A 144,179-nucleotide genomic window follows, 5' to 3' on the forward strand; every position below is an offset into this window, starting at 1 on the left:
CCCAATTGGGCTTCCAAAGACAGGATGCCTCCAGAAAGCTTCCTCAGGTTAAACTTGCAGAGAAGATTGAGAAAGATGAGACTTTGGGAACAGTGATGAGGGTGATTGCTTCAGGTTTGAATTCAGGATCACAAGGGCCGATGAAGATAAACACTCGAGACATGACCTCCTGGCACTCAGGGGAAGATGTGGCACTCAGGCACACTAACCCTCCCTCCCTCAGAACCTAGATGCCTCTTAGGGATTGGGTGGGAATGGCTGAAGGTAATTCCACAGTTGTGAGGAAGCAGACACAGAGCCATAACAAGCATCAGTGCTGGGCCCTCTACTTTTTGTCATTTACATAAATGATTTGGATGCGAGCATAAGAGGTACAGTTAGTAAGTTTGCAGATGACACCAAAATTGGAGGTGTAGTGGACAGCGGAGAGGGTTACCTCAGATTACAACAGGATCTGGACCAAATGGGCCAATGGGCTGAGAAGTGGCAGATGGAGTTTAATTCAGATAAATGCGAGGTGCTGCATTTTGGGAAAGCAAATCTTAGCAGGACTTATTTACATAATGGTAAGGTCCTAGGGAGTGTTGCTGAACAAAGAGACTTTGGAGTGCAGGTTCATAGCTCCTTGAAAATGGAGTCGCAGGTCGATAGGGTAGTGAAGGCGGCTTTCTTATTGGTCAGAGTATTGAGCACAGGGGTTGGGAGGTCATGTTGCGGCTGTACAAGACATTGGTTAGGCCACTGTTGGGATATTGTGTGCAATTCTGGTCTCCTTCCTATCAGAAAGATGTTGTGAAACTTGAAAGGGTTCAGAAAAGATTTACAAGGATGTTGCCAGGGTTGGAGGATTTGAGCTATAGGGACAGGCTGAACAGGCTGGGGCTGTTCTCCCTGGAGCATCGGACGTTGAGGGGTGACCTTATAGAGGTTTACAAAATTATGAGGGGCATGGATAGGATAAATAGGCAAAGTCCTTTCCCTGGGATCGGGGTCCAGAACTAGAGGGCATAGGTTTAGGGTGAGAGGGGAAAGATATAAAAGAGCCCTAAAGTGCAACTTTTTCACACAGAGGGTGGTACGTGTATGGAATGAGCTGACAGAGGATGTGGTGGAGGCTAGTACAATTGCAACTTTTAAGAGGCTGGGTGTATGAATAGGAAGGGTTTGGAGGGATATGGGCCGGGTGCTGGCAGGTGGGACTGGATTAGGTTGGGATATCTGGTCCGCATGGATGGGTTGGACTGAAGGGTCTGTTTCCATGCTGTACATCTCTATGACTCTGTGACTCTACCTGCGAATGCTCTCACTAATCACCCTCAACATAGGTGAGCCTGAGTGTGCTCAAGTCCCCTGAGGGTGGTGACCCCAAATATACTGGCACCATCTGGAGACAAATGACCCAGGACTGGGTTTATGTTATCAGAGGGCACAATGGGGGTCTCTGGTGAAGGATCACCAATACTAACTGATGTGCTTGGGAAAAGCAGCCCGATCCCTGCGCCAATCAGCTCAAACACCATCAAGGGTTTTCTGAAGTACTTCCAATGGTATAGTCAACTATGTAATTATAAAATAGACAGTTCACCACAACAAGTGCTTGGACCTTGAAGTGAACAGCAAAACTATAAAAGGTACCATAACAGGACACTGCATATCTTGAAGATTAGTCATAGAACTTGAGGATAATTGCAAACCTGAGCTACAAGGTGAAAATATAAATATTTATAAGGCTTTGATACTGATTATCGAAGAGTGAATTCCCACAACTGGTTCAAGAAGCTAATTTTATTTCTTTGTTTGACCAGAAATGTAAGATTGTTAAACACCAAGTGAAAATACTGATACTGTCATAGCTTGGTCCCAATTTGGGAACCTGTTGCACTGTTGGGTCTGCCCGAGATGTGATCTACCGGTGATCCATGTGTGGAGCCATTTATACAGATCATTACTAGAAATCTGCATTACAGAGCTGAGTATGGTATATCAAGATACAGACAAAGGGACTACTGGACTACAAGTCAAGAACTGCTGGTTTCTTCAAGGACTTGCTGACCGTGAGAGTCCAATTTATGAAACTGTTGCTTGTGTGATGACAACAGATTTAAGCAACAGGGCCAGATTTCTTTGGAACCTGGCATTTCATGTTAATTGGATATATTTGTGCATGTTTAAATGTTAAAGATTTTTTTTTGCCCCAAAGTTGCTAAGGTATACACTGTAAACAAGTGCTGCAGGGGAACAGTGATTGTCATAGAATCCCTATAATGTGGAAATAGGCCTTTCAGCCCAACAAGTCCACATTGACTCTCAAAGAGCATCCCACCTGGACTCACTCTCCTCCACTATCCCTGTAACCCTGCATTTCCCATGAGTAATCCACCTAACCTACACATCTCTGATCACGACAGTTAATTTAGCATGGCCACCTGACCTGCACATCTTTTGTCTGTGGGAGGAAACCAGAGCACATGGAGGAAATCCATGCAGACACGGGGAGAATTGCAAACTCCAGACCCAAGGCTGGAATCGAACACGAATCCCCTGGCATTGTGAGGCAGCTGTGTTAACCACTGAGCCACCATGCTGCCCTAGGAATTTTCGTATAACTTCCCGTCAACTGAGATGTAATTATAATCATTGTATTCAATGTCCATTCAGATATAGAGAATCAATAAGGAGAGGGAAAGAAAGATTAGATGGAGAGGGAAAGCAAAACGACTAGAAAGGCAAAGGAAAAAAAAAAATTTGAAGTCTCTTGAAACAATTGACAACCTGAAGGATTGAATTTCATTTCCAAGAATAAAAGGCTGATTGAAAATCAATAACAATAATACATAAAGTAAAGGGTACTAAACTTAACTGTGGTGGTTAAACAGACAAGTATGATATATCTTTGTATAAATCATAGGGAGGTGAAACATTCAATTCCCCTTTTGCAATTTATTTCGATTCACAAGATATTGTCCATTTCTCCTCACCATTTCTCCTCTGTTGGTTGGTTACGTGTGATTCAAATGTATTTTTTTTTATCAAACCTGGCTCAGTGTCTTCTTTGTGTACGTCAACTAATGTGCAGTAGCTGGTGACATATTTATCACATCAGGTAATCCAGTGGCCTTGGCTAATGGTCTGGGGACATGCAGTCAGTTCTGCTATAACATGGCAGTTCCATTCTTGTGTTGTAAGGTAATCACATAATAGAAGTGTCATTCAAACTGATGGGGTCAGAATTGTTTTATAATCAATACACACTTTAAAACTTCACGCTTTAGAAACAGTGTCCCCAATTTGTGAATTGTGTTACCGTGAATCCATGTTAACGAAGCATGCATTACAGCAGAACGTCCTGCAGGTTCAAATCACAGCATGGCAACTGCTGGAATTTAAATTCAATTCATAAAATTTGAAATTAAAGAAGAACTGTTAATGTTTGTGGAATAGAAACCAGACTTAATGACTGTAAATGATGATGTGTTTTATTCATGGTTTATAGGGCAGGCAATCTGCCATCCTTACCTGGTGTGGTCGACATGTGACTTCACATACACAGCAATCTGGTTGATTCATAACACTGACCTCTGGAATGGTCTGGAAAGCCACTTAAATCAAGAGGGTCTGGGGATGTGCAACAAATGATGGCTTTGTCAGCCACATCCCATGGAAGAATAAGAAAATGTTTGCATAGAGAACTGCAGAGTATTGTCTGCATCAAAGGCCTGAGAAGTAATGACTGGAAAATGACAGAGGAGAAGAAAACACACAAGTCTCAAAATATTGAGAACACTTGCAGCAATTTGTTTTTAAAAAAGTCTATTTTTTTCCTTAAATTTGATTTTTGTCAGGAATACTCAGCTGACGTTCTGCAAAGTTCCCTTGAATGATTTGATGTATTCCTTTTCTGACAGGCTTTGGTTTAAGAGTGCTTGCTTACAATAAGTGAAATTCAGAGAATGCTTTTGTTGCAGATTGTCAGTTCCCACAAACAAGACAGCCATTAATCAAGTTAATTAAAATGACACGAGATTAATATTCAAAGTGTGACACATACTTGATGATGTAATGCTGAAGATGATAAAAATCTTAACTAAGTCGATCAATTTGACAGAGCAAATCAGCAACCAATGAATGAACTGTGCAGTAGATCGAGAGGTTTCACAATTCATCCTTGGCAGGTGTCCCTGTCACCTCTCTTGAAAATAATTGCAGTGGCCACCTGCTACGGCTTTTGCATTTGCTGATTCAATAACTTTAAATGTTATTCCTCAATTTGCTGTGGGTCCAGGAGAAATTCTTCTGGAGATTTCACAATGTGGACATGTAAATGTAAGAGTTGTAAACCTTTCCACAATCCTGGAGTTCAGTATCTGCACTGTCCCACGTATTTGTCAAAAGTGCACCATCTGCTGTCGCAGGAAAGGACAATAGACAGAATTTTGTCATTGTTGTTGTGGCTTGAGCAATGACAGTAACGGTGGGAAACACAATGAGAATATCAAGCCCAGAATTGAGACATTGAGAAAGGCTTTTGTCAGTTTCCCCTTAAGCTTTAATGGAGAACTTCATAATCTCATTTCTGAGGATAATGAGATGTACAATACAGAAACAGACCCCTTCAGTCCAACTCATCCATACTGGCCCATTAATACCCCAGCTCACGTGATTTTTACACCACTTACTGTTTTCCTTTCCTTCCCCAAGGAAGTAAATGGCACCAATGATGATGATCTAATTCAGAGGAGGTAGCTGGTGGCTGCAGCTTACTGAATGTTTAGCCTGAGCATCATCCAACTGCTTCTTCACAATAAAGTCCTTATGAGCTCCATGGCCAAAATTCTCCTTGCCTCTTCGCCCACGCAAGTTGGCATCAGCTAATCACCGGCCTCACCTCATTATCACGGTGGTTCTCGAAATGGTCAGACACCACTTCAGTCTTTCAAAAACCTCCCTGTGGAGCTCTGGGATGTCTATGATTTGTATGCTTCTGTCAGGTCACTTTGCAGGTCTTGAAAGGACAATCCCAACAACCATAGCCCAGCCCTCTGATGTCCCACAACATGCTGACTTATTCCAGTAATCCCTGCACTGGGGGACTGACCATGGCCCATTCTCTGGCCTGCAAAGAAACAGAGTCCTGGACTCTGGTAGGATTGACTCCCTGGGCTGGAAGCAGGCCAGCTAGTGACTGACTGTGGCATTACCCCCTTATTAGCCATATTCCTCTTACTGGGCAGAATCCCCCTTGTTGAGCAGAGATCCCCTTGACCATGCTAAAGACTGTTCCTCTTAGATATTTGACATGGCTGTTTGGTTGAAGCTCATGAAGTGTGATTGCTGTGTGGGCTGCTGGGACATGCCGCAGTTGTGACATAGGGTCAGTTTAGCTTAGATAGCTGCTTTGTGACACAGTGTGATATTAACACCATGGGTTCAATTCCTACGCTAGCTGAGCTTACCATGAAGGGTTCTGCTTCTCAACCTTTCCCTTCACTTGAGGTATGGTGACCCTCAGATTAAACCATTTCTCGTTGCCTCTGCCTAATGAGAGAGCAGCCCTGTTATCTGGTAAGATTATGGCAACTTAATGATTTTAAAGTTGTGATATTGACGAAGTACTGTGTCACAGAGGGGCCTGTCCACCACCTTCACTGTTCAGTAACCCCCATCCATAACATTCTGCCTGCCTCTCCCTCTGAGCTAAAAAAGCAATGCAAGCCACAGAAGTTGGCAGCCTCCAAGTAATTTCAAAGCAAGTGAGCACCACAAAGGAAAGCTAAAAGCCGCAAGATGCATCCTGTACAGGTGCATGAGATATGTGTGTGTCCTTATGTGCAAAGTGACCGGCAGAGGCACAAAGCCTTTAGATGTCCTGAGCTACAAAGTGAAGTTCTCAAGGGTTGAAGTGGTGTGTGTGTTGGTGGTGAGGCTGGTGGATTGCCAGTGTTGACTGGGGCATGGATGAAGGGTTGAGGAGGATGATGTTCATGACACCTGTAGGGACATTGTGATGTAGTCAGAGCAATCAGGTGCCCATAGACGCAAATGGTAAGCTGATGTCACCAAGTAAATACTTAGAATTTCATGTCAGGAATTAGCACTACCTTATCTCTCTGGGAAAGACAGAAGTCAGGGTGAATCACATGACTAATGTGATGCAAATGCACAGAAATAAGGTAGTTGTCTCTCATCAAGAACATTCTGAACTCACCAGCTCAGTCTTAAGTGGAAACTTTGGAATATAATTTCTCAGTATTGCGATCCTGATTTTTTCATTTTCACAGTATATTCCCATCTTTCTCACCATTGCCAATGCTGATGAAAAGAGTGGAACATTCCACCCTACATTTCTCTATGCCCTTTATAAAACTGTTTCACAACTTAACAGATAGGCAATCACATGACTTATTTTCTGTGATTATAGCAGGTTTCCCACCTCTATTAAACTGGCAACGATGAACAAAATTAGTTTCCTCTTCAAACGCAAAGTGGATGGGAAATTCTAAGTTCCTGTAAGTGTACTAGAAGCCTTTTAATTTTGTTTAGATTTCCCTTACAACTTTGTCTTGTATCATTTCTCTAAGTTATTGATCTCCTTCCTTTCCTCTACACTTTCTCTCCCAGTCGATTCTTTCAGTTGAAGGATAGTTTGCCTTCCACAAGCATTTTCTTAAATTAATTCTGAAAACATGGACATCACTGGCAATTCCAGCATTTAGTGATTGCACCCATTGAACCTTGGTCCTCAATTAGCTCCAGTTAGAAAATTACACTCAAAGACCTATTCACTGGTCAACTCTTCACTCCGACCTCCAAGCTCAATATTGCCAATTCTTTTAAAAGTTTCAGCTTTACTTCATCATTTGAAGTAGGTGAAGGAACTTCAAGGTTGTTATGTAACAATAGCGAATTTATCAATAAATAATAAACAAGGTGATTTCCTTAAATTCCAGGAGCAGCAATTAGTGTTTTATATGCTGTTGCATTGTTTTGGAACTTGGAAAAAAAAAGTCAAAACAACAGCAGTTTTAAAAGAGAGAAGAACAGACAAAGTTAGCACATGGTGAGGTCAATGTGGGAGAGAGAGGGAGAGAGAAAGAAACCCACATTGCTAACTGACAGAGTTAGCAATTACTGCCTTTGCTGTAGAATTCATGTATTGCTGAACATCCGAGTATGTCTGGGAAAATTAACAAACAGTGAAGTTCAGAAGAGTTGCCAGAGGATGTGGTGGAGGCTGGTACAATTTCACCATTTAAAAGGCATCTGGATGGGTATATGAGTAGGAAGGGTTTGGAGGGATATGGGCCAAGTGCTGGCAAGTGGGATTAGATTGGGTTGGGATATCTGATCGGCATGGACGAGTTGGACCGAAGGGTCTGTTTCCATGCTGTACATCTCCATGACTCTATAACAATTAGTGTTTTACCAATTCAAAATTTGAAAATGCAACAAAATAGAACAGAAACAATAGAAAGAGCACAAAAAGCCAAACAACACATGACTAAAATATATTACAAGTGCATCACTGCATAAAATTGTGCTGTGATGCAAACAAGGAAGTCAGTTTGGTATTGCGTTTCTTCAGCTGTTGCTCTGAAATTGCCGGTTGCCACTTTTACAAAGAATTAAACAGTGCTACAACGATGAAAGTATTTCTGCTCCACACGAATCTCCTCACTCCATATCATCCTCTCGTATTATCCTATTCTCACTCATATCCAGCACTTCCATAAAGTCATCCATGCATTTCACTGTAAAAACTGAAATATCACTTTAAGACCAAAAGAAATAAAAACCATTAACTGATAGAGCAGTCAATCATATATTTTTAAATTTATCAAAGGTTATACCTACTTATTTAATCAAGAAAATATGCTCATAACTCAACATGTTGAAAATTCCAACAGTTCTGCCATTAGCACTATTTTTCACTCACAGTTAGAAATCAGCAGCAGCCAACACTGAATCTAAAGCAGTACAGGCCCTGAGCTATGTAGCTAATTAGGATTTCAATGCTCCTCATAAATGATTTTTCCAGAGAGGAAAAGCATGTTTGAGACTGACAAGTTCTCCCAAAGCTATATTCTATATCAATTGACACCACAGCGCTAGTTATTGCACCTAGGCACTGAGCTGATTATTTTAATCAGAGTCATCCTGTTTACTATCCATCAGCACCAAAGCAACCTTTTGGGCATATCAGACAATACCAATGATTACTCAGTGAGCTTGGCATTCCAAGTTCGACAGTTGGAGAGTTCATTTAAAAAAAGCTTGTTGCAGCAACGGTGGCTACTTCTCTCACTTTTCTCAGAAGGTTTTGCTGCAATGCTAATGAACAAAGCCAAATTTCAGAATGCAAACTTATTCCTCCTCAGAGCAAACAGCAACTTACAGCTGTCATCCTGAATTTGTCAGTGTAGAAGCTGAATTGTCTACTGACAGCAAAGAAACATTCTTCTTCAATGCATTTGTGTTGCCATAAAATGTGGCAGACATAACTATCTTTTTTACTGGGAAGAAAAATCAGAGCATGTTTGCAGCGTGGAAAAGGGGTCGTTCGGTCCATTGTGTTGTGCAAGGTCTTAGCAAGAACAATACAGAAGTTCACATCACAGTCCCCTAACTTTGCCTTGCGAATGAGCCTATAATCATGGCAGGAAGCTTGACCCCTCAGTACAGAGGTAACTGAGGCACATGTTGTACACTGTTTTTTGAAAATAACAATAATTTACACTTATGTAGTATCTTTAACACTCTCAAATATTCCAAGATGTTCTGCAGAGGTATCAGGAAAGGTGACCAATCACTTGTTTAATCGGTAGCTTTTACAAAGGCCAGTGGGGTAGAGAGATGCCAATGCTCACAGGCAGAATTCCAGAGCTTCCGACTTAGGCAGCTGAGGGCATGGATGTTTTGGGGAAGCAATTTAAAATGGTCATGTACCAAGATTTGAGAATTAGAGTGGCTTAGCAATCTTGGAAGACTGTAGGGGCTGGAAAAGGGTGCAGGGTTAACATGGGAGTTTGAGAGAATGGAGAAATTTGAAAGCAAGAGTGAACATTTTAAAATGCCAATGTTCATAGACCTGGAGTCAATGTAAGTCATAGAGATATACAGCACTGAAACAGACCCTTTGATCCATCTCACGCTGTTCAGGTATCCTAAATTAATTTAGTTCCATTTGCCAACATTTGGCCCATATCCCTCTAAATCTTTCCTATTCATATACTCATCCAGATTTTTTTGTAATTGTACCAGCCTCCCTCACTTCCTCTGGCAGCTCATTCCATACACGCACCACCCTCGGCATCAAAATGTTGCCCCTTAGGTCCCTTTTAAATCTTTCACCTCTCATCTTAAACCTGTGCCCTCTAGATTTGGATTCCCCTACTCTCTGTGTTGGAAGGTACAGACAGCACAGAGACTAGCTGCATGAAATATGTGAGGGTTGGAGGATTTTCTATTTTCCCTTTTTGATTGCCAATGTCCCAAGAACTGCCAAGAATGAAGAAGTGGAAAAATTAAGAGCTCATGCTGATATGATTTTTTTTTCTGGAACAGATTAGCAATTAGCCACATTGCAATTAAATCACTGTGATAAAAAGTCATATTTTGTCGTCAAAACTACAGGAGTTTTCGAGATGTTTTAATTACTCAGCACATTTCAAGAGCTGTGAACATATGTGTCTGATTTAAGTTACTTGTGAAACTGTAACAGTTGAACTGTTAAAGGCACCAAACATGAATATGTACACATTGTGAAACAAAATCACTGAAAATTCAAACTGACTGTTCTCACAACTGGTGAAATGAGTATTGTCACTTATTATTCTTCTCGAAGTGCTTTATTATCATCCTTGCAATTGTCAAAAGTAGGATGGCTCAGAAAGTAATGCATTCCAACAATTAGAGCATCTATTGTCAGAGTTCCATAGTGGATTTTCCAAGTTCAAGCATCTGGCATGTATGAGAAGTTTAATATTGTTAATAAATTGTGTGAGAGAGCTGGTGGAATAGCAGGCCTGAGCCTGGGGCTCGTCTGCTCCTGTCTGCTTTCTTTTTCTCCTTTTGCTTTTCTTCTTTTGTGTTGGCTCTTTTTCTTTTCTTCTTTAAAGCCCGGAGAATGGCGGGAGAATGAGGAGGCTGCCGGTGGCATGCTGTACGTGAGTGGGATGGCGGAGGACCCCAATGTCCGGTGGCCGTGTTTGGAGGAACGTCGGATGGGGACCAGGCGGGATGGAACCCATGCATCCCCAGGCCCACGGCTTGAGCTCGGACATGGTGGTCATGATTGTGGTGGCAGCAGAGGTCTGTAACTGAGGCCCCAGAGGCCATTACAGAGATCCCAGCCGATGCCAAGCAGTGACCTGAGGAGCAGCAGATGAGGAACAAGAAGAACAAAAGATGAATTGTTTTGCAGTAAAATCTTACATTATATTTAGCATTTCAAGATGGCTTCAGAGCGTGGCGACATGTTGCATTTAACATGAGAGAAAAGACACCTATCACTGTACATTTATACACATATGACAATAAATCTAAGCCTAATCAAGCAAAATATCTTCTGGAGAATGGCATCAATCTTCGAGAGTGTCAGTAGAGTTGAACGCAAAAGAGAGTCAAGGGAACTATTTTCTTAACTTGGTGTTTACTTCAAAATAACAGTTCTGTTTATCAATGAGATAAATATGATGCAAAGGATCTTAAGTAATGTGGCAGCTTTGTACCAATTTTCAGAATTTGTTTTCACTGATACGCTCATGAACCTGAGGCAGTCGCAAGAGAATTTTTTTTTATAAAACTGTGTATATTTGTCATATCTTTTCCAGAAAATTTGAAAAGGACATTGAAGCATTTGAATGAACAGCACAGAGATGAAACGCTACTCTCTTGGACAGTGGGAGTTACTGGTCCATTTCACATGACGACCCTTGACCTTAAGGCAATACTAACAAGAAGGAAGTTGACATTATAGATACCATGTGTAATGATCGCAACGAGGTCAACCAGGTGGATCTCCACTGAATATGAGTTCCCTGATTGGGGCTGTTAATCTGGTTCAGTTAGGGAGCACTGGTTGACAGATATCAACAGGAATGTCAGATATCCCCTTTACTCTGAGAGCTGGCTCTGAGGGAGCTGGATCAGTATTGAGTACTGTCCATGTGTCAATAAATGGTGACTTGGTGACTGGACACTGACCCTTGTTGAGTTATTTCACATGTGCCAAGATATAAGGAGATGATCACAAAGAGGAGAACTGTCAGTATAGAGCTAGAAAATAAATGTCCACATGAAAATCAAAAGTAGATACATTTAGAGTCGAAAGCTGGACTCAGAGTTGAAAAGCAGGATGCTTCATTAGGACACTTATGCATGAAACATTAACTTGTTTCCTGCTCCTCGGATGCTGCCAGACCTGCTGTGATTTTCAACTCTAACTCTTCAGTGTCTGCTGTCCTCACTTCCTCCTGAATACAGGTAGACAAAGGTACATGTTGAACTCCAAAAGGAAAAGAAGCAAATCATTCTTAGGAAAAGATCAGCTTTTCTTTCTTTTTTCAGAAAAGGAGACAAGAACTCTATGTGAGCTGGCTCAGAAAGATAACTTTTAGATTCTAAAAAAAATTAGGTGCTCCCCCAGAAGTAATCAAATTCTAAAACTGTGATGTTATTAATTGTCCAGTTGAAAAGGAATTTTGAAAAGCTAAATCATCAGGAATATTATGACCGAATAGAGAAAGAATACATAGAAGTGTGGTTTACTGAAGATAATCGCACTAATTAAACTTGGGGGGGAAGCTTGTAGCTATCAGGTCCTGTACCTATTCTTGTATCATTAAAGAACAGCACATCGTACAAGTGTGCGACTATCTAGCACGTGTTTTTGTGGAGTTTGATGCACATGCTTGTGCTGGCATTAGCTTAAGCTTTGTTGCATCAATTGTTTAAAGTGAGACTTAACTTTTTATCTGAAGTTTCATATGCCTGTTGACTCAGGTGCGATTCACATCGATTTCAATTCGTTTAGAAGCGAAGTTGTCAAGGAATTGAACCTTGTTTGCAATTTCTTCATTTGGGATGAGGGACTTGTTAGGCCATTCAATAAGTTCAGTTATTTTAGTTCACAGGTTCCTCACGGGAATCACAGCAATATTTGGGGCTCAAATTTAGGATATGAAACCGAACACAGAAATAGGCTGACTAGAAGTTTCCAATATGAAAACAAACAAAGTTTTACATTTGCCTTGTCTATATTGCATGAGGAAATTATCGTAAGTGCCTTTGAAGGTCAATCCTTTATTGAATGAGAAGATCTCATTCTCAGGGATTTGAAACAATTGAAAAAGTGACAAATTGCATGCTGTAGCAGAATATGTGGAGATTAATATAAAATCAGGAGATAAGGGGGAATGAGATCCTTGAAAAATTGTCTATGCACCTGGGGCTCAAGGAAGAAAGGGCCAGTTCTAGTAGTGATTGAGTGCAACTAGCCAAAATTGAACAAAACTTCACTGTCCAGAGCAAAATTGTGAAAAGAATGCTATTTGCTTTGGACATAATTTGTATACAAGATTTGCCAATCTTTTGTGCTGATAAGAATGCATTTGGCCAAAATACACTGAGATATTCAGCATTACCTGCTAAAAGCTCCAGGGCCAGGATTTAGTCATCATTATAAATCTGACAAAGAAACTAGTTTTGATTTTTATTTGCCAAAGCGAACTGTGCAGAAGCTATGATTCTGACGCATACATTAGGCTGCTAAGATGCTTAATATCTTTGGGTATCTCACTGATGGGAATTTGATTTTTACCCAGAATAGCACACTGTCAGATCTTAGGAAGGAGAGAGGAAGTGATTGGGAAAAGGGGTTGATGGGAGAGGCAGGAATGCTTGAGATGGGAGTGAGCAGGGGTAGGAACAATATTTTGCCTCACAATGATACACACACCTTTACTTGTCAGGTCTGCATTCAAGCAGATACATTTTTTAAATTAAAAGCCTACCATTTTGGGAGCAGACTCAGGAGTCCCATTCACAACTGCTGGTTGGTCACATGTAACCTGTGTTTTCCTGAACACGGCTGGCCTGGCACTAACAGTGCAACCTGATTTTGCGAGGCTGACCTCAACTCAGCATCATAGGCCTGGATATTCTGTGGGCTGGCGATCACAGTTGGATTGCCACGTCATTTTAATTTTTTTTCTGATCGGACTGACTTCTGGGTTTGCAGCTGGGAATTCTGATCCCGGCTCTGTCAAAAATGCAGAGCATGTCTGAAATGCAACAGCAATCCCCTTGCACCCCCCCACCGCCCCCCTCCGCCCCACCCTTACCCACCCACCCCCACCCCACCCCCATGTGCAGGATAGCCCAGGAGAAACAAACAAAACAACCCAAGCTCCCTTCTGCAGCAGTGGTGCTGTTTTCTGATATGTTCAGTAGCACAGCTAGACACTTTAGCAGCTGTTGTGAAAGGATAACTATGTAAGACAAGTGTGGGGATAGAGTAAAAGTTGGGTTAAGTGGTTAGGGTGCCAAGGAGGTTAGATGCCAGGGTGCCACATGGGTCGTGAACCAGGTGCATGGGGTGCCAGGTAGCTAGAAGCTAGGCAAATAGTTTACCAGCTATGAAAAGTGCTAGGCTGCAAATTAGTAAGAGTGGTGGATAGATAAGGGGCCAGGTAAATGATGGCATTGAATATCATCACAGCTTTTCCCAGGGTTGAAGTTTCAATTTCAAGGGGCCACAGGTTCAAGGTGACGGGGGCAATGTTTAAGGCAGATGTGCGAGGGAGGTTTTTCAGAGTGGTAGGAGTCTGGAACGCACTGCCAGAAGAGGTGGTGGAAGCAAGCACATTGGCGACACATAAGAGGCATCTGGATGGGGACATGACTCGGGATGGAACACAGGGATATGGACTGAATAAGGGCAGTGGGTTTTTTTTAGATTAGTTAAGGTGTGATGATCAGCACAGACTTGGCAGGCCGAAGGGCCTGTTCCTGTGCTGTACTTCTCTTTTGTTCTTCTTTATCTTGCTACGTCAGTCTCAGTGGGGGGAGGTGGGGATTGGTGACAGATCCTGTGGGGGGAGGGGTATGTCAGGTCTAGCAGCTGGAGGAAGGGATGGTTAGATCTGCCAGGGGCAGACAGAGGGTTGGGAGCTGCATCAGTGCATGTTTGAGCTGGTGGGGGAGCGGGGGGGGCAGTTTTCTAGACAGAGGAGAAATGTTGGCGTCAGATCCAGCAGGGTTGCAGGCCAGTAGTGAGGGGGTGAGGAACGAGTGTTAAGTGCCAGGAGGGGTTTCAGCCTGGCAGGGGTATGGGGAGGTGCCATATTTCATGGCTGGGATAGGGAAAGTCTTGATGGGTTCGGCAGGGTAAGGGGTATCTGGTCAGGCAGATGTATGACTGTCAGAGCTCCACTGCTTGTCAGGCAGTTTGTGGGAGATGAGATTGGGAGGGACACATGGTGGGTCAGTGGGTTAGCATAATAGCTATCCAGGACTTAGGCTTGGTTTTTAATTGTCTAATGTTTTCTGTGTAACTATCAACTTTAAGGAAGCAGCACACTCCAAATTCTCCATCTTTAATGAGGTCCTTTAAAATGCTTCCAGATTTAGGGAAATGGTGCATCAGAATCATGAAGTTCTTAGGATTCATCTGTATCTGGGGTTCCATGTGACCTTGACACACAACTCTAGTCTCTGCTGCTTGAGTGACTATGTGCCCTCGGAATATCCTTGTTTCAGGACTAATTGCTGCATGCCTTTCACTGTCGTAGAGTCACAGTCCTAGAGTCCTACAGCATGGAAACAGACCCTTCAATCCAACCAGTCCATGCCGAATATAATCCCAAACTAAATTAGTCCCACTGCCTGATTCTGGCCTATATCCCTCCAAACCTTTCCTTTTCATGTAGTTATCCAAATGTCTTTTAAACATTGTAACTGTGCCCACCTCTGCCACTTCCTTTATCAAGATAGTGGACAGGATATGTCTTGTGCTTGTCCCTGGCCTCCAAATTAGATGCTTGTGTCCCTACTCTTTTCCTGAAAAATAGCGCAGTTACAACAGAAAAATGTAAAATTATTTTAAAAATTATATCAAACTCTGGATTTTCACTAATGTTTTAAGATAAAATTACCCAATTTTGGGCATTTCACTGAAAACTGAAGAGTTTTCTACGCTAAGAGTCTAAAAGGGTCCCCTACCATTGAAGCAAATCAATGTGTGTTCCTTTATGTTAATTTGCTCGTCAAGATTTTTCTCCAGACTAGCATTCAACAAAGGACATTGAGTTGAGTACACCAGTTCGAAGTTAATACCGCTCAGCTGTATGTTACTGCACCAATGTGTCAGTAAATCAGTGCCCATCAATTCTGCTGCAATGTTAACTTGAAGTGCAATGGGTGGGGTTTCATATATAGAAAACCAATGAAGAGAAACACCCTGGGGCACTGTCCAGGGCAGAAATTAATAACTGTGAACATTATTTTAGTCCAGAGCTAAATATCAACCTCATTCTTCACACGCTAATCTGTTAGGTGAGTTCAAAGAGATAAATGCTTTGATTGATCAACAACTATGTAATAAAAATTCAAATAATCATCTACAATGGTAACGGCAGTGTTTGCCAATCCCTATACTGTAATGTCAATGGCTGTTTTATAGAAAATGAGGTGCACTACACAGATGCAACCACTTATTTAAGGGCCTTTTGGCACTGAAGATTTGAGTGTAGAAAATGCCATTTGAGTAAAATGAGAGGATTAACTCAGTATTACTTAAGCTTTTCAAGTATTATTAAGTGCAGTCATTAACCAGTGATTCCACTGGCTTTGGGGATTGCAGTGCAACATATGCTATTGTGCTTAGTGAATCAATCAGCATAGCTTGTTAACGGTTTTGTATATCCATTTAAACTGCTGAAACAGTGAAGTGGAGTTCAAGGCATTATTTATTGTGTAACTCTGATATGTGATGGAGGATCCAAGGAAAACAAAAGGCAGGCTGAATGATCAGGTGCTGGAAATGGTTTCTTCTTTCCAGGAAGGAAACAAAACATTGTTTGGGGCAAGAATAGCTCTGTGTTTTACTACCCATGCAGCAGCATGGACATAGCACAAAAGGGCAACACTGCCCCTGAACCCATAGAACCAGGAAGGTTATGAGGAAAACTAAGAAAGCTCCTTATGTGAGACAGCACTGAAGCTATGCGTGAAAACTAGTTGCTTCAAACTGGACTGTCTTATTCTGAGAAACATAACCCTTTTCAACGAAGCCATGTGAGCTGGTCAGATATAGTTTACTGTTTCAGTACAGTGGCCTTATGTTTCACAGCAATAAACGTTTCAGGGACGTGCTCATGATGTCATCACTATATCATAGCATATGAGCTAATGGTACTTAGCTCTCATTCTCTGTCTTACTGAGCTCTGTTCTCTTGCAGCCTGATGTGCCAAAGGAACCATACTACAGTCCGAATTGAGCCCAGACATGCCAATGCTTGCATGTATAATGTACGCACGTAAATACCAAGAGATGTCTTAAAAATTCATTGAATCCTTCAGTCCTCATTTAAGTTATGGGAGCTAGCTAAGAATCATAGCATGATCATCAGCTGTCATGCTACCTCAGATTGCTGTATTGCTGAAAACATGGGAAAGCATAATGAGATAGAGATGCATTAGAAGTCAGACTAGAATAAATTGATTTGGAGATGCCAGTGTTGTGAAACTATCATGGTATTCAAACAGATGAAAGACTCAACAGACAATCAAGGTATTTTTCAATGTATAATTTCAGTTACATCACACTGTACATTTTTGCTATAAATTCTGTGTCTTAGGATTGAGTCCTCCACTACCACCTGATGAATGAGGGACACTCCGAAAGCTAGTGTGCTTCCAATTAAATCTGTTGGACTATAACCTGGTGTTGTGTGATTTTTAACTTAGAATAAATTGATTAGCCCAAGAAAATGGATACCTGAATCAAGATGCATTATTCATTTATGCCCCTTGATTGAATGCTGAGAATCGGCCAACATAGTGCTGTCTGCCCGTTATAAAAACTTCTCTGTACCAACATTGCTCCCTGTGCAGGCCATTTCCTGCAAGAATTGGCAAAGAGCTCACTGCATTTGGACGTTGTCCTACTGAGCACTAGCCTGCTGTTCTAGAGAGAAATGTATTTTGCCTGCAGTGCATTTGAGAGATGTCTGATGATCAAATCTGACAGAAGAAAGTTTGAAGCGTGGCTAGATCACTGTAGAGCAGCCACTTTTTAACGGCTGAAATAGTTTCAATTAACAATGGTGTTCCCAGTTGTCAATAGCTGATACTGCTTGTTGCCAGCTGACCTTCAGTCCAGTCATGAACAGTTCACACTGATTGTCACTAGTCAGCTGTTCCTTCTCCGAGACAGTAGATAACAGTTGGCCTCAATTGACCCCAAACAATGAATGAGAAATGTAGTGAATCCACCCACTTCTTCAGTGCACATAAAAGTTCATTGCTACTGCCTCCTTCATGCTGACTGGCAATGCAGTCCACACCCTGACGTGAAATTTAAGCTGCGATTGAAGCAGTTGGAATATTTCAGTGAAGACAACCTTGCTGAAGCACTGATGTGCCAAACATTGCTGAAGTGCTCTCTGCATCGTAGCCTATGGTTGAGAATCCTCCTTGCCCTTCTTCCTCTTCTAGCAAAATATGCTGCTCGATGTGGCCTCTACTCACTCTCCGAGATTAATTCCAAAAGGGAAGCCTGACATGTCATCAATGGCTGGAAGAAGCTGACTTGTACAACAGCCTTTAGGTTAGTAAACATAGTCCCAGTAGGCTAGTGAAACTTAAAACAATTACACAAAAGCTCCACAAAATATACAGAACAGCAGTAATGTCCAGTCAAAATAATCCAGCAACTAATCAATAAGCAGTTACTGATCCCCTTAAATAATGCAGTTGAGGGATCTTCCAGGCTGATGAAAGTACCTTCAGCTGTGGGAGGAGAAGTGGGCATAGGCCAGATGGACGAGCCCAATTTCAATATTAGAGTGGTTTGGGTGATGGAGATTGGCAGGTAAGCTTCTGATAATAATACAAGGTCTTCTTTAGACTATAAAATGTCAGGTAGCACCGTATTCTGAAGCCAGACCACGAAATGATCTTATATGAGCTCATCTTTTAAAGACTTGTATTAACAACTCTGAATGAGTCAGAACAAACCATTTATAAAAGAATCAATAGGTGCCGGGTTGTTTTAATTAAACTCTTTCAGGTCTGTAATGGGGTTTCACTTAAACTAAAAGAGAAATCAAAATCCTTTTTTACATTGTCTTGTTTTCCTTTTTGTTTATCTATGCTTTGTCGAATGCTAATCATGTACAACCATGCACTAACCCAGTCTATACAGAGGAACTTTGGTTATCCGGCAAGATCGATTATCCGAATATCAGATTATCCGGCAAGAAGACAAGGTCCCAATGCTCGGCTAAACTCTGTTATCTGGCATTCGATTATCTGGAATTTAATTAACCGAACAAAATACTCCACTCTTGTGCCCTTCAGATAATCGTGGTTCCTCTGTATCTTGTTATTTATTGAGCCCAGAAGCAGTATAGTATCTGCTAAACCCTCGGTGCCTGTTACTTCAATGCACAGACGAGTTAGGACCCACCATGTGCTCTAGAGAACTTATGCAGGGTAAGGATATTTAGGTAATTACATGTGCAGGACTCCAGAACTTGCATCAGATCAATTGGTTGTGGGATTGCCTAGTTCTCTCCATCGCACACTGTTTCCATTGGTTAATATGGATCTGTTCCTGTGCTATAACTTCACCAATTTGACATCTCACTTTTAAATATCATGGGCACTCCTTTCAGCAGGATCTCTCATACTCCGAATTGAATCAAGCAAAGGTAAGGTAAAGGTATTGGGTGTATTTGTTATTGGAAACAGGCATTGCACAGGATTCCTGTTACACAGATATCCCTCTAGGTAATGACCTCCGATCTACAGTAAATGTTTTAGTCACTGGCATTAACTGCTGTGGTGGCTCCCCTGCTCATTGTCCAGTTCCTAGGTGTGACTTTAAGTCCTTTGCCAACTTCTCCCTGTCACCAGCAAGCTTTTCACAGGCCACTTCTCCATTCTGTGGTTGAATGGCTAGGCTAGTCTCATCCTTCACTCACCATGCTGGACTGTCACTGGGTTTCAGAACTCCTTGTAATTGCCTTTGGTTTGTGGGTCTGGTTATCATTGCCACCCTGTAGCCTGATCGCATCTACATTTAGGTGAGTAAGTATTAACAATCTTTGTTGAGAGTAACTATGGACAAGAAATGTTCAGAGAGGGCATATCCTAGAACTCCACAGACTCAGGCCCCAATTCCTGTGATCTGTCACCATGACCATTATGTACACGATCAGCAGATATTCTTAAATATATATTTAACATCTTACTGTACAATTTGCTAAATGAGATTGGTTAAGAATAGATTAAACAATTCAAAACCAAGCAGTCATGAAGTGCTATGAGAATGACTGTATTTCGCCATGATTTGGACAATAACATCAGAATCAGGCAGCCAACTCAGATTCGGTGAGGACTGTGGGACAGCTTGTTAAGAAGAGGATTGAAAATAAGGTGTCAGTTTGGTGAAGCTACAACACAGGACCACGTGGCTGCAAAACAATGGAAAACAGCATGCAATAGGCAGAGCTGAGCGATCCTATAATTATGCAGGTACAGCAGATAATAAGGAAGATAAATGGAATTTTGGCATTTTTTGTTGAAGGACTAGAATATAAAAGTAGGGAGATGTTGCTACAATTGTGCAAGGCATTAGTAAACTGCCCCTGAAGTATTGCATCCAATTTTGCTCTTCTTACTTGAGGGGGGATGTAGTGGCATTGGAGGCAGTTCAGAGGAGATTCATTAGATTGATTCAAAAGATGAGGGGTTTACCTTATGAAGAGAGATTGAAAAGTTTGGAATTATACTCACTGGAGGAATGAGACGAGATCTAATGGAGCTTTAAAAGATGCTAAAGTAGAAGTAGAAACAATGTTTCCTCAAGTGGAGTAATGTAGAACAAGAGTCATAGTTTTTGGATGGGGGAGCAGACCTAAAACAGAAACAAGGACAAATTACTTCTTTCAAAGGGCTATGAATCTGTTGGGTTCACTGCCTCAGAGTGTGGTGGATGCTCGGACATTGAATAACCTTAATGAAGAGACAGATTGTATTTTAATTAGTACTAAGTTGAAGGGTTGTGGGAATGGGCAGGAAAGTGGAGTTGAGGCCAGGATGAGATCAGTCATAGAGTCATAGAGTCATAGAGGTGAACAGCATGGAAACTTGTCCATGCCGACCAGATATCCCAACTCAATCTAGTCCCACCTTGCCAGCACCCAGCCCATATCCCTCCAAACCCTTCCTATTCATATACCCATCCAAATGTCTCTTAAATGTTGCAATTGTACCAGCCTCCACCACATCCTCTGGCAGCTCATTCGATACATGTACCACGCTCTGTGTGAAAAGGTTGCCCTTTAGGTCTCTTTTATATCTTTCCCCTCTCACCCTAAATCTATGCACTCTAGTTATGGATTCCCCAACCCCAGGGAAAAGACTTTGCCTATTTATCCTCTCCATAATTGTGTAAACCTCTATAAGGACACCTGTCAGCCTCTGACGTTCCAGGGAAAACAGCCCCAGCCTGTTCAGCCTCTCCCTGTAGCTCAGATCCTCCAATCCTGGCAACATCCTTGTAAATCTTTTCTGAACCCTTTCAAGTTTCACAACATCCTTCCGATAGGAAGGAGACCAGAATTGCAAGCAATATTCCAACAGTGGCCTAACCAATGTCCTGTACAGCCACAACATGACCTCCCAACTCCTGTACTCAATACGCTGACCAATAAAGGAAAGCATACCAAACGCCTTCTTCACTATCCTATCTACCTGTGACTCCACTTTCAACGAGCTATGAACCTTCATTCCAAGGTCTCTTTGTTCAGCAACACTCCCTAGGACCTTACCATTAAGTATATAAGTCCTGCTAAGATTTGCTTTCCCAAAATGCAGCACCTCGCATTTATCTGAATTAAACTCCATCTGCCACTTCTCAGCCCATTGGCCCATCTGGTCCAGATCCTGTTGTAATCTGAGGTAACCCTCTCCGCTGTCCACTACACCTCCAATTTTGGTGTCATCTGCAAACTTACTAACTGTACTTCTTATGTTCGCATCCAAATCATTTATGTAAATGACAAAAAGTAGAGGGCCCAGCACTGATCCTTGTGGCACTCCACTGGTCAAAGGCCTCCAGTCTGAAAAACAACCCTCCACCACCACCCTCTGTCTTCCACCTTTGAGCCAGTTCTGTATCCAAATGGTTAGTTCTCCCTGTATTCCGTGAGATCTAACCTTGCTAATCAGTTTCCCATGGGGAACCTTGTCGAACACCTTACTGAAGTCCATATAGATCACATCTACTGCTCTGCCCTCATCAATCTTCTTTGTTACTTCTTCAAAAAACTCAATCAATTTTGTGAGACATGATTTCCTACACACAAAGCCATGTTGACTGTCCCGAATCAGTCCTTGCCTTTCCAATTACATGTATATCCAGTCACTCAGGATTCCTTCCAACAACCTGCCCACCACCGAGGTCAGGCTCACCGGTCTATAGTTCCCTGGCTTGTCTTTACCACCCTTCTTAAACAGTGGCACCACGTGTGCCAACCTCCAGTCTTCCGGCACCTCACAAATATCTCAGCGAGAGGCCCAGCAATCACTTCTGTAGCTTCCCACAGAGTTCTCAGGTACACCTGAGCAGGTTCTGGCGATTTATCCACTTTTAACCATTTCAAGACATCCAGCACTTCCTCCTCTGTAATCTGGACACTTTTCAAGATGTCACGAATGTATCAAATGGTGGTGTAGATTTGACGGGCTGAATTGCTTATTCCTGCTCCTGGTTCTATGTCCTTATGATCCTGCAGCCAAAGGATCCAATCAAAGTCCTAGCATTCTGCCATGATTATACCCATGCTCAATAATGGGGGAGCCCATGAAAAATATCTGTGACAAAACTCCAAACTGAATCCAGAACAAGGGGCCACTGTCCAAGGATCTGGGATAGGCCTTTGAGCTGAGGAGAAACTACTTCGCCAAGAGAGTGGTCAGCCTGTGGAATTCTCTGCTGCAGAAAGCAGTTCAGGCTAAAATAGCAAATGCTTTCAAGAAAGAATTGGATATATTTCTTAGGGTTAAAAGGATCAAAGGGTATCGGGAGAAAGCAAGATAATTAGCTATGGTCATATTGAATGGTGGAGAAGGCATTCTATGTTTTCTATGTTTCAGTCCTCTGCATCCCTCTCAATCTCTCTGCAGCTTTTGATATAGTTGACCACAAAATTTCCATGATTGTGCAGTTAGGTAGATCATACTTATCAGTTGAACTCTTATCGTAAAATACCTTGGCTTCTGGGGATCTTGTGGCACAGTGGTAGTGTCCCTACCACTGAGCGAGGAGGTTTGAGTTCAAGTCCCACCTGCTTGAGTGGTGTGTAATTACATCTCTGGACGGGTTGATTAGAAAAAAAATCTACGCTGCTTCCCCTTCATTTTCCTTCTTGTTACCTCCCACAAAAACCTAACACTGACCACCTCCTTTAATCAATTTTTTTTTGATGAGGTTAACCCGAGAGGTGATGAGGGTAATGCATTTGATGTGGTCAACATGGACTTTAGCAAGACCTTTGATAAGGTCCCTCATGGCAGCCTGGTGAAGAAAGTAAGTGCCAAGAGATCCAAGACAAAGTTGTACCTTGGGTCCAAAACTGGCTGAACGTCAGGAAGCACAGGTAATGCTGGAAGGATATTCCAGGACTGCAAGTTTGTCCGATGGATTTCCACACGACTTGGTGACAGTGCCCTGACTGATTGAGATATTTGTGAAAGACGTGTACTTAAATGTAGGTGATCTGATCAAGAAGTTCACAAATGACCTGAAAAATGTTTGGGTGGTGAATAGTAACAAGTATAGCTGGAAACTGCAGGAGGATATCAACAAATTGCTCATGTGGATAGAGCAGCAGTAAATGGAATTCAGTTCAGAAAGGTAATGCACTTAAGGAAGGCAAAACCAAGGCAAGAGAATACAAATTGAATGTTACGACTGTGGAAAATACATTGGATCTGATGGACCTTGTATGCACAGATCTCATAAGGTAGCAGGGCAGGAGTTAAGTGGTTAAGAAGGCATAGATTTGCCTTGATATTGTGTGCTGTTGCAGTCTTTACATTATAGGAAGGATGTAACTACATGACAGAGGGTGAAGAGGAGATTTACAAGGAGCTGCCTTGGATGGAGACTCTGAGCTGGAAAGAAAGATTAGAATGTCTGAAGTTTACTTCCATGGAAGTGTTGGATCTTCCTATAGATATATAATATTTTGAGGGGCATAAATAGGGTGAATAGGAAGGCATTTTTTTCCATTCGTAGAGGGAACAATAATTAGAGGATATAGATTTAAAGTAAGAAGTAGAAGGTTAAAAGGAGAGTTGAGGAGTCTTTTTTTTCATTCAGAGGGAAGTAGGTATCTGGGACCTACTGCCTGAGAGGCAGATTAGTCAGAACACCTCATAATATTTAAGTTGTATTTAGATATTCACGTATATTCCATTGCCTGCAAAGCTATGGGCCAAATGCTGGAAGTCTGAATTTCTGTCGTCTGGTCTTTATTAATGGCACAAATATGATGGGCGAATGGCCTCCTTCTGTGCTGTAAACATCTATGAGTTTCCTATTTGTTGCGTACATGTTGCCCCTCAGCAATATAATCTGAACGCATAGCATTAGTTTCCACAGCAAAACAGAAAGTGCTGGAGAAACTCCGCAAGGCCTGGCAGCATCTATGGGGAGGGAAATAGAATTAATATACCTCTGTTTGTTATGAATCTTCTTCGAAACTGCTACTGATCCTGCCGAGTTTCTCCAGTGCTTTCACTGCTCAGTTCAGATCTCTAGCATCCGTAGTAATTTGTTTTTATAATGGTTTCCACATGTTCATTGCTGATACACAACTTGACTTTGCCATCACTTTTCTCCACTATCCCACTGTTGCACAGCTTGTCTGATATCAAGTACAGAAATTTTCTTGTGTTGAATTTTACTACAACGTGTGACTCAATGTCAAATGTTGGAAGGTAATGCTTGTAAAGTGCTTTGGGGGAGTTTTCTTATCAAAATGCAACAACATGAGTTGAAGCAGTTGCAACAGTGCATCCAACAAAGCTGTTCCTGTACAGCTGTAACAATGGCATCTACCTGACAAAGTTAAAAATTGCTCAGATATGACCTGCCCCCTGCCAATTACTTCACCATCAGTCTACTCTCCATCATCAGCAAGGAATTGTCAAGAGAGCTGTCAACCAGAACATACTCACAAAGAAGCTGTTTGGCTTTCACCAAGATGATACAGATTGGATTGTAACCTCAGCCTAACATGAGCCAGACAGCTGAATTCCAATCATGAGGTTAGAGTGACAAATAAAAACAGAAATTGATGGAGAAATACAATATCCATGAAGAGAAAGTAGCATCAAGGTTTCAAATCCAGTCATCTCTCCTCAGCATCTGCATAGAGCAGCCAACAGGATGATCAGAGCCATATTGGCTCCAGCATGTGTGCATCTGGCTGTTTCCCTGGAGAGATTGGCAAATGCCATGTAAAGCCTGATTCAGCACACTGAGTGTCTGGTGGATATGCACATGGACCTGCACTCCATCTCCAATGACCATAGTGTGTAGCATCAATGGCAAGGTGAGAGGGGATGAGCAACATTGACTTCACTCCCTTTGATTAGATTAGATTAGATTCCCTATAGTGTGGAAGCAGGCCCTTCAACCCAACCAGTCCACACCGACCCTTCGAAGAGTAACCCATCCAGACCCATTTCCCTCTGACTAATGCACCTAATACTGTGGGCAATTTAGCGTGGGCAATCCACCTGACCTGCACATCTTTGGACTATGGGAGGAAACCCACGCAGACACGGGGAGAATGTGCAAACTCCACACAGACAGTCTGCCTGAGGCTGGAATCAACACTGGGACCCTGGTGCTGTGAGGCAGCAGTGCTAATCACTGAGCCACTGTGCCGCCCCCATGTGATGCTGAAGCCTGCAGATACCTAAGTCAAGGAGAGTGGCCAGCATCTGGCCAGGACACACTAACTTGACTCAGGTCCTCCAAATGCTCCAGTGAAAGCTGGTCAGGTCCTCCAGAGCAAAGGATGCACCCTCAGCAGGCTATCACACCTCAGCTGTGGAAGCAAAGACTGCAGTTAGATGTAAGGGAAAGAAAGGAAAAGAGTGCACAGAGTGTACAGAGGTAGCATTGGTAACACATTATTATAAATTATGTAACACCTTTTAAAAATATATACACACTTACACTCTTAAAGTGCATATTTCAGTTTCAGTTCTGCTGTTGGCCCTGGTTTGAAAGATGACCAGCACCAACAGACACTCCAATGATAGAAGACATTGTGATGGCCAAATATTGCTCATCTTTGACAAGCGACTGACTCCTTGACTACAGCTGGCATCGCACCATTGATATTGATGACTGCAGCCCAGCCATTATACTTTAACATAGATTACACTGAACTTAACATCAATGTGCAGGGATTGTGCTAGATTCTGAGATGCACATGTCATTTCACACTTACACAGACACCCCGTGTGTGAGGGTATGAAGTCAGTGATGATTTCAAACACCTCTGGAGGCTTGCTGTTTTGTTTAAGCTATCGGTATTTCAGGTGAGGGCACTGCCACTGAAGGCTGGGAGATGTATGATGAGAAGTTGATTCTCCATTATTGTGCAGCTTCACTCTGCAGACCTCCGCGCTCTCTCAGGTTAAACGGTTTATTACAGAATGCTCAAGGATTTCATGGCTATATAATGGAAGGGCGAAAAGGACGTGCCTCAGGTTTCCAGTCAACCTTGTTATCTTTCATGAGAGGCTTCAGTGCAAAACTGTCAGCTTCAGGTGTTGACTGAAGCCTTATAAACTACCTTACCTTAGCACCATGTAATGTTAGTGCTCTGGCTCATTGGCAGCTGCTTTTTCACTGACAGTCAGTAAGTCAGAGCATCCGAAGATACCATGCATATATTCCTATGGATCAGTAAACATTTATTCAGCAAGAGAAAAATTGAAGGATTGCAGAGATAACCAGGTTCACAAACCAGAAGCTGCTTGCTCTCTAACCAGCTGAGAGTTACATAGTGCAAGTCCAAACCCATTTCATTCATCCTAGCAACAGGTTTCAATTAGCTGCCTCTGGCTTCTCATGCTCAATGATGCATTAATCTATCATTCTCTCTCGAATGTCCCTCGTGGTCTAAGCCTTGGTCATTTGTGTTACTTTCTGTTGGATCTATGACAAGCAGCCCCTGGTCAGTCCAAAGTGTGGATCAGGTCATTGTTGCACTCCTTGAACTTTTTTGTTGATAAATATTTTTGTTTATTATCCATATTACTGTTTGTACAATGTCTTCAACTGATCCCACCCTAAGGTATCTGCACTTTCTTCACACCATTCAACAGAAAACAGCAGTCAGTGAGAAAGGCCAGTTATACCAGAAGACATGAGGTTAAGTGGATTTCAAGGCTTTAGTCAGCAAATGCTATTTCAAGGATAGTCCTCGAGATATGCAACAGGTTGGGAGCAAAGCTGAGGCATTTGCTTTTACTCTCCGATCATAGGATTATTGTTAACGTTTCAGAGTTTATGTAGATGACTAAAATGTTATGAAACACTAGAGCCTCTTGTCGAACAGCATTTAACCTGAAGGAGGAAACATCACGTATAGCTTTTCTCAACAGACCACTGGACTTCCCATTGTGTACCCAGTGTTGAATGGCAGTGCACTTACTCAAAAAGCTGAGAGAGAGTATGACCTTCTACCTCCAAAGGTGTGTTGAATCATCTCTGTTTCCATGCTCCCATTCAGAAGATGCATGATATACGCCGAGCAAACCCTAGCACAATACTTGTACATTTCTATTGGCCTCAGTGTAATTTATATTATCATGCAATATTTTAACTGTAGTCAACAAGATAACAGTTGAAGAATTCATAACATCTGAGGCTATCTTCATTCAAGGATTCAAATGTTCATCAGAGATGAACAATATTGATTACAACGTTTTTCATCCTTGGAATACCTGAAGACGCCACTTTTATCTCAAATTAGTATGACTTCATCACACTTGACAGCTACAAAAAGACTGGAGCAGACAGTTTAAGACTAAGTCAAAATAAAAGTGTAAAATTACTTCCAATTCAGAGTCATCCATGCCACTTCTGTGTCCTCAGTGTGTTTTTCCGTCTACTGTCTGGAAGTGACGTGCAGCTGGATTGGAGGGAACCTGCTCTGTAATTAGCCCCATTGGAAGACCTCTCAGGGTAAACCCAAGGTGCTTTTGTCTAGAGTGCCCAAGCCCGTTGCGTGTGTCCTGGCTAGACACACTCGCCCTTTTCAGTTTGATCTTTTGCCAGCATTGGTATCACTGACAGGAATACGTGGAGCGGCTGAGCTCCTCTGGAATGCACTGACAGGAATCTCTTATGGTCCTACATGGGGTAGCACTTACCCTTGTGGAACACAAAAGATTATTTAACAGCTTTCAACAAAGCTAAGCGCATCCTTTAATCCCGTTGACTACGCTGGCCTGTCCCATTCTGTCTCTCTGGGCTGGCTCTGTCTCGTGGCTTGGCCTTCTTTGGCAGGCAGGAGGGAAAAGCGCTGCCTTATTTTGAACCACCTCATCCAGCAAACCACCCAGTGTCTGTCAATAAAGTGATTAGCTAATCGGCCTTTTCAGATCATGTGCTTCATGTCTCTGATCTTCATATCCATATCCTTCCAGCTCTTTGCTGAACACGAAGGGCTGGCCTGCCACATTAATCATTCAGTTTATCAACCACTCATTAGAAGCAGCAGCCTACAGCAACTGGAGATATAGAATAACTCGCTATCTTTTGGGTTTTGCTTACTTCACAATCTGGAGATTTTCTGTCAGTGTATTATTGACACACACTCTGTTTACCTGCTTAGGAGCCAGAGAACTGTTACATGCTGATGATTCCTGGTCTCTCAGAATTGGTCATTTGCCTCACAGCGACACAGGTTCAATTCTAACGTTGGCCGACTGCCTGTGTGGAGTTTGCACATTCTCCCCTTGTCTGCATAGGTTTCATCCAGGTGATCCGGTTTCCTCCCACAGTCCAAAAATGTGCAGGTTAGGTCAGTTGGCCAGGCTAAATTGCACATAGTGTTCAAGGATGTGTAGGCTAGATGCATTTGTCAGTGGAAATGTAGAAGGGTCTGGGTGGGATACTATTCAGATGGTCGGTGTAGACTTGTTGGGCCAATTGACCTGTTTCCACACTGTAGGGATTATATGATTGCATGATCTCTGGGAAATATCTGCTCTGAGCACAAGTCCACAGTGCCTTTGGTCTCAGACAACTTCCCCCACTGTTTGAACAAAGCAACGGTGTGAACATGACTCACAATGAGCTCCAATTACTTGTGACCATGAAGTCCAGCAATCCCTTCCATGTTCCTTGATTTATTGCAGTATCCTTTTCCCATTTTGGTCCAGAATCCGAAATAAACAGAGAAAAAACAATATATTTTCTACATCACAGTATTACACTGTCCACAAATATCAAAATGCAAAATTTTAATCAAAATATCCTTCCTTTGTGACTGTGATACCTGTACTCTACCATAAGCACAGTTGGAACAAATTCACACACATGCTTTTTGCTCTATCCTTGGCATCCACTAGCTATAATGGATTACAAAGTGCCCTGCTGTGATGGTTTTAGTAATAGCTTCTAATATTTTCCCTATGCCAATAGATTCTTTGAAGCATACATGCTGTCCAGCTGCTAAAGTGGCATCTACACAATGTGCTGAGTGTGAGGATCTAGGCATTTAGAGACTAGATCAGAGAGCAGTTTGTGATATCACCCATTATGTCACATTGATTTGAAACCAGTGCTTTTGTTTTCAACCTCAGCACTCAGCTAGCCCACTGTCTTAATGTCTTACAGCAGAAAATGTACTTAGCTACAGGAAAGCCTCCTTGAGACACTCTTTAAAGTAACTACCTCGAATTTACAACTTAGTTGCTAGTTAATCCCTACGAGCCATGAGCTTGTGAAAGTGTTGGCTGTGTTAAAGAGTTGTTTAAAGATCCTGTAGTCAACATGGTACTTCATGTGACCTGATTGTGACTTCAAGGGGTCTCGTCAGGCAACTTGCTCCCAAGAGTATAATGTTTGCAATTCCCTAAGGGAGAATAATAATCGCAAAGAAGAGGAAATTTCTCATGTAGAGGGGAGAAGGAAGGAGAGGAGTACTTTCAGCAGAAAGCTTTTACCACCAAGAGTTTTAGAATAACTCTTACACCTTCCCTATGGTTGTGAAATGTCTGTGGCCTTGAAAACCTTTCTGTGGAGATTATAAGCAAATGGCATACACAACATTTACCAGTCCATCACCCACTGTTCCATCAAAGAATTGCTAGGTCTCTCCATACCAGCAGAGGAGTGATTGCTGTCTTCTTCTTGAACAGAAACAAACAGGTAGAGCATGCATGTGACTTTGCCAGGAGAGTAACTCCTCTCCTTCCTCAGAAGGCTACAGAAATTCAACATATTCACAATGACTATTATCAATTTGTAGTGATGCACCATACAAAGCATCCTATCCATGTGCATCACAGCTTGTCATGGCAACTGCTCTGTTCAAGACCACAACAAAATACAGAGTGTTGTGAATGCAGCCTAGTCCAACACACAAAACCAGCCTTCCATCCATTGACTCTGTCATTATTTCCCGTTACCTGGGGAAAGCTACCAACATAACCAAAGGCCCCTCCCACCCCGGTTATACTCTCCTTTTCACCATCTACTATCAAAAATTTGAAAATATGTCGCCACAAATCCAAGAAAAGCTTCTTCCCTCTCTCTTGTCAAATGTATGAACTGACCTCTCATTTATTAGACCTTTGATCTTTCTCAGCACCATCTCTGCAGCTGTAACACTATTTTCTGTAGTCCGTTCTGTTATCCTGATGTACTTCAGTAAGGTATGATTTGTCTGGATAGCACACAAAACAATACTTTTCACTGTATCCCAGTACACATGACAATAATAGATCCAAACAAATCAAAATTAAGGTAGGAAATTTCCCCAGCAAGCATACCATCAAGAAAATATATGTTTTTGCCTGATTATTTTGAACTTTACAAAAAATGACTATACTTCAAAAGTATTTAATTAGTATTAAGTTATAAGACCATATGACATTGGAATAGAAGTAGGTTATTCAGCCATCTGCCATTCCAAGAGATCAAGATTAGATTTTAAAAAACCTGCAGATGTTGAAATCCAAGGTAGATAAACAGGAGGCTAGAAGAACACAGCAAGCGAGGTAGCATCAGGTGGTGGAGAAGTCAATGTTTCAAGTGTAAACCTTCTTCAGGGCTGGGCGTGGGTGTAAGGGGAGCTGCAGATAAAAGGGGCTGCAGAGTCTTTGGTGGGGAGCAGTGTGGGGTGGTAAGTTAGGGAGAGGTGACTATGAGTACAGGGTATGACCTGATTGTTGATGGAGGAATGAATCCGATTTGTAGCTATACGGAAGGATCGGTCAGAGGAATGGAAGGGAGGGGGAGGGGCTGGGAAGGGAGTCGGGTGATGGGAAGGGAGGTTATTTGAAATTAAAGAACTTGCTGTTGAGTCTTCTGGGCTTAAGGCTGTCCATGTGGAAGATGATGTACTGTTCCTCCAATTTTCAGTCTGATTCACCGAGCCAATGGAGGGTGCCAAGGATGGTGATGTTGAAAAGGGAGTGGGAAGGGGAATTAAAATGGGTGGTGATTGGGAGGTCAGGTCTGACCTTACATGCCCGACTGAAATGCTCAGCGAACTGTGCCCTGACTTTCTGTTTGGTCTCGCCGTTGTAGAGGAGACCACATCAGGGACATCAGGGATACAGGAAACTAGGTTGGAGGAGAGGCAGGTGAGTGAGCCTCTGTCTCACCTGGAAGGACTGTTTGGGGCCCTGGATGGAGGTGAAGCATTGGTGACCTAGCAGGTTTTTCTTTCATAGTTGCAGGGGCAAGTACCTAGGTGTTTGGGGAGTTTGAATCAAGGATTGGAGACGGGAATGGTCCTTGCAGAAGGCAGAGAGGGGGTGGCGAGAGGTAAATGTTGGAAAAGATAATGGCTGATTTGATAATCTTCAATTCCACTTCCCTGTCTTTTCCTCATAACCTTTGATTCTCTCACTGATTAGAAACTATCTTTTTCATCCTTCAATATTAAGGTAGGAAATACCCCACTCTTAACAGCCCTCTGTGGTAAAGAACTTCACAACCTCTGAGAGAAGAAGCTCCTCTTGATCTTTGTCATAAATGGGCATTTTTATTTGGAGGTTATGCACAGTGTTCCTAGACTCTATCGCACAAGGGGAGTCAACCCTTCGGCATCGACCTTGTTAAGTCTCCTAAGAATGTGATGTGTTTCAGTAAGATTGCCTCTCATTCTTCTCCATTCTAATGAGTACAGGACTAATATTTTAACCTCACCTCAGAAGGCAGTGCTTGCATACCTGGTGTTGATCAGTCTTTTTTAAAAAAAATCATTCATGGGATGAGGGCAATGTTGGCTCAGCAGCATTTATTTCCCATCCCGAATTGCCCAGAGGGCAGTTAAGAGTCAACCATATTGCTGTGGGTCTGGAGTCACATGTAGGTCAGACCGGGTAATGATGGCTGTTCTTTTCCCTAAAGGACATAAGTGATCCAGATGGGCTTTTCTGACAACCATTTCATGGTCATCATTAGATTTTAATTCCAGATATTTATAGAACATAGAGCATAGAACATAGAACATTACAGCGCAGTATAGCCCTTCAGCCCTCAATGTTGTGCCAACCTGTGGAACCAATCTGAAGCCCATCTATCCTACACTGTTCCATTCTCGCCCATATGCCCATCCAATGACCACTTAATTGCCCTTAAGTAGGTGAGTCTACTACTGTTGCAGGCAGTGCATTCCACACGCCTACTACTCTTTGAGTAAAGAAACTACCTCTGACATCTGTCCTATATCTCTCACCCCTCAATTTAAAGCCATATGCCCTCGTGCTAGCCCTCACCATCCGAGGACAAAGGCAATAATTCATAATTACTCTCCACCCTATCTAACCCTCTGATTACTTTATATGTCTCAATTAAGTTAGGTGACAGAGGGTTTCTTTTTTAAACCTGCCAGTGATTCCACTCTTCATTACAACTGGATACTACACAGCTCTATACAATGAGAGCAAAGACACCATGAAAAACATCCTCATGAAAACCTTCTTCACTCTAACGATAACAGCCTCATATCCTTCAGCCTTTCTTCATAAGACCTCCCCTCCATACCAGGCAACATCCTAGTAAATCTCCTCTGAACCCTTTCCAAAGCTTCCACATCCTTCCTATAATGCAGTGACCAGAACTATACACAATACTCCAAATGTGGCCTCACCAGAGTTTTGTACAGCTGCAACGTGATCTCTTGGTTCTGAAATTCAATCCATCTCCTAATAAAAGCTAACACACCATATGCCTTCTTAACAACCTTGTCAACCTGAGTGGCAACTTGCATGGATCTATACACATGGACACTGAAATCTCTCTGCTCATCTACACTATCAAGAGTGTTACCATTATCCCAGCACTCTGCATCCCTGTTATTCCTTCCAAAGTGAATTACCTCACACTTTCCAAGCTAAACTCCATTTGCCACCTCTCAGCCCAGCTCTGCAGCTTATCTATGTCTCTCTGTAACCCACAACATCCTTCGTCACTATCCACAACTCTACCGACCTTAGTGTCATCCGCAAGCTTACTAACCCATCCTTCTATGCGCTCATCCAGGTCATTCACATAAATGACAAACAACAGTGTACCCAAAACAGATCTCTGTGGTACCCCACTAGTAACTGAACTCCAGGATGAATATTTCCCATCAACCACCACCTTTTGTCTTTTCTCAGCCAATTTCTGATCCAATCCATTAAATCGCCTCAATCATGCCTCCATGTTTTTTACAATAGACTACCACTGAGAACTTTATCAAACATTGTACTGAAATGAAGAAGCTTATTGAATTCAAATTACACATCTGCCATGGTAGGATTGGAACCTGGGTTCCCCAACTGTTATTTGGGTGACTGGATTAACAGTTCAGTGATAATACCACTAGGCCATCACCTCCCCTATCTTCACTTTTCTTAAAAATCACTTGCAGACGTCTGGTGGTCATCAAAGTCACTATGCAAGTACAAACCTTTTATTTAATCCGAGCAACAGTAATGACATTTGGGCGGCATGGTGGCACAGTGGTTAGCACTGCTGCCTCACAGCGCCAGAGACCCGGGTTCAATTCCTGCCTCAGGCAACTGACTGTATGGAGTTTGCACATTCTCCCCGTGTCTGCGTGGGTTTCCTCCCACAGTCCAAAGATGTGCAGGTCCGGTGAATTGGCCATGCTAAATTGCCCGTAGTGTTAGGTAAGGGGTAAACATAGGGGTATGGGTGGGTTGCGCTTCGGCGGGGCGGTGTGGACTTGTTGGGCCGAAGGGCCTGTTTCCATACTGTAAGTAATCTAATCTAAAAAAAAAATTCTGTGGAGTTTACTGCTTCTTGAGTCTTTCAACCACTAGATCAAACCAGAAGGTGGTGGTTAGGTGACAGAGAATTTCTTTTTTAAACCTGCCAGTGATTCAATTCCTCATTACAACTGGATACTACACAGCTCTTATACAATGAGAGCAAAGACACCATGAAAAACATCCTCATGAAAACATAGTGGGTTGCTGCATCAACACTTCTGCTGTCTCAACCATTTTGGAAAGAACTCTCCAATATTCACAGGAGCAGTGGGCCCATTTTACACTAGTTCTATCATCTAAACCCTGGTCAGCATGAGGGCAACTCTCTTGCTTGCTATATGGTGAGTGAGGAAGAAATGATAAGGGAAAGATGAAGCAGAAAGGAGTTGACAACAAGCAGGTCCCTGTTCCTATCAACTTCCAAGATCTGGTCAGCAAGTTCTTATTCCAGTCAACATAATAACAAATCTCCATTGTACAGCATTCCAAAAACTTACCATCCATCTGTTCTGAATGATACAGCTTCAGCATATTTAACTTCTTTCCAGTTAATACAATACTATTTCCAGGATGAGCCCAAATCCAAATGGATCAATATTTCACAGTATTCCAAAAATTATAATTTATCCCCTTAAAAGTAATCTACACAATTAAAAGATCTTTACTTTCAAAACAAAATGATCACAAATTACCAAATATTTCAAACTAATTGCCAATTTTTCTCATTGCTAGCACTTCTACATCAGTCGTCAATGAGTCATCAATAGATTTCTTTTTGAGCTTTTGTCAATTGGATCATATGGGCATGTCTCTGAAGTGAGGTGTTTATTCCTATTTTACATTGAGTTGAAAGTACATTTCAAAATATTCCCAAATGCAACATTCATCAAAGGCACTAATCTTATGTGAACTTGGTCTCCCTACTGAGAAATACAGCAACACAGCAACCTGTTTTTCTGTTATCTGTAGTTTTACAGACAGTCACGAGTTAATCGTGCTTTGTGATTCCCATGCCTGATTACCGGAGTTATCCAATTGTCCTCCCACTGTTTTAGACAATAAATTATTGTTACAACAGCGACAGGGTTGAATAGCACATAGGTTTGCTGCAATTATCTGATGAATACTGAAATGAAGTAAAAGAAAGGCCTTTAACCAAGTTTAAAATCATGATATTTGCAGCAATTAAAATATGCAAAAACAGAAAATGGTGACAGTATGGAACCCATGACCACTTAAATTGAGAAGTGGTGCATTTGTTGAAAATGTGGAGAAAGAAATAAAATGATTTGTCACATGGTTGAGATGTGGATAGGAGGAGTTTAATACAAATCATAAACAACATTTGTGGGCGGCACGGTGGTACAGTGGTTAGCACTGCTGCCTCACAGCACCAGAGATCCGGGTTCAATTCCCGCCTCAGGCGACTAACTGTTTGGAGTTTGCACGTTCTCCCCGCGTGCTCCGGTTTCCTCCCACAGTCCAAAGATGTGCAGGTCAGGTGAATTGGCCATGCTAAATTGCCCGTAGTGTTAGGTAAGGGGTAAATGTAGGGGTATGGGTGGGTTGCGCTTCGGCGGGGCGGTGTGGTGTGGACTTGTTGGGCCGAAGGGCCTGTTTCCACACAGTAAGTAATCTAAAAACATAAATCCTTTGCAATCAATGGCCTGATTCTATGTTGTAAAATTCTAATGCATGCTAGCAGGTTTCTAGTGTAATTCTTCACCGTGAATGAGAGTAATACGTTCATGTAATGAGAGAATTTTATTTAGTTGTTCATGTGATATGTGTTGCTGGTTAGGTGATCGCTTAATACCCTTTCCGAACTGACCTAGACAATGTGACAATAAGTTGCTTTCTTAAATTATTGCAGTCCTGGGGTGTAGTGACACACAAAGTGTTGGTAGGAAGGGGATTCTACTATTTTGCTCCAGCAGCAGTAAGGGAAAGGCAATTTACACCCAGGGTAGAATGGTGTGGAGCGTGAATGGGAGTATACAAGGATGGTTCCCACAAATCCATTTCCCTTAGTCTTCTTGACTGGTAGAGGTTGTATCTTTGGGTGGCATTACCTGAGGAGCCTTGATGAATTATTGCAGCTCATTCTGTGTCATGGCAAAGGGAGTGAATGGTAAGCTGATATTTGGGACACCAATCAAGCAAGCTGATTTATCCTGGATATGTCAAACTTCCTAACTGCTGTTAGAGCTGCGCTCATTCAAGTAAGTGGCAATGTTCCACCATACTCTTGACTTGTGCTTTGTAGAAATTACCCAGGCACTGGGTAAACAGAAGTAGAATTACTTGCAGTGGAATTCCTGGTGTCTTACCTGATTTTGTGGTCTAGTTATTTATGTGCCTAATCCAGTTCAGATTCAGGTCAATGGCAATCCCCAGGATGTTGCTAATGGGTGATTCAGTGTTGGAATGCCATTGAACATCAAAGGCGATAAGGGGATTCCCTTTTGTTGGTGATGGTCATTGCCTGGCACTTTTGAGGTATGAATATTACTTGCCATGTAAATCTTTTCTGAACCTTTTCCAATTTCACGACATCCTTCCTACAGGAGGGAGCCCAGAATTGTACACAGTATTCCAAAAATGGCCTAACCAATGTCTTGTACAGCCGCAATATGACCTTCCAACTCCTATACTCAATGATCTGACCAATAAACCCTTTCTTTACTATCCTATTTACCTTCAAGTTAACTTTCAAGGAACTGTGAGCCTGCTCTCCAAGGCCTCTTTGTTCAGCAACACCTCCTAGGATCTTATCATTAAGTGTATAGATCCTGCCCTGTTTTGCCTTTCCAAAATGCAGCACCTTATATTTATCCAAATTAAATTCCATCTGCCACTCCTGAGCCCATTGGCCCATCTGATCAAGATCCCATTGTACTCTGAGGTAAAGTTCTTCAATCAGTTAAATGCAGTCTTGAGGTTCAGGAAATTCTTACCTCCCCTGAATAAGTCAGTTTTTTGGACCATGTTTGGACCATCTTCCTGATGAGGTCAGGAGCCATGTCGTTTTGGTGGAATCCAAACTGAGTGCCAGTGAGCACATTATTCCATTGTAAGTACGGCTTGATAACACATTGGTGATGACCCCATCTGCCATTTTGCTGATGATGGAGAGTAAACTGAAAAGGTTTATACTGACTTGCAATTGGCTGGTTTGGATTTGTCCTGCTTTTATTGTGCATATGACATACTTGGGAAATTTTACACATTGTTGAGTAGATGCTATACTCTAACAGCTTGGCTCATGGAGGGAACTTGTTCTGGTACACAAATCTTAATCATTATTGCTGGAATACTGTCCTGACACATAGCCTTGCAGTGTTCAGTACCTTTGTCCATTTCTTAACATCACATAGAGTGAACTGAATTAGTTGAAGACTCATCTGGTATGTGATGCTGGAGGACCATTGGAGGAAACGGACATGAATCATTTACTCAATATTCCTGACTGAAGCTGGATGCAAATCCTTCAATCTTGTATTTTCCTTGTTGAAGTTTGGGATATTTGTGGTCCCACTTTTTCCTGTTAAATGTTTAATTGTCCATCAATATTTATAAATGAATATGGCAGGACAGTAAAGCTTAGAACTGATTGGTTGTTTGTGAGATAATTTTGCTCTGTGCATCGCATGTTGCCTCTCCTATTCAGCATTCAAGTAATCCAGTGTTGGAGCTCCACCAAGTTGACGTCCTGATTTTTAGCTATGCCTGGTTGCTCCTGAAATGATGTTTTGCATTCTTCATTGAACCAGAGTTGATCTTCCAGCTTGTTGGAAATAATTGAGAGAGAAATATACCAGATAATGAGACTACCAGTTGTGGCTGAATATTAGTGTGTTGCAGATGCCTCACAGCACCTCATTAATGCCCAGTTTGAGTTGCTAGCTCTGATTAGATTTGGTCCCATTTAGCACAGTGGTAGTGCCACACAACGCAATTAATTCATTCTCCCAGTTCCTCCACCACTATCACATTTGTTCTGATGATGTCAACTTCGACAAAGGAGCCTCTGAAATGTCCATCTTCTTCCTCAACTGAGGATTCCCCAGAATCCTAGTTGACCGGGCCCTCAGCTGGGTCCAACCCATTTCCCACACTTCAGCCCTTGCCTCCTCCCTTCCCTACTGCAACAGTGATAGGGTCGTCATTGTCCTTACCTACCATCCCACCATCCAGAGGATCATTAGCCACCATCCAGAGGATCATTAGCTGTCATTTCTGCCACCTCCAGCAAGATGCCACTATCAGACACATCCTCCCCTCCCTTCCCTTGTCCACCTTCCAAAGACATACTTCCTCCAGGACACCCTGGTCCACTCTTTCTTCACTCCCAACACCCCGCCTCATGGCACTTTCCATTACAACCGCAAAACGTCTAACATTTGCCCATTTATTTCTTAATTCCTCAGTATCCAAGGGCCCAAACGCATCTTACAGGTGAAGCAAATGCTTTACCTGCATGTCACACAATCTAGGAGGTAAAAACAATGACTGCAGATGCAGGAAACCAGATTCTGGATTAGTGGTGCTGGAAGAGCACAGCAGTTCAGGCAGCATCCAAGTAGCTTCAAAATCGATGTTTCGGGCAAAAGCCCTTCATCAGGAATAAAGGCAGTGAGCCTGAAGTATGGAGAGATAAGCTAGAGGAAGGTGGGGGTGGGGAGAAAGTAGCATAGAGTACAATGGGTGAGTGGGGGAGGGGATGAAGGTGATAGGTCAAGGAGGAGAGGGTGGAGTAGATAGGTGGAAAAGGAGATAGGCAGGTAGGACAAGTCCAGACAAGTCATGGGGACAGTTACTGAGCTGGAAGTTTAGAACTAGGGTGAGGTGGGGGAAGGGGAAATGAGGAAACTGTTGAAGTCCACATTGATGCCCTTTGGGATTGAAGTGTTCCGAGGCGGAAGATGAGGCGTTCTTCCTCCAGGCGTCTGGTGGTGAGGGAGCGGCAGTGAAGGAGGCCCAGGACCTCCATGTCCTCGGCAGAGTGGGAGGGGGAGTTGAAATGTTGGGCCACGCGGTGGTGTGGTTAATGGGTGCGGCTGTCCTGGAGATGTTCCCTAAAGCGCTCTGCTCACACAATCTAGTCAACTGCATTCGCTGCTCACAGTGTGGTCTCCTCTACACTTGGGAAACAAAGCATAGACTGGGTGATCGCTTCATGGAACACCTACTTTCTGTCCGCAAAAAAAGACCCTGAGCTTTCAATTGCCGACTGCTTCAATACACCACCGTGTTCCCTGGCTGACATCTCTGTCTCAGACTCACTGCAGTGCTCCACCAAAGCTCAGCACAAGCTGGAAGAACAGCACCTCATTTTCCACTTGGGGGTCCTGCAGCTTTCTGGACTCAATATCGAGCTCCATAACTTTAGGGCCTGAGCTCTCCCATGTCCTTATCCTAACCCCCACACATCAGACCTTGTTAACACACAGTCTGCTATTACACACAATGTTAGCCACTAACAGTGCCGAATAATAGCTATTTCCCTCCTAGCCAAATCATTATCCACTCCTTAGTCTGTTCAACTGCTCTAACTCCTTTGGCTCTGTCCCCACCTATTGATTACTCCTTAACTGCTCCCCCCACCTTATCTACTGCATATAAACCAACATTTTCTTAGCTACCAACAGTTCTGAGGAAGTGTCACTGACCTGAAATATTAACTTTGATTTCTCTCCACAGATATTCAAGACATGCTGAGGTTTTTCAGCAATTTCCATTTTTGTCTATGATGAAGTCTATGATCAATGTGAGAACTGGGCTTCCTCTCGAGAAGGAATGTCGCTTTTGCTGATATTGTTATGGATGGGTGCGTCATTGACAGGTGGTTGGTGAGGATGAGGTCAAGTAGATGTCTTATGTCGTTTTTTTTTCCCACACTGTCTGATGCAGGTCCTGTTTAGCAGCTACTTCTTGGGAGTCAACAAGCTTGGTCAGCAGTGGTGCTATTGTGCCACTCTCAATGGGGGACATTGATGTCCCACAACCAGAGCACATGGTGCTCCCTTAACAGTCATGTGTTTTCTACAAGTAGTGTGCAACATAATGGAAGGATGGAAGGCTAAGGGGCAGGGGAACAGTTCTTAGTAATCAGAAGGTTTCCTTGTCTGTGTATGACCTGATATCATTTAATTTCATGGGGCCTGGAGTCACACAGGACGACTTCCGAAGCAACTTCTCCCTGACTATAACATAGCTAAAGGTACCATTGCAGTATGCCTCAACACATTGTTATTAAATAGCATGGAGGAATTAAATAATGTCGTGGCAAAGATGAATGAAGTAAACAGATAAGAACAAATTGTTATGTTTGTGTATAGGTGAAGAGGTAAATAGCAAAAATAGAGGCTGACAGAGGAGCCATTATGGTGACTGAACCAAATGATTTCAGCAAAATGTGGAGTGTTATGGTTTTACTGATTTGATTATGAGGAAATTAGAACCAATCAGGATTTATAGGTAGCAGATAATGTTGGTGGGACAAATGCATACTAGATACCAAGCTTTTATACCAAAGCTCTGTTCACAACCCTTATGGCTTTATGTTAAAGACATTTGAAAGGGTAATTGATCTGTGCAGCCACATTTTGAAACATGTACAATTTATCACTGCATGTTATGCAACATGTAAAATGACCACCGATAGATCTTTACTTAAAGGGATGACTTTTTGAAATCCCATCATTCAAGCTGTTCCCTGTTAGATAACACGAGTCTCCATAAACAAGCTAAACCAGAGACAGCCAATCGTATTACACTTGTGGTGATTGTTACATAGTTGGAAAGTTTAGACACTAATTGGTTATTCTTTTTTGTTCTGCGAATAACTAATCAATCCCCCTGGGAGAAGCAGGCAAGCTATTAAATGTGAATAGCTGACTATGAAAACTCCTATTTAATCTCCCTCATTACACTGGCTAAAATCATTCACTAACAACTTGTTTTTATGTTGTGAGATTAACTTAGTTAAACATGTCAAAATACTTTGTAGAAATGTTACCAGACTGAATTTGACACTGAGCGCTTAAGGAAATATTGGAATAACTGACCAAAAACTTGGTCAAAAAGATATGTTTAAAGATTATTTTAAAGACTGCTCAATTTAGGGGAAAGTTTATAATGTGTGTTTCATATTTCATGGCCTAGGCAGCTGAGATCTGACCACCAATGGAAGAGCAACTAAATTGGAAAAATACTGAAGATAGAAATGGAAAAATGCTAAGTTCCAGGAGGTTACAAAGATAATGAGAATGGGTCATTAGTGGGGGATGGGGTGTGGAATTTGTATCAAAAGGATATGATGCTGTTAGAATTGGAGCTAATGTATGTTAGTGGATAAAGGGTGATGGCTGATTGGAATCAAGTGCAATTTCAGTTTGCAAGAAGCAGTTTTTTTTTGATGAACTGAAGTTTACAAAGGTAGAAAAATGATTGGCTACTGAGGAAAGTTTTGTCTGTTCTTTGTATCTTCAATCGAACACTTGTTTTGGACCTTTTTTTGCCAACAGGTATTCATTATTCTGTCATTCTCACCTCCTATGACACATCCTTTGTTTAATTACTTGTACCATTCCCACTCCCACTGGCTGTGCCCCACTAACTCTGCCACTACTTAACGTCTTCCATATCCTGATCCATTGTAGACCTTCCATTTTGTTCTTTTTCCATTCTTCTCCTTATGTTCGGCTTAATAGTTCTGGACCTAATAGTTGAAAATGTCCCTGACTTTGAATGTATGAACAAGGATCAACAATAGGCTACTCAGCCCTGTGAGTCAACATCATCATTCAATAAATTCATGGCTGTTTTGATTTTAACCTCAACTCTATATTCTTGAGTATCCCCGGTAATCTTTCATTCCCTTGGTAATCAAGAGTCCATCCACTTCTGTTTTATCAATATTTAAAGATTTAAAGAAAAGAATTTCAAAGACAGTCATCCATCTGAGAGAAAAAACAAATTCTTCATCTGTTTTAAAAGGTAACCCCTTATCTTAAATTATGATCCCTAGTTTTGGATTCTCTCACAAGAAGAAACATGCTTTCAACATCCACCTGGTCAAATCCCAAGTAAGTTATTTTTTTAAATGCCAAAGGGTATAGGCCTCACCTATCTAGTCTTTCCTGAAAAGGCTATTTACTCATTTCAGGTGTTAGCCTATTAAACCTTCTCTGAACTGCTCCCTTCCATAAGGACTCAAAGTGATCAAGGCTGTTTTCCCTGGAGCATCAAAGGCTGAGGGACAACCTTATAGAGATTTATAAAATAATGAGGGTCATGGATAGGGTAAATAGTCAAGGTCTTTTCCCAGAGTAGGGGAGTCCAGAACTAGAGGGTATAGGTTTAAGGTAAGAGGGGGCAGATTTAAAAGGCAACTTCTTTCTCCCAAAGTGGTGCGTGCATGGAATGAGCTACTAGAGGAGATGGCAGGGGTGAGTTTGGTTCAACATTTAAAAGATATCTGAATGACTATATGAATAGGAAGACTTTAGAAGGATATGGGCCAAGTGCTGGTAAATGGGACTTGATCAGTTTGGGATATCTATTGGCATGGATGAGTTGGATTAAACTGCCTGTTTCCATGCTGTATAACTCTATGACTCTTCAACCCAAGTGAACTGGTAGCAGCTACTAAAGGATAAAGCTGTGTCATTGCATTGAGAAGCTTTTATGGAGGAAATGGCAAGAGTACGCAGCATTCATGTTCCCATAAAGACAAGGGGCAGGAAGGGTAGGGTTAAGGAAGAAACAGATATGGCAAATGCTGAAGGCTCAGTATGGTAGAGTTCGTGGTGGAGCATAAAGTGTAGGGGGATCTTTAAAAGAAAATTAGGAAAGCTAAAAGAATGCATGAGAAAGCATTGGTAGGTAGTATAAAGAAAAAAAAACGTGAGCTTAAAAGAAATGAACATTTAAAGAGCAATTGAATGACTTGGAAAAGACCCATGACACGGGCACAGTCCCACAGATATATGTCTATCTTTACATGAAAAGAGATGACCCAGGTTATCAGGATGGAGATCTACTAATTATTAGAAGAAATTAACCTAGATTAAGGGGATGTACTTGTGGGATAAGCAGCCTTTAAAAAGTGGACACATTTGTAGACCCAGATGAAATCTAACCCAGGCTTTTCAAGTTGGAAAGGGAGAAGATATCAAGTGGCCTGGCATTAATTTTCAAATTCTCTCTGGCCACAGGTGAGGTGCCAGGTGACTGGAGGACTGCTATTCCATTATTAAAAATATGGGGATAGACCAGGAAATTACAGCCACCCAGACTAACCTTGCTGGTGGGGAGGTTATTAGAATTCTGAAGAACACAGACATCTGCACTCGGAAAGACATGGATTAAATAGGGGTAATAAGCATAGATTTGCTAAGGGAAGGTTGTGTTTGACAAATTTCATCAAAGCGCTTGAGGAAGCAACCAGGAGGGTTGGTGAATTTGATGCATTTGATGTGGTTTACATGGACTTCAGCACACAAAGTGGCATGTTGGGTCCAAATTTTGCTTGGAGGCAGGAGGCAAAAAGTGATAATAGAGGACTACATCTGTGGCTGGAACTTTGTTCCAATGGGATTTGGCATGGCATGATGCTGGACCCCTTCCTGTTTGTGGTGTACGTTCATGACTTGGACCTAAATGTAGGCGGTGTTATCATGAAGTTTGCAGATCATTCAAAAATCATCAGATAATAAATAGGAGGATAGCTATAAATTGCAGGAGGATATCAACAGACTAGTACACTGGACAGAACAATGGCAAATAACCTTCATCTGAGAAAACAGAAGTGATGCATTTGGAAGGGTTAACCAGAAAAGGAATTACACTTCAGATGGTAGTATAAGATCAGAGGAACCTTGGTGTGCATGCCCAAAATTTCTTGAAGGTAGTAGGGCAGGAAGTTAAGATGGTTAAGAAGCCATATAGGACATTTGCCTTTTTTAGTTGAAGTATACTGTACAAGAGCAGGGATTTTATGCTGGAATATAAAATGCTGGTTGAAATTGGAATACTGCATGTAGTTTTGATCAGCACATTATAGAAAGCATATGATTGCACTAGGGATGGTTCAGATAATATTTCCCCGAATGATGCCTGAACTGGCAGGTCTGAAGCTATGAGGAAAGAATGAAAAGGCTGAGATTGTCGTCCTTAGAGTGCTGAAGGTTGTGAGGGGACCTGATAGAAATGTTTGAAATTATAAGGGAATGATAAGGATAAAAAGGTCAATTCAGGATCAAAGGGTGAGATTTGAAACAACACAGGAGCAGGTAGTGAGCTGATGCAGGAGGGATTCTCATAAGTTATCATCACTCTCTCCTCAACCTGAGGAGAATGACCAAATGAGCATTACATCTCACAAACCCATGGTGCGTGGGTGTAAATGGTGATCATTAACCAGTATATTATAGAAAGATGAATGGAAACAGGGAGGTCAAAAAGGTGTTGGTCAAAGAGGGGCAGCAACACAAAAGGGAACATAAGGATTGGTAAATCAATGTTACACTCAAGCAATGACTAGAGGTCACTCTCAAAGACAAGAAGTTGAAAACTTGCCACCTTCACATCAAGCTCAATGCACAATAAGTTGAAAAAATAACTACCACCATATGCAGAGTAGGTAGACAAAGTTACTGCTTTTTTCTCTGGTGGTGGAGTACTCTGTTAGTAGAATTATATAAATCATGCATTCATTGATTACATCATGCCATCTATTTGTTATCAAATCCAATGACGGTTTTTTTTGGCAATGACTGACATTTAAAACTTTCACCTCAAGAAGTTATGACTATTGCATACTGTGCATCAGTTGGACACTGTCGTGTCAGATACACAAAGCTATGGAGATGCAACATTTCCGAGCAATTGTAAGTTTGCTCGCTGAGCTGGTAGGTTTGTTCTGAGCCGTTTCATCATCATGCTAGGTAACATCATCAGTGAGCATCTGGTGAAATGCTGGTGTTCTGTCCCATTTGCTATTTATGTGTCTTGGTCTGTTACAGTGGGTGATATCAATTTTCTCAGAGGTTGGTAAATGGGGTCCAAATCAATGTGTTTGTCAACTGAGTTTCAGTTTGAATGCCAGGCCTCTAGGAATTCCCGTGTGTCTCCATTTAACCTTTCCTGGGACGGATGTATTGCCCCAGTCGACATGGTGTCTTTCTTTGTCTGTATGTAAGGATACTAATGATAGCTGGTCATGTCTTTTGATGACAAATTGGTATTCATGTATCCTGGTGATGAACTTTCTGCCTGTCTGTCCGATGTAATGTTTGTTGCAAGCCTTGCAGGGTATTTTGTCAATGACATTCGTTTTGCTGGCTGTTGGTACAGGGTCCTTCAATGGAGAACTGCAGACCAGCATCCACAGGAAAGCAACATGCACAGACCAGATACTTAACTGCAGGAACAATCACCCCAACACCCACAAACAGAGGACATTATTTAAATGGGCCGCAACACACTGCAGCACCCAGGAACTATGAGCAACAGAAGAAAAATACTTATACAGCGTATTCAAGGAGAAAGGGACCTGATGAACACAGTCCATTGATTCCTAAACAACAAACCCAAACAAACAGACACAACATGCCCAGAAACTCTAGCCACATGACCATACATCAAAGATATCTCAGCAATGACTATCAGACGACTCCAACCCCTTGGCATCATGGTAGCCCATAAACCTACCAACACACTTAAACAGCGACTAATGAACCCTTCTCCCCTGCACTAGCTCTTCAGCTACTCATTCATCTGCTCTATCCTCCTATTCCTATCCTCATTAGCTCATAGCACCAGACGTAAGTCAGATATTACTACCCTCGAGGGCCTCCTTTTTAAATTCCTGACAAATTTTCTTTATTCTCCCTTCAGAATATCTTCCTTTTACCTTCCTATGTCAGTAGTTCCCATGTGGACAATGACCTCCTGCTGGTCCCTCTACCCTTTGAGAACATTCTGCTCCCTCTCTGACATATCCTTGATCGTGGCACCAGGGCGGCAACACTCCGTTCTGATTTCTTGCTGTCGGCCGTAGAAACATCTGTCTGTGCCTCTGATGAGAGAGTTCCCTATCCGAAGCAATCGCTTGGAACCTAACATACCCCTCGTTACATTAGAGCCAGTCTCAGTACCAGACGTTTGGCTGTTCATACTATGACTTTTGGTAAAATTCAGCCCGAAGTTTATTTCATGCCGTTTGTGTTGTAGCTGATTTGATTCCCGCACAAAAGCTATGTAACTGAATGAGTGCAGGGATATTCAATTGTTCTCCAATGTTCATTATCTTCTCAGAGATTATGATAGGTAAAGGAGGTTTCATTGCAAATGAGGAAGCTTTGTCATGAATGGATATGTCCATTAACATTTAGGAGACATTTTTAGAACTGATGAAGAAGCAAAAGGCGAGGGCTAATGGAAGATAAGTCCAAAAAAGTAAAGACCTGATCAACTGCTGATCCATAACATGAATAATTCAAAACACATCCCTTTTCTGTTCGAATAATTGGAACAAACATTTAATTTAAACTCCTGATATTTTACAGTCGTCTCTGGCAGGTCTTTCAAGATTTTGAATGTAGCCATAATTGCTTTGCTAAGGCTTTTTTTCTGTGATATTTTCAATTAGTGACAGTGAATGAATTAATTGCATCACTACGACCTTTTGTTTGATTAGCTTTCTTGCCTACATTTCAAACGAATAATCACTTTTGATAACAGAAACAAGTCCAGTGCTTCACATTGATGACATCGTCTATGATTGAAATAAATAAGTTTGGTGTAACTTTAAAATAAAGGTCAATATGAGAGCAACAGGGAAAAAAATGCATGGAGATTAAATCAGTTATGTTTTTGAAACAGGCAACATTGGAATGATGGGCAGGTGGTTTTGTTCAGTTTTATATAATTATTAGTGTGTGTGTGTAAGTATGGAAACTGATGCTGAAATTGCTAGTACATGCAAGTTTTGAGAAGATTTGTGAATGCACGGTTACAAAGGCCCAACAATGTCTCTTCTGCCTCAGGCAGCTGAGGAAATTTGACATGACCTACCCTTTGCAAAACCATGTTGACTATCCCTAATCAACTTATTCCATTCTAGATGAATAAAAATCTTAACTCCTATAACCTTTTCCAGCACTTTACCGTCAACTTTTATAGGTGCACCATCAACAGCATTCTGTCTGGATGTGTCACTATGTGATATGGCAACTGTACCATTCAAGATTGGAGATGATTACAGAGTGGTGAACTCGGCCTGGACAATCACAAAGACCAACCTCCCATCTATAGAATCCATCTACCAGGCCCACTGTCAAGGAAAGGCCGCCAGCATTCTCAAGGATCCATCCCACCCTGGCAATGTTTTTCTACAACCTCTACCATCAGGGAGAAGGTACAGAAGCCTGAACACATGCACCAGCCGGTTTTGGAACTGTTTCTACCCTACTGTTGTTAGAATACTGAATGGGCTCATAAATTCAGCATTCGTCTGCACCTGTGTTTCTGTTTTTGCCGCTGTTTACCTATTATTTACTTGTCTATGCTACTTAATGCTGTGATCTGTCTGTATTACTTGCAAGACAAAGCTTTTCACTGTGCCTCAGTACACGTGACAATAAATTCAATTCAATTCAATTCAATTATGGGAAATCATGTCTCACAAACTTGAGTGAGTTTTTTGAACAAGTAACAAAAAGGATTCATGAGGGCAGAGCAGTGGATGTGATCTATATGGACTTCAGTAAGGCATTCAACATGGTTGCTCATGGTTGACTGGTTAGCATTTTAGAGTGTATGGTATACAGAGAGAACTAGCCATTGGATACAGAACTGGCTCAAAGGTAGATGATAGAGAATGGTGGTGGAGTGTTGCCTTTCAGATTGGAGGCCTGTGACCAGTGTATGCCACAAGACTCAGTGCTGGGTCCACTGCTTTTCATCATTTACATAAATGATTTACTTGTGAACATCAGAGGTAGGGTTAGTAAGTTTGCAGATGATACCAAAATTGGGGGTGGAGTGGATAACGAAGAAGATTACTTCAGAGTACAATGGGATCTTGATCAGATAGGGCAATGGGCTGAGGAGTGGCAAATGGAGTTTAATTTAGATAAATGTGAGGTGCTGCATTTTGGAAAGGCAAATCAGAACAGGTTGTGTACATCATGGTAAGGTCCTGGGGAGTGTTCCTAAACAAAGAGACCTTGGAATGCAGGTTCATACTTCCTTGAAAGTGGAGTCTAAGGTAGATAGGATATTGAAGAAGGTTTTTGGAATGCTTTTTTATTGGTCAGAGCATTGAATATAGGAGTTGGGAGATTGTGTTGCAGCTGCACAGGACATTGGTTAGGCCACTTTTGAAATATTATGTACAATTCTGGTCTTCCTCCTATAGGAAGGATGTTACGGAACTTGAATGGGTTCAGAAAACATTTACAAGGATGTTGCCAGGGTTGGAGGATTTGAGCTACAGGGAGAGGCTGAATAGGCTGGGGCTGTTTTCCCTGGAGAGTTGGAGGCTGAGGGGTGACCTTATAGAGGATGGATAGAATAAATAAACAAGGTCTTTTCCCGAGGGTGGGAGAGTCCAGACCTAGAGGGTGCAGGTTTAGGATGAGAGAGGAAAGATTTAAAGTAACCTAAGGGGCAACATTTTCATGCAAAGAACGGTGCCTGTCTGAAGTGAGCTACGAGAAGAAGTGGTGGAGACTGGTACAATTACAAATTTAAAAGGCATCTGGATAAGTATGTGAATAGGAAGGGTTTAGAGGGATATGGGCCAAGTGCTGGCAAATGGATTAGATTAATTTTGGATATCTGGTTGGCATAGAATTGGACCAAAGGGTCTATTTCTAAGCTGTACATCGCTATGACTCTCTAGCTATAAGTGGCAATACAATGAGTTCCATACAGGATTATTTCATATTAGTTTCTGCTGCTCACCTTATGAAGTGGGCATCACCCTTCCATTGTGACATTCTGGCCTTTCCTTGAACTGACTAACTACAAGATACTCACCAGTGTCAAGCCATTCTGACATTCACCCCAACAGTGAACAATGTCAAAAACTGTCTGAATTAGTGCCCAAGTCAGTGGAGTGTCCCTGGACTGGAGGAACAGGCTGCAAGATGTTTATTGCCCATCTGCACTTCACAGGATGAGTGTCACTATGTTCTCTCTGTTGCCTCACATTCACTGTATACTCTGCCATTGCACCAGATTCCTACCAAAGTCTGTAGCCCACTGCTCTCAATAGTGCATGCAACATCTTCATTTGATGACTCATATCCACCCTATGCCCCCCAAATGATTAAACCTTCCTTCCCTCCGTGCTTCCTACTCTTTCACTTGGGACACTTCAACACCCTTCCTAACTAAGGAACTGGTCTGTGATTAACCAAAATACTCTGGGACTGTGAGCTGCTGACAAATATGATACACTGCTTGGCTATCTGTCTGCATTAAAAGTGAAGGCACATAGAGTCGCTGAGAGCATATAAAGAGGTGCAAAGTGAATGTGCGCTAAGAAAGTAAGGTAAGAGCCTTGAGATGCACCCTGTTCTGAAGCATAAGTTTGGAGCCAGTCCCTGCATGCTAAAGGATTTCACAGTAGTATTGCAATGTAAGGTGTTGGTGAGCTCCAAACTGTGATAAGGAGGTGCTAAAACATTGGAAGTGAGCATCAAATGTGCGCTGATGATATGGTCCAATACAAGCCTCCATGGTCAGAGGGTGCAGGCAGTAGCTGTTGATGAAGCATACCTCGATATTGAGGAATGGTAGTCAAGGTGAATACCCAGAGAAGACACCAGTGAGCATTCAATAAGCCATGCAGATTTTTACAGCAGGAAATATTGCTATCTAGTCTCTCTCTAGTATGTACTTGAGGCACGAGTGGGTAATAATAAGATGTAAATAAATGCATATCGGCCTCTCCGCACTCACTAATGACATTCCTGTCTTCCACTCAACATTATGTGGAAAATTGGACTTTCTGGTCAGGGCTTCAAGGTTCTCATTTTCCTGATCTCACTATACTGACTTACCATTGTCCATGTCATTCAGGGGCTGGGAGGATACCACCCATTTTTTCTTCATCTGTGAAGGACAGAAGGAAAAAGGATTTAGTGTCTTGTGAATGAACCATGATCGTCCCACTTTCTCACCCTTGCTCCTTTCATGAGGTGTGGTGACCCTCAGGTTAAACCATGACCCAGTTGTTTCTCTCAAAAGAGAGAACAGCCCTATGATCTCCTGGGGCTATGGAAACTTCACCTTCATCTTACACATTCTGGGAGGATGAAGAGTGCAGGGAACTTTATGCATTGTAATAAATTCAATAATTAACCATTCTAAAACATTGTTATGGTTCTTTTAACTTCCTCCCTGATAAAGTTGGTTCATTGAATGAACTGTTAGCCTGAATCCTCAACCAGCTGTGAGTTAAAGCATCATCAGAATGTATTCAGCATTATTAACTGTTGACTGGGTCCTAAAATAAAGCGTCATTACTTCTTCGCTGCCACATGTATCTCAAAGTAAATTACAGCAGAGCAATTCCCCTGACTTAATCAGCTGCAATATCGTGAATTCTACATTTAAGAGTTAGAGCAAAGATGCTTGGGTCCTGAGATATAAATACAAAAGTAAACCTACAATTTTCATAACAATTGCTTAATAAGATGATAATATAATGATTGTGATGATGTCAGCCTGATGGTCATCTTAAAATAGAAACTCCTTGATTGGGGCTGTTAATCTGGTCCAATCAGGGAGCCCTGGCTGATATAAAAGGGTCTTGAGCACCTGACTCTGTAAGAGACGGTGCTATTGTCAAAGGCTGTGCAATATGTAAATAAAGGGTGATTGGTAATGGGACACCAGCCTTTGCGAAATTATTTCAGATAAGAATTAATCCTGGATTACATTACAGTAATGGTTGCAATTTTATAAAGAATGGAATAATTAATACTGTTAGATCACACAGAAATAATCGTTGAATAAAAACTCCATGTGGAAAGATACGCATTAGTAAATCTACTACTAAATAAGTGTTCAGGCATAAATCTAGTTAAAAATAAATGTGAAGGATCCAAATTAAAAATGTGTGCAGGATTTATATACCATTATTACACTAACATTAAACTCACAACCAAAGTTAAAACTGTAGTTTATTTTATGTCTTCTAGCAATTTAATTATTTTGGTTTGTCAATTGAATCTTGGATCGTTATTCTCATTTAATTATTCCATGCTCTATAATATTGAAAAATTACAAAATGTAATCCAGGATTATAATTAAACTAAAATATTGTTGAAAAAAGTTATGAAATTTAAGTGCAATTTTGTTGTTCACCAGTTTAAATATTCATTAAAGAACAGGTTTCTAAAATGATCAGTGGTCAGATCAAAATTTTTAAAAGCCTGCTACCCAGATTTAGTAATCATCATTTGTTTCACGCAACATCAAAGAATGTGCTTTTGAGCACACTGGATGAGTTTACCATGTGTTAAATCATATTCACCAAATGCATTGTAATTACTTCACATAGAAACTCAAAGAAACCTCAGCAAGACAGTGGATAAGTAAAATGTCACTTCTGATATTGATCCAGGCAGCTGAGAGATACAGCTTATTGCAGACCTCTGCGGAGAAGAGTAAAAGGAAGAAGAACCTTATCAAATAGATTATTTTTGCCTCAAGAAAGTCTCACCAAAGTGATCCTCTAAAGCCAAAGAACAGAGAAAATGTTGCTTTCTTGTGTTATTTGGCTCCAGTTAACAACTAATATCCTCATCAGCAAACAAGGAGCCTGCTTCAATTTACTTTGACTTTTGGTCAAAATCCTCTGTACTCAATCGATCCTACATACGTTCAGACATGCATTTTCTCTATAAGACAGGCTTATTAAACAACAAAAGAAAATAAGCATTAATAACACATCTTCTATAGTAAACTAAAAGCAAAATAGTACATCTGCTGGTGATCTAAGATAAAAATAGCAGTGTAAGAGGAGAGAGAAACAGTTAGTATTTAAGGTCTAATATGAATTAATCAGAACTGAAGACAGAAGTGGAAAAATGATAGGTTTTCTACTGTAGCAAAAGCTGGAGAGAAGCAAGTAGGACCGAAAGTAAGCTCAGGAAGAAGTTAGTGTTTTTCCACCTTTATTCATTCCAAAGAAAAGTCATATCAGACTCAAAACTGAACTCTTCCTCTCTCTTTGGAAATATGCCAATCTATATTCACAGGATTTGATAAACTTAGCAATCTGTGTAACAGAAAATACAGTTTGCAATTCCTGCAGTAAACAACAATTGATATTTTGAAACAGCTCATTTTCTCACTCTATATAGACGCTACCTGGCCTGACTACAGATATATGTCAAAATCTTCTCAAAAAACATCCTGAAATGAACAAGACAGATTGATAACTAATGTCAAATAAAGGACCTGGGACAAAGCAGAATTAAATAACCGTCTGCTAAATTTAAAGAAGCTGTCAATCAAGCGAGATTTGAACAATTTCCACAAGTTGTCTGTCTGTACTGAAAATGAACAGGCATATTGTACATATCAAACTTCATACACAATATTGTGATTTTCATATGCTTTTTCTAGTTGTATTATCAGTCTTTTATTAAGAATGCCTTGCTGCTATGGGAATTGCTTTCCAGTGAAAATCTGTCCTCTAATATTGTCAGAATAGAACTGCTTCACATGTAGGAATATCCCAAATACAGTTTGGCATCTAGACACTTGATATTGGACAAATGATTGAAATTATTTGCCAATTATTTTGTCCACAGACGTTTTAACTTTAAATCAGCACCAGCTTTTACTTTAGTACTGAGATATTAATGTGCCACTTTAGCTGGAACTCAGCAAAAGATTACAAACTATGAAGCAAGAGTAGTTATTACCTTTTCAGCCTGTTGAGATAAATAAGAATGTCAATTCGGTTTCCTGCACTACTTGCAGTCTGGAAACCTTGAGGTCAAACTACATTTTCAATACTAATATTTTGTTTTAATACGCTACCTTTAATGTGGTAAGATGTCACAAACTGCTTCACAGGTGCAGTATCATGCCAAATTTAAAACTAATCCACCAATGGAGCTAATAGCACAAGCAACCAAAAAACGTTATCAATGGTTTAGGTTTTAAGGAGTATCTTTAAGGAGTAGAAGGAAGGACTGTCTGGATTATCTGGAGCTTGCAACCAAAGCAGCTGTTCACAATGCCATCAATGTTGGAACAATTAAAATTGGGGACAGTAGAATTGATTAAGCATAGATATCTCAGGACGTTGTAGGTTTGGAGGAGGTAAGAGAGACATGAAGTACTGAGAAGTACTATAAGATACAGACTTGAAAAAACTTGAAAAAAAGAAAATCTTGAAACAAAAGCATTGCTCAGCAAGGAGCCAATGAAAATGATCAAATACAAGGGGCATTGTTGGGTGAGTGGAATTCTGTATTAATTAATCTGGGGGCTGTGTGGTTTTGAATGACATTAATTTCATATAAAGTAAAACATAAAGCACAAGTTATGTCAGCTGATGTTAGCATGGTGGAAATAGGTAATCTTATCTATGACATATACATGGGCTGCATCTTACATGTCTCTGGCTAAGTATCAGTCCTGTCACAGTTTCATGGAGAGATGTTTTTCTGCGAGTCCTAATGGGTTTTCTCAATTTATCTTACCAAACTCAACTCAGCTACCTCCTCCCCTCCTATGGTATCTCCTTGTCTAATTCTAGCCCCATTCTGTCAATCATCACATCCAAAACTCTGTCGTCTGCATAGCCCTGAATTGAACAACATCCTTGGTGTTGGCACCATTCTTCAAAGGCTATGCTCAAGACAACTGCCTTTGATTGGAACTGCACTGCATTATTCCTGACATTTGTCTCTGTTATGACAGAGAAGGAAAATTGGCACTTTACTTTGAAGGTTGGAAGCTGGATGTTTTGATGGATATGGTTGTGGCGACTGACAAGATTTGCTGATAATAAGGTAATTAACAAGCAATAATCCCTGCTAATAATTAACATGCTCCTGACTAGCAATAATTTCACACAATTTATCTAAAGGATACACCGAGTTTTTTTTTCCGATACTGAGATGGGTCTCACTGAACTTTCGTGACTCTGCCATATTATCTGCTCCTGCCCATATCATTCAGGTCTCTCTAAGATTCCATTCAGAATATCAGAATCTCATCAAGTATGAGACCAAGGCTGCAAACTGTTGAGTAAACCTTCAAACAGTCGCCAGAGAGAGAAATGCATTAGTGGTTAGAACTCAATCAATGATTAGGCTTTAGTTTGAGGACATGTCTATTTATCTGCTCTTGGATGTCGGTTAGTTCAGCAGTACGATAATTTAGAAAGAGGGTGGGCGCTGAGAGAAATGGTGATGACATAGAACCTGGTGTCATTAATATGCATTGAAACTGACCATGTGTTTTCAGATGTGTGCAGCATGTAGATGGGAAATAGGAGGAGGATATTGTGTATGTCGCTTAATCTTAGGATAAAAGCAAGGGTGAAGGATCTTGTGAGCCACCAGATGTAATGAAGCAAGATTAGGAAGAATAGTTACTACAAATGATCTTCTTGAATAAGCATAGCAGGAGTGGAAAAGTGATTAGAGTGATCCAAATAAAGAGTACTGAGTAAACAGGCATAGAGTTAGAGGTAGCAATGTGTTCAAGGATTTGAAGAAAGGGAAAAGAAAGGAGGTTAGATTTCTGGAAACAATGAGTCAGTTTCAATATAAAGTTCCAATAAGCTTAATAATACCAGTGAGTTCATTTTCTTTATATCATATCATGTCTACTCTTAAGAAACCCAAAATATATTTGACCTTTCTCAAAGGACTCTAAAACTACCCAAAATGTTACTTTTAAAATGGTGCTATATCTCTCCAGTGGACACCAGTAAGCTTTTACCTTCTCCTGAAAAGCATAAAGTGCACAAGTCATGTTTTTGCAATCCATCCAATGCAAATTGGATTTAGAAAGTAGTATTGCACTTTGGAATGTGAAGTTGCCTCTATGAATCACTGTGTTCCCCCTACAATGTATGTTTTTACTTTTTTTGTCGACGTGATCAATTGTCATGTTGATCGTATTCTCATTCTATCCATATTTGAAAAGTTGTTGGGGAAACTGGAACTCATCTTAAAAGTCAAGAGTAGAATTAGTCATAAGTTAAAATTGTCTTTTCAATCATTATCTGAGCCTTGAAGTGTCCCTGAAATGGAAAGAAAACAATAAATACATTTGTTTTATAATGTTACAGCTGGCTGCAATGACCATAAATATTGAGGCTTCTCTGATAATGTTGCAAATTGACCTGACTGGTAGACATATTTAAGAGCAGCACACTGTAGAATGATTTTTTAAAAAAAGTTACCCAACATGTAAAAATCCTGGGAGGGATGCTAAACAAAAACTGCAGTTACAAATTCAATAGTATAGTGATTTTTCATCCAATTTGCACCTCAATTTTCAAGATTGGATACAGTAGTGGGAGTATATTCGTCAAACTTCAATTTCTCATTATGTTTCAGAGTTTGTTTAGATATAAAAGGTATAATTTATATAATTAAGTTTTGTTTGTCATGATAGCGTTACAATCTTGGAATTTGAGCTATGCCAGGCAGGAGCAGATTGGTTTTGAAGAGCAGTTTGATGAGATGAGAAAGGAAAGCAGTTTCAGTTTTAGAGACAGTAAACAGCAAACTTAAGTTAACATTGCTTCAAACCTTTCATGTGCACATAAAGGTAAATGCTTACCTGAAACTGACTGCAGACTTTACAAAAGAAAATTGGTGATGGTACATTTCCTGTAGACTAATTGGGATGAATACATTAGCAGCAGCATTAAAATAATTCATCAACCAAAATTAAGACAGCAAAGTAATTACCAATATATTAGCATGCTTTCAATTCTGTTTTGGTCTTTGTTGAACACTGCAATTGATTTGGCCTTGAATCTTGCATAGTTGTTTCTTCAAAATAAATGAGAAAATCTGAGAGATCTATACGTTGGAAGTGGACAGAATCACAAGGGAGATATCTTTAGATACAACAGATACAATTTTTATTTAGATTGTCTTACTGTTCCTTGTAGGCTATGAAAGTACCTTTATTCCTCTCCATCAGTTGGATGTATCCTCATTTTTAATTGAGAGTCATGTAAGCCACTCAAATATTAAAATGTGACTGACTTATGAAGGATTGTGCCAGTTGCCATCCTTGCATTATTGACGGAGGGTACTAGGACATTGCCTTTTAAATAGTTTCTTTGTTGGTTGAAAAATGTTTTCTATTTAACGTAGTTTATTTGCTTAACCTCTCTTCCTGGCTCCCAACGTTAGCCAATGCCATTAACAGTGCTCTTTCCTTCCCCTTTATTCTTAGAAGCTACTAAGATCACTCCTCTCTGTAAAAAAAGAACATCCATCATAACCCCCATTCCTACAAACTACTTCACAATTTCAAAAAGGCCTGAAATGAATTTAAGTCTCCTGACATTTCATAATCCTACATTTAGAAATTGAACACAGATGTGACCCCATTTTTATATTTTTTAATCAACCTATCCAGTGATGTTATTGCACACCTCTGTAGTAGGCAGGACATTGAACCTGAGTGCCCTGGCCCAGATTTAGGGACACTATAATTGTGCTACATACCAGCTGCGATTTCAAGTGGGTCGGGAAAAGCAATGGTCACAACCTGATATGCACTTGAAGAAAGATTGTATTTGGTATTTAAAAGCTTGCTCCACTTTGAATTCTTCCAGTCAACATTATTTTCACGGAGGAGTGTGAGTTCCTGAATACTATGGAAACAATGGCAGATAACTAATTTTTATACTTTGGGGAAAACGTGCTGTGGCATTGCCAACCCTTATGTGGGTGATTTTGTAAGGCATCCCTCAATTCAACTTGCATAACATCATTACGTTCAATGAGTTATGTATATTTTCAATGTAGTGATTAATTGTGGAACAATGTTTCAAAGACCAGGATCAGATCAATTAGGTACTTTATCCAGCAAATAGAATCGTCTTCTGCTTTCTATAATGTGGAATCGCATTTGAAAATGGGTAGGGGGCACAGTTGTTAATTTTTTATTATTAATCTAATGTTTTGACATCCATTGCCAGGGCTGGAAGATTTGAGCTATTCGCTGAATAGGCTCAGGCTGTTTTCTCTGGAGCATCGAAGGCTGAGGGATGGCCTTATAGAGGTTTATAAAATCATGAGGTGCATAGATAGGGTAAATAGACAAGGTCCTTTCTCTGGGGTCAGAGAGCCCAGAACTAGAGGGCATAGGTTTAGGATAGAGGGGGAAAGATATAAAAGAGACCTAAGGGGAAACTTTGTCACGCAGAGGGTGGTACGTGTATGGAATGAGCTGCCAGAGGAATTGGTGGAGGCTGGTACAATTAGAACACTCAAAAGGTATCTGGATGGGTATATGAATAGGAAGGATTTGGAGGGATATGGGCCATGTGCTGGCAAATGGGACTAGATTAATTGAGGATATCTGGTCAGCATGGATGATTTGGTCCGAAGGGCCTGTTTCCCTGCTGTGACTATGACTCAATAACTCTTTGAGGAACTGTATAATAATATTCATAAGTTATTGAAGTACTCAGATTTATTTTTAAAAAGCCATTCAAATTGTGCTTTAAAATGGAAACACATGCAATCTCATAAACTGTTAATCAAGTACAAGCAAGAGCAGTCCCATTGATGAAAAGTTAATTTCACTTCACAATTCCTCATCTTGTCAAATTAAAGAGACTTTCAAAACCTCTTTAAAGAAAGGTTGCATTGTTGGAAGTACATAAAACTGCCAATCAAACAAATCAAGCGTCCTCTTCAAGTTGTGCAAAAATTACCCCTTGTCCAAAATTTTAATATATTTGTCAGATAAGAAACACCACCAAACATTTATAATAAGGCCATCACACATCTGCATCAACAAAAGCAGAGTGAACAGATGGTCAGATATCATTCTGAATGCTTGACATAGCTCCAAGAGATGCAATCAGGCCTGTAAATTCTTAAACTGGACTTGCACATAGTGTATTTGCTTAGCAGCTTTATAAGAATGTAAAATTCTTTTTTTCCATAGAGATTTTTGAGTGGCAGGGCCAGAGTTTTCATCAAGATAGACAGTATCCCTACCTGAGCTAAAATAATGCCAGATCCCTGCTTACTGGAGTCCCAAACCTAAACACAACACCCACTGTTTTTAATGGACAGTTTAAGGTACAAGTGAAGTATTTATGAAGTTTAATCATTGCAACCTACTAATGAACAGCAAGATGACATAAAAAGCAATATGAAATTCTGTGAAATGATAATAAACAGATCTGATCTTCACAGAACTGAAAACTAAAAATGATTTACCACTTAGATTTCAAGCTCCCATATGTGAATAATATATTGTAAAGTTTTGTTATACAATGTGAACAGCTGTTCACAGATTGGCATTCAGAAACAAACCATTGTTATTATCATAATACAACAATTTTTTTTTAGTCTGGCACCTTATGCACTGGCACTCTTGAAAAACCGGCAAAAATTGTATACCTCAAATACAGCAAAGCTTAGCGTATTGTTCTGTCCTGTTATGATAGCTTTTTCCATTAATTTGCCTCAATGTAAATGGACTTGTTTAGTCAAATGGCTACATGAAATGTCAAAGTTGGTTCAATTTTGAGTCAATTTCTCCACAAATGCCACGATCTACCAGTTTGGGGTGTGAGTGAGAAAGCTCTCTGTCAATAAGTTGTATTTATGACAAAGTTGCATTTTTATTTTAGTGAATTATGCTGGAAATAAAATATAGCAGTGATGTGTATACCCCCAAAATTATGTTTTTACTGGTCAATGTGTGCTTTTACATTGATGATCCGAAATATTTGATCAACTAGCACACTCTTGGTCTCAGGGGTACATGATAATAAAAAAGTTCATGTTATTTCTATTGCTAAACATAAAAAAATCTTCCTGATCCCATGGGGGTAAAAGTTTGGGACCCTTAAAAATGGAGTGGGGTTCATTGCAAAATTAATGGTATTCGATGTAACAGGTAACACACATTTCAGTTTATGATGTCTACTCATTTCAGTGATTGCTTGAATGCTAGCTGCACTGCTGATTGGTTTCACACATCAGTCAGGGTCCGATACTTTTGATTAATAAGCACCATTTAAAAATAGCCTGCACTGCTTGAAACCATCCTGCATCTCAAATAGGAGGTGCATCACAGCTCAAGGAGGTATAGTCAGTTGTACAGGAGGTGATACGTCCCAGGAAATATTATTAGCACAAAATGAGAGAGAGAAAGAGAGAGAGAGAGAAGATTCCAACATTTCCAGATGCTGTATTAAGAATTTAATGGAGGTGAAAAATAAGAGAGATGTTCTTTATTTAGAGGAGACTGGGAGTCCCTTCTTGGAAGGCACTGTCTGCAGATAGCCACAAAAGTCATGTAGGTGTCAAGCTCCAAAACCAGGGTATATTTCAAAGACAGAGTGTGTGGTCAAGGTCAATGAATACATCTGCAAATATAATATCCTACCAATATACCAGAAGCCCATCACTTCATAGCAACAATCTGAATCAAATCAGGATTCGTCCTTGTGGGGTAAAGGGTTAATTATACTTTTAAACTAAGAACAGTTACTCAGCATGTTTGAAAGGGGTTCCCTCATATTCAGTTATATTTAATAAGGCTTCTTATATTCACTTGCACGAGTGTAGGTCTAATCCTGGGGCAATGCCTAATATCATATTACAACTAGCACTGCTGCAAATCTCACAGCTTGTGTACACTGTTCACAATCCATCACAGAAACATGGCACCAAACTCACCGGCATACTTTCGTCTCTCTGAAGAAAATGCTGCTGGAGCCACTAGGATTTGATCAGAGCAGACAGGATGTGTCCAGTGACAGGCCTGAAACTATCCATGTGATGATATTCTCACATCTTTGCAGATCCCAGTTCATCTTCAACTGTCGGATTTACAAGAATCATAACATCATAGAATCCCTACAGTGTGGAAGCAGGCCTTTTAGTCGAACAGGTCCACACTGACCTTCCGAAGAGTATCCCAACCACACCCATACCCCTACCCTTTTATCCTATATTCACCCCTGACTTACGCACCTAACCTTCAGATCCCTGAATACTATGGCCTATTCACTTAACATGCACATCTCTGCGAAATTTTGGGACTGATGGCTGCATGCTCCAGAGTTTGAGAGGATTTTTCTAATTTCCTCAGCCCCTTGAAATGAGATTGGCTTTAAACCAATGTCTCCTGTCTGACTCAGCCGTGACCATCATTCCTAATAGTACTACTGAGGTTGCAGAGGTAGCAGCCCCCTGACTGGTTCAGAAGAATCAGGAGATACTACCTTGAATTTGGCACAATCGACTAATAAGGAGAGTCCTATAATATATTTTTATAGAGGTTGGAGTCTGCCTTTTGCAGTAAAACTCAAGCTATTGTTACTCATTGAGTTTCAGGTTAAAATGAGTTGCTCCCTAGGAAGATACAATCTTCTGTTGAAAGCAACTCTCTTGTTCCTTTTTTTCCATGAGCTTTGCTTGTTTTCCAAATCTGACTGTATTCCAAGGGAAATGTCTACTCCTACACCCATGTCTGGGAGTAACTGGTTTGTGGAGAAGCCTTGATGTCAGTGCAAGTCTCCTTTCACACCTTCCATACCTCTCCGTGCAGACTTTTACAACATCAAACAAATAAACATTTGTAGAACTAAAGCAGCAGCTAGAAGGAATAAATCAGCAATTAACCTGGAATTCAGGGTTTCCCAGGTTGGGGATCATGACCCCAAGTGAGATCACGAGTCAAATTTTGGGGCCACAGGTCTGAAGCAGTAATGGCTGAGACGTAACTCTGAGCAAGTCAAAGTTGTTACCATTTTTCAATCTGTGTGTGTTTCTTAAATGAAGATCATAAGGCGTGGCTCCTCCAGTAGGCTTTGCAATTTTTTTAAAAGAAACTGAATCTCCATATCTCTCTCATTGTCCCATACTCATTCTTACATGGAAACCAACCCCAGTTCACTTACAAAAACTGCCTCAAGGCCACTTTGTAATTCTTGCTGACAGCCCAAAGTAATTTTGTGATGGCAATCTAGTGGGTAAACGTTTGGGAATGCCTGCTGTTGGCAATTTAGAATTCTGTTGAGTTGTGTTGGCGTGGATTTCTTCCTGTGGCAGAACCAATGTTGAGGTGTGCAATATTGGGAAACAATGTCCGATGAAGTGCTGAGCAACAAAATAACAGTGTCACTGTCACCTCAGTGTTATGTGCTAAAAGACTGTACCTGTTTTACCTGCATATTTCGGGAAGCCATTTACAATGTGCACGTTAATGCCTTCATCAATATATCAGTTGCACAGTTCACCCCACCTATGTGCTGGCAAGGTTGTTTTGAAGCTCTGGACACAAAACACGGACAGAAATATTATAATTTCTCACCTTATTTCCTTGAAATGCTTATTTACAGTCCTTCCCTTTATCTCTGAAATTATGTTTTTTATCATGTTTTTGTTTGCTTTCCCCTTTCACCAATCTTCACCGAAAATGAACCTGAAATAAGAAACTCTTCCTTCTGAGGTGAGTGTGCGGTCATTGCACATTCCACTTGCTACGGATTCAAAATGCCAGGAGCTGACCTCCCTGTGTGTACTGCTAGCCCGAATATTCAATGGCAGGACAATTAACTGGTCATCGCTCACATATAACACCAGTCACTCGTACTGACAAGCCATCGGGACTCAAGTGAGAACCTCAATTTTCACGCAATAATCATATATTTTGTGATGAATGTGCCGACAGATACTGACACTACTGATAACATCAATTTAAAAGTGTTTTTCAGAATGTTCACTGCGGATTTTTACATCAAATTGCAACGCTTAGTCATCAGAGAGAGAACAATCACCCGACAGTGTCAAGTGATTAGACAGGCCTGTAATCACTATCATTACGCATCCTTCCATCACACATTCATGTAACCATTTTAATGTAATAAAACAGATGTACTGGTTGCGTAGGGCTGTATGCAGTCTAGTTACTTTCTCTGGGATGTACTAATCAGCCTCCTCAGGCTGAATGCCTTGTATGATTTGTGTGTAAGTAAGGTGTTAAATTATATTTCTACAGAAGGGTATTCAAAATGATTTGGCAAGAAAATCAATGGAATAACAGGAGTGATTTAGGTTTAGTTTGCACTGGAAAGGGCTTCGGGAATGGAATGAAAGATGAGGTCAGAATTTATTTGTAAGAAAAGGTATTTGTTGTTTCAGAAAGCTCCGCGAATCATATTGAAACTATGCATTTTATTTTCACATTTTAAAAGCAATGAATGAATTAAATAGCTTTTATTGCCAAACTTTTAGCCTTTGTGGGGATGTGAGGAGGAGAGGGGAGGAATGACAACAAAATACAGCAGTTATTTCATCAAGTGCAAAAATGCAATACAATAAATTGTTGTTGATCTCCTTGAATTTTGCTATTAAAAGAGTTTAATAAAGCTCATCTAAATGCCTGCTTCAGCCTTGAAATCTTTTCAGGAGTGAAGTAGTGCACACATCCCACAATCAAACAAAAAGCAAAATCTGATTTTCCTTGCCTACTTCAAACATCACTCACGTGGTTGTAAAGCAGGTTTTTCCTGCTTTATCTATGTAACTTCAATGAAAGACACCCAGAAACTCTGGTTGAATTTTCTCAGCCCCTGAATAATGTGGTCAATGATGAGTCCTGTGAGAAAATATTGTGAGATTAGAAAAAGAGGTTCTCAGTGCTTCGAAAATAAAGTCCACCCGAGGTTTGAAGAGCAAGAATGAGAGTTTTACCATTGAACAGTAAGGGGTCAATTCCCCAATTAACATTTCATTAATACCGAATCTCAGCTTATTCAGATGCAGTTTCCCATTCTGCTACATTGTGGAGAGAAACCCGATCATGACAACTGTGTCATGCAAGTCTCCAACTTGCGGCTTACTCCACCAGCCCTCCATCTTGGACAGGAGTTCCAAACATCTCTGGGCATGCTCCAAAGGCAGATTCTGCCTGCAAGTTCCATCGCAGAAGTTAGCAGTGGACATGCACCAGCCTTATCAAATCATCATGACATATTTCCATCATATTTGGAATACAGTTCACCATTTACAGACTGCAAAATGGAGCACTTTGTATTATCATGCAGCTACTAGGTCACTTTGCATGCACTTATCTTATGCATTGAAGCAGCGTGTATCTCAAGGTTCGTCACTTCCTGTCATAGCGCTTACTTAACACCTACTTGGATGCTCACAACATCTCTGTGTCATCTTACTTTGCCTTTTGTGCTTTTCGACCTCTTCTAGAACTTAGAGGCTCACAGTCCTTCGGCAAAGTATAATCTGCATTGCGTTCCAACATTATCTGAAATACATACGTGTGATCAAAATTGCTGCAACCACACACACAGAGGCTGGCACTAACATTCTGTTTTCTGTTTGAGCACTACTTATAGCAATGTGAGGTCTTTCAAGTGGCAATTCCATTAATTAGGTGCTTACACAGTGCACTTTTTTAATCGCCATACAGTGCATGTGAAAACGATGCAGTGACCAACTGTGTAGTGTTATGCAATTGAAGGCATGTAATGTATTTTTAAAAGAGAGTGAATGCTGTTTTGCACTGAGAGTACACAAGTGCCTATCATATGACTAACTAGCAGTCTCAGAGTGTACTGGAAAGTTGAAAATATGTAACATTTGACTGTGAAATAGATACCTGAATTTGTTACTGTTTTGACAGCAATTCAAATCTAACCAATCAGTATAAATTATACCCTAGGATACTAAAGCCCAATCTAGTTTGAATTTATTGTTTTGCCAACATTGAACCAATGAGACAATCTGATGTGAGGGATATAAAAAGGCAGGCAGTTTGAAAATCAGACAGAGTAACTGCCATTGACAGAGTAATTGCCATTGAGACAGACCCAAACTCTCTCCATCAAAGGTACCTTTTCATATTAAAAAAATTCACAGTACAAGAAAGAAGACAAGCCAGGTAGATCTTCAGCTGGTAGATGGGAGAAGCTGATGACGACAGCCGCTGTATGGTTTTGAAATTAAGTTGATGCAATTTTAATAAGTGTATTTATTGGAACAGTATATTGTTATCGAGCTGGAGACAGGCAATACGGAGTAAAGAGAAACGGGGCTTAGAGTTGTGAATAGTTGTTGTTTAATGTTCACTTTTAGACTTAAGGAATAAATTGATATTATTTTCTTTAAATAGTGGACTTTGGCATTTCTCTGTTGCTCATATATTAACAGACTACACGGCGAGGTGAGCTTTGCTGAGTGTTTGGTTTAATTGACAGAAGGGTTCCCTGCTGTGTCGTAACTGTAGGATACAAATCCTAGTCCCAAGCAATCTTGACCAGATCATTGGTTACTACAAACTGATCACAGTGATCTCCGTGAAACAGAAGTAATCAAACATGACCATAAGTATGTCACCTGCAGGCCACAATTCACAAAGACAATGCAAGGTCTTTCAGGTTCTGGATGGGTATGTGAATAGGAAGGGCTTAGAGAGATATGGGCCAAGTGCTGGCAAGTGGGAATAGATTAGGTTAGGATACCTGATTGGCATAGATGAGTTGGACCGAAGAGTCTGTTTCTGTGCTGTACATCTCAATGACTCTATGATTCGAAGTGCAGAGAGCTGATTTCCTCTCACATGGAGCTGGAAGCATTTATAAGCATCCTTTATGTGCAATGCCGTGTGAATTAAAAGTGCTTAGCATGAGAACAATTCCCTGATTGTCTCCTGGTCAGATAATCAGCCTATGTGTAAACAATATGATGGCAAACTCTAAAAAGTCAACATTCTCTCTCTCTCCTTGCAGAGAAGTAACAAAGAATTGAATTATCACTAGCCTTTCTTGGTGATGTGGGCCTGGATGTAGAGGGACAAGGTCTCAGTGGTCCCACTGTCACAACCATTTGGGAAAGTGCACTGATGTACAAGCCGCACTATTCCAGGAGCTGTCACAAAAGTTAAAAATTTAATCAGTTTACTCAAAATCCCCAATGTACCTGCCTTACAATCTCCAGATTAATAGCATACACTGACTAAAACTGAACTAGCTCAGTTGAGTGCGTATTGGAAGGAAGCTGTAAAGGTCCCAGGTTCAACGCTGGGCTTTGGCAGCAAATGAATTTGATTTAAAGATTTCTTTGGTGCGGTGGTAGTGTATGTACCTCTGAGCCAGGGGACCTGATTTCAAATGTGTTGCAGAGATGTGTCATGCCTTCTATAAAAAAAGTCATGAGAAAATATCTAGAATACACTGATTATGTTTCTTAATGAGAAACTGCTGTTTATTTCAAATAAAGCAGTTTAACCACAGGCAAACAAAACATAAATAATCAACTTAGAGCTCTTTATCTTAAACTCTACACAGTCATGAACACCTACATACGGACACATTTTGCCCTTCCGTATTAAAACACCAGCCTCATTCCTGAAGAAAGGCTTATGCCCGAAAAGTCGATTCTCCACCTCCGCGGCTGCTGCCTGGCCTGCTGTGTGTTTCCAGTACCACATTTTTCAACTCTGGTCTCCAGATCTGCAGTCCTCACTTTCTCCAAACAATGGGCCTCTTGAAGATGAGTCATAGAGCTATCCAGCAAGGAAACAGCCCTTTTGGTCCAACTCACTGTGCTGACCAGACGTCCCAATCCAATCTGATCCCATTTGCCCCATAGCCCTATAAACCCTTCCTATTCTCATACCTATCCAGACATCTTTTAGATGCTATAATTGTATCTGCCTTGATCACTTCCTCTGGCAGCTCATTCCATACATGCACCATCTTCTGTGTGAAGAAGTTATTCTTCTGGCTTTTCAATCTTTCCCCTCTCACCTTAAACCTATCTCCTTCAGTTTTGGAAAAAAGTACCTTGGCTGTTCAGCCTCTCCATGCCACTCATGATTTTATGAACCTCGATAAGATCTCACCTCAGTTTCTGATACTCTAAGAAAAAAGCCCCAATCTATTTACCTTCTCCCTATAGCTCAAACCCTCCATTCCCAGCAACATCCTTGTAAATCATTTCTGCACCCTCTCAAGTTAAGCAACATTCTTCCTTTAGAAATACAACCAGAATTGTATGCCTTATAGGATGTTGTACAACCAGAAAAGTAGCCTCACCAATGTTCTGTATAACAGCAACATGAAATCCCAACTCCTGTACTCAATGTTCTGACCAATCAAAGCAAGTGTGCCAAATGCCTTCTTCACTATCCTGTCTACCAGTGACTCCACTTTCAAGGAACTATGCACCTATACCCTTAGGTCTCATTGTTTAGCAACACTGCACAGGGCCCTACCATTTGCTGTATAAACCTTGCCCTGGTTTGCTTTACCAAAATGCAACACTTCATGTTTATCAAAATTAAACTCCATCTGCCACATCAAAATTGGAGGTGTAGTGGATAGTGAAGAAGGTTACTTCAGATTACAACAGGATCTTGATCAGATGGGCCAATGGGCTGAGAAGTGGCAGATGGAGTTTAATTCAGATTAATGCGAGGTGCTGCATTTTGGGAAAGCAAATCTTAGCAGGACTTACACACTTAATGGTAAGGTCCTAGGGAGTGTTGCTGAACAAAGAGACCTTGGTGTGTAGGTTTATAGCTCCTTGAAAGTGGAGTTGCAGGTAGATTGGATCGTGAAGAAGGCTTTTGGTATGCTTTCCTTTATTGGTCAGAATATTGAGTACAGGAGTTGGAAGTCATGATTTGGAGATGCCGGTGTTGGACTGGGGTGTACAAAGTTAAAATCACACAACACCAGGTTATAGTCCAACAGGTTTAACTGGAAGCACACTATTTTTCAGAGCAATGCTCCTTCATCAGGTGATTGTGGAGGGCTCAATCATAACACAGAATTTACAGCAAAAATTTGCAGCGTGATGTAACTGAAATTATACATTGAAAAATCAATTGTCTGTTAAGCCTTTCATCTGTTAGAATACAGTGATAGTTTCACTTCTTTCATGTGTAAATTACAAAACCCTTTTTTTTAAAGTTGCATTCTCAGGTTAGCTGTTAACAATGGTGATAGCTAGACAATATGTTGAAGGTGTTAGCCCCCTGTGTTCTCTGTCTATGACCTGATGTTTAGATTGATTCTAATCTGAGAAAACAGAGTTTTACATAAATTCATGCAGTTTTTGAGCTCAGAGTTCTACATGAATGTATGCAGCTTTTGAGAAAGTGCAATGTAACTCTGCAAGTACAAATTCACCCCACAAAATATATGTGTGCATGTGGGTCTTTGTCTGTCTGTGTGTGTGTGTCTGTCTGGGGTGGGGGTTGTGAGTGTGAGAAAGTGTGTGTGTGTGTGTGTGTGCGTGTGCGTGTGTGTGTGTGTGTGTGTGTGTGTGTAGTGAGTGCAGAGTGTCTTAAGTCTGTGAGGGGGTGCATGTGTGAGTGTGGGAGTGTGTGTGTCTATAAGGGTGTGTGTGGGTGTCTGTGTGCGCGTCTGTGTGTACCTGTGTCCATGTGTATGTGAGAGTGTGTGTGTGTGGGAATATCTGTGTGTGTGTGTATAGTGCAATGGTGATCACCTGTAATGTGACATGAACCCAAGGTCCCGGTTGAGGCCCTCCCTATGGGTACCGAACTTAGCTATCAGCCTCTGCTTGGCCACTTTCCTCTGCTGCCTGTCCCGAAGTCCACCTTGGAGGATGGTCACCCGAAGGTCCGAGGCTGAATGTCCTGGACCACTGAAGTGTTCCCCAACTGGGAGGGAACCATCCTGTCTGTTGATTATTGTGCGGTGCCCATTCATCTGTTGTCGTAGCCTTTGCTCGGTTTCCCCAATGTACCATGCCTCCGGGCATCCTTGCCTGCAACGTATAAGATAGACAACGTTGGCTGAGTCACATGAGTACCTGCCATGTACATGGTGGGAGGTGTTCCCACACGTAATAGTGGTATCTATGTCCACAATCTGACATGTCTTGCAGCTTCCACCGTGACAGGGTTGTATGGAGTTGTCCTGAGAGCCGGGCAGTTTGCTACGAACAATGATCTGTTTGAGGTTTTGCGGTTGTTTAAAGGCAAGTAGTGGAGGTGTGGGGAAGGTCTTGGTGAGGTGCTGATCCTCATTGATAATGTGTTGCAGGTCACAAAGAACATGGCGTAATTTTTCAGCCCCTGGAAAGTACTGAACAATGAAGGGTACCCTGTCAGTTGCAGCACGTGTCTGTCTCCTGAGGAGGTCATTACGGTTCCTTGCTATGGCATGTCAGAACTGGCGGTCGATGAGTTGAGCATCGTATCCCGTTCTTGTGAGGGCATCCTTGAGTACTTCCAAGTGTCTGTCACGTTCCTCATCATCTGAGCAGATCCGTTATATGCGTAGGGCTTGTCCATAGAGAATGGCTGTTTTAATATGTTTTGGGTGGAAGCTGGAGAAGTGTAGCATTGTGAGGTTGTCTGTGGGTTTGCAGTAGAGTGTGGTGCTGAGGTGTCCATCTTGATGGAGACGCACGTGTCCAAGAATGAGACAGACAGTCGAGAGTAGTCCATGGTGAGTTTGGTGGTGGGATGAAACTTGTTGATGTCATTGTGTAGTTTTATCAGTGACTCCTCACCATTGGTCCAGAGGAAGAAAATGTCATCAATGTACCTGGTGTATAATGTTGGTTGGAGATCCTGCATAGAGAAGAAATCTTGTTCGAACCTGTGCATAAAAATGTTGGCATATTGGGGTGCAAATTTGGTCCCCATGGCTATTCCGTGTGTCTGGATGAAGAATTGGTTGTCAAAGGTGAAGACGTTATGATCGAGGATAAATTGGATGAGTTGTAGGATGGTGTTTGGAGACTGGCAGTTGTTGGTGTTGAGAACTGAGGCTGTTGCCACGATGCCATCCTTGTGGGGGATGCTGGTGTAGAGTGCGGAAACGTCCATTGTGACGAGGAATGTTCCCGGTTCGACTGGTCCGTGGGAGCTGAGTTTCTGTAAGAAATCCGTAGTGTCGCGACAGAAGCTGGAGATCCCCTGTACAATAGGTTTCAAGATGCCTTCCACATAGTCGGAGAGATTCTCACATAGGGTCCCATTGCCCGACACGATGGGACGTCCTGGTGTGTTGGCTTTGTGTATCTTCAGAAGGCAGAAGTCACCTACACGAGAAGTACGTGGGATGAGGGCGCATAGGGAACTCTGAAGGATTGGATCCAAAGTTCTGATCAGTGTATTTAATTCACGGGTGTGTTCTTTGGTCGGATCACCTGATAGTTGCCTGTCGTGTTCCTGGTTGTTCAGTTGTCGGTACACTTCCTCGCAGTAATCTGTTCTATTCTGAATGACAATGGCTCATTGGAAGGTCATGTTACGGCTGTATAGGACATTGGTTAGGCCATTGTTGGAATATTGCATACAATTCTGGTCTCCTTCCTATTGGAAAGATGTTCTGAAACTTGAAAAGGTTCAGAAAAGATTTACAAGGATGTTGCTAGGGTTGGAGGATTTGAGCTATAGGGAGAGGCTGAACAGGCTGGGGCTGTTTCCCCTGGAGTGTCAGAGGCTGAGGAGTGACCTTATAGATGTTTATGAAATTATGAGGGGCATGGGTAGGATATCCACACTATCCTAGGGAAAAGTCTTTTCCCTGTATTGGGGGAGTCCAGAACTAGAGGACATAGGCTTAGGGTGAGAGGGGAAAGATATTAAAGGGACCTAAGAGGCAACTTTTTCACGCAGAGGGTGGTATGTGTATGGAATGAGCTGCCAGAGAAAGTGGTGGAGGTTGATACAATTGCAACATTTAAAAGGCATTTGGATGGGTATATGAATAGGAAGGGTTTGGAGGGATATGGGGCAAGTGCTGTCAGGTGGGACTAGATTGGGTTGGGATATCTGGTCGGCATGGACAGATTGGACTGAAGGGTCTGTTTCCATACTGTATATCTCTATGACTCTATGTCTCCTTGGCCTAATGGCCATCTAATCAAGGTCACATTACACCCTGAGATAGATTAGATTAGATTACTTACAGTGTGGAAACAGGCCCTTCGGCTCAACAAGTCCACACCGATCCTCCGAAGAGCAACCCACCCAGACCCATTCCTCTACATTTACGCCTTCACCTAACACTACGGGCAATTTAGCATAGCCAATTCACCTGACCTGCACATTTTTGGACTGTGGGAGGAAACCGGAGCACCAGGAGGAAACCCACGCAGACACAGGGAGAATGTGCAAACTCCACACAGATCGTGCCTGAGGCAGGAATTGAACCTGGGTCTCTGGCACTGTGAGGCACTGTGCCACCAATAATCTTCTTCACTGTCCACTACACCTCCTGTTTTGACATCATCTTCAAATTTACTAACCATACCTCCTATATTCACATCCAAATCATTTATATAAATGATGAAAAGCAGTGAACCCAGCAATGATCTGTGTGGTATACTGCTGGTCCGAAAACTATCCCTCCACCGTGACTTTCTGTCTTCTATCTTCAAATAATTTTGCATCCTATGAATTCTGATTTCTGTGTTTGTGCATGTGCGTGTGTGTGTGTACGTGTGTGTGTGTGTGTGTTGAAGTTACAGTACAGAACAAATAGTTTTCTTCATAATGCTAGCATACTGTACTCAGCCGAACTGAAGCAGGTAAAGAGAGAATGTAATGGATGCTGAGGAGTTGAGAGAGAGCCAGCAGCCTCTGGAGGAAGAAGATGAGGACAGTGAACAGGAGAAACGTCTCCTTCAACATGATAATGCAGAGCAGTGTTTGGTGCAAAAAGCCAGACAGGACTTAATTGACCCTCACCTCCAACTGACATGAACTATGTGCAATGATCATTCCTTGACTGTAAATCTGCTGTTGATCAAAAGGAAAACAGCCCAAACTGATGTTAAGCCAATTACTTGATGATAAGACAATTCTGTCCTCTATTTTTCGAGGGTTAGGTTGCATCTTCTTCCAAAGTTGCAACAATCAATTCACTTGGGTAAATTTCCACAGAAATTAATGATAAATGAATGTATGTCATCAAAATTCACTACTACTGTCTAATATATTGGCCTGGGATATATAGTTCAAGCAGCACTTGAACTAAATAAAGTGGTGAACAATCTTTCCTTTGACATCAACACATTTAACATCCAAAGCCTGATTCCATTTATTGCCAGAAAGATTATGTTTCTTTTCTTTCACAAGGACCCTGAGATTAAAAGGACTGTATTTATTCCTATTCTTAGTTGCTCTGGGAAATGTTAGGTCTTCTCCTTACCTTGGTCCACTTTTTAATCTGAGGCATTATAAGAATAGCTTGACAACTCGGATGCACAAGATTCAGCAACAGACTTGAAATGACATCAGGGTGGATAACTATTCTTTCTGGTGTACTCAGTTATATCTTAACACCACATGGAATGAACTAACCCCTTGGCAGTTGGAAACTCATGAGGACACTTAGTAAGATCACTCATTTGGGACTCTCTAACTCAGTCTCTTGCCCTCAGACTGTGAAACCTGGATCATTATTCCAGACCACTTTCAACCTGATTTGAAGTAGTCAGTGAAATCTGGAAATGCAAACCATAAGACTAGATACATGCTGCTAGATGTCTAAATTCATTACATTTAACCTTGCAAACCACATCAGTGCAATATAAATTGAAGCCTGTTGCCTATTACAGAAAGTCTCTTGGAATGTTTGATTAATGTTATCATGCTTTAATCTTAGCTAGGCTTATGAGATAACAGTTGAGTTTAATCATGTCTATGGCAGGATAGTAAAAACATTTGCTGTATGATTGCTGCAGGTTTTTATAGAAATAATCCATTTTTTGATTGTAAAATAAAATTGAGTCCACTAAGTATTTCAAATTGGTTCACAAAGAAGTTGAGCAAAATTTAGTTTTTAAAAGAGAATCTAATTTCTCCTACTGCAGCTCTTAAGTATAAAATGTATTAAGACAGTGTGACATAGAAGCTGAATGTGTTTGCTGCTCCTGAAACCTTTCATATGATGGAAAGTAAGTTTTCCTTTATTTCCTGATTGGGCATAATTGAATGGAAACTAAACTGGGACAGTATTGATCCAGATTAAGTGTGCACAAAGTGGGGCCAAAACCATTCATTATTAAGGAATACTTGGATGAAAATTCATACATTAAACAAGAAAGGTCTTGATAGTGATTTGAAAAATAGAAGTTCATGAATTCTGTCAGGAATTGACTTCTGAGGGTAGAACCTGTTCCTCATTGGCTAAATTTGCAGTGATCAAAATTACACAGGAACTTACCTCAAATTCCTTGACATCAGGCTGTTCCTACCCCCTTGGAGAAAGTGAGGACTGCAGATGCTGGAGATCAGAGCTGAAAATGTGTTGCTGGAAAAGCGCAGCAGGTCAGGCAGCATCCAAGGAGCAGGAGAATCGACATTTTGGGCATGAGCCCTTCTTCAGGAATGAGCCCTTCTTCTTCTCATGCCCGAAATGTCGATTCTCCTGCTCCTTGGATGCTGCCTGACCTGCTGCGCTTTTCCAGCAACACATTTTCAGCTCTGTTCCTACCCCCTTAAAGACTGGTGGTGGCTTTTAAAATAGATAAAAACTGCTCAGTGACTGTGAGATTCCTTTTCTTAATACCATTTCATGTTTTAAGAATTTTACTGTGGATCTGTTTGCTGAGATCAAAACATCACAGGCCTACTGACTGTGCATGCACACAATATAAGGCTATAGTTCTGAAAATTAAAAGATAGTTCTTTGTTTAAGACTTTATATGACCATTCTAAAATACTATTACCATTTGCTGGTTTATTAAAATGATCTGTTTACTGTGGATGTCAGCAAACAGATCCTCCTTCCTTATCAAGTTTATGGATTAATACACAAACGTGAATCTTTCATCCCTTATCTGCCTAGTGAGCTATGGCTTCCTCGCTCATGTTGTCTTCATTGGGATTCTTCTCTCTCAGCTCAAACTGTCTCAATTAAAAATCCTTTTCTCTTTCTCTCTCCTGCTTCTTTTCTATATTTCCCCTTTTTGAAATCTCTCTATATTTTCTTCTCCTGCACCTCTCTTTCGTTCTCCTGCCTCTGTCTCTCATTCCTCAAATTCTCTCTTCTCCTTTCTTTTGGTGGAATTCCAGTCTCAATCTTATCTGTTCTACTTTTAATTTACCTGTTTTGATATTCTCTGCTTTCACCTCTGAGTAATTCACTGTTTATTTTTGCATTTTCTGTTTTTCTATGTTTCAGTTGGAAAACACCTCTGAGTGCCTAGCCAAGTCTTTTAATTCTTACAAAGATAATATATTCGTTTTTAAAGTTCCTTCATCCTTTATCATGACAGCATTGACATAAAGCGCTGAGATGTCTACATTTAATGTCACAGGGTCAAGAGATGCTTTTTGTTGATTACCTTTAAAAATAGTTTTTGGAAGAACAATTTATTTTCCCACTCCATTTTGTTTGTGCATCTCCTAGTCTGTATCAGTTGAGCCTGAATTTTGTGAGAAGGAGTGAATTGGCTACCTTCATTTTAATTGTCCTTAACTGGTCAAACATTTAAAGTCCATTTTTGCCACAATTATAACATCTGCCTTTCCTGATACAACCTTTCGATGATCAATCTCCTTGTTATGGCTGCCATGAGGTTTTGCATTGGTGATTCTGTCCTGCACAGTGAAAACATAGTCCCTTCAACAATACTGTGTCTCCTCTTAGTGGCATCCAGATTTCTGCCATGCCTAAGAGTGATTATTATCTGACTCTCAGGAGTTTCAATAAACTCTTTTTTTCCAGATTCGCTACATGATACAGCTCTATAGAACAAAGTATCCAACCTCTCCTCAAAATTACAACAGTTTGTGACTGCTGATGTCAGTGTTATATTATCAAATCATTAACATATATACTCTCATTGCTCTTTCCAAATCACTCCTGGTGTTCCAAATGACTCCATTTTCCCTGTCGCATCATAGTAACTCTTCCAGTATTCTTTGGAAAGTCAGTTCACTCATGTTTTACTCAGTCTTCTTCATATCCTCAAACTAAGCACCAGCTACAAGATCTCTTCCAGCAACTCCTTGATTCTTAAATCTCCAAAAGATCTATCTGTTCTCGTTTTGTTTCAATTGGAAAATGACTGTTACAATCATCTTGCTTTTTCTGCTGTGGTTTATCTGCTTCATATGCCCAGTAGTATCTCTCCCTATTGCTCTCCATTGTCTCTGAATCCAACTGGGATGAGCCCAGATTTTCACCACAACAGAGACTTTGAACTGGCAAAGTTGTGAAGTAATTGTCAGTACTGTTAAAGTGTCAGAAAAACTGTCACAGAATTGGCAACGCATTCTCAAAGACAAGAATGTATTTTCATAGGAGATTAGTTGAAGGAATTTCAGTATTGTTTTTTTAAAAAATCAATTAGAGTATTTTTAAAAATTGTAACATCAAGTAAGCATTCCCTCATGAGATTTACCAGTGGTCAATACGAAGTGAGTTGACATTGATGGATAGAACAATGGGAGTGGAAAAAACATCACGGTAGTGATGGGAAGACTGGTTTGATGTGAGTCGACTTAAAGTTGTCATATAAAGGGCAGGGTGATGGGTACACAGCCATAGGTTGTGATAAGGAAAATGAGGGGGAATGGACAGTATCTTGAGGGGCATATGGTGCCACAGGTGATTTTGGGGGCATGAACATGGTCGAGAGGAGAGTGGCATTGAGACATGGGGTTGAAATGGATAGGGGGTCCAGAGTGTGGAGAAGATGTAAGGGCTGAGGGCTAGAGGGATATTTATAGATTTGTTATTTTTTATTAAACTGCAGTAAATATGTATCATTAATTGCTATTGATTTCACAGTCTGAATGATGTGAGGTCTTCATCTGTCAGATAAACAATGTCTATAAGTATTACAAATTTCTTTTGTTGAGATAAAGCAGTGAATTGTTTCATAATGTCAATGCAAATATGAGGTTCAGATAAGTTGCCATAGTTCTTGAGCTTTGAAGCTTCAGATCCTGTAACCGCTATATTCCTGATACTACAAAGACAGAGGAGGAGAAATGACCATGAGGAACCATGGCTGTGTGAAAGGAAGGAAAGCTAGAACATAATAGAAGTTGGGATTAGTGCGAAGTATTGAAGGGTTGGCTGGATTTTAACTGCGTACATGTGTATCTTCACCATAACACTATGCAAGCAAATGAGAAAAAGCTAATTTTGTTAAAATGTTAAATCAAAGCTGTAAATATTATGGTATGCTGCTGACTGTCTCTTTCCAGTATGTAATTTGCATTACTTTCCCTCATCTTACTCTTTTGATTATATTTCCCATCTATCTCTTAGATTTTGGGTGCAATTTAACTTTAATTGTGAGACCTACATCAATTAAAATTATGGGCTGATTTTGAGACAGAGCCATTCTAAATGCTTTCAGCAGTTCTGATTATTTACAAGATCTATTACAGGTACAAATATGTTTTCACAAGTTGTTTAATTAGCTACTCAACAAGTACAAACTGTTTATGCATTTGCTTAGAGTATGTTATGTTATCTCTCAGTGATTAACTATCATCTCAAATGTTCAAACTGTTACATATCAAAAGACCAAAACAACTCTCACACTACAAAACTCAATAGAGAACATCATTCTCAAGTTTTACACGCAAGAACACATAGATCTGTTAAATGCGTTGAATCCAAGACTCAAACAATTTAAAAGGTAGCTGCCGTTGAGTAAAAGCATTTTACTTCAAAATAACATTGGTAGCTCTGTTTACATCAGTCTGCACCATAAAACAGAAGAATATGGACATTTTTCTCACAGAAAATATTGATAACTATTCACAAACAAACTGAATAGAATTTAATTCCTCACTTTTCTAACTTTGTAAAATTTAATAATCATTGAAAATATCTCAATCCAACATCTGATTCCCATATCCTCATTTGCACCAAATACTGCACTGTGCACTCATTAGCTGGCATCAGATCTAAGTCTAGTTAGGTCTTGACTTAAATACTTCCTTTGTTTTCAAGTGTCACTATGACCTCAGTCCTCCCTATATGTGTAATTTCCTCTCGCCTACCAACCCTCGGCGATCTCTGCTCTCCTCCAATTCTGACCTCGTGTGCACCTCAGATTTTAACTGCTCCAATTTTGTTGGTTACTCCTTCAGCTTCTTCACACCCAAGTTTGGTATTTTCTCTCTAAAACTTCCTGACTCTCTTTCTTCCTTTGAGAGACTTCTAACAATCTCTTGTAATTATTGTAATTTGATTTAAAATTTATTGGTGGCATCTCTTAACTGACGTAGAAGATTCTTGCATAAATGAAATGATGAATTCTAAATTTATTTTCATATGTAAGCAATCTTTTAAAGCCACAGTCGTCATACTAATGAACATTGATAAAGGAGAATGGGACAGAATTTAGAGCAAAATCGAAAAGGCATATTCATTACTCTAAAATATAGGGCTGTACATTGGATCACAGTAAGATTAATTTCCAGGCAAAATGGACATAAAATGGACACATAAGTTAAACATGTGTACCAATTTGATAAATATCTCTGCATGGTTGTCCAAGACAAGCAATTGAAACAAACGTTCGCTCTGTTACATATGGAAATTGAAGGTCCAACAACTGCTGCAACCCTTTTTCAATTTTATTTGTGATTCTACATCACATGCCACACAATCCATATAATTCATATTCTCAGGCACTTGAAACTAAATTAGTGATCATCTAAAAGGACCTCATGAAGCTATCACCAGAGGGATAAGTACTAATGTTTTCACAATCCGTATTAAAGGAATATATCTTTCAAATTCAACCATAAATTCACAGATTACTGCCAGCAATTGCAGAGAACCTTGGGTCTTATCCCTGCCTTCCCCCACTACGATCTTGGCCATTATCTTTTCTGGTGACCACTGTGCCTCCTCAGACCAAAAGGTTATCTTTGCTTTGTAGCAGATTCTTTGTAGATATGAGAATATACTGAGAAGGAACTGGTGCGTGTATTTTCTTTCAAGGGGAGTCCCATACTGTTGGAGGTTGTATCTTCCTAGAAGGTTACATTAAATCAAAGTCCTCATCAGCACTATTTCAATAGTGTATGGTGTTCATTCCAGTATTCTGGACAATACTGCTTGCTGAGGTGAAAGTGAGGACTGCAGATGCTGGAGATCAGAGCTGAAAAACGTGTTGCTGGAAAAGCACAGCAGCTCAGGCAGCATCGGAGGAGCAGGAGAATCGACATTTCGGGCATAAGCCCTTCTTCAGGAATGAGGAGGGTGTGCCAAGCAGGCTAAGATAAAAGGTAGGGAGGAGGGACTTGGAGGAGGGGCGTTGGGAATGCGATGGGTAAAAGGAGGTTAAGGTGAGGGTGATAGGCCAGAGAGGGGGTGGGGGCGGAGAGGTCGGGAAGAAAATTGCAGGTCAAGAAGGCGGTGCTGAGTCCGAGGGTTGGGACTGAGATAAGGTGGGGGGGGGGGGGGGGGGGGGCAGAAATGAGGAAGCTGGAGAAATCTGCATTCATCCTTTGTGGTTGGAGGACCAAGTCCCTCCTCCCTACCTTTTATCTTAGCCTGCTTGGCACACCCTCCTCATTCCTGAAGAAGGGCTTATGCCTGAAACATCTATTCTCCTGTTCCTTGGATGCTGCTTGACCTGCTGCACTTTTCCAGCAACACATTCTTCAATATTACTTGCTGAAGCAACATGATTAAAATGGATAACCAGGTCATTATTGTTAGTGGAATATTGCTCTGTGGAATATGTTTGCTTTGTCTCCCACACTACAAAATGTTTAAATTCAAAAGTACATCTTTATAAGGACAGTATTTGTGCTCATTTTTAAGGTTGTGGAATGCTTTGTATAATTACAAAGTTTTGCTTTACAATATATAACCAGAAATATACAAGATGTTTCACTATTGCTATTAAACTTCAAAACGTTTTATCTTACTTTGCTGAACATGTCATTCGCTGAATTACCAAATAGTATGACATTGCTTCATTGAGCAGATTCACTTAATCCAATTTTTCAAACTCGCATTATTTCAGGAATCAATCTATACATCACTGTTGACAGGTGCCTCACTGAAAAAAAAATCGATGTTTGATTATTTTCTAAGTTAATTTTTGTATCTGTTAAAGATCTTTTGATGGCTGATTGCAGTCTCAGTCAGACTGTCAACTTACTCTTCACACATCGGATTATATGTCAGACTGATATGGCTTTCGATATTTTCAAATTTTCTATTTAGTTACACACACAAATCACTAAAGATTCTATGCTTCATCTTCTTACATGAAGTTAGCATTATGATAAATGGCTTTTTTTTTTCAAAGAAATGTTACTTACTTTCGATTAGTGAGGCAACATGCAATATGTTTACCCACTTTGGAAAAAGAATTTTTCAACTGTGGATTGATGACAAAGTGTAATTGATGACATATAGTTAAAGGAAGTAACAGAAAGCATTATGCACTATTTTACTTTCTTAATGACGTGGAACATTGTGCAGCCTGCTAAATGATGGGGAAATTTGTAAAAGTGTCACAGAAATAGTTTGTCGTGAGACAAAAGGAAGAGCAGACTGCAAATATATTTATTGAATGGCTTCAATGTTCTAACGCAGAAGTGCTCTGAAGTCTTTGTGAATGACATAGTCATATTCTTGTGCAAAAATCATATTCTTTTGCATTTCACCAAGAATGTTACAGACATCCACTTTAAAATGTTACATGTCTAGGTTTTAAACATTCTGAAACAGCTTTATCTCATGGTCCCCTCACTTGTACATCTAGAGATAGAATGTCAAATTATTCAACCTATCGTTATCGCAGCTCAAGCTTATGAAGGGGAAACTGTCATTTCACTTTGCAAAGAAATGTAATATCTTTGACTGTAGTAATTATACTGAAACTTAATGGATTATACAACTGTATGAAAAACATGGATCTTCATGATGTCAGAATTATTTCACATTTTGTACATCTGATACTTAACTAAATTCAATTCATGCCGTAAATTAAGATGGCCTACCTAACACTTTTATCAGGCTATTAACTTACACTATTAAAAGACACAGATACAAAGATAAAGAGACAAAAAATACTTGGGATTAATAGTTAATTGTTTGCTTGTATGATTATTTAATGGAGAAAATTAAAATATATACTCAAACCCATAAGTATTCTTGTTGGAAAACTATGTTTTGTTACACCTTTCACAACATTTATCCCAAAAAAGCAGAAAAGAATGAAAGATGCGACTCCAATGCTGCTGCCAGCCTGTGTGAGAGTACTTCTCCTGCACTGACATTGCTGCACTAATTTCCAATCTATTAATCTTGACCAAACTACTTCCCACATTCTCCCATGATGTTGCTTGCTATGATTTAATCCTCATCATTTTCCTTATCCTTATTTCCAAAATGATTTCTCCTGCATGGTATCCTATCACTTTAGATACTGGCTGAAATTGACTGGTACAACAACTCTTCTCAATCAGTTGAGATTGCATCGCACTGCAGGAGGTCACTAAATCACCAAGTGTTTCAAAACAGAAACTGTGGGACTCGATCAGCACACATGGTGGTCTCTTCTCTCTCGCTACTGACAACACAAAATAGATGGGTGTCAGTTTAGAATTGATATGGTTACCATGCTGAAGGACAGATTGCAAAAGAAGTCCTTGTGTGCTGGATCTGGTACCTTATTTAGAAGAGAGAATTACGCTCAGCAATGCTCCAATTAAAGTTGTCATTAATAGTGAAGATTGACAGCATTCACAAACAGACAAATCTGTGCTTGGACCTATCAGTGTTTTATTATATGTAGACAGCATTTTCACAACTAACTAATTAATGATGTCAGTGCTGAGAAATTATTATACTAAAATTCACTGATTTCCCTAGCAAGGGAAACATTCTAAGACTACTTCAAAATACGATTGCAGATTGAAAAGCTAAAAGTCCAGTGAGGATTTTGGCAGGAATTTCAAACAAAATGGGAGAAGTTCTCTTGCTAAGCTTCCCGAGCACACTCGTTTCCATGCAGCTTCAACCCCGATATTTTCTTCATGACAACACTTTATTTTAGGTTTAATGCATACAACATGCACTCAGAAAATCACATTTTGCTTATGATGTTCTAAGTCAAGGCACTGCATTACAGAAAATACTAGAAAGAAACAAGATAAAAAATCTCACAGAAACAGTGAAATAAATATTTTTGACTATATTTTGGAATATATGTGCATATCCAGTCACAGAGTCATAGAGTCATGGAGATATACAGCACGGAAACAGACCCTTCGGTCTAACTCGTTCATGCCGACCAGATATCCCAACCTAATCTAGTCCCACAAGCCAGCATCCAGCCTATAACCCTCCAAATCTTTCCTATTCAGAGAACCATCCAGATGCCTTTTAAATGTTGTAATCGTACTGGCCTCCACCACTTCCTTGGGCAGCTCATTCCATACACGCACCGCCCTCTGCATGAAAAGGTTGCCCTGAGGACTCTTTTATATCTTTCCCCTCTCACCCTAAACCTATGCCCTCTAGTTCTGGACTCCCTCACCTCAGGGAAAAGACTTTGCCTATTTACCCTATCCATGCCCCTCATAATTTTGTAAATCTCTATAAGATCACCTCTGAGCCTCCGACGGTCCAGGGAAAACAGCCCCAGCCTGTTCAGCCTCTCCCTATAGCTCAAATCCTCCAACTCTGGCAACGTCCTTGTAAACCTTTTCTGAACCCTTTCAAGTTTCACAACATCCTTCCATTGGAAGGAGACCAGAATTGAAAGCACTATTCCAAAAGTGGCCTAACCAATGTCCTGGACAGCTGCAACATGACCTCACAACTCCTGTACTCAGTTATAAATAAAGGAAAGTATACCAAATGCCTTCTTCATTATCCTATCTATGAAACTGCACTCCAAGGTCTCTTTGTTCAGCAACACTCCCTAGGACCTTACCATTAAGTGTATAAGTCCTGCTATGACTGCTTTCCCAAAATGCAGCACCTCACATTTATCTAAATTAAAGATTCATCTGCCACTCCTCAGCCCACTGTTCAGAGATAATTCAGTTCCATATCTGTATTTAAAAGAAAACGTCAGGAAAATAGAAATGTCAAATATATCTTCTATGCAAAATATCAATGCAAGTCTTATTATCAAACATTGTACTTTGAAATATATGATTAATTGTTTTATTCAGTGATGGTTCCTCCTTTTTCAACATGATGTAATAACTAGTGATATTTTAATGATTTCAGTGCAAATAAATGAAAAGGAAGGCATTTGGCATAAGTATTAATAGCACATTATAAAATATGGCATGGATGCGTTATTCCCACTTGACAATCTTATTTTCCCGTTGTCCAGTATTTTACTTTCACATTTGCTTCTTAATTGGAAAGTCAAGTTTTTTCCTTATTTAAGATATAAATAAGAAACAAATTACCATGATGAAAATATTATGCTTTAGCTTTTAGTTTGACTTATAATTAATGCTTGAAAACAAAGGGTTAATATGTTTTGAAATTTTGGAATGGCATTTGTTTTCACGTGAGATTCACGGTGCCTAAACTGCCTTTGGCAATCTTACACTCTTCATTTCATTAATTATGTGACTGGCTTCTGTTATGGAACAGACGAAGGCCTCAAAATATAGCCTAGACCCTAACCTTTTTTTATTTTTAAAGGCAAGTGTAAGGTGTTATGTTCCAGACACAAATCAATTGGTCAAGCGACCAGGCTTGAAGCAAAACACACTTTATTCTTATACTACCGTCAAAATACAAACAAAAGGAAGAAGAATTGCAATGAATTAACTCTATTGAAAAACGGAACAAAAAATAGATTATTTAATTTTAAACAGGAACTGTTCCAAGATAGTAACTCACCAAAAGCAAAGGCAAATTCACTAAAATAGATTGTCTCACATGTAATTCTCCAGTCCAGGAGGAAAGAACATCAAGCGAAAACTCTGGGAGAGAGAGAAAAAACTCAAGTATTTTGCTGTCTCAGGGAGAGATGTATAGCAGTTTCCAAAACCCAACAGCTACTAAAAGTTAAACTAAAATCCTCGGTCTGTGGGAGCTTGACCCCATCCTTTCATGCTGGTTCTATTGTTCCAACTGAAAAAAAATCCAAGGAATCACATGTCGTTTATTGTATTGGCTTGGAACCCACTGCTTTTCACCTCTGACTCAACCTCTCTTTGTAAAAAAAATAACAAATGCATCTCTGAAATCACAAGTATCATCACATCTTCTTCAACATCTATCTCAGGGAACTGTGGAACAGGAAATATAGAAGTACTTATCACTGCCAGGACGTCCACAGAACTTGGAACATTTTTATTCCTCTTACAGGATGTTGCACCATAGGTAAGGTCAATATTCGTTATCCATCCCAGGTGCCCTTGAAAAGATGATGGTGAAGCATTGTAGTCTGCACTGTGCAAGTGCACTCTCAGAGCTGTTAGGAAGGGAATTTCCATGATTTTGACACATCAACAGTGAAAGAACAGAAGTATAGTTCCAAGTCAAGATCCTGTGTGGCTTCAAGGAGAACTTGAGATGGTGGTGTTCCCTTGCATTTGCCACCCTTGAGCTTTGATGTGGGAGGGATTATGTGGTTGAATGGTCTTGTTGGAGTAGGCTTGGCATACTGTTGTAGTGATACTGTACACTGCTGCCCCTGTGTCATTGTAAAAGGAAAGAATGTTTAAGCTGATGGATGGCGTTCCGATCAAACAAACTCCTTTATCCCGCAAGATGACAAACCTCTGTTGTTGGTGCTGAACCTAACTGGGAAAGTGGAAAATCATCTGATAGTGCTATGTAGATTATGGAGAGACTTTGGGAATTCAGGAGTTTCTCCACTGAATTTCCAACTCTGACCTGCTGCTGCAGGTACTAAAACAAAGTCAAAAATCGTTGGAGAAACACAGCAAATCCTGGGGGCATTTGTAGAGAAAAGTCAGAGTTATCATTTTGAACCCAATGACCTTCTTCTTTGTTGCTGCACTGTTGATTTGGAAGATCCAATTAAGCTCTGGTCAATGCTTACACCAGGATATTATTCCTCTTGGCCTTAAGAAGTCATTAAACATAACAGTTGCATGGAAAGTTGATATTAAAAGTGCTGCTGAAGTGAAACTGAGCGTCACAACTTACTTATATCAGTCCCATTTCAACTGCAGTGACAGATTGTACATTTTACCCAATCATTTGATCTAAAACTACATAGGACATCACAGAACAGACCACTCAGCCCAACCATCCTCTATTACCTTCTCTATCATATCTTTGACTAGCATTCTCTTAAATGCAACTATACAATTCACTTTAGCTGCACTCTGTGGTGGTGAATCCTGCATTCTCCTATGGCTTTGAATAAAGAGATTTCTTCTGAAATCCCTCTTCAATTTCTTGGTGACTACTTTTATACAATGGCTTATAGTCATGTTTTTTTTTCTGCAGAAGAGAATGCAGTCTCTCTATTCATGTAGCCTTGTCAACATCTTTCATAGTTTGAAAGATCGGTATTGTGTCACTTCTTAGCTTTCTTTCTTCAAGAGAAAACAGACTCTGGCTGTCAATACTTTCCTAAATTGTACACCCCCACATTTCTGATATCATTCTTATAAATCTACTCTGTGCCCTGTTCAGTCTCTTGTATTATTTTTTACACTATGGTGACCAGGACTGCACACAATACTCCAAATGTCGTCTAACCAAAGTTAAATGCAGATTTAGTGTAACTTCCTGGTTTTGAAATTCTGTTTCTCAAGAAATAAAGTCTTGTGCTTGGTTTGCATTTTTGATGCTGAATTGGCTGATTGCTGTGTCAATAACTGGCACAGTGGCTCAGTGGTTAGCACTGCTGCCTCACAATATCAGGAACCTGGGTTTGATTCCCACCTTGGGCAACTGTCTGTGTGGAATTTGCACATTCTCCCCGTGTCTGCCTGGGTTTCCTCTGGGTGCTCTGGTTTCCTCCCACAATCCAAAAGATGTGCAGACCAGATGAATTGGCGATGCTAAATTGACCATATTGTTAGGTGCGTTAGTCAGGTGTAAATATAGGTTAGGGGAATGGGTCTTGGTGGGATACTCTTTGGAGGGTTGGTGTGGACTTGTTGGGCCAAAGAGCCTGTTTCCATACTGAAGGGAATCTAATCAATCTCTGAGGTTTTTGTTCCTCTTCTCCACCTAAACTGGTACAATCTCACGAATATGACCTTCCTATTCTTTCTGTGCTTTCTCTTATTTAGTAATGTTAAACTTAATTTGCAAACTAAGGAACCATTTTCAATCTTTATTATTTCATCGGATACAAGCAACACTGGCAGGGCCATCATTTGTTCTCTACAACTAATTGTCCTTGAACTGTGAGATTTGCTGTGACATTTCAGAATGCAGTTAACTTGCAATTACATTTTTTATATCTCAAGTCATGCGTAGAAGGCCAGGCCAGATAAGGATGACAGATTTCCTTCGCTAAAAGGTATTAGTTAACCCAATGAGTTTTTGCAACATCACAATGGTTGTCAAGGTCACCAGAAATTATTTTTCAATTGCTGATTGTTTTTCTTTAATTAAATTTAAATTCCACCAGCTGCCATGATGAAACTTAAGCCCAAATCCCAAAACATCAGCCTCGTCTTTGGATTATTAATTTTGTGAAATTTCCACTTCATCTTAAATCATATATATTCTGAATACTGTCCTTTCCTAAACAGATGGCATTAAATCTTTATTTTAATAACAGCCTACAAATGCAATGAAACAAAACTGTGGTCCAGAAATTAGTTGTAATGAGTTGTACCAGTATATTTCTATTAACAGTCTTCTTACAGAACAGAATATTCCATTGGAAATTATGCATTTTGATATTAAGATTGTCATGTTGAATTTATAGCTGTACCTCATCCACATCCGCATACACAATTATCTTGAGATTTGTGGCATAAATTCAGTTCTCATAGATAAGGCACTTATAAACATCTTTATTAAGAGCCAGTAGCAGTGAATTGACAGTATTGATTCAGACCTATGTTCAATATTAATTTGAAAATGTATATTTGTAAATTGAAAGTCTTGACCCGATGAAAAAATTGCTTTCTGCAGCTCAGTATCTGAAGTGACAGCAAGTTCCAGAATTTAAATTCCACCTTTGTCAACTGCGCGTCCTGTTGAAACAATATTGTCTTCCGTTCTCTTGTATGTATACAACTTTGAACAAGAATCATACAGTGATATATTTGAAATAATAATCACAAAATTCTTAATGATATAGTATTCCAAGGAGATTAATAGAAATTATTGAAACCTCTTGATTGCTACAAAGCTCTTTGTTTTAGGAAAAACATATTTTATATCTTTTGCTTCCTTTATAAATTTCAAATGAATGAAGTTGCCATTTGTGAACCTGAGTGACAGGTTATTGCATAATTTTAATACTGCTATTACAATATGCAAATATGCCTATTTGAAGTCTTAAAATCTTTGCACGTTAATTCTCTGAACATGTGTGAGAGGTTTCCATACAAGCGTTTATGTCTCTGGCATCCCACTTAATGTATTCTCTTATTTGCCATCAGCAGAAGTTCTCACCACTGTCTGCACATCCTGATATTCCTGGTGGTGATGACATGTTTATAAAACAATTGTGCATGAGGTCAACAGCTAACAGGCTGGAGCTACCAGCACAGATTTCATCATTTGCTCCAGATATGTCAAGACAGGGACAACTGGTGCCCAATTTTGTAAACGGAAACTTGGAGGTTCTGATGGATGGGGTGTGCAGAGGAGGATCATTCACTTCCCTTTGTACCTCAAAAAAATAAATTTTTAGATTAGATTACTTACAATGTGGAAACAGGCCCTTCGGCCCAACAAGTCCACACCGCCCCGCCGAAGCGTAACCCACTCATACCCCTAAATCTACATCTACATCTACCCCTTACCTAACACTACGGGCAATTTAGCATAGCCAATTCACCTGGCCGGCACATCTTTGGACTGTGGGAGGAAACCAGAGCACCCAGAGGAAACCCACACAGACACGGGGAGAACGTGCAAACTCCACACAGTCAGTCGCCTGAGGCGGGAATTGAACCCGGGTCTCCGGCGCTGTGAGGCAGCAGTGCTAACCACTGTGCCACCGTGCCGCCCACAAATGTTTCCCCAAAGCGTAAAAGAGCTCCTCAATTTAAAAACTTTGAACAGATCAGTTATCATAACAGTTAGCAGAACAGTTTATTTTGCTAATTGATAAAACATCCTAAGGTAAACAAAAACCCATTCATGCTATCAAAGTTGTTCCTCCAAACTGTTATAAAATAAATCACCATGGCTGCAGAGATTATTAAAAATTAATCATCAACCTGAGACATACACAAAATCCATATATTATAATTCCAAACTTAATTTCAATAATGTTTAAAGGAAAACATGGAGCAGAGTGTTTATATCACAATGGTGTTAGATGCCAAAATAAATGAACAGGTCCATGAGTGTGCTCTGAGATGTTAGTGACTGCTCTCCAAGATGCAAGTCCAGAGGAGCAAGTAGTGAGCACAGGTCACCAGGTAACATCTCTGACTTTCATGTCAGGAATTGTGTCTGTCCAGTGACTGTTTGGCAGATGGGAGAATGGGGAACTGCATATAAATGAGGTGAGATTATGAGATATTCATGCATGCTAATGAATGCATTTTGCTAATTCATATCAAAATTTTGGTCTTCCATTTAGTTAGAAAAGGGGATACTTTTTTTTCCCTCAATGTTGAAAAATTCTTTGGTGATCATCTCAAATGGATGATCCAAATTTCTTGCCAATGCTCAGTACCTGTGAAAATTCTACCCCATGGTCATCCATGCTTGCTTTTTACTCTACAATTATTTAATTCATTGAATTTAAGTCCTCTCAGCTGCCAGGATGGAGTGGAACTCATATTCCTCAAGCAGTGACTGAAGCCTTTGGATCACTCACTGCGTAACAAGAACATGATGCTATTCTTGTTGTTATAGAAATACTTTGGCTGCACTAATTGTGAGCCCCCTTTGGTGATGCAGTGAGAACACAAATGCACAAGCACAGCTTGACACTGGAACAGCAGCTAGGTAATTCCTCATGCATCACATGTGACATCATTTCCGTCCCTCGCATCATCGCTGATGTCACACGCTCAGTGACTTCCGCCACCCCTACTACTGTGTCTGTCACCACTTCCGCCCCCACCAACGCCACTCACCTGAATTCTGCTGACACGCCCCCCACAGACCCCACTGTCACCATTCCCAGCCCCCAGAACCCTGAGGGGAACACCACCCCTGCTCATGACGCTACCCCCATTCCCCCCACCATCACACCCACTCTAGTTACCGGCTCCGCCCCCACTCCCAGCTCCACACCCACACCAGATCCCAGCTCCCAGCCCTGCCGAGTTTTCACCATCCCTTCAGACCTTCCCCTCACTGAGGACGAACGATCAGTCCTCAGCAAAGGACTCACCTTCATCCCCCTCCGTCCACGCATCAATAAATTTCATACATGCTGTGACATCGAACAATTCTTCCGTCGCCTCCGCCTCCAAGCTTATTTTCACAATCAGGACTCCCGACCACCTTCCGAGGACCCCTTTGCCCACCTCCAACACACTGCATCCACCTGGACACCCCGCGCTGGCCTATTACCTGCCCTCGACCTCTTCATTTCCAACTGCTGCCGGGACATTAACCGCCTCAACCTGTCTACACCCCTCCCCCACTCCAACCTCTCACCCTCACAACGCGCATCCCTCCAATCCCTCTACTCCAATCCCAACCTCACCATCAAGCCAGCAGATAAAGGGGGCGCAGTGGTAGTCTGGCGCACTGACCTCTACACCGCTGAAGCCAAACACCAACTCGAGGACACCTCTTCCTACTGCCTCCTCGATCATGACCCCACCCCCCATCACCAAACCATCATCTCCCAGACCATACAGAACCTCATCACCTCAGGCGATCTCCCACCCACAGCTTCCAACCTCATAGTCCAGGAACTCCCACACTGCACGGTTCTACCTCCTTCCCAAGATCCACAAGCCTGACCATCCTGACCGACCCATTGTCTCAGCATGCTCCTGCCCCACTGAACTCATCTCTACCTACCTCGACACTGTCCTATCCCCCCAGTCCAGGAACTCCCCACATACATTCGAGACACCACCCACGCCCTCCACCTCCTCCAAGATTTCTGTTTCCCCGGCCCCCAACACCATGGATATCCAATCCCTCGACACCTCCATCTGCCATGACCAAGGCCTCCAGGCCTCCGTTTTTTCCTCTCCTGACGTCCCCAACATTACCCTTCCACTGACACTCTCATTCGTTTGGCCGAACTGGTCCTCACCGTTAACAATTTCTCCTTCGAATCCTCCCACTTCCTCCAGACCAAAGGGGTAGCCATGGGCCCCCATATGGGCCCCAGCTATGCCTGTCTCTTTGTTGGCTACGTAGAACAGTCAATCTTCCATAATTATAGTGGCACCACTCCCCACCTCTTCCTCCGCTACATTGATGACTGCATTGGCGCCACCTTGTGCTCCCACGAGGAGGTTGAGCAATTCATCAACTTCACCAACACATTCCACCCTGACTTTAAATTTACCTGGACCATCTCTGACACCTCCCTCCCCTTCCTGGACCTCTCCATCTCCATTAATGACGACCGACTTGACACTGACATTTTTTACAAACCCAACGACTCCCACAGCTACCTGGATTACACCTCTTCCCACCCTATCTCTTGCAAAAATGCCATCCCATATTCCCAATTCCTCCGCCTCTGCTGTATCTACTCCCAGGAGGACCAGTTCCACCACAGAACACACCAGATGGCCTCCTTCTTTAGAGACCGCAATTTCCCTTCCCACGTGGTTAAAGATGCCCTCCAACGCATCTCGTCCACATCCCACACCTCCGCCCTCAAACCCCACCCCTCCAACCGTAACAAGGACAGAACGCCCCTGGTGCTCACCTTCCACCCTACCAACCATCGCATAAACCAAATCATCCACCGGCATTTCCGCCACCTCCAAACAAACCCCACCACCAGGGATATATTTCCCTCCCCACCTCCGCAAAGACCGTTCCCTCCGTGACTACCTGGTCAGGTCCACGCCTCCCTACAATCCACCCTCCCAACCTGGCACCACAGGAACTGCAAAACCTGTGCCCACACCTCCTCCCTCACCTCCATCCAAGGCCCTAAAGGAGCCTTCCACATCCATCCAAACTTTACCTGCACATCCACTCATATCATTTCTTGTATCCGTTGCTCCCGATGCGGTCTCCCCTACACTGGGGAGACTGGATGCCTCCTAGCAGAGCGCTTTAGGGAACATCTCCGAGACACCCGCACCAATCAACCAAACCGCCCTGTGGCCCAACAATTCAACTCCCCCTCCCACTTTGCCGAGGACATGGAGGTCCTGGGCCTCCTTCACCGCCGCTCCCTCACCACCAGACGCCTGGAGGAAGAACGCCTCATCTTCTGCCTCGGAACACTTCAACCCCAGGGCATCAATGTGGACTTCAACAGTTTCCTCATTTTCCCTTTCCCCACCTCACCCCAGTTCCAAACTTCCAGCTCAGTGCTGTCGCCATGACTTGTCCTACTTGCCTATCTTCTTTTCCACCTATCCACTCCACCCTCCTCCCTGACCTATCACCTTCATCCCCTCCCCCACTCACCAATTGTACTCTATGCTACTGTCTCCCCACCCCACCCTCCTCTAGCTTATCTCTCCACGCTTCAGGCTCTCTGCCTGTATTCCTGATGAAGGGCTTTTGCCCGAAACATCGATTTTACTGCTCCTAGGATGCTGCTTGAACTGCTGTGCTCTTCCAGCACCACTAATCCAGAAACTGCAACAGAAGCTGTCTGGATCAAAGATGGAGGTGCCTATATAATCACACTGCAAGGTGGAATCTAACGCCTGAGCATTGACTCACTGAAATCAATGGACACTTCACCTCCTGCTGTGACGATCATTAAAAACATTTTGGTATGAAACTTAGAACTTTGAAAGAAGTTCTTGAAAAGCTGATTTCTGCACAGAAATACCTCCCTGCATTTATATTTCTACTGATACTGAATGGAAAGGGCTGGCTTCACATCATGGGATCCTCAAGTGTATGATCGACTTTCTGTCAGATTAATAGGTTTCTGTTGTCTGTGTGTTTCAAAAAGGAAATGCTTCTGTAAAACTTGGAAATCCTGATAAAACTTGACAGATTTCCAAAAGAACCTTTGGGGCACAAAATGGGTTATCTGTGTGAATGGGTGCAGGAGCCTCTCATGCTAATAAGAAGAAATCTCGTCAGATCAAGTTTAACAGACTGTTCATAATGGCAACAAAAACAGAAGTTGCTGGAAAAGCTAAACATGTCTGACAGTATCAGAGAAGAGAAATCAGAGTTGATGTTTCAGAGCCAGTGACACTTTCTCAGAATTCTATCATGACATCCACACATGCACAAATGCAACTTGGTCAAGGCTACATTGTGGCAGAGTGACACCATGGGCCTCCTTTTGTACATTCATGGGATCCAGTGGCTATTGTATTGGCTATTGTTGTGTTTGGGCTAATTGTTCCATATTTGAAGTGAAGAATGTGTTGGAAAAAGGTTGGATAACCAAAGACTTAGATGAATTATAAGTGTGTAAGTCTTTAGATGCTAATTCACAGGTACGCAAGCTAATACAAAAAGAAAATGTTTTGCTCTAAAATGAAAAAGAAAGTTAAAAATCACACAACACCAGGTTTTAGACCAATAGGTTTATTTGGAAACACTAGTTCAGCAGCAGTTGGACTATAACCTGGTGTTGTGTGACTTTTAACTTTGTACACCCCAGTCAAACACTGGCACCTCCAAATCATGAAAAAGAAAGGCTTAGATTCTAAAACCAAGTAAATATTATTGCAATACCGGAGTACCAGAGAGCCCTCATTTAGATCTAGGTTTTTGGTTTTGGGAATTTCACATTGACATCCCCATGTTATGCATTTTAGCAAACTTTCCCGACAATACTTCAGTTTTCCCTGCTATACTTTTCTGATGTTCTCCACCATTAACCCTTTCAAAATATATCTCACTGACCTCTCTGGCCTTTCTCTCTTTTCTCTGCTTAAGATGAGGTCAGCTGCCACATGTCTATGGACCTTACAGCCTCTCAGTCTGGTTCATTACAGACAGGAAAGAAAGATGGAAAATGTGAATCAAATCCCACCATTACATTCTAATTCCATATCTATCCTTAGGATCCTTTACTGTTCCATAAAGCTCAACTTTGGATGTTCCACAATATGGGCATTCACTGAGATCCTGTCGCTTTCTGTTTGTTCTGAATGACAAATCCAATTTCACTTGCATTTTCTGTTTGAATGTTGTATCTACTGCATTTGCAGACGTCTTACTCTTTCTTTAGTAGATTTTTCTTACTCTTTGTTCCATATTGATCACTTCTATAACTTGTCATGCTATTATTTGCACAATCTTTTGTCCTTTTAATATCTCTACATTTCCTCCTCAAGACCACTTAATTCTTTTCTGTGAAATGGTTTGCATGTCATTTAACTAGTTTCCCAGCTGTCATTTTTTGATCTCCTAATCCTCTTCCCACTTTATCTCCGGATCTTTCAGACTTCAGTTTGAATAGTTCAACAACGGTACATTGAAAAAATAACAACTTGTCGTTTTTGTTCACAAATTCTGACCAACTATCTCATTCAAAATATTGCCTCTTTTGATCACTTGACTTCACTAAAAAACAGTAATTAGTAAAATGTTTTCAGATATTTTTCGTCACAACAATATTTTGAATTAAAAAGCTTTCACTATGTAATATTTCAACTTAAACTAAAAAATGTAACTCTTCAGTAATAAACATATTAATTCACCCTATAAAAATATACTGTGGTCAGGAGTTTCCATTTTTCCTGGCCTGCGATAAGTTTGTCTTCCAATCTTCAGCTTATTTCATTTGCAAGTGGTTTCAGTGGTGACTGAAATGGTAAATCATGTTTGAAGGGCTTAAAGGTTCTGTCTACATCGTTTAGGCCATGACTCTGTGTTTTAATGATGGGTCACTGAACACTTTGCCCCAAGCAATCTGGGCTAAAAAGGATGTACTTCTCCCCTCTGAGGGCTAAAGAAACCATTGTATCAAAGTTGGCAGCCTGGGCCCAGGACATCAGGTCCTCCCAGTAGTCACCAGCACAGTGGACCCAGTGAATAAACAATCTCTTGTGTTCCATCGGGGTAACTGCTACCCTCTTATCACTGCAATCTCACACTCATAGGGCCATCCCTCAGAACTATTCTACCAAAATGTCACTTGACATGTTGACACCACCATCCCGTGATGGGCACTGAAGGGTTCACTCACAATACTGATGCTCCTCAAACACTTCCTCTGCACTAAAATTCCTATTCTCACATTCCCAGCAGTCTGAACCCTTGTCTGCCTCTTATTGCAGGATGAACGAAGACACAATAGAACATTAGAGGGTAATGTAATGTAGCTGGGGACTGGGTGGTTCTGCGCCGCTGGAGAGATCAGGATGGCAGGAACCAGTCTGGAACATTGTTGCCTGCTCTTCTCAGAAATGCAGTCAGTCACATACATTCATCCACCAACGGAATAGTGCATCTTTACCAGCTCACATCCACTCATATGAGCTGTTAACAAACAGCAGGATGAAACTTAGGCACAGTGACTAGCTAGCAGAATCCTGTGACAACACAGTGGCAAGGTCTTCACATGCTTTTCTAGCTAGTCAGAACATAACTGCCTCACCTTCGTGTTTGCAAGAGCTCTCCTGGGCCTGTGGAAGAGTTCCCTCTTCAGCAGAGGAATCCTGCTTTTCCAACTTTTCCTGTCCCAAAAAATCTTCCCTTGAACTATACTGTGGAGGATGCAGCAAACACCATGACGTGAGACACTCTGTCTGGGATGTACCACATCAGAATGTCTGACTGGCCTAAGCTTCTGAATCCCATCTTGCGAAGTGCCATGGCCTACTCCACAACAGCCTTTAGTCAAAAAGGGTGGCACGGGAAAAGCACAGCCAGTCAGGCAGCATCTGAGGAGCAGGAGAATTGATGTTTTAGGCATAAGTCTTTCATGAGGAATGAAGGGCTTATGCCCAAACCATCTACTCTCCTGCTCCTTGGGTGCTGCCTGACCTGCTGTGCTTTTCCAGCAACACACTTTTTGCCTCTGATCTCTAGCATCTGTAGTCCTCACTTGCTCCTGACAGCCCTTAGTGTCAGACTATAGATTTCTGACAGGTATCATTAGCCAGGATTTGACGGGGTAGCCTTTGTCGCTGCCCTGGATGTGTCAAGGGGAGCTGAAAGATGCAGGGACTTAAGAGTGCTCCAGAATATCGGCATCATGAACATTCCCTGAATAACATGCACAGACCTATATTATCTGGCTCATGTTGTCAAGAATAAATTGAAAATTCATGGAGAATTCATCCTCTACTATTCAGGAGGCCTACTGGTTGTTGGAAGGGGACTCCGCTGTTTATATGGGATGCATCTGCAGAAATCCTGCAATGGCAGAAAGGCCCTGGCTGACAGACTCTCAATATTTAGTCGAAGGGTAAAAAAAGAGGTGAGCCTGAGGAGAAGAGAAAGTGATCTACTTTTTAAACTTATATGTGGTTGCCTATGACAGCTCGGTGGCACAGTGGTTAGCACTGCTGCCTCACAGCGCCAGAGACCCGGGTTCAATTCCCGCCTCAGGTGACTGACTCTGTGGAGTTTGCACGTTCTGCCTGTGCCTGCGTGGGTTTTGGGTGCTCCGGTTTCCTCCCACAGTCCAAAAATGTACAGGTTAGGTGAACTGGCCATGCTAAATTGCCCGTAGTGTTAGGTGAAGGGGTAAATGTAGGGGAATGGGTATGGGTGGGTTGCACTTCGGCGGGTCAGTGTGGACTTGTTGGGCCGAAGGACCTGTTTCCACACTGTAAGTGATCTAAATCTAAATCTCTCTGACGAGCGGAGAAATATATGTCGTTGTCATCTTTCAGGCAACTGGGATGCAATTCCATCCTCATCCATGAGGACAAGGTGCTTATCCAGAAGACGAAAGATATTGGAGATAGTTTCCGCAGATATCCTGAGGTGACAGTCTGTCACAGGCAGATAACTACATGGAACACTGTAGGTTTCAATGAATGCTTACGCCCTCTGTTGTCCTTCACAGACAAGCTGTTGTGCCGCCACAAGCTGGTCTGTAACTGGTGCTGATGTCTGTTGCATACCTCTTGATGTTGCAATTGGAGCAGTTGATAATGGACAATTAACAACTTACCAGAGGAAGTGCAGGCTCGACAGACATCCTTATCTTCAGTAGAGGGAAAGCCCAGTCCATCAGTGCAAAGGATAAGGCTCAAACATTTGCAACAATCTTCAGTCAGAAGAATCAAGTGGATGATCCAAATTGGCCCCCTCCAGAGGACCCCAGCATGACCAAGAGATGCCAGTCTTCAGCCAATTCAATTTACTGAATGTTTTATCATGAAAAAAATTGGAGGTCCTGAATACTCCAAATGCTTTGGCTCCTGACAGCATTCCTACAGTAATACCGAGGATAATGCTCTGGAACTTAATGCTTTTCTAGCCAAACTATCCCAGTAAGCTACAACACCGGCATTTACCCAAAAATGTGGAAAATTACCCAGTATGTCCTGGACACAAAGAAGCAAGACAAATCCAACCCAGCCAATTACCACTTCATCAGCCTACTCTCGATCATCAGTAAAGTGATAGAAGTTGCTATCAATTGTTCTATCAAGCAGCACCTGCTTAGCAATAACCTGCTCACTGTCACTGAGTCTTCGCCAAAGACACTTAGCTCCCACATAATTACAGCCTTGGCCTAAAAGTGGATGAAAGAGCTGAATTTCAGAGGTGAGTGATTACCCTTGACATCAAAGCTATATTTGAACAAGGGCTCTAGCAAAACTAATGTCCATGAGAATTAGGGGAAAAGTCTTGATTGGTTGTAGTCAGACCTGGCACAGTGGAAGATGTTTGCGTTGGGTAGTCATTTCAGCTTCAGGACATCTCTGCAGGAGTTCCTCAGGGACTGTTCTTGAGTCAACCATCTTCTAATAAACTTCTCCCCATCATAAGGTCAGAAGTAGAGATTTTTGTGAATTATTGCACAATTGTCAGCACCAGTCACCGCTCCTCAGATACTCAGGTACAAGAATCCGTTGTTTGACTTCCTTCTTGATTAAGTTCATGTCCAAATGTAGACCTTAGCAATATCGAGGCTTTGCGTGGCAACTGATGCCTGCACCATATAAATGCCTGATAATGACCAGTCCCAAGAAGAGGCTAACCAATGCCCCTTGACATTTACTGACATCATTCAATCCCGAACTATCAACATTCTAAGGGTTCTGAATGCAGGTTTTGTTACCCTACTAGGTAACATCTTCAGTGGGCCTCAGGCAAAACACTGCTGATAAGTCCTGCTTTCTATTTATATGCTTGGGTTTCTTTTGGTTGGTGATGTCATTTCCTGTGGTGAAGTCACTTCCTGTTCTTTTTCTCAGAAACTCCTATTCTGAGAAACCCAAACACATAAATAGAAAGCAGGACTTATCAGCAGTGCTTCGCCTCAGGCCCACTGAAGCTGTTACCCAGTAGGTGATGAAATGTCTGGAAATGAACCCTCTAGCTCAGTGAGCAAACCTACATCCAGAACCTCAACCTGAGCTACAAATCTTCTCAAAACTCACTAATTCCAGGGATTACTGTTGACCAGAAGCTGAGATGGAGTCGCCATATATATACTGAGCTATAAGAGCAAGTGAGAGGTTATGAATTCTGCACCTGGTGACTAACCTCCCAAATCCCCAGTCAACCCCCATCGACAAGGCACAAGGCAGAATATTTCCCAGTTGCCTGGATGGGTGCAGCTCCAACCACAATTGAGAAGCTTCGCACTATTTAGGACAAAGCAGCCTGATTGATTGGCACCACATCCAGAAACATTCACGCCCTGATTACTGATGCTCAGTAGTAGCTATCTGTAAACCTACAAGACATACTACAGAAACTCATCAAGAAATACATGTAGTCAGCAGCCACCATACCCACAGGTACTTCCATCTGAAAGGTCAAGAACAGCAGAAGATGGTTACACCACCTCCTGTAAGTTTCCCTCCAAGCTATTCACCATCCTGAGTTGGAATTATAATGCTCTTCCTTCCGTATCGCTGGATCAATGTTTTGGGAATTCCCTCCCAAAGGGCACTGTGGGTCTGCCCACATCAAATGGACTGCAGTGGTTCAAGAAAGCAGTTCATCATTACCTTCTCAAGGCCAATTAGGGATGGGCAATGAATGGTAGCCAAGCCAGTGATGCCAATATCTCACAAGTTAATGTTTTAAAAATGTAATGCAAATGCATACAGGTAACTTTCTTGCCACATTGTTGGTGAAATTCTTGACCCAGCACCTAAAGGGGGAGAACTTTATTGTAGAGACTTTTCTGACTTCCTACCTGATTAAGTTCACATACCTAACATTGTTCTCAACATGGAGGGGGCTGGAAAATCCCAGCCCATCTGTTTGGGTTCATCAAAGTGATTAAATGACTATACTTTATATTATCATTACTATCTCATGATATGGTCACTGACAAGATTGATTGAGCAATGATCAATGCCAGCACCAATGACTGATTCCTTTAAAACATTTCAATGCCCATGTTAATCTTGGTAGAATGGACACATATTGATTACAATTTGATAAATGTGTGTACTTTATTTCACCGAACAAACTAGATTAGGATATTTTCCAAATGCCAGCTTGCCCAGTATCATTTACTATATTGAGCAATCAATATAATTTTCTCTCATGTTGACAAAATTTGGACCTGTTCTGTATTGACATACTAAACAACAGAGGACTTCAAAATTGTAAATATTGCCTTTCCCAAAGTAAAATATATTAATGCATGACTTTACCATTCATTACTCAACACTTCATCCCTCAATTGATTCTAACACAACAATGTTTATTTCAGAACAACTCTCTGGATTAGATGAGTACAGTTATCTATGGGACTGGAGGAGATTACAGAAATACAGGGCCATCAGAGATGAAAACAAGGAGTAGAATTTTAATTCTTAGACATTTCTTGGCTGGGACCCAATGTAGGTCAGGGAGTATGAGTAATGGATGAATGGGATGTCCTGGAAGTAAACATGAGGGTAACAGTACCTCAGGTGACTTTAACTTTATACAGAGTAGAACTCAGGAAAACCAGTGGTTTTGATGCGATCATGGGGCTCTAGTTTGTACATCAATGTGAAAATCATTGTAGATAATCACGTGAGATTAACTACACTAGGGCATCTTGGAACAATTTTCAGTTTAATTTCTCACTAGGACTGACTGAAATAAAATAATCTGAGCTGCTAAAGCTCCAAGTGAAATACAAGGAACAGGAAGACCTCAGCAATTTTGTGAACTGCTAAAATACGGGTAAAGCATAATGGAGTCACTTGCATTCCCCACTAGTGTAAAGTTTAAAGTTTTCTGTGTGCTTAACATGATCCTGGTTAATCACCATTTAGGTTCATACAAATCTTCTTGTGGGACACATCACTGAAAATAAAACTAAATTCTTGAAAAAAGAAATTTGATCCTTATTGCAATATTTGGAACAAATACAAAAAGGGAATGAATAGGTTGCCAATGTTTTGAGTTAGAGTGAGATCGGATTAGTGTTCTCACATTCTGACCTCAGTAAACTAGAGGTTCCCCAAAACTCTGCAGCCCATTAAATATCTTGCAGCCCGTCCCAAACACGATATCCGTTGATTCCCAGTCAAACAATGCCTTGAAATTAAAATTTGTATCCTTGTTTTAAAATCCTTCATGACCTCATCTATGTAATCTCCTTCAGTGCTACATCCTCCAAATGTCTGGGCTCCTTTAATTCTGGCCTCATGTACATTCTCAGCCATAATTGCTCCACTGAGTTGACTGTACCTTCAGATGTCACGTTATCGAGCTCTATTCTCTCTCTACACCTCTCTAATTCTTTAACTTTCTTTCCTATTTTAAGACAATTCTTAAGTCTCTCTCTGGCTAAGCTTTTGGATATTTGACCTAATATGTAATTTGTGACTCATTGGGATGCTTAGTTTTTACTGCTGTTGTGAAACAACTTGGGAATTACATTTCAGTAAAGTCTCTATAAAAATACAAGTAAAAGAGAACCAGTTATGTATTAGTAATAAATATGTTCCTTGATGGTAAGCTGGAAGATTTCCATCAGAAACAACATCGGAGAGTTTTTCCCACTTAACAATCATCAGTACATTGGCAATTCAACCAGTGAGCAAAAGGGCACAGTAGTGATTTTCACAGTCATGACATGACCTTGTCCTTTTAACCTGATTCTTAAACATTAGTCAAACCTGCAGAGACACTGTAGAAAAAAAAAATCATCAGTGTTTTGTTTCTCCTGAGTAAAACCCTGTAACTATTGACCTTCAACTCGTTGGTTGAAAATGTTTATTTGGGAATACTGGGTTGAATCATCCAAATCTACTCCTCCTATTTAAGACACTATCAAAATAATGTCAAAGCAATAATACTGCTATTTCTGTTGTGTGTGTTTCCGAATAGGATGAAAATGGGACAAGAGCCAGGAAAAATGCTTTGTTGAAAGCTTTTATTATATGAAAAACAGCTATTAGCAGCTAGAAGACAAAAATATAAATGACTATGTCACCCTCAATTTGATTATGTTTTGAATATATTTATTCTAAAATATTAGGCTTTTTGACAAATCTATGAAGCGTACATCTCAATAGTTCAGATTATAATTCAAGACTAATAGGATAGTCACATTTAAGTAATGACCTCTGGCTTATTAGTATCTGAACATTTAATGTATTTGCTGGATGTTTTGTTCTGTTAATTATATTGACAAAGGAATAAAACAAACAAAAACTGTCTCTATTAATAAAACAGGAAGAAGGTTATTTCATTGCTCTGATAAATGGTGGAGATATGTCAGTGTGTTTTGATCCATTGTTGCCAACAGTCATTTACAGGCTCAGAACATTGTTCTCTTATCTTCTGTGAGTAATTATTTAACCATCACTCAAATAACAAAACAAAGTTTTAATTTGGTGGCAAGGAAGGCACTTTTATCCATTAGTACATGGGTCAATAACCTTGAATCATAAATTTACAGTAAGAGGAGAGTTAAGGAGAATTTTTTTTTCACCTGGATGTTGGTGGGAATCTGGATCTCACTGTTTAAATGGATGGTTGAGTCAGAAATGTCGAAGTGGTATTTAGATATTTACTCATGTTGTCACTGCCTCAACGGTTGTGGTTGCAGAGCTGAAAATGGATTAGTGTAGTTAGATCTTTGTTGATCCATGCAGATATGATCAGCCAAATGGCCTCTTCTGGCGCTTAAACATATACGAATCTATACATATTTCATTTATTCTAACAGCAAGAGTTGTAGCCCAACAAAATTGAACACATTGGTCAGGGTTTTGAAACACTCATTTGACCCACCATTTTTGCACAAGCATTAGATCCAATGCATATTTTAGACTGCAAAGGGCTCCATGGCCAACACAGTGAGGAAATTACTTGCTGTGTGCTTTAGAAACTACAAATTGTTGACACCAATCGTCAATTTGGTGCAAAAAAAATCACAAAAACGTTCTGTAATTTTCTCACAATCTTCTCATTTGAAATATCTGTTTCAGCTCCCGGCATATTCTATTTTTAACATATATCTTGATGGCATTTTCTTCTGTTTTATAAAAAAATATTCAAGCTTTGTCCAGTTACACAATAGATGAGAAAACGTAACGAGATTAATAGGATTTGAAGGGATGCAATGCAGCCCATAGTCAAGCTTTAGCTGATATTTATCACAAGAAATGCATGAACTCTGTTCTTATTAATTTATTGGTAAGTGGTTGGTTGTTGAATATTTCTATATTTTTCCCCTTCTATTTTCTTTAAACAAAGTAATTGATTTAAATTCAGTCTTAGGAAAGTACAAACTTCAATCAAGGAAAGTTAAACAATAAGTGAGTTAATAATAAAAGTACTAACTCTGATCTACCACCATATCTTCAACTGGATGTTTGTACTGATGGAATACAAGGACTATATATAGGTAACACGATGCTGAAAGAATTTATAGATATTTATGATAGCTCCTGGTTTATACATATATTTCCATCACAGGAATTTTAGTGTCTTGGCAAGTACAAAGCTATTCAGTTATAAACAGTAGCACATTCTCATCAGTGTGCCATGCTTCAAGTGCCTTGTTAAGATGGAGACTGTGATCTTTATATCTTCAGATCACATGCTGTAGTGCAGTGATAGTGTCATGAGCATACCTCTTAAAGATATACTCTTACTGGCTGTGAGACATAACTGAACTACACAGAAACCTCATGCGAGCGCAGATATCTCTAGAGTTCAAGGCAGTGAGCATATTGGGGCTAAAGAGCTGCTTGATAGAAAAAAAATGTTCAACAAATAAGTAATTTGTTTAATTTCTGACTATTGGTTGCATTAAAGTAATGATCTTCTTCTCCTTCTCTGGGTCAACAATGATGGACATGCAACTAAATTTCTTATATTAAACTAGTCTTCTATTGAACATGAACATTGGTTATTGTGTGGTACAGTGGAAGTCTTTTATAACACAGATGCTGGGAACTGAGAAGTGAAATAGCACCACAGCTGGACCATGTTAATAAAAAGAATCCTTGCTTTCTCACAGTTTTAAATGGCAAATGAAGATTTAAATAATTGTTTACTTCTTTTCAGGTGCCAAAAAACCACAGCACTATAAGCAAATACACCACAGAGATAACAGAACTGAGATAATGGGTATTGCAGCGATAACATGTAAAGATTCGTGGACACATGATCGACAGCAACCATATCTGCAGTGTGTGCAATAAAGAATATTCTGCTCAGAGTTGATGAGCTGGAATTTGAAGTCTACATTGCAGGTAGGAAGAAAAGTTATTTGGACACTTTATTCCATGAAATATGGGCATCCAGTAAGTTAAGCATTTCAGTTTTATTCTATCATCAATGGTGAGAGGCTGTGACCGAGAGTGAGGATGCATACCGGGATACAACATGTAGAATGAGGGAATCTTCAGCCCTTGGACTTGAAAGAGTAATTCACAGGGTCATAGTGTAGCAAAGTCATAGAGCACGGAAACAGACCCAACCAGTCCATGTTAAACATAATCCTAAACTAAACCTGCATGCACTTGACCCATATCCGTCCAAACCTTTTCTATTCATGTATCTATCTAAATATCTTTTAAATTTTGTAGTTACAGATGCGTTCATGACTTTCTCAGGAAGTTCCTTCCACATGCCCCTGTGAGAGTGTTTCCCTTGTTGGGAATTTTGGACTGGAGGCAAATTTTCAGAATAACATGGAAAGGATGGATAATTTCTTCCTCAGACAGTCCTGAATCTTCCAAATTTTCGACCCCAGAGAGAGCTGGTGAAACTGGGTCATGGAATATATTCATGGATGAAAGAGATAGGTTTAGAAAAATGGAGAAGTGAAGGTAGGAAAGTAAGTGGATCAGATCCAACAGGATGATATTGATTGGTGGAAGAGTGACTAGGACCAATAGCCTACTCCGATTCGTATTACTAATGCTCTTATCTTCTTAGCATGCAATCCTTCTTTCCAGTATTTCCTCAATCTTACAAATTTGTTTTAAATAAAATTTAGATTACTACAAAGCAATAACAGCGTCACACTGGGGCAATAAAGTTATCTAAAGGACATCCAAACAAAAACTGCTAAATGACTTTGAGCATGCTGTTCTTTGTACTGTTCAGCATCATTTGTACCAGACCTTACAATGCCAACAATAGCACAGCTGGGAATTTTAGGACACATTGAAAGACATGAAGGAAACACTTACATAGTAACTGTTTGGGAAGCCTAAACTTCTAATGTGCTGATTTGCTGCATGGAATCTTCCACAAATTTCTTTTTATGCTGAGCTCAGTGTTGAAGATTCGGACTGGATGTACATTACATACCCTAGAGTTGTTACATTGTTAATCACTGATTTACACCAAAGATTAAACACTGTAATTCAACTCACCAGCATAACTGGCATGTGCAACTCCTGACATAGCTACAACCACAGCCCAATTCAACCAGCCATTTTAGCCACGCTCTCATTCTCAGACTTGTTGAAACCCTTTGAAGTTTTTAAACATTTATCGGAATATGCCAACTGATCTCAAAGGGTAAGTGTCTATTGTGCAGTTCCTCTTCACCATTACTCTTCCTTTCTGGTTATGCTGAAGCATCACTGCTACAATAAGGATGGGGGCACAGGAGTGTTCACAATTAGTGAATACCCCCAGCTTGCCACTGACAGGAAATCTGTGGCATTATGCTATTTCATTCTTTCTGTCATGGAAAATGGAGTGATAGAAGTCATATTCATGCAAAGCATTTGAATGTGTTTGTTTTGACTCAAAAACACTGGGCTGCAGAGACTATAAGAAGGTTTCTTTTTTTGTCTGCACCATGCCCATGAATGAGTGAGTGTATAAGGCAGAGGAAAAATGTTCACTGATATATCCTACTTTGCACATGGATGGAATTACATCTGACCTTCCATTCAACCTTGCCTACACATAAACCTTCGGAGACATTACCTTGTACAATATCCCTCTTTTTGAGCAGAAGTTCTTTGAGCTGCAAACACACACTGCTGATATGGTTGCCCTGGATTTCATTAACAATCATATGCTGCAGCCAAAACACATCAGCTGCATCTTCATTGAGGTCAACCTAACTAATTAGGTTTCAAGATTAGAATTATCACTCAATTGGTGTCTATAGTTTTGCAAATAGCTTCACTGGTTAAATTATAAATGTAATGCAATACTGTACTTACGTCTCTGCAATACCAGTTTTTACTAGTGTCCTTGCTGTAGGACTTTAAAAAAAAATAGAAACCCAGCATTCTATCACTTATCTGCTCACCTCATTAAAAATTTGGATGTGCACCAGCCATTGACGGCTGAGAAAAAAGAACAGCACCTTCCCCTCTGCACCACATTCTAAAGTTTGCGTTCATGATTCATCACCCCCGAATTGCAAATCTTGAAGAAATATAATTGTAATTGGATTGTGATGCCCATGCATTTTTGTTGGGGAAGACAATGGAAGGAAAATCAGTGCTAATCTTTATGAATGGATTTTAATCTGTTTCCATAGAGATAAGTCATTCCAATTTACTGATGGCGATGTATTTATAGAAACAAATTTCCTCACATAATAACTTAGAATATCCTTAAATTCTTTACAAGAAAATGACTTTAAAATTTCCATTTAAATGGCCAGGATATTGGTGAAGTCTGAAGAGGAATTGCCACCGTGCTTAAAAAGTCTAACATGCCCCGTCTTACCTGAGATGGCATCAATGAACAAGAAAGTGAGTAATGAAGTTTCTTCTTCATCATGGACCTCTTGTTGCACACCTGCTGGGTCAGGTTGTGGTTCTTGGTTACCTGAAAGAAGACAAGCACAAGGGCAAGTGAGCACTCTCCACATACACCATCCATAACTTGGGAACCTGAAAAGAGATTGTACGATATGTGGACATTTGGATGTGGGAAAAACAGCAATAACTTCAAGTTTTTTTTCCATCACTACTGACTCAGTTACAGCCTCACTCAGTTATGGAAACCAATCTCTTCTTAATCAAGGAGTGAACATGCAGCAATACCTGTACTTGGCTGGTCAGTTGCTGCTATTCACTTGTCCTATCAGACAGGGAAGTATCTCAGTGCAAAACGTATAATGGTTTGGTTCACAGATAACTTTCTTTTTGCCATATTCTTCAGTAATGCACCGATGCAGTATTGGAGAACCTTAGGCCCCACTGTCTGCTCTGTTGCATCATTCTCAAATGACTGCTTTCTCCAAATAATCTAAGAGTCATAGGGCAGAGGGGGAACTGAAGTTTGCAGAGAAATAGTGCACAGTTAGATATGGTTATCAGGAGGGTATATATGTGTTTTCTTCAGGAGAACAATTGAGATTGAGATTTCTGTCAGTATCTTGGTCTCTGTATCATTCATCTTTGCTGAGTAATCCTGTGGGGGCCAATTGTACTGAATTTTCTCATGGACATCCTAATTCTGGAACCTGAATCTTGTGGCTTGGTACAGAAGCCAGTTTAATTTTAGAACAATTTGTTGATTGTACAACAAACACGTGGCACATAGACCCAGCAGGGCCAATGAGAGGGGCTGAAGAAATGACCAGCTAACAGCTCCACTTGGGAAGGTGAGCACTGACCAGGAGAGGGAGAGGATAGCACAAGGTAGAAGCCCGAAGGTCCAAAAGGATGGATATTGGCCAGAACAATTCTCAGGGAACAATTCCAGAAGAATTGATTTAAAATGCCCACAGATGTTCTGATTACATCTTACTTTCTTTCATTGATTAAAGCATTGAATTCTTCAAAACAGTTCAATTTTGACAAAGATACAAGTGCTAAATGTGACTCTTCAAATTCGAACAGTTCCCAAAATAAGAATTAGTTGAAATTTAAATTAAACTCTTTCCTTAATTTATTTCCATTAACATAAAGTGCTTGATGTACTCTTCATATTTGGGATTGACTTTTCACGAATATTCACACACACCACATATTCGCATGAATCTCCGAGTGTTTTGGAAGGGTAAGTATGTTTGCCACCAAATTATCAATAGAGTGCCAATTGGTAAGCTTCCCCTTCAAAACAAAGTCATCACCTCCTCATCTTTGTTGCTGATTAGAAGCAGTTACAGGGAGGGAAGAAGCAGTTCCTCAGGTGCCTGAAAGAACATGAATATTTGCATTCATTGCTTGTCCATAAAATGCCCAAAACATTTCATTAACAGAGCTATGTTCCTCATTAATTATAATTTTAATTTATTTAAACACCGAGGCCATTGAACACAAACATTCTAATTCCAAGTTTAGTTTACGGGTAGCAGCCCAGTCCTGACTTTTTCCAATTTGAAACACCCCATCAGTATAACCTGGCAGGAGGTGAAGCTGATCATTTACGTACTGAGACACATGTACCTGGCAAAATCAGGTACTGAAGTTAAACATTAGTTATCAGGATGTAATACTTCTCCTCAAGAATGCCATCTCAGACAAGAACAAAGTTGGTATGGAGTATCTGTTTGTGAAACTATCACAACACTTTGGTGACAAAAAAACTGCAGATGGTTGTTGACCAGAATTAAACCTAAATGGATTAACTGGGGTATACAACTGCTAGTTGTTTTGTACAAATTTGAGAAGAGTTCACGAGTGCTCACTGTAAAATCCAAATCTAAAGTGGATTATAGAGCAAACAATAGCTGGATATTTGGAAAAATATAAATCTTTCACCAACTTTAAACTATACTCAGGTAAGCAAGGATTTTAGAAAAATGCATGCAACCAAGGATCACTTGCCAATTGCAGCCCTTTCTATTCAACCAATCCAAGACTAGGTTATTTCAAAGGTACTACCCTCCATATTAAACACTGGCTAGGTTATCCCTTCTTGAAAGAATAGGAAGATAGAAAAAAGAAACAATGTGCAAAAATAACATCTGTCACACATGGCTCTATGACTCCACTCTTGAAAAATAAAACCTTTCGTCAACCATCCACAGAATTCCAGGTAGATTCACCAACATTTTACTGCTGGGGTGATGCTACTTTCATTCAGACTGTCTTTGATTGTGCAGCTTCTCTGTCATCCTTTCACCTTTGTTTAATAGCCTCCTCAGCTTTGTCAGCCTCTGCTCACTTTCATCTCTCAGTTGTACTGAATGATGCAGGAATACTTTTACCTTGCACAGTGATGGGGCTGCACCAAGACTGCAAAACACTGCTGCGGTTAGAAAACAAACAAAATACTGGATCATGTTACTTGAAGGATTGAATTCAAAAGCAGAAGTTATTTTAGACTAATGTAGAAACTTATTTAGACAGAACAAGGAGTGCTGTGCACAGATTTGACTTCATTTCGTAAAAGGAGGAAGAGGCGCAGGAGGTACTAGAATAAATTCTTTTAAATTTCCTAGATGGTAGCAAAACTGAGCAGTTCTATTTATCAGACACCTGGATGGAGCTCTTTAAGATTATATTAAAAAAAATGTGGACAATGTAAAGAAAATGTTTTCACTTGCGAAAGTGTCCAAATTAGGGCCCAGATATACAGAAGATTAGATTCCCTACAGTGTGGAAACAGGCCCTTTGGCCCAACAAGTCCACACCAACCCTCCAAAGAGTAACTTACCCAGACCAATTCCCCTACCCTATATTTACCCCGGACTAATGCACCAAACACTATGGGCAATTATATGTGGCCAATTCACCCGACCTGCACATCTTTGGGAGGAAACCTACACAGACACAGGGAGAATGTGCAAACTCCACACAGACAGTGAGGCAGGAATTGAACCCTGGCGCTGTGAGGCAGCAGTGCCAACCACTGAGCCATGAGTAAAGTTAGTAAGGAATGCAGAAGGAATGTCATTAGCCAGCGAGCGATCAAAATGTGAAACTTGCTATCAAAAAGACAATGAAGCAATAATGGTATAAATTCATTCGGGGGGAAGCGAGCTAAGTACATGATGGAGAATGGAATACGAGATTATATTGAAATTGGATGCAGAGCTTTGGAAGGATCTTGTTTGGAGCATAAACTCTAGCATGAATCAAGTTAGCTGTTCCTGAGCTCTAAAATCTATGTAAATATTACATTTTGTATGAATTTCAGTCAATGTTATGATTATTAACCAAAGTTAAATTAAGGTTCTGTTTTTGTCTTCTTTTGATCAAAGTAAGTTGTGGTGAGATAGAGTTCCAAATACTTAGGACTTGTGGGGTAAAAATAACTCCTCATCTGTCCTAACTTAATAATTAATTGCAATGATGAGAATTATGTTACAGCTTTTCCAGTGCGTGGCCTTTTACTCCAATTCTTGTATGTCCCACACCACAGAGTTTAACAGAGGATGGATTGATGGCTAATGTCTTCAATCAGAGTGCCTCGTCTAGGAACAATTACTTCCTCTGCTTTCAAATCCAATTTAAAACTTGTTTCACCACAACTTACTTTGATCTCCATAAACCAGAATTCATCCTGCAGGTTTGTATAGTCAAGGAAGTAAAATTTTCATTATGGGCCAGTCACATCCACTAGAAAGAGTAGATTCCGGTCCCTCTGCATCCCTGTCCTGTCCCTCTGCATCCCTGTCCTGTCCCTCTGCATTCCTTTCTGCTGGGATCCTCGGACATGACTGTGATCTGTTTTGATTTTCTGTGCTGCTAGTGTAACCTTACTCCAATCCTTTCTCTTTGTACTCATTACTCTGAAACTGGCTGGATTGGGTTTCCACCAATTGAGTACTTGTGTGCTTGCAAGTCACTCTGTTCTTTTGCACAATTGCCTTTGGTGTACTTTGAGTACTCATTTCTTCCTCATGTTTCCAATTTACTTACCTTGGCAGATTGATTTCTTCCTGTTACAAACCACATATTGTAGCCCTTCTCCTGTGCACGTTTTCTTGTTCCTCAGCTCACTGCCTGAGCATGACTCTCTGAGCAATTCGACATCTAGCATGCCAAGTTTGGCTGTTTTTGGCCTTCTAAAGTAGAGCCACCTTTTGGCAAGATCCTAAATGCAGGCAAAACTTGCATTCGAAGTACTTTGGCTGAGACTCCAGAAACCTTGATTTCCAACTGACAGCAGTCTTTCTAACACTACCCCAAAAAAATCAGATTTAGACAGGCAGAACACATTTTACAACAATTATTTTGTTGCTGAGTAGACTGATCCCACCAAGTTTCTAGAAAAGTATAGAATGTGCCAGTGGAAAGGAAATGGAAGGACGAAGTACAGTATAGATGACCGGTGATATCTCGCAGATTAATCCGACATCCCTTAAAGCACAGGCATACCTCTGAATTATGTAGATTGCTCTCAATAACATACAGATCCAGGTGCTGGCAGCAACAAAATCAACAGGAATTGTACACAGGAAGCCCTCGCTGACCCAGCAATAAAAATTACTGGCAACCACATCCCAGAGACAGAGACAAACATATGGTTGCTGTCCAGCTCAGTCTTTCTCTGACTGAAGAAATATCCACACATAATTAGAAAGAGGAAGATGCGCAGTATATATCTTCACAAAAGGACAAATACTAGATTAAAAGCACACCAACCTATATTTAATTGTAATTAGTGAAAATCAAAAGCAGTTACACAGAACTATTGTATCATTTTAGATTGAATGTAAATATTGGTGTGGATGCACGTTGTATTCATATTAGGACAGGAGCTGAAGTTTGACCTGTGTTTCCAATGGCCGTTAAAGTAAGAATGTGTTGGCCAGAAGAGCAGGTAACTTATACTATTCCTATATTTATGCATAAAAAGATATAAATCACATTTGAGTAGAGCTTTAATAAACAATAAGGATTTTAACGCCTTGCTCATGCAAACATAACTGCAGCTTTCTAAAGAATAATTTTTGAACGTGAGTGAAAAATCTGTCCCAACAAAATCTGACCATTCTACAAAATTCCTAATTTTATTGACATTTTAACACTGCAAATTTCACTTTATTTGCTTTGACCTTTTTCAGACCCTCTGCTTACACTTTTTCTCTTTTAATCTACTGGTTTCAGCTGGTTTCATCTTTTTGCCACTTTAAGGCTGTTATGAATGGTAACACTGCCATCTACTGTCTAAACAAAGATGTACTGTAGAATCCAAGTAGTATTAATGTAATTGCAGCATTAGGAAAGATCCATGCATCACTTAGACCGTAAAATTGACTTTGTAAGTGCATTTAAGAGCTAATTCTTATTTGGCAACAGTTGATAAGAGAATATCTGTGTAGAGTAAGTTGATTTCGTAAAATACTCAAAATCATCTTCTCTCTTCTTGCTCTAATTCAAGGCATTCTTTCAAATTGAACCATTTCACTTTCCATTTCTATTGAGATTTATTTTAACTAAGATAAATATTTTTAAGCAGTCACATGGTCACATTTTCTAATACACTCCTAAATCACTTTTGTTGTGCTGTAACTTCCCATTTGGTCTATCTTCTTCCTAAAAACTGCATACTTACGAATCACTATTCTGTTCTGGGTGATAGGTGGGAATGGCTCGGGGCCCGAACTGCTCTTAATTAGTCTTCAATGCTATAGCAGGCCCGAAGGAGACCTGGTGCGAGGAAGATATAATACATTGTAATGTCTGCCAATGATCCCAGTCAAGGACAGAACAGAATGTCTTAAAAGGAAGCTATTTTGAATAGCTATGACAGTTGTGGCATCTCCAATGTTGTAGTTGAGGCTTAAATATACAACTGCCTCAACCAAAACTGTCTTAGCTGTGTGAATGGTAATATGGCATTTTTAACATGATTTTACTATTATTCATTGTGATTGAGGGTGCATTCATATAACTAAATCACATCATTTTAAGAATAAATCAGAAGAATAGATTATATATTTTTAATTGGAAAATCAGTTGATCTGTTTTCAATTTCCTGTTACAATACAGAAGGAAAGCTAGCCATCCATTACTGCCCTCACTTAAAGGAAATTGAATGAGCAGCATACTTCTTACACATTCTACTCCTTGTTCTATAACACAAATAAAATTAAAGTGCAGTACTCTCACGATTCATACACAGTAATCGAACAAGTCAATGTATCCAAACCACAGTATAAATTAGAAAGCAGGATTTAATAGGATTTGAAATATTGCAAATATCCCCATTGAGCAATTGCAGTTTCCATGTTCTGAAAGAATTACTATTTTTGGAGCTAACTTCATACACAAACAAAATGGAATGCGAAGTGACACAATATGTTGTGTGGCACGACCAACATGATGATTAAGACAGTCTTCAAACTGATCTAGCATCTCAAATATGGTTATCCAAAAAGCACTGTGGGCCATCAGCAGTGACAGAACTGTATTCAACACACAATCTGTAGTCTCACCAGAGTTACATCATAGGACTATTCACATGCCAAACAGCAGAAGCAGAGTGCAATAGATAGGAAGGTCTGAGGAAGTGTCACTCGATCTGAAATGCTGACTCTGGTTTCTTTCCACAGATGCTGCCAGACCTGCTGAGCTTTTCCAACAATATCTATTTTTGTCTCATGCAATAGACAGGGCTAAGTGATTCTACAGTACGTGGATCAGAGCTGAGCCCTACAGTTCCGTCACATTCACTTGTGAATGGTGGTGGCCAATTAAACAAATAAATCAAACAAATATTGGTAAAATCACCATAGTCCCTAAGGAGCACAGGACTATGCTCTCATTAGAGGGAGATGACTGTTGAGAGTTTAACCTGGGAGTCACCACCCCTCAGATGAGGGGCAGATTGAGAAAGTGGGATTGCCATGGTGACCTCAGCAAGTGCAGAAGTTAACCCACGCTGTTGCCAAAACCATGTATTGCAAACCAGCTGCCCAACCGAGCTAACTGAATACCAATAAAACAACTAATAGGGCTTGGAGGGGTTCACATGTATTTCCATCCTCAATCATGGAATAGTCTGACACAACAATGCAAGGGACAAGCATTTATAATTGTTTTGAACTCGAAGTGCCAGTGGATGTTTCACCTTAGCCTCTGCCTCAGCATTCCAACATCACAAATATCAATCTTCAACTGAGCTTATTTGCTCCACTAGGTATCAAGAAACAGCTGAAGACAGTAGATACTGTAAAGTTTGTGAGTGCTGATATATTTTCAGAAATAGCAATGAAGACTTGAGCTCTCCTAACCAATAGATTCCTGTAGAAGTCTCAAACTGTTATCTAACCAACAACGTGGAAAACTACCCACGTCTGTCCTATCAAAAAAAAAATTGCAAAATCCATTCGACCAGTTGCTTCTGTAACAATCTACATCCAATCAACAGCAAAATGAAGGAAGTGCTATTAAGTGACTCTTACAAAGGAATAAGCTGATCACTGATGTTCAGTTTGGATTCCAACAGAGCTACTGAGCTTCTGGCCTCAGTACAGTCTTAATAATAACATGGCTGAAAGAGCTGAACTCCAGGTGTGAGGTGAAAGTAACTGCAAATTACATCAAGGCAACATTTGACAGAGTATGCATCAAGGTGATCTAGCAAATCTAGAGCTGATGGATATCAGTGTGAAACAAGGGAAGGAATTCTTTTTAAATTAACTTCATTGTGATCAAACAAGTGGGTGAGTGAATAGATACGTGGAATCCAGTTCATCCCTCTTCACCCAAAAGCTTGAGAAATTAATGTATCCTCTTTGGAACTATAATTATTCGTGAAATCTCATCTGGAGACACGGTATAATAGATGTTTTGAAATGCTCATATATGCATTATATGGAGTATTTGATCACTTCTGTACTTGTAATGATAATTTTCAATTCCTTTCCCAACCAGGTACTCAAGCAGCTCTACAATTAATTATCACCACTGCATTAATGGGAATTTATTGAATATATTGACGCATACATATGGATCGTCTCTGCCTCTTACTTTTTGAAAATGTTGCACCATTTTCATGCTTCTCCAGCTAAAATGCATTAAATTTGATGAATTACCTCTCCAAAGGAGATGCAGACTGCAGAATTACTCTTTGCACTATAGATTGAATACCTTTGTGCAGTTTGAATTTTTACTTAGGCATTATTGTTGTACATTACCTCTGATTACCTCTGCGACTTCAATAATGTGATACAGTAAAATAGTATATTTGCATTAGTCCCTGTTCGTATCAACAATGGATTGAAATTTCTATGCTGTGCCTCAATAGACTGAAGAAGGACAACTATCTAATGCAATGTTTCAGTCCCATCAATAATATATATTTGCTTGGTTTGAACATGGACCTTTGGGCTTTGCTAAAACACAATGAACGTTTTGTTCAGAAAATTGATGTACCTTTTACCTTTTTCCAAAAGACACTGGGCAACAACAGGAATATTCTTAAGCAGCACCTAAAACTTTGATGTCATGCTACCAAATATAATTGTTTTATTTTCCTTTGTCTTTGCTGTTTCTCAGACTAACTGTTTACGTGGTGAAAGTCTGTTTAAGTCTCTAAGCCATTTTGTTTAACTTCCTGATATATATTGCATATAAGGCTAACATGACAGAGCTGGTAAGTTGTTCATCTGACAAATAACTGGCACATCACTTAAATAATTCTTAGTATTGAACCACTTGATGGTAACCACTTGCATTTTTATTTTAGCTTTGTTTTATATGGCTTTCTTTATATGGCTTGTCAAATTCAGTTTCTGGGCAAATGTGAGGACTGCAGATGCTGGAGATCAGAGTCCAGATTACAGTGGTGCTGGAAAAGCACAGCAGGTCAGGCAGCACCCGAGGAGCAGAAAAAAAATCAACATTCATTTCTGACCTGTTGTGCTTTTCCAGCACCACTCTAATCTAAATTCAGTTTCTGGTCAATGGCAATTCCCAAGATGTTGATAATAGGGGGGGGATTTAGTGGTATGAATGTCACTGAATGTCAAGGGGCAGTGTCTTGTTGAAGATGGTCATTGCCTGGTACTTGAGTGCCATGAATATTACTTGGCACTTACCAGCCGAAGCCTGGATGTTATCCAGATTTTGCTGCATGTGCACACGGATTATTGCAGTATCTGAGAAATGGTAATCGGTGCCATACACATTGGCTTATGATTGCACGACCTCCACTTCTGAACTCATGATGGAGGTAAGATCATTCATCAAAACAACTGAATATGTTGGACACTATCCTGAGGAACTCTTGCAGGGATGCTCTAAGACAGATATGATGAGCTTCAATAATCACCTTCGTGCGCATCATCCTTTGTGCTCGAGCTGACTCCAATCAGTGGCTTAGAACACCAAGCCACCAACACACACACAAATCATGGTTGCTGATTTTTTTTTAGCCAATGTTTTATATCTGCTGAAGGTTAAATGTGTCAACTGATGTCCCCAGTCTGGAATATAACACACAGGCGATTTTTTATCCTACTGAGAGAAGATATTTAGATTGCCTTCCAAGTCTACCTTTTTTAGTCTCACTCTCTGAAGCTTCCTTAGCATCCTACAAGGTGTGACATTTCAGGGGTTCACACTGGGAACCTTAAGCAGTCAGCTCTTTGCATGCTTACAGGTTGCATTATTAGCCAGCCTTAGTTGGCAGACTCTGTCTAAACAAAATCTTCTCCACAAGCTCTTATATCTATAAGTAACTCACGTTCTAATCCATTTTCATTGCATTATATCAATAAAAGTGCAAAAGATAAAAGTAAGTACATTACCATGAATCAGTGTGGTTATTATGAGCTGGTCAGTGATGCTGCAAATGCTCAAATAAACAGTTAACCAGGGACTTTCAGAGGATGTCCTGAATAAATGTATTCCCCTCTGTAAGCATCAACAGGCTGTACAGAAAGTGTACGAGATAAAAACAATAACTGCAGATGCTGGAAACCAAATTCTGGATTAGTGGCGCTTGGAAGAGCACAGCAGTTCAGGCAGCATCCAACGAGCGTTATTCCTTTATTCCTGATGAAGGGCTTTTGCCCAAAATGTCGATTTCGCTGCTCGTTGGATGCTGCATGAACTGCTGTGCTCTTCCAGCACCACTAATCCAGTACAGAAAGTGTACATAAATGAAGCAGGGCAGAGTTTACTCACAGTAAGGTCTAAACTGCATTCTAAATTCTCGCAAACCATAAATTGTGAAAGCATGCTTTGCTTAAAGAACACAACAAAAAGTGGTTACAGCCATCATTCATGCTCAAGTGCATGTGATTGTGTGCAAAAACATCAAATGACACAAATGTGCAATTTGTGTGATTGCTCATTCCCCCCTCTGATGATCTAACTGAAATGCTGACATATCTTAGTGTGCAAATCCAGAGTGTACATGGTTAGGTTCCTCTATGTCTAAATCATGGAAGGAATGATGTATGGACCCTTCCTGCAATGAGGAACATATATTGTTAGAAAGCAATTATCTGGACATTTTCGATCTGCTTGGTTGGAGCTCTAACATCGGAGTTTAAATATGAAGTTATGAGTCATGTTGAAGCAAGTTTCTTTGGAGAACTTTTAATGAGATATAGGACAATTTAGAAAATATTTCAAGTACCAATTGATCTAAGCCCGTGTGGCAAGTTATGGCTATGGTACTTCATAACTGATTTCAAATCAAAGCATGTTCTCAGATTATATAGTTTCAGTCCATCAGTTGAAACATTGTGCTCAATATTTTAAGCCCCATTCTGGATATGGTTTCGATAGGGAGGTCCTTCAAATAAAACAGATGACAGCTCACCATCTAAGCTCAACCCCGTAATGCAAAAGATGGATGGATGGTGAAAATCTGCAGCTCACCCCACCATTTGTAAGTAAAGATTGAAGGGTCAGCTGAGCTTTTTATAGATCACTTGAACCCAATATTGAACCCAACCGGTCCATGGCATAATAGAACTGGCATGAAGATGTAATTGGAAGTGAGCATGCTGTTTCTGCAAAACGTTTTCAAATATAAAGGATGAAAGAGGAGTACTATCATCAGAGGCTGCCCTATGCACATAAAGGACACCGCATCCTCAAGAAAATAATACCGACCTCTCCTCCTTCTACACATGAACTTCAAAACCACATGAACTTCCACACTCAATTGTCAAACACTCCTCACCCAATACCCCTCATTTGCCTGAGAATCGGAGTCCAAAGCATCTTCATCCTGGCATTAGTTGCAGACCTGGAGATCGTCAGGGCTGAAACTGGCTGACCAGTACGTGCTGATCTTATTACAGGGAAAGGTGAAATAATCCTCGCTCATGGAAGTTACATTTTGAGTTAGGGACAATTCTTCCATGACAATTAATTAAAACAAATGGATCTGTTTCACTGGTTAAGCACACCCAGATCTTGCTGGAATGTTTTACATCGAAGGTTAGGAGGTTGTACCATTTCAAGCCAATATGGATTAGAAGGAGCAAACAAACAATGAATACAGTTAACATATCCCCAAAGTATTACAGAGTGAGAAAATGCATTCTCAAACCATGAAAGTCCATTGAAACAAACATTGGAAGCTCAATTGAATAATCTTTCTTGTAATATCTAGTTACACCTTACAGCAATCACAAACTAACTTGCAGAATGGGACTTCTTGACTGCACTGGTTACAGGAATCTTCACGTGGACAGCTGGCATAATTTTTAATGAGGATCCAAGGAGGACAGATAACAAAAAAACCAATGGTTTAAGAAGGCACCTCTCCACACCTTCTCAATGCCAATTCGGGATAGATAGCATGTGCTAGTAAGACCATGATATCCTTGTCCCATAACAGAGTAAAAAGGAAGTGTGTTGCTGTTAGTTACTCTTGGCCACTCTTGCTGATTAGCTCCAGTCTGGCATCAATGAAGACCTACATGTAAACATGTTAATGCAACTGGGGACAAAGTGCATCGTTGGTCATGTCCATCTAAGTATCTGATTTTCTAAGTATCCAGATTTTTTTAAATCAAAAAAACTAGTTCTCAGAGCTAGAGTGGTTGTGAACATGCTTCTTTCCTTCACTTTCTTCTTACAGTGATTTACTTATATTATGGTGAGGAAAGTATTCTAGAAGATGACACAGAAGTTTGTGGGATCATATCATGCTGCTTCTTTCCACAATTTAAAAACAATCCTACATTGAATATTTAACAGCAAAGCTGTGTAGAAACAAAAATGAAAGAACTGCACGTGCTGGAAATCAGAAACAAAAATCAAGATTGCTGGAAAATCTCGACATGTTTGGCAGCATCTGTGAAGAGAAAGCAGAGTTAACATTTCAGGTCCAGTGACTTTTCTTCAGAAGCTGTGTAGAATATTTTTTACAGTATATTTGAAGTGCAGAAAGACAAGATGGCCAATAAAGGGTGACATACAGAACACCATTAACAAGTCAATATATATGAAGAATGTGGAAAAATGAAGAAAACGCTTGAGAAACTTATTTAATGTTTATATGTCAAAAATGTCTGAAGTCCTTTGTGTTGAGCCAATGTGACCTGTGATACTCCTAAAACAAAACAGCAATGTATCAAGAATGGGGAGACAGGTGAAAGGTAAAGTGATTGCCATGCAGAATTTGGAAAGTCAAACGCATTTGGTAACCTTTTCCTAGAACTGGAGTTCAAAATTCAAATGTGGCCAAAAATGAATAATTAAAGTCAAATAGCAAGCAACATAACTGCTAAAAAAAATTCCCTATTTATTTTCCAAAGAAAACAAATGCTCAGTGAATGCATCCAAATTATTTTTAGAAAACACATCCATGGGGGCAATCTTCAATGTATTGAATCTGCTTTTCTTGTTATCAAATAAATGCTCCTTTAAAATTCATAATTATACTTATCACCGCTTTTAATTTGTGCAATCTTCCTTGTCAGTTAGAGCTCTATATACAGCTTTTGTTTACATGTAGCATATTGTGGTTTCAACAAACAGCTTTGTGAAAAAAAACATTTTGGCTCACTGTTGAAACACACGACATGTTCTATAAGCAAATCTGTACACAAGAACTAACAGATTTCTAGCAAATTAAGATTTATTTAATCAATTTCTCCTGACTCTTTTCCAAGACCGTCTCATTTTAATGGAAGTGATTATCAACCTGCAAATCCTTGTAATACATCTGTGGTAGCTAGTACAAGTGGGAGAATCACCTGGTCAGCCTTAACCATGTCGTAGCTCCAGTATGATAATCTCCACGCATTAAAAGACATCGTACGTTGGATCTCATCATTGGCAATTGTGCTCCTCACTTTGAGGGATTAGCAGAAGGAGGTGGTATCATTGAGTATTCTCTGACACATTCCTGCATGGCAATCACTTTACCTTTAACCTGTCTCCCCATTCTTGATACATTGCTGTTTTGTTTTAGGAGTATCACAGGTCACATTGGCTCAACACAAAGGACTTCAGACATTTTTGACATATAAACATTAAATAGATTTCTCAAGCGTTTTCTTCATTTTTCCACATTCTTCATATATATTGACTTATTAATGGTATTCTGTATGTCACCCTTTATTGGCCATCTTGTCTTTCTGCACTTCAAATATACTGTAAAAGATATTCTACACAGCTTCTGAAGAAGGGTCACTGGACAACTTTATAACACCAAGCCTGGTATTCACATTTTTTTTTTGTTTTTATTTGCTCCACTGTCTTTACTGCTTTATGCAACTTTGATAGAGTCTTCCACCATTACCTTTTCACCTTTGTTTAGCCAATCTGTACATGTGTCAATTGTTACCTTTTACCCACTGCATGGTGACATTTAAGCGAGATGTTGTGGCTTTAATAACACAAGTTCTATTCTCATTGTTGATCTCAAATGTAAGCAATTAATCTGGTTAGTCATTGAGGTACAGAAAAAAAAAATCCATTCTAATTGCAGTTTCATTCATCTTCTGAGCCAGAGATATGACCAAATACCTATTGTGAACAGTGTCTTCAGACCACCACCAAATAGATTGCAGCAAGCTAACAGTTTTAAAAGAATGATTCTTTAAGCACCAATACTTCGATTAAAAAGTACTAAGTTAACATTAATAATATCAATTCATTGACAGCTATTAGTCAATAAAGGTTTAATTTACACAAATTATTCATCAATCTCAATTCATCAGGATCATATTTTGATTTAACCCCTGCCCCTCCCCTTCACCTTTTGATCACGCAGCATTGCCCTTTGATGAGAAGGACACTGCTTGTCACTGGCCACTTGGGTGTTTCCTTTCTTCCTGGTGGTGGAAACCAAATAAAAGTTCATGCACCTTGTGTCTTTCACTGTGTCTCACAGCTGCACACACATAACATGGGTGCTGGGGAAATATAAGCACTACCGCAGTTAGGCGGTAGTGTGGGGGTAAAGAAGTATAAACAGGAGATTTAGAGACTCCTTAGTTAAGGGAGTGAATCTATGAGAAAAAAAATCATCAGGACCGTGACCACTTCCAAGTTGCTACATTCTGTACACAATAGTTCAAAGTTTCCTGTGGAAGTCTGTAATTTCTCACATGCGTAATTGGGAGATTGTTAAAATTTAGACTGAATAGTTTACATCAGTGAGATTATTCAACAAGTTGATTTGTTGTTTTTAAAGTGCTTCTGAATCTGGATGTATCATATGTCAAGGACTGGAAAGATTAATGACTACAAGTATTTATTTTGGTAATAAACCCAGTCTCAAATGAATTCATAAAACAGCAGGAGCCTACCACTCTTAAATAAATTAAGATGTTTTTAAAAACAAAATAAAGCTAAATAAGTTATTTTTCAATTCATGTCTAATTGCACAATTAAATTGAACTTTCCACATCTTGCAATTAAGCAGGTGTATTGTAATGATGGCAATTTGAACTGTGGTCTAACTGGCACAATATTTAGTGAACAATTTCTTGGGTGGACCTAAAGGGTGCCCCAGAATTTTCTCATCTATCCAAAAGAAAAAAAAACAAACTTGCATATCATTCAGCTAAAAAAGTTGTGAATGTAAAGCAGGTCAGACTGAAAACAAAAGACTGAATAATACAGCTTTACTAATGTTGGTATAACTGAGCTGTCTCTTCATAGCTCAATCCTCGCTGTTGAGAGAAAGTACCTCAAGGATCTGCTCCTTTCCCATAGAGATATTGATTTTTCTCTTTGCTTACAAAATCTGTGTCGACAATATTATCATGCTGATGAAATCGAAGTGAATGTGCTGAATGGAATCAGAAAACAAGTTCAAAGGTCACCATTGAAGAAGCAAGGACCATTGACAGAAGCATATCTACAATTCCCCAATTCTATCATTTCATTCATTGTTACAACTGTAAAAGAAGCTTTATATGTTTGATGAAAAAGGTCACTGCATTTTGGAAGGTCAAAGTTTTCCAGTACTATTAAAGATATTTTAAATTAATTCTGCAAGCCTGCCCTTACTTTTATCTATCCACATAATTGAACAAGAATGGGCCAAATCTCCTTTCGGAGCTTGCAAAAATGTGAATTGGATCTTTTCAGGCTTTCAAAATGCACACTCAATTTATGACTGACAGCCTGGCTTTATCATGTTTTCCAGTAAAGATCACAGTTTATGAATCACTTTTGCATGCAGAAATGCATTTGCAGAGTGAGGATGTCAGGGACAGGGGACTTAGTGCCATCTGCCCATTAAAGGGGCAGCAAACTGTATCAAACTCAAATATCTGAGCAGAGACACCACTATCATATAACTAGAGTGGGCCTGTGACCCTTGAATTCTAAAGATTGTGTAGTTTGATGTCAGCTGGAACATTGTTTCCTGATGTAAGCTAGCCAATGACTAGATTCCTTCATAAAAGCAATGTATAATTGAGTTCACCATTCCAAGTTTAGCTGTTAATCCACTCACTCCAAATCAAACACACACTCTCACACCCATCACAGCCATTATTCCTCTTCACAGAATGCAGAACTCTGAGCACTCCCATGCCAGCTCCAGAAGCAGGTCATCACTGCTGCCTCAGCACCTTTATTGCATTTGTGATCTGAGGCATGGTGCTGCAAACTACATTGCCACGTTTATACAACCATTTATGCACATGCCAGTCTTACCCCCTATGACACACACAAATCAGAGACGATCCCTGAACACAAAAAATGGCACAATGTTCACTCAAGGAAATCCATGACAACTACCCGTCCTGACTCATATATCTTCTCTTCCCTTATTCCAATCAATTGAAGCCCAGCCTACTCAATTTCTCCGCTCAAGAAAATATCTCCATATCTGAAATTAAATTTGTGAACTTTCTCCGAACTGCCTCAAATGCTAATATATGTTTACTTAGATAAGCATTTCAGCTGTGCCTGTCTAGTGCCTTGTATAGTTTAGCAACATTTCCCAATATTATTCACCGTTCCCTTTGAAATAAAGGCTAACAATCCATTTGTCTCCCCATTACTTGCTGAATTTGGGTGCTACCTGTATATGATTCAGGTACAAGGATCCTCAAATCCCTTTGTGCTACAGCTTTCTCTCGTATTTCTCCATTCTTGTTACCAAAATACATACCTCACAATTTCTGAAATGATATTCCATCTGCCAAATTTTCACCCGTTCACCTAACTTGCCTATATTCCACTGTTGTCCATTTGTGTCATCCTCACTATTTGCCTTGCCACCTAATTTTGTGTGATCCACAAACTTGGCTATAGTACATTCTCTTCTGTCTTCTGAATGATTAATATATGTTGTAAGTAATTTTGGCTGCAGCACTGTTCCCTTCAGAACTCCATGAATTACAGATTGCCATCCTGAAATTGTCTGCTTTATCCTAACTCTCTGTCTTCTTTAGTTAGCCAATCATCTATCAATTCTAATATAGCACGTGCAACTCTGTGGGCTCATTTCATTAAGTATGGTACTCAATTTAGCACCTTTTAGAAATCCAAATTTATCACATTTGCTGATTCCTCTATCTATTCTGTCTGTTATCTCCTCAAAGAACTCTAATAATGTTTTCAACATGATTTCCCTTTCATGAAGGCCTGCTAACTCTGCTTGATCATACTATGTGTATCTAAATCATAATTTGAAATTATTATTCAGAAAAGCTCTTAATAATAGATCTACTATTATGCCTTTTCTAATGGACTCTAACATTTTCTCAATGACAAATATTAAGCTTACTGGCCTATAGTTAGCTTGTTATTTTCATCCATTCCTTTTTTGCACAAGGCACATTAGCAGCTTTCCAATCCTTTGAAACATTTACCAGAATCTGAGGACTTATGAAAAATTATTACCAATACATCCATTTTCCCCGAAGCTATTCCCTTTAAAGTCCTAGGATGCAACCCATCAGGTCCAGGGACATATTGACCTTTGCCTCCATTGATTTCATCAATACTTTCCCTCTAGTAATAGATTTGTATTTGTTTCCTCCTACCAACCCAGCTTCAGCCCTGGTTATTTAGCATTTATGGAATGCTATACGTGTCCTCTACTATAAACAGTAATAGTAATCTAAGTAAACACATAACCCAGGATAGAGGACTCCTGTGGCACAGTTTTACTGTCCTTATCTCTGAACTAGAAGGCCCAGGTTCAAGCCCCATCTGCAACAGAGGTGCATCATAACATTTCCAAACAGGCTGATTTAATATGTATGTAAATCTGCAATGCCATATTAGTGTACACAGTTAGTTGTTAATAGTCAAAATATCTGTCTCAATCAGACACCAACTGTTTGTGACATATGTTACATTTGTTAACATATAGAAAATACCATTGCTAATGATAGTGTAATATTATGTAAGGGTTCTAAAGTAACTGTAAATCTGGTACAAGAATGTAATCCTCCTGATAATTAGGTCTTGTCACCAGATATTGCTCTCTCAGCCAGCACGTGCTGTTTGTAAGCTTTCCAAATCTCACATCCATAAGAATTGATGTAAACCCCCCTGCCTGATAGGCTGGATCTTTATTTTAAAATAAGGTGCGTTATTGAGGCAACTTGTACATTGGTTGCAGATTATTCAGAAAAGGCTTGTGAGTTTTACTAATTACATGTGTTCCTCCATACTGAAATACTTAAGGTGGAATGCCATCAGGTCAAAGTGACTTCCCCTTGTAAGGCTGCATAATGACACTTGTGAGTTCTGTTTGAGACGAGCAAGCTCTTCCACTGTGGGCCTGTGGTATCAATGTGCAAATTAATTCTTGGTTTAAGAAATTGCTGAAGTGCCTTGCCCAACAAGAGAGAATCTCAAGCCTATTTCTTACAAGCTGATTACCATTTGTTCAAAGGATAACTATCACTCCACTAGCTTTATACTCTTGGACTGATTGTCAAGTCTTCAGGTCATTTTTATCACCAACATCTTGAAGTACATCAACCTCATTTTCTCACCATCATTCTTCATTATTGTTGTTTTGGGATGCAGCATGTTTTTGTTATGCAAAAGTATCAGATATTCCTTGCCAGTGATTTCTTGTTAGCTGTAGACTTTGTCCAGGAGCTTGCTTATAGCTGGGTCATGCTTGTCAAACTAGACTCTTTGCTTCCATTTAGTGAATCCTAGGACTGCAAATGCCATGCTTGTAAGCAACATCATTTAACATTTTCCAAGAACCTTTAATGGCAGTATTATATTCCAAGATATCAGTATTCATCATCACATTCTCAGGGGAATTAGGGATTGACAAATAAATGTTGACCCAGCCAACAACACCCACATTTCATGAACAAATAAGTAAATTCCTGTAGTTAGTTTGTGTTTCAGTTCTTGCCTCCTCTTGGTCACATCTTTAATAATAGTTACAACAAGTTTCTTTCATGGCTTGAATCTGTGCCAAATGCCTTAGATTTAATCTCTGAAGGCACAATAGTTCAAGTGAATGGTTAGACCAGCATTCTGCACCTCGAAAAGAACAACCAGAGTCCCTGTCCCTGATTCAACAGCATTATTCATGCCAGTATTTACATCTGGAGTGTATTCATGCTTTTAGTTTGTCTGCTTGCTCCAAGAGCAGGTTCCTTTGCTTCCACTTTCTCAGATTAAGTTAAAAATTACACAACACCAGGTTACAGTCCAACAGGTTAATTTGGAAATACTGGCTTTCAGACTGCTGCTCCTTCATCAGCTACCTGCTTCCAAATAAAACTACTTCCAAATAAACCTGCTGGACTATAATCTGGTGCTCTGTGATTTTCAACATTGTCCACCCCAGCCCAGCACTGGCACCTCCACATCAGTTCCCAGATTAGGGAGAGAAATGCAGTACCTAAAATAATCCGCAATGTCCCCACAAGATACAAAGTTCACGTTGGTGCCAATCCGTCCATGGTCAATCTGCCATTTTGAGGCCACCTTAGTGGAAAGTTATGACTGGAGACTGCCAGAAACATCTTACCTGACCCTGTTATTACTTCTCTATCATCACAGGCCTTTGTTCTGGCTGATGACTTGCTCAATATTCTGCTGATATTTAAATGGGAGGGGTTTATGTAGACTCTCTCCCCACACCCTTGTCCAACGCAGCTAAAACAACAGCTGAAAGGATACAGGCTGATTTTTTGGGTTAGTCTTCTCCTAGATGAGTTGCTGAAGAACCTCACCTATCCTTGGCATCACTGTCTCATCTATTGGCTTTATTGGTCATTTTCTACAGTGAAGACTGATGACATGTACCTTGCTAATTCACCCAAAGATACTCTCTTCTAAATAGATGGCCAATTAAGGTTGATGTGACTTAAAAATGCCAATCTATTTGGCTTAGCGGCACTAAGAACCTGGGAAAAAGTGAGCACTGCAGATGCTGGAGATCAGAGTTGAAGAGTGTGGTGCTGGAAAAGCACAGCTGGTCAGGCAGCATCTGAGGAGAAGGAGAATCAACGTTTATAGCATAAGCTCTTCATCGTTCCAGCACCACACTCTTCCGCACTAAGTACCTCCCTTTTCCCCTGGTTTAAATAGAGATCAGCAAATGAAGTCTGGCAATAAGAATTTAAATGTGAGCAGTTGATTTAGACAGTGGCCATATGGGAACTTCTATGGATAAAGGTCATCACAAGCCTCTTCACTATCCAAGTCCCATTTTGATCCCCAAGGTATCCCTTATCATCTTAAAAAAAAACCCATCCTTCTCTGCAGGATCTCCACTAGCAGAATGTCTAAGGCTATTACATTGAGCAGTGCAATATCTAAAAACATCTTTTCTCTCATTTCTCCTCAAACGGAGTTACAGTAACATGTTAAGAGCAACCATGTGTCCTTTAAAAGCTGCTGAAGCTGAGCGATCTGCAAGTGTCTCTGGTGCATTGCTATTGCATTCTGTAGATTATGCTAAAGCAAGATGTTAACAAGCTGACCTTCCACTACAGTGCAAGCGTGGTTAGATAACTCGGAAATGGCAGCCATGCTTTCCCTCTGTTGCAGAACCTCACTTTCTGCAAAGCTGATGTATTCAGGATTTTCTTTGAAATGGTCTATATCGACAACGGTTGCATCTCCTATTTCTTTGTTCCTGGCTCCTGTGGGACAGTAGAAAGCTCATGAGCAATGCCGGTCCCTTCCATGTACATTGACACTCAGTAGGAAAACAGCTTTGAATCATTAAATTCCAGGCTTTGGAAGTTACGTTGGTGCACGTCCCCTATCCACTAAAACATTTCTTACTGAGGGAGAAATGCTTGGTTGCACGACATGTATGTTACAGATAACAGTATCTTAAATATATTTGAATTGAGAAAGTGATTCTGGAGTGGGTTCTTTATTGATTATATGTTTTTGGAGATATGTCTCTTGATTAAACTTAAAATATAAGCCATAACTATTCATTTAAACTGGGACAGTGTTTGTAGAGGAATAAGACGGTGTTATTTTCTGGGTCTGTAGATTGTGAAGGAGCAAAAATGGCCTTTAATTGAGTGTATAATATGTACGTCCTGTCAGATGTGGGAGTTTAACGAGAGTTTAAGGCTTACTGCGGATTAAATCTGCCATAAATGCTGTTAGATGTGAACCTTATCAGATCGAATGGATCGGTTGGAGAGACAGATAGAAGCGATGAGAAGCGATGAGCAACAGCAACAGTATGTGATGGATGGCAGTTATAGGAAGGGGGGAAAGTCTCAGATACAGTCACATAGATGGGTTAACTCCAGGAAGGGTAAGAGAGGTAGGCACCTAGGGCAGGAGTCTTTTGTGGATATACTCATTTCAAACAGGTATGCTGTTTTGGAAAATATAGGGGGTGATGGATTCTCAGGGGAATATAGCACGAACGGCCAAGTTTCTGGTATTGAGACTGGCTCTAATGCAACAAGGGGTATGTCGGGTTCCAAGAGATCAATTGTGTCAGGGGATTCTCTAGTCTGAGGTACAGACAGACGCTTCTGTGGCCAGCAGCGAAAAACCAGAACGGTGTGTTGCTTCCCTGGTGCCAGGGTCAAGGATGTCTCAGAGAGGGTACAGAATGTTCCCACAGGGGAGAGGGGCCAGCAAGAGGTCATTGTCCACATTGGAACCAACGATATAGGAAGGGAAAAGGTTGAGATTCTGAAGGGAGATTACAGAGAATTAGGCAGAAATTTAAAGAGGAGGTCCTCAAGGGTAGTAATATCTGGATTACTCCCAGTGCTACGAGCTAGTGAGGGCAGGAATAGGAGGATAGAGCAGATGAATGCATGGCTGAGGAACTGGTGTATGGGAGAAGGATTCACGTTTTTCGATCATTGGAATCTCTTTTGGGGTAGAAGTGACCTGTACAAGAAGGACGGATTGTACCTAAATTGAAAGGGGACGAATATACTGGCAGGGAAATTTGCTAAAGCTTCTCGGGAGGATTTAAACTACAAAGGTCGGGGTGGGGGGGGTGTGTGGGGAGGAGGGGTGGGACCCAGGGAGATAGTGAGGAAAGAGATCAATCTGAGACTGGTACAGTTGAGAACAGAAGTGAGTCAAACAGTCAGGGCAGGCAGGGACAAGGTAGGACTAATAAATTCAACTGCATTTATTTCAATGCAAGGGGCCTAACAGGGAAGGCAGATGAACTCAGGGCATGGTTAGGGACATGGGACTGGGATATCATAGCAATTTCAGAAACATGGCTCAGGGATGGGCAGGACTGGCAGCTTAATGTTCCAGGATTAGAGATAGTCAACATGGCTTTATGCGTGGGAAATCATGTCTAACAAACTTGATTGAGTTTTTTGAGGAAGTAACAAAGAGGATTGATGAGGGTAGAGCAGTAGATGTGATCTATATGGGCTTCAGTAAGGTTTTCGACAAGGTTCCCCATGGGAGACTGATTAGCAAGGTTAGATCTCATGGAATACAGGGAGAACTAGCCATTTGGATACAGAACTGGCTCAAAGGTAGAAGATAGAGGGTGGTGTGGAGGGTTGTTTTTCAGATTGGAGGCCTGTGACCAGTGGAGTACCACAAGGATCGGTGCTGGGTCCTCTACTTGTTGTCATTTACATAAATGATTTGGATGTGAGCATAAGAGGTACAGTTAGTAAGTTTGCAGATGACACCAAAATTGGAGGTGTAGTGGACAGCGGAGCGGGTTACCTCAGATTACAACAGGATCTGGACCAAATGGGCCAATGGGCTGAGAAGTGGCAGATAGAGTTTAATTCAGATAAATACGAGGAGCTGCATTTTGGGAAAGCAAATCTTAGCAGGACCTATACACTTAATGGCAAGGTCCTAGGGAGTGTTGCTGCACAAAGAGACCTTGGAGTGCAGGGTCATAGCTCCTTGAAAGTGGAGTTGCAGGTAGATAGGATAGTGAAGAAGGTGTTTGGTATGCTTTCCTTTATTGGTCAGAGTATTGAGTACAGGAGTTGGGAGGTCATGTTGCGGCTGTACAGGACATTGGTTCAACCACTGTTGCAATGTTGCGTGCATTTCTGGTCTCCTTCCTATTGGAAAGATGTTGTGAAACTTGAAAGGGTTCAGAAAAGATTTACAAGGAAGTTGCCAGGGTTGGAGGATTTGAGCTACAGGGAGAGGCTGAGCAAGCTTGAGCTGTTTCCCTGGAGCATCGGAGGATGAGGGGTGACCTTACAGAGGTTTACAAAATTATGAGGGGCATGGATAGGATAAATAGGCAACGTCTTTTCCCTGGGGTCGGGGAGTCCAGAACTAGAGGGCATAGGTTTAGGGTGAGAGGGGAAAGATATAAAAGAGACCTAAGGGGCATCTTTTTCACGCAGAGGATGGTACGTGTATGGAATAAGCTGCCAGAGGATGTGGTGGAGGTTGGTACAATTGCAACAGTTAAGAGGCATTTTGATGGGTATATGAATACGAAGGGTTTGGAGGGATATGGGCCAGTGCTGGCAGGTGTGACTAGATTGGGTTGGGATATCTGGTTGGCATGGATGGGTTGGACCACAGGGTCTGTTTCTATGCTGTATATGTCTATGAGTCTATGTACGCATTATTTAAAATATTATAATTTAAAATATTATAATTAGCCTTGGAAGTTGTGGTTACATGGGATGTTATATTAACTTCTAACTAGATTAATGTTTACTAGATATGTTAATCAATAATTAGGCCCTTAGTAAGTCTAATTAAAAATACTCTAATGCATTTTGAGGGGAAGGCTTCCTGAATATCATGATCACTATATTCTGTAAATCGTCTGAACTGAAATCACCACATGATATCTCAATGTTTCTCAGTGTAACAAGCCCACTGACTGAATACTTTCTAGACTAAAACTCAGTTTATTTTGAGGTTTATTTTAACCTTAAAATATTTATTTTGTGAAAATTTGACACTTCATAGTCACACCAAACCATTTAATTGTAATCTTGCAGAATAAGTTGTTTGCCATGTTTGGGTCAAGTTTGTTAGATTATTACATTTTGTATTATTCATCAGATTACTTTGAAATGATTGTCATTATCTATGTCATTCTTTTCACAATAATGTGTTATCTCTGAAAGTACCATACTGGTCACTGTTGAGTAGCTTGACTCTATAATAGTTCTGAGATAAATAAGGGTGACTTCATACAGATCTTTTCTTAGCCACACTATCAGTTATGCAACCCTTTCTTCCAGAATGCTAAGATAATACTTGGCCATTTCAAGTTTATTGAAAAAGAGGGCATTGGTACCCAATCCTTTTCCATCTCAATGCTTGAATCACTTCCAGATTTGACTATTCAATTGCTCTAGCATCTGGTTCCTGTCTTTTCAACTTCAGTTCATTCAAAAATGTTTTGCTTATAACTCTCATTGTACCTACATCACCCTCCTGCCTTTATCCTACCTAGACTTCATGTCACCATTGGTGGTTGTCTCCATAGCCACCTAGGGCACACATTGACCAATTCTCTTTCTAAAATCCTCTGTTTCTCCATGTTCCTCTTCTCCTTTAAGCTGCTCTGTGAACTCATTAATTCAATCAAGTTTTTAATCACCCCCTTCAAATACCACTTCTATGCTAACAATTACATGGGACACTGGTGAAAACTCATGATTAATTTGTTTGATTTTAGTTTAGAACTTTGCCAAATACAGTGACTATTCAACTAAAAAAGTATTTCCCATTGTTCATGTCAAATTATTGTTCAAGCTTTTATGCAAGTCTGTTTGTTGACTTGAAAGAAATGCAGATATTCAAAAGAAATAACTGCCAAATAATCCAAAAGAGAAAATGCTGGAAAATCTCAGCAGGTCTGGCAGCATCTGTAAGGAGAGAAAAGAGCTGACGTTTTGAGTCTAACTGACCCTTTGTCAAAGCTAAAAAAAAGGGAGAAATAGGGAGGTATTTATACTGGGCTGAGAGAAGGTGAGTCATGGCTCCAGAAACAAAGGTAGCAATAAAGAGGTGATAATGACAGTGCATAGAGAGATTATAGGGAGATAGGAGCTTTGAATGACCAAGGCTGAAGCCAGTGCTATGTGACAAAATATGTGGGGGATGGGGGGGATGGATGAAGCAGAGGCAAAATGAAAAACAGAGGAGAAGGGTAGCAAAGGGGGAAGAGGAGAGGAAAAAGGTGATGAGAGAGTGGGAAGCGAGAGAAAGAGAGACATAAGGCAAAGAAATAAGAGGTACAGAAAAAAAAATAAATGAAATAAAATTAGATGCAGGTGAAAACAGAGGGGTCAAGATGGGATAATCATCTGAGGTTGTTGAATTCAATGTTGAGACCGCCAGGCTGTAATGTGCTTAGTCGGAAGATGAGATCTGTTCCTTCAGTTTGCATTGAGCTTCACTGGAACATTGCAGCAGGCCAAGGACAGACATGTGGGCATGGGAGCAAGATTGTGTGTTGAAGTGGCAAGTCACAGGAAGGTCCGGGACCTGATTGCGTACAGACCGAAGGTGCTTAGCAAAGCGATCACCCAGTCGGCGTTTTGTCTCTCCGATATAGAGGAGACCACATTGGGAGCAATGAATGCAATAGACCAAATTGAAGGAGGTACAAGTGAAACATTGCTTAATCTGAAATGAGTGTTTGGGGCCTTGGATGGTGAGCATGGAAGAGGTAAAGGGGCAGGCGTTTCACCTTCTGCGATTGCATGGGAAGGTACCGTGTATGATGGGAGAGGTGTTAGGTGTGATGGGAAGGTGCCGTGTGTGATGGGAGAGGTGTTAGGTGTGATGGGAAGGTACCGTGTATGATGGGAGAGGTGTTAGGTGTGATGGGAAGGTACCGTGTATGATGGGAGAGGTGTTAGGTGTGATGGGAAGGTACCGTGTATGATGGGAGAGGTGTTAGGTGTGATGGGAAGGTGCTGTGTGTGATGGGAGAGGTGTTAAGTGTGATGGAGGAGTGGACTAGGTTGTCCCAGAGGGAGGGAACAAACTCTGCGGAATGCAGACAGGGGGAGGGAAGGGAAGATGTGCTTAGTGGTGGCGTCGTGTTGGAGTTGGCGAAAATGGCGGAGGATTATTCGTTGCATGTGAAGGCTGGTGGGGTGAAAGATGAGAACAAGAAGGACCTTATCCTTGTTATGGGAGGGGAGGGATGGGGTGAGGGACATGGCGCGGGAGATGGATCGCACGCTGTCGAGAGCCCTGTCAACAATTGTAGGTGGGAAGCCATGGTTGGAGAAGAAGGAGCACATATTAAGAGCACCACTTTGGAAAGTGGCCTCATTGGAACAAATGCGGCGGAAGTGAAGGAGCTGAGAGAAAGGGATAGAGTCCTTACAGGACGTAGGGTGAGAAGAGCTGTACTCCAGATAGCTGTGGGAGTCAGTGGGCTTGTAATGGATATTAGTGAATAGACTATTGCCAGAAATGGAGACAGAAAGGTCAAGGAAAGGAAGGCAAATGTCAGAGATGACCAGGTGAAGGTGATGGAGGGATGGAAATTGGAAGCGAAGTTTATGAATTTTTCCAGGTCAAGACGAGAGCATGAAGCCACACCGAAATAGTCATTGATGTACCGATAAAGCAGTTGTGGAAGGGGACCCAGGTAGGCCTGGAACAAGAAATGTTCCACATACCCCATGAAAAGGCAGGCATAGCTAGGACCCATGCGGGTACCCATTGCTACATCTTTGATTTGGAGAAAATGGGATGAGTTGAAGGTGAAGTTGTTGAGAGAGAGAGAACAAGTTCAGCCAGGCAGAGGAGAGTAATGGTAGATGGAGATTGTTCGGGCCTCTTTTCAAGAAAGAAGCAAAGAGCTTTCAAGCCGTCTTGGTGTGGGATGGAGGTGTAAAGAGATTGCACATCCATGGTGAATAGAGGGTGGTTAAGGCCTGCGAATTGAAAGCTGTCAATGTGTTGCTTCCACAGCTATATTTTCTTCCTCAGGGACTGTCTTCACCTCCAATTTACTCCACGTGGATTTCAACTCAAATTCCACCCTTTATGCAGCTTCCAGGATTACAGGTACTTGCACGATATACAACATTTCTCCAACTGCTGTTCTCGCCGCATCCTAAAAGCCATACTCAGGGCCATGCGCCGCCACATGAAAGCACTCGACACCTCTCTCCAGCAGCACCAACTTACTCTCTCTCAAAGCTGTCCTGGCCCACAGTTTCAGTTCATCCTTCGTATTATTCGACACCTTAACTCCAAACTTTTCCTGTTTCTTGCAGATGTTAAGGAATGCAAGCTTCAACTTCTCATCCACACCCCGGCCCACCCTCCACCTTCCAACAGTCCCAATCCCTCGAATCCCATCTCTTCCAGTCCCATACCCTTTGATCTTCCCCTCTCTTAGGCTGAACGTGCTGTTCTCAGCAAACGACTCAGCTTTGTACCCTTACGTCCCCACCTCAATGAATTCCGGGCTCGACATGATGCTGAGCTCTTCTTCCATCGCCTTCACCTTCGTGCTCTCTTCTTTGAGCAAGAGCCCTCCCCCCGCTCCACAGATCCTTTCACATCCCTCCAACATTCCACCTCTAATTGGACACCCCGCCAGGACAATTTCCTGCCCTCAATCTTTTCATTGACAATTGTCGACAGGACATTGGCCGCCTTAATTTCTCTACCCCTCTTACCCATTCAAACCTCTCTCCATCTGAACTTTCTGACCTTCGCTCCCTTAGGTCCAACCCCAACCTTGTCATCAAACCTGCTGACAAAGGGGGTGCTGTTGTCATATGGCGTACTGACCTCTACCTCACAGTGGCTGAGCGCCAACTCTTAGATTGCTTCTCCTACCTCCCCCAGAGCATGACCACACCAATGAGCATCAAGCCGTTGTCTCCAACACCGTGACTGACCTAATTTCCTCTGGATGCCTCCTCCCCACAGCTTCCAATCTCATAGTCTCCCAACCCTGGACAGCCCGTTTCTACCAACTCCCCAAAATCCACAAGAAGGACTGTCCCGGCAGGCCCATTGTGTCAGCATGCTCCTGCCCCAGGTGGCTCATTGGAATAGTGTCAGTTCCTGGACGTCACAGTCGAAAGAATGGACAACGGAGAACTACAAACCTGCGTATACAGAAAACCAACAAACACCGACCAAATACTTAACTACACCAGCAACTATCCCAACACACACAAACGAAGCTGTATCAGAACACTATTCCAACGACCCACCACACACTACAGCACAGATGAACTTCGGAAAACAGAGGAGAACCACCTATACAATGTATTCAAGAAGAACGGATACTCAAAAAATGCAGTCTGCAGATTCCTCAAGAACAAACCACGACAAGCAGACCAAACACAGCCAGAAACCTTAACCACCTTATCATACATCAAAGAAGTTTTGGAAATGACAGCCAGACTACTAAGACCCCTCGGAATCCTAGTAGCACACAAACCCACCAACACTCTCAAACAAAAACTAACAAACTTAAAAGATCCAGTACAACCCATAGATAAAACCAACGTCATCTACAAAATTCCATGCAAGGACTGCCACAAACACTACGTAGGACAAACAGGAAGTAAGTTAGCTACCAGGATACGCGAATACCAGCTAGCCAGTGAAAGACACAACCCTCTCTCCCTCGTAGCCTGACAAGTGGAGGAAAAAAAACACCATTTTGACTGGGACAATACATCTATCCTGGGACAGGCTAAGAAAAGACATGCCAGAGGATTCCTAGAGGCCTGGCACTCCAACCACAACGCCATAAACAAACACATAGATCTAGATACCATCTATCAACCCCACAGAAAACGTACAGGAAATGACATCACCACAAACCTCAGGAACCCCATCCAGGACAAACATATAAATAGAAAGCAGGAGACAACAGCTTCACTTCACTTGGACGTCGCCACTGATGATGTTACCTAGTCAGGTAATGAAACGTCTGGATATCAAACCTACAGCTCAGTGAGCAAACCTACACCCTAAACCTCAACCTGAGCTACAAACCTTTACAAACTTGCTTCTGTGTTCATTTTGGTGGTTATGCTGTGGGTGTGCAGGGTGGCAGATCTTTTTCCCACACCATGTTCGCCATGTACACAGCAAATCTGTGTAATACATTTGCAAAATGATCCCTGTCTCTTTTGCAGACCAACTGAAAGCATTAACTGGCAGTTATCATTATTAAACTTCATCCACTCTTTAGTTGTTGTGACCACATTGTCAGTAGCAAAGAGTAAAGACCCTGATTAAGGAGATTAGCCCACCAGAACTGCAACAACTGACAGTAAAACTGTTCAGGCCTTTCTGATAAATTCACAAAAGGGAGGCTGTGCTAGCAAGGCTAGCATTTATTCCTGATCTCTAATCACCCTCAAGAAGACAGTTGTGAGCTGCCTTCTTAAACCACGGCAATCTGTGCATTAAATGTATTCCTACAGTGCTGTTCAAGAGCGTAATGCAGGACTTTGATGGTGCAATGTTGAAGGTTTCCTCTGCTTTCTCTCCATAGATGCTGCCAGACTTATTCAGTTGTTCCAGCAATGTCTGTTGCTGTTTAGAGTTTGAGTGTACCAAACGTGTAGATTTTCTGCTCCCTATCTCCAAATAGTTTAAGCGCAGACTAGGAAGGATTAGAAAGAAACTTGCAGAGTGGATGAAACTTTAGATCAAAAATGATGCTAATCCAGAGTTAAGTGTGCTTATTACTCATTGGTGTTCTCTCTGTGCAACTCTATATTTCAGTTATCAAATGACAGTCTCTTATATGGAGAACTGTTTCTTGTGGGTAGAGATGTGTCACCTAAACTTAAAAGAACCTTTCTTTATCTCACAGTTTAAAAGAGGACAGACATGACCTTGTTGAGCAAAGCAAAAGGTTTTGTCATTGTGGTTTGTGTTGGAACTGAAGCCAGTCAACTTCAGGTTCAAAATTGCTCTTCTATATAGACAGGGATTTTCTAATTGGCTAGACATTCATAAAAAGGTACATATTGACTCTAAAAATGATTTATGGAGCAAAATTCTGAAAATGGTAAGAACATATTAATCAAGTTTATACTTGTCAGGTCTGTGCAACTATGATAAATGACAGCACTCTGTTGATGGATGCTGAATCGGCCAATAAATTGTTTGCAATAGTTTGTGTCCAGATATACGCTGACCTTCTGTGTGTTCTTGACAGGCTCAGTTATCAAATTCTAGCATTCTGGTCTATCTGCGCATTAATTCAGCTCTCATGCTGTGTTGGCTTTTTGGATCCATAAGAAAGGGTAATCGGACATATCAGCTGATAGTGCTGCAATCTGTCAGTGCTACTGCTGGGCCCCATCACGGGAAAGACACCTGCCTGAACTCCAATGAGTGTCTTCAAGGCTGAGTGCAGTTTTAACATTTACAGTGAATTACAATAATCACCTTACTATTTAATACAGCAGCTATTTTGTGTAATGTTATAAATGATTAGATACAGAAACAATTATTCCTATTTAACACTTTTTTAATAAAGGTGATTTATAGAGGTGTAAATAAAATAATTGATAGATGTCAATACTGCATGGTAAAATCATACTTTTCACATTACAATATATAGTTTCTGTTTCAAAAACTATGCAATGTATTACGGATGGATACAATTCTAAAGGATCCAATAAGTTTTCATTGCATTTTGCTTTCATATTAGTCAAACTAAATACTTTTTTTTTCACAATGCTGATAGAAGGAACACTTAATTTGCCATGTTGTCATTACCTTATTTTTATTTTCCATTTAGTGACTTGCTTGTTGCAACAGCGTATCCACAATGATTTTAAGCAATGGAAAAATACAGCATCCAATAAGGGCATCAAACAAGGGCATCTGACAGCCATTCTGACATGGTTAACAGTGCGCGATCAACCTTCAGTCAAGCTGCTAGCAGAAATATCCCATTATGGAGGAAAACTGACATAGCCAATCTGTTGAGCAATGAATTTTCAACTTACTAGAGCATTTCCCCCAGATGGAAAATCAACATGGATGTGAACATTTCTGCAGAGCGAAATTAAACAGCAAGTGAATCAGATTCTAAACTAAATACGTACAGCATTTTCACAGGTCATTTCTTCAACTTCAATACACTTAGAACATGGCTAAAACATTTCTGTTGGGAAGAAGACTTGGCAGAAATAAAAGCTTCTTTCATCTAATCAATGGGGAGAAAAGGTTTTGCTTAAATAGCCAATTTGCAAGCTTTTTTACCAGCATATTTGCTGGGAATCTCTAAGCAGTAGTGATTGAGCTTGCTGGGATATATTGTAGTAATTTGGAGATTCAGAATTCAATAGAGGCTAGTCCAGATGTCAAAGAAAGAAACTTTTCCCCCAAAGTGCACAATTAATTGTGAAATTGTTCTATTCAGTATATCAAACTTTAGATTAATCAGAAATTGTTAGAAATACTCAGCAGGATTGGCAAAGGGAAACAGAGGGAAAAAATCAGATCAAGGAACTTCTTTCAGAACTGAAAGAAGATGTTTTGAGGGAATGAAAAGGGAAAGGGTAAAACAGCAGAGGAGTTCTGGGTGATAGAGTTAAAGGCAAGAGTGATTGTTCGATAAAATATTTCAGAACATAAAAGACAAAGGGAGTGGTAACAGTTATAACAAAACAAGATTGGTTCAGTTGTGGGTGCAAATGGCAAAACAATGAAAAGTTGTGTCTGAAAGTAAAAACATGAAAAACAAGATTATGACTGGAGTGTGCAAATAGAACAGAGCTAATAAAGGGACACAGTTTATGGTCTAAAATTATTGAACTCTTTGGGGGAGACAGGTGTGTCAACTCCTCTTGGGTTCGATGGTTCTGGTAACGATCGGTGTTGTTCAATGTATTTGTGACTTTATTAAAAATTGCGATGGAACTGACAAAGCTGTCAACAGACTGTCAATCTGTCAAAAGAATGGTCAATGCTATTAAATAACTCCTAATGCTAAAAATAATTAATATTCATAAGAGATTAATTGAAGGAATGGCATGATATTTTTTACCAATGAGAATTTTTCAAATGGTGATATTGCTAATAGATATAATGCAATCTTTTCTGTCACATAGCTCATAAAATTATCCCAGGTAGGATAATAGGTAAGATGATATGGAAAGGGGAAACCAGAGAAAGGAAAAATGGGGGAATGGGATTGCATGAATTGATACCAAGTTGGCATAGGGTTTGTAATGGACCAGGTGAATATACTGTCATATGTTTACAAAGGGGGGCATGATGAGCCATGGGGGAATGGGTAAAATTGGGTGGCACTTATGAGGTAATATGTGCTGGCATGGATTGAGCATGTGTTGGAGGTGGGGTGGTTGGTGAGGGGAAGAAGATTATGTGGTCCTAGGGCTGAAGAGGTATGTTTTGTTTATTTCACTGAATGGCAGTACAGTAGAAGTCCACTTCTGGACTGCCTACTTCCTTGATAACCTCGCCACCCCAGATTGAAAATCTGATCTGCTGAGCTAGCCTTTCCTTGCTCAGGGTCGTAGGACTAAGAAATATGCTCTTTCTGTGCTCCCAACCCGGGAATAGAAATAGGGGTGTCTGTTTCTCTATCCACACACATTATTGGATTTATTGATCATTTCCGGCAATTCTGTGGATGTCTATTTCAAATTTCCACCATTAACAAGTCTTTGTTCTCATAATCAATTTGTCACCTGTTTTCCTTACTTTACAAGAGCGACTATTTTTCAAACAGTACTTAATTGATAATAAAACATCTTGATATTCAGTGATATAAATACAAGTTCTTTATTTCTTCTATCTTCAGTTGAGAATAATTATTCTGTAGTCAATTAACTTTTTCACAAACAATCAGGAATCAATTTTTTTCATGTATATCACACAAGTGACAAACGTATTGGGGAAATATTGGCCGAGGTTTCGTGATCAGCAGCAAGGAACGGTGCCAATCCTTCATTCTCACATTTTTATTGGAACTTGCAATAATTAAAAAGCCATTTTGTTTTCATGGGATCTGATCAACGTGTACATATGATCACCAATATTTTCCCACAAACCAAAATAGAGAACCCTTACTGGGACACACAGCAGGGCCTGTTTTAACGCTTAATTTAATGAGTTTTGAACAATTTAGAATAGTGTCCCAGAGTCTTAACAAGGAAGTGCTGAACCGAGTGTTTAAATCAATGCCAAATTTAAAAAAAAATGGGAAAGAAAGATGGGAGTAAGAGAAATGGATAAAAGATTAAAAACAAAAATAATTACTCTTCTCTCGTAATTATTTTCAATTTAGCTAAAGGATTATGACTCCACACTAGCAAAAGTTAATTTCAGAGGTTGGTTAGCAATAATTGAGAGATTGTGCCATTGGCATGTTATGTATTCTGGAATGGTCAGGCTTCAGCTTTTCCTGTTTAGTATTTACTCCTAGAGCAACATAATTCCATCTCACCTGTTTAAAAACCCAGTACCTTGAAATGATACCAACATGGCAAAACTACTAAATAAATGGTACAAGTTGAACAGCCTCTTCTGATTTCTGTATTTAAATGCACATGTGCATTTACTGGAACTGGTTGGCCAGTTTAAGAACGAGTGCTGACTCCGTCAATACTCCTTCTGCTCCAAAATCAAGATGAGAAACTTGGTGAGTGTCAAAGACATGGATGTTGTAGATCAGAGAAGCTCAATGTCATGCATAGTAAGCAGCCTGAAGATAAGAGTGATGATCCCTGTATCTATTTTCCTGCTTTATCTGATACTGGGATTTGGCTGAAATTGCCAAGTTTTCACTTTGTCTCACTATTCCTCTCTTGCTGCAACTCTGACAATTGGGACACTGATTGTCTTTTGTACCTATTGCTGTAACTTAGTGAACGTTCCTCCCTGTAATGCCTTGGAAGCTGTGCAATTTTGTATTGTTCAGCACTTCATGAAAATTAAGAAGCTAACTGCACGTTGCCACTTTGCCCTGTAGCTTTGAGAGACTGGCTGCTCTTTTAATCTGTGTCTCCCAGACAGAGGCAAGATTCATTTTGATAACACTTCAATTTCTGCCAGTTCAACATTCATAAATATTTTTAGCAACAGAATTGTTGGAATTGTAATTTATTACGGAATGACAACAGGTTTGTTACACAGAATATCAAGGAAAAATGGGGAATACATGATTAATCCTGTGAAATAAAATGTAGGCAAGCAACCCTTTTCATACAATTGAAATAGTGTTTACTTAAAAAATTTAAATAAGTCTCCACTCAGCACTTAATGTATGAAAGCACTTGTAAGGATAGTGAGTGAGAGCCATGACATTGGTCCGTTGTTTGAAAGTGAAGGTTTTAAAGTTCCTTTAGCAACAAAAACAATGGGATGTACTTTAACAAATATCAGCCAAGAGCCAATTTCAGTGAGTTTCATGGAGAGCTTATCTCCGTGAGCAGAAGTACTCTCAACTGCTGAGACATTGAGAGATTTCTGTGGTTGGCCTCATACTGAAAGCCCATGTGAGCATATGATCAATTGCTGCAATCCAGAAGTAGCCCTTAGCACATATAGTAGAAGGGAAACAAAAAAAGGTAATGCTTCTGTGGATGCATAGTTGACATAAATGACACCTCATTGGAAATAGAAGCTCAATTTCATAAATGTATTACTATTTTACATCATTACCTGATGTTTAGATTAGATTCCCTACAGTGTGGAAATAGGCCCTTCAGCCCAAGCTGACCCTTTAAAGAGTAACCCACCCAGACCCATTTCCCTCTGACTAATGCACCTAACACTATGGGCAATTTAGTATGGCCAATTCATCTAACCTGCACATTTTTTTGGACTATGGGAGGGAGCTAGAGCACCCGGAGGAAACCCATGCAGACACAGGGAGAACGTGCAAACTCCACACCCGAGGCTGGAATCGAACCTGGGTCCTTGATGCTGTGAGGTAGCAGTGCTGACCACTAAGCCACCATGCTGCCCCATTGACTGTCATATTAACAGCATCTGCAAGAATAAAGTTACAGAGACTACCGTCCTTTGCATTATACTCCATCATGAATGTAATAGCAGAAGACAATGAAGAATTGGCAAATCCTGTGATCAGGTGAAGCAGCACCATAGGTTAAAGAAACCATCATCACACACACACTACACATGATACTGAGCTGCTCCCATCGACACGGTCTACATTTTTTGATACACAGAGTTTCTAGCCTTGTTTTTTAATGAGCTACTCTTTCTCTCGTGCTCAGTGTAGCATAGCATCTTCTCTTTGTTTAGTGTGGGCATATCACATACTGGAAAATCCTCAACCAGTTGAAAACGTTAACTTTTATTGAACAACATGGGGGAAAATAAAAGATAAATAAAAACTGCATTTCCTTTTGGGAATGAATAAGGATTGCTTACCATTTGAGCCGCAAGTTTCCTGTGAATGAGTGATCACAGCACTCAGCTCATATCTATTGTGAGTGGGTGTGAACAAAATCCCATCTGGCTTCTTGTGCCTGATGCCAAATCCATCCATCATTCTGAAGGTTACTTGCCTCCTGTTCAGTGTTCGTCTACCTCCTTGAAAGGTTCCTGCTTCTTTTCCAGTTCATCCGTGTCTATCACATCCCCTTTTTGCCTGCCCCAGCTGTGTGGGGCATAGTGTGTTCGGATTATGTGGCACACTGTCTGGAGCATACCACAAGTTCCCCCACAGACTAACCTGAGGATCATGACCTCAGCTTCAGCACACCCATTATCTACATGAGAATGGCTTTGGTGGAGGATTGGGCTGCATTGTATCTATGTTCAGCCTTGGTCTACACTGACCTGTGCCTGGATGATGACAGGTATATTAGCAAATATCTACTGGACTGCAGCACTGACCTCACTCCAGGCAAATGATGTAAAAAAGTGTAACACGTCAGAAATTGCATCCATAACACCATTGATTCATTGGTCACTATCGTGAAGCAGTATTGCTTTCCATGGTAGCTTTTGGGCAGTGATTAAATGTTGCCTCTAGTCCTAGGGTTGCTGGAGCATTTGTCCTTCCTCAATTTCTCTGCACTTTTGTAGTACCGCAGCCACAGTGACAATAACCTCTGCTGTGACTAGATCCATTCATCACACTTTGAACTGAACCTGTGTGAAGAATATCAAACAAAGAACAGGTCCTTAGTAATGCGAGCAGACTGTATTTGCATCAAACACCAATGCTGGTTTAGCATAGTCAATGATGCAGTGGGACATGAAGGATTTTGATAAGCACAGTTGTCTATACATGGACATAGTAGACCTTATTCTGACGTATGCAGTTCAAGTCATGTCTTGCAAATACAGAGGTTGTAAGCGTAGCAGGATAATCTTGACTCTCACCCTACAACACCCAAGAAACGTCACATTGCATATAACAGCATGTTAGCAAATACTTGCAGTACAGGTGAGGGAAGGCAGCTCCATGCCCCTGTGCAGCCTATGAGACCTTGAATTGTCTTTGTGATTGTGGCTCACAGATAACATTTTAAGGTTGCATGAGATGAGGCCGTTTCATTGAGATGACTATGATCAATTTATTATGGGCAATACCAATATTATTGTGTTATTGAAATAAATTTTCACGTGCCGGATTCTATGAATAGATTTTTTTAACCTGTTTTATGTAAGTGCCTGAAGAACACAATTGCCTGTTTGAACAGCCTCACATTGTTCTCTAGTACAAACCATATTCTCGGATGCTAAAAAAGGGTTACTCAACCCGCTAGCTATAGTAGCAACCATTTGCCATTCCTGTTGAACATTTCCAGTGTAAATGAAAATGGAAGGCAACACAGGGCATGATTCGCAGAATGAACCATGGGCTCAGTTTGGTAAACCAGGTCACTTCCCATTCTTCCATGCACTCCCTCACAATTTTCTCAGTTCTGAACTTCTGTGCGTTCAAATCTTCAACTCCCAACATGATCCCCTGAGCCCTGGACTTAAAATTCAGCTGCGTTAAATGTAGTAAAACACAGAGCCCCTAGCAAAGTCCGGGTGGTGGTGGCCTTTGATAACCTTCCTTTCCACAATAATCCACCTTCTCCAATGTGTTATGGTCTCCCTGCATTCATTTCACACTTGTCATAATTATTGTCCCCTCTCAATTCCAACATGCTGCCTCTAATCCTGAGAATGGAATTCCCAACCATAACACTAACCGTGGTTAACTTGTCTTGACTTTCAGTGAACAGATCCTCAAGGCTGATTGTAACCTCTCCACTGAAGGACAGCCCTGAATGCTGAGTAACTAAACCTTAACAGATCTCTGTGCAGCTCCCTGACTGACGCACCACTAATCTCTGGCTGATTGCACTGAACCCGCAGGACTGATTGTGGCCTACTCCTTGAACTGGTGTGATACAAAACCCTTGAGCCTGAGCACCGAAAGCAGCCAACTGACCATGTCCTATCCCCTGGATTGAGGTAGGACGTTGCCCTGGAATGTGATGGGAGCAGCTGAGTGACAGCCATCCCCCTGGATTTCACAGAGGTCCATTCTTCCTTGACTTTGAGATGTGATTACTTGGTTGCAGTATTTGCAGTGTGTTTGCTTTGTAAGCTGCTGGTGCATGCAGCAGGTGACACTGATACAGCACACTGCCATACAGTGATATGTTGTAGAAGTTACAGTCAAAGAACTATGCCCCAGTTGCCTCTGTGTTGCAGATAAAAAAAAGTCTCTCACTTTGATTGTTAGAAGCTAGCTAGTTAGCAGCTAGAAACATCTTTTATTTCTAATCTGTTTGCATAGGTGTTGTATTATTATCTTTTCTTGTGTTTAGTACTCAATAAACTCACTTTCTTAATTCCAGAAAACCTGGTTAAATTGATCCTTTTAAAAACACAAGTGTATTTTGAGGAAAGCACTCACATGGAAAGAGATCAGTTTCTAGATTAACTGTATCACAACTAACCTGAGCGGAAAGAGGAAGGAGTGAATAGAGTGAAGCTCAAAAGAGCTCCCTCACTCCAAAGATATGCTGGTTCGGTGATTTGGCCATGCTAAATTACCAATAGTGTAAGTTATTAGTCGGGGTAAATACAAGGTCGTGGAATGTGTCTGGGTGGGTTACTCTTTGGACTTGTTGGGTGTAAGAGCCTGTTTCCACACTGTAGGGATTCTAACTTGAATGCTTACAGAGGCAGAGGAGGAGGCCAATCAACCTCGTGAGTCTATTATCGTGGGTCAGGAGGAATCCATTCAAGTCTGTTACGCATTAACTATTAGTATTAAAATAGTTATGGAAAAAAGGACCTGATGTAAACGTTAAAGTTCTAAGTTGTAATAAGGCCAGTTTTGAAAGTGTTAGGCAAGTCCTTTGATAGGCTGATTGGGAGATGTTTTTCACAGGGAAAGAGGTAGTTAGAAAGTTAAAGGCCTTCAAACATTCGATTAAGAGAGTCCAGAGACAATGTCCCCCTTTGAGTGAGATGGACAAGGCTGTGAGAAGCAGGGACTGCTGGATGACTCGCCATATTGATGCTCTGGTCAAGAAAACAGAGGAGTCATATGTCAGGTAAACAGAGCTGGAATCGAGTGAATTCCTATGGGAATATAAGGGCAGTAGGAGTCTCGTGAAGGGGGAAATCAGGGTTGAAAAATGTGGACATAGGATCATGATTGGGAGATACTGGTGTTGAACTGAGCTGTACAAAGTTAAAAATCACACAACACCAGGTTATAGTTCAACAGGTTTATTTGGAAGCACTAGTTTTCAGAGCGCTGCTCTAATGCTTCCAAATAAACCTGTTGGACTATAAACTGGTGATGTGCGATTTTTTAACTTTGGCCATAAGATTATTTTGGAAAAAGGGTTAACAAGACTTTGAAGAAATTCTATAATTTCTAGTTTAATGTCAAAGGAATAACTAGGGAGAGAATAGGGCTTGTTAAAGTTCGGCAAGGTATTCTGTCTGTGGAAACACAGGAGATGTGGGTATTTCCATGTCAGTGTTTACTGTGGAGAAGGCTCCAAAAATGATAGGACTTGGAAAAGTATATAATAATGTCTTGGAAAGTGTCTAAATCACAAGGAGATCTTAAACATGTAAAGGTGGATACATCCCTGGCACCTCATTAGTTGTATCCCATGACTTTGTGTAAAACTAGGGAAGTGATTGCTAAACCCTTTGCTGATCATCAATTGGTGCGGGTGATGAGCCAAAAGACTGGGCTGTGGTTAATGTAGTGCAATCATTTAAGAAAGTAAGGAAAAACCAGAGAAGTATAGACTGGTGACCTCATTTCTGATGAAGGGCTCCTGCCCAAAGCATCGATTTTCCTGCTCCTCGGATGCTGCCTAACCCTCTGTGCATTTCCAGGACCTCTCTGATCTTGACTCTGATCTCCAGCATCTGCAGTCCTCACTTTCGCCTAGTTGCCTTTACGGTATTCAGTCAGGCATTCAACAAGGTTCTCCAGTCAACTAGCTGGACTAGAATCCCCAGAGAGCTAACCATTTGGATACCAAATTATCTTGAAGGCGAGAGACAGAGTGTGACAGTGCAGGTTTATATTTATTGGCCTGGAGACGTGTGACAAGTGGTGTGCCCAAATGCTCAGTTGTTGGTCCATGCCTTTTATCACTTATACAAATCATTTAGATTTGAATATACGTAGCATGGTTAGTAAGTGTGTAGATAATTCCAAAACTGGTAGTGTAGTCAAAGGTTATTGCAGGGTACAATGGGATCTTGATTACATCGGCCGAAGAGTGGCAGACGGAGTTTATTTTAGATAAAATGTGAGCTGTTGCATTTTGATAAGGCAAATCATGGCAAGACTTTTCGGTAGGGTCCTGTCGAGTGTTGCCAAGTAAAGAGACTTTCATAGAGATCATAGAATCCCTACAATGTGGAAAATGCCCATTCAGCCCATCGAATCCACAGCGATCCTCTGAAGACATCCCACCATTTACACCCCGAGTCTACCCCTGTGACCCTGCATTTCCCATGCTAATAAATGTAGCCTGCACATCCCTGGGCACCACGGGTAGTTTAGCAAAGCCAATACACCCTAATATTCCCATCTTCGAATTGTGGGAAGAAACGAAGCATCCAGAGGAAACCCATAGCCATTCAACTGCTGGAGACTGGGACACAGGAACATGATCTTATTGAAGAAGGGCTCATGCCCGAAACGTTGATTCTCCTGCTCCTTGGATGCTGCCTGACCTGCTGCGCTTTTCCATCAACACATTTTCAGCTCTGATCTCCAGCATCTACAGTCCTCACTTTCTCCACACAGGAACATGAGGCAGTCATTCACCTGCTTCAGATGGCACTCAGGAGGAAGACGCTATCATTCAACTGGTCGAGACAGATACACAGGAACAGGAGGCATTCATTCAATTGCTCGAGACTGGCACATTAGAACAGGAGGTTGCCACTCAAATGCTCAAGGCTGGTACACAGGAACATGAGGTAGTCATTAAACTGGCAAGACTGGTAAACAGGAAAGGGAGGTAGTCATTCAAAACCTCAAGACTGGCACACAGGAATGGGACGATGACATTCAACAGTGTGAGACTGGCATACAGGATTGCTCTAGACTGGGACACAAGAACAGGAGGCAGTCATTCAACTGTTCCAGTCTGGGACACAGTGAGAGGAAGCAGTCTTGCATCTCCTCAAGACTAAGGTACAGG

The 144,179-nt window shown here is 40.7% G+C and overlaps 1 protein-coding gene across 1 annotated transcript; it reads right to left on the reverse strand.

The window, feature by feature from the left end:
- Positions 1-9,846: 9,846 nt before the first annotated feature.
- LOC140495613 (uncharacterized) lies at positions 9,847-106,031 on the reverse strand. The gene is made up of 4 exons (XM_072594613.1): positions 105,957-106,031; positions 103,523-103,624; positions 49,857-49,908; positions 9,847-10,367 (listed from the first exon to the last, which is right to left on the reverse strand). The coding sequence occupies exons 1-4, from the start codon at positions 106,029-106,031 to the stop codon at positions 9,985-9,987; spliced, it is 612 nt and encodes a 203-aa protein (XP_072450714.1). The 3' UTR covers positions 9,847-9,984.
- Between the last annotated feature and the right edge of the window lie 38,148 nt (positions 106,032-144,179).

This window comes from Chiloscyllium punctatum, chromosome 25, assembly GCF_047496795.1.
Source record: "Chiloscyllium punctatum isolate Juve2018m chromosome 25, sChiPun1.3, whole genome shotgun sequence".
NCBI classification, from domain to species: Eukaryota; Metazoa; Chordata; class Chondrichthyes; order Orectolobiformes; family Hemiscylliidae; genus Chiloscyllium; species Chiloscyllium punctatum.

Coding starts and splice junctions, on each gene's coding strand:
- LOC140495613 (XM_072594613.1), bottom strand. CDS start 106,031: ATGATCCAGTATTTTGTTTGTTTTCTAACCGCAGCAGTGTTTTGCAGT. Junction 103,625..105,956: donor CAGCCCCATCACTGTGCAAG/GTAAAAGTATTC, acceptor GTCTTCTTTCAG/GTAACCAAGAACCACAACCT. Junction 49,909..103,522: donor GTTCATTGATGCCATCTCAG/GTAAGACGGGGC, acceptor TGTCCTTCACAG/ATGAAGAAAAAATGGGTGGT.